The 122,107-nt window shown below is 45.4% G+C and overlaps 32 protein-coding genes across 32 annotated transcripts in view; 15 read left to right on the top strand and 17 right to left on the bottom strand.

Annotated features, from left to right (window-relative positions):
• FOMMEDRAFT_138304 (uncharacterized protein) overlaps positions 1-5,230 on the top strand; it is a 5,752-nt gene extending 522 nt beyond the window's left edge. The window contains exons 3-6 of the mRNA XM_007262432.1: positions 17-156; positions 208-4,216; positions 4,271-4,469; positions 4,529-5,230. Of these exons, the coding sequence (XP_007262494.1) occupies positions 17-156; positions 208-4,216; positions 4,271-4,469; positions 4,529-5,086 (4,906 nt within the window). The 3' untranslated portion in view covers positions 5,087-5,230. The remainder of the gene's footprint in view (positions 1-16; positions 157-207; positions 4,217-4,270; positions 4,470-4,528) is intronic.
• A 220-nt stretch (positions 5,231-5,450) lies between these two features.
• On the top strand, positions 5,451-8,676 carry FOMMEDRAFT_144379 (uncharacterized protein). Its single transcript, XM_007262433.1, has 4 exons — positions 5,451-5,614; positions 5,675-5,808; positions 5,860-6,332; positions 6,386-8,676. Exons 1-4 carry the CDS (start codon positions 5,566-5,568, stop codon positions 8,457-8,459), a joined length of 2,730 nt encoding a protein of 909 aa, XP_007262495.1. The 5' UTR covers positions 5,451-5,565; the 3' UTR covers positions 8,460-8,676.
• Positions 8,677-10,552: 1,876 nt separating this feature from the next.
• Positions 10,553-11,431, top strand: FOMMEDRAFT_25573 (uncharacterized protein; the record flags this gene model as incomplete). Its single annotated transcript, XM_007262434.1, has 1 exon — positions 10,553-11,431. The coding sequence occupies one exon, from the start codon at positions 10,553-10,555 to the stop codon at positions 11,429-11,431; it is 879 nt and encodes a 292-aa protein (XP_007262496.1).
• Positions 11,432-12,810: 1,379 nt separating this feature from the next.
• Positions 12,811-15,107, bottom strand: FOMMEDRAFT_117018 (hydroxymethylglutaryl-CoA synthase). Its single transcript, XM_007262435.1, has 5 exons — positions 14,779-15,107; positions 14,593-14,719; positions 14,161-14,517; positions 13,362-14,098; positions 12,811-13,252 (listed from the first exon to the last, which is right to left on the bottom strand). The coding sequence occupies exons 1-5, from the start codon at positions 14,902-14,904 to the stop codon at positions 13,118-13,120; spliced, it is 1,482 nt and encodes a 493-aa protein (XP_007262497.1). The 5' UTR covers positions 14,905-15,107; the 3' UTR covers positions 12,811-13,117.
• A 2,651-nt stretch (positions 15,108-17,758) lies between these two features.
• On the top strand, positions 17,759-18,817 carry FOMMEDRAFT_165098 (uncharacterized protein; the record flags this gene model as incomplete). Its single annotated transcript, XM_007262436.1, has 2 exons — positions 17,759-18,733; positions 18,791-18,817. 2 exons carry the CDS (start codon positions 17,759-17,761, stop codon positions 18,815-18,817), a joined length of 1,002 nt encoding a protein of 333 aa, XP_007262498.1.
• A 599-nt stretch (positions 18,818-19,416) lies between these two features.
• FOMMEDRAFT_101999 (MFS general substrate transporter) lies at positions 19,417-22,697 on the bottom strand. Its single transcript, XM_007262437.1, has 18 exons — positions 21,865-22,697; positions 21,712-21,801; positions 21,577-21,657; positions 21,486-21,525; positions 21,388-21,432; positions 21,300-21,321; positions 21,026-21,113; positions 20,927-20,970; positions 20,655-20,878; positions 20,528-20,602; positions 20,352-20,469; positions 20,279-20,295; positions 20,153-20,228; positions 20,077-20,096; positions 20,011-20,020; positions 19,893-19,961; positions 19,804-19,837; positions 19,417-19,742 (listed from the first exon to the last, which is right to left on the bottom strand). Exons 1-18 carry the CDS (start codon positions 22,105-22,107, stop codon positions 19,476-19,478), a joined length of 1,563 nt encoding a protein of 520 aa, XP_007262499.1. The 5' UTR covers positions 22,108-22,697; the 3' UTR covers positions 19,417-19,475.
• Positions 22,698-23,006: 309 nt separating this feature from the next.
• On the top strand, positions 23,007-23,892 carry FOMMEDRAFT_117023 (uncharacterized protein). Its single transcript, XM_007262438.1, has 4 exons — positions 23,007-23,041; positions 23,105-23,408; positions 23,542-23,563; positions 23,625-23,892. Exons 1-4 carry the CDS (start codon positions 23,038-23,040, stop codon positions 23,748-23,750), a joined length of 456 nt encoding a protein of 151 aa, XP_007262500.1. The 5' UTR covers positions 23,007-23,037; the 3' UTR covers positions 23,751-23,892.
• Positions 23,893-24,448: 556 nt separating this feature from the next.
• Positions 24,449-25,710, top strand: FOMMEDRAFT_16871 (uncharacterized protein). Its single transcript, XM_007262439.1, has 6 exons — positions 24,449-24,502; positions 24,552-24,674; positions 24,745-24,765; positions 24,821-24,925; positions 24,992-25,495; positions 25,547-25,710. The coding sequence occupies exons 2-6, from the start codon at positions 24,642-24,644 to the stop codon at positions 25,598-25,600; spliced, it is 717 nt and encodes a 238-aa protein (XP_007262501.1). The 5' UTR covers positions 24,449-24,502; positions 24,552-24,641; the 3' UTR covers positions 25,601-25,710.
• Positions 25,711-25,924: 214 nt separating this feature from the next.
• On the bottom strand, positions 25,925-31,417 carry FOMMEDRAFT_138308 (ATP synthase F1, alpha subunit). Its single transcript, XM_007262440.1, has 25 exons — positions 31,287-31,417; positions 31,172-31,220; positions 30,966-31,064; positions 30,853-30,888; positions 30,143-30,787; positions 29,737-30,085; positions 29,533-29,678; positions 29,412-29,482; positions 28,957-29,355; positions 28,230-28,910; positions 28,086-28,175; positions 27,941-28,021; positions 27,847-27,886; positions 27,727-27,793; positions 27,567-27,654; positions 27,463-27,506; positions 27,148-27,386; positions 27,025-27,084; positions 26,849-26,966; positions 26,769-26,785; positions 26,624-26,699; positions 26,539-26,558; positions 26,400-26,478; positions 26,303-26,336; positions 25,925-26,244 (listed from the first exon to the last, which is right to left on the bottom strand). The coding sequence occupies exons 1-9, from the start codon at positions 31,344-31,346 to the stop codon at positions 29,182-29,184; spliced, it is 1,629 nt and encodes a 542-aa protein (XP_007262502.1). The 5' UTR covers positions 31,347-31,417; the 3' UTR covers positions 25,925-26,244; positions 26,303-26,336; positions 26,400-26,478; positions 26,539-26,558; positions 26,624-26,699; positions 26,769-26,785; positions 26,849-26,966; positions 27,025-27,084; positions 27,148-27,386; positions 27,463-27,506; positions 27,567-27,654; positions 27,727-27,793; positions 27,847-27,886; positions 27,941-28,021; positions 28,086-28,175; positions 28,230-28,910; positions 28,957-29,181.
• A 135-nt stretch (positions 31,418-31,552) lies between these two features.
• On the top strand, positions 31,553-32,145 carry FOMMEDRAFT_151419 (uncharacterized protein; the record flags this gene model as incomplete). The annotated part of the gene is made up of 2 exons (XM_007262441.1): positions 31,553-31,568; positions 31,622-32,145. 2 exons carry the CDS (start codon positions 31,553-31,555, stop codon positions 32,143-32,145), a joined length of 540 nt encoding a protein of 179 aa, XP_007262503.1.
• A 453-nt stretch (positions 32,146-32,598) lies between these two features.
• On the bottom strand, positions 32,599-35,525 carry FOMMEDRAFT_165104 (uncharacterized protein; the record flags this gene model as incomplete). The annotated part of the gene is made up of 10 exons (XM_007262442.1): positions 32,599-32,747; positions 32,799-33,320; positions 33,376-33,606; positions 33,661-34,530; positions 34,585-34,978; positions 35,039-35,130; positions 35,182-35,244; positions 35,298-35,317; positions 35,381-35,459; positions 35,511-35,525. 10 exons carry the CDS (start codon positions 35,523-35,525, stop codon positions 32,667-32,669), a joined length of 2,367 nt encoding a protein of 788 aa, XP_007262504.1. The 3' UTR covers positions 32,599-32,666.
• Positions 35,526-35,978: 453 nt separating this feature from the next.
• FOMMEDRAFT_151421 (uncharacterized protein) lies at positions 35,979-36,502 on the bottom strand (the record flags this gene model as incomplete). Its single annotated transcript, XM_007262443.1, has 2 exons — positions 35,979-36,296; positions 36,356-36,502. The coding sequence occupies 2 exons, from the start codon at positions 36,500-36,502 to the stop codon at positions 35,979-35,981; spliced, it is 465 nt and encodes a 154-aa protein (XP_007262505.1).
• Positions 36,503-37,223: 721 nt separating this feature from the next.
• Positions 37,224-38,468, bottom strand: FOMMEDRAFT_72556 (uncharacterized protein; the record flags this gene model as incomplete). Its single annotated transcript, XM_007262444.1, has 4 exons — positions 37,224-37,391; positions 37,449-38,082; positions 38,132-38,268; positions 38,328-38,468. Coding segments are annotated over 4 exons (1,080 nt in total), but the record flags the coding sequence as incomplete, so codon positions are not given.
• A 590-nt stretch (positions 38,469-39,058) lies between these two features.
• FOMMEDRAFT_151423 (uncharacterized protein) lies at positions 39,059-39,520 on the bottom strand (the record flags this gene model as incomplete). Its single annotated transcript, XM_007262445.1, has 3 exons — positions 39,059-39,178; positions 39,230-39,401; positions 39,465-39,520. The coding sequence occupies 3 exons, from the start codon at positions 39,518-39,520 to the stop codon at positions 39,059-39,061; spliced, it is 348 nt and encodes a 115-aa protein (XP_007262507.1).
• A 1,807-nt stretch (positions 39,521-41,327) lies between these two features.
• FOMMEDRAFT_16876 (uncharacterized protein) lies at positions 41,328-42,400 on the bottom strand (the record flags this gene model as incomplete). The annotated part of the gene is made up of 3 exons (XM_007262446.1): positions 41,328-41,415; positions 41,472-41,493; positions 41,552-42,400. A coding segment is annotated over one exon (370 nt), but the record flags the coding sequence as incomplete, so codon positions are not given.
• A 230-nt stretch (positions 42,401-42,630) lies between these two features.
• FOMMEDRAFT_16877 (uncharacterized protein) lies at positions 42,631-45,806 on the top strand. The gene is made up of 4 exons (XM_007262447.1): positions 42,631-43,030; positions 43,083-43,261; positions 43,329-43,541; positions 43,596-45,806. Exons 1-4 carry the CDS (start codon positions 42,844-42,846, stop codon positions 44,814-44,816), a joined length of 1,800 nt encoding a protein of 599 aa, XP_007262509.1. The 5' UTR covers positions 42,631-42,843; the 3' UTR covers positions 44,817-45,806.
• A 117-nt stretch (positions 45,807-45,923) lies between these two features.
• FOMMEDRAFT_16878 (uncharacterized protein) lies at positions 45,924-47,574 on the top strand. Its single transcript, XM_007262448.1, has 4 exons — positions 45,924-46,228; positions 46,328-46,434; positions 46,503-46,746; positions 46,810-47,574. The coding sequence occupies exons 1-4, from the start codon at positions 46,014-46,016 to the stop codon at positions 47,144-47,146; spliced, it is 903 nt and encodes a 300-aa protein (XP_007262510.1). The 5' UTR covers positions 45,924-46,013; the 3' UTR covers positions 47,147-47,574.
• A 131-nt stretch (positions 47,575-47,705) lies between these two features.
• On the top strand, positions 47,706-48,764 carry FOMMEDRAFT_165111 (uncharacterized protein). The gene has a single exon (XM_007262449.1). It carries the CDS (start codon positions 48,029-48,031, stop codon positions 48,758-48,760), a length of 732 nt encoding a protein of 243 aa, XP_007262511.1. The 5' UTR covers positions 47,706-48,028; the 3' UTR covers positions 48,761-48,764.
• A 683-nt stretch (positions 48,765-49,447) lies between these two features.
• On the bottom strand, positions 49,448-50,203 carry FOMMEDRAFT_71961 (uncharacterized protein; the record flags this gene model as incomplete). Its single annotated transcript, XM_007262450.1, has 2 exons — positions 49,448-49,939; positions 50,000-50,203. 2 exons carry the CDS (start codon positions 50,201-50,203, stop codon positions 49,448-49,450), a joined length of 696 nt encoding a protein of 231 aa, XP_007262512.1.
• Positions 50,204-51,528: 1,325 nt separating this feature from the next.
• FOMMEDRAFT_151429 (NAD-binding protein) lies at positions 51,529-52,806 on the top strand (the record flags this gene model as incomplete). Its single annotated transcript, XM_007262451.1, has 6 exons — positions 51,529-51,571; positions 51,624-51,964; positions 52,029-52,090; positions 52,149-52,329; positions 52,385-52,617; positions 52,677-52,806. 6 exons carry the CDS (start codon positions 51,529-51,531, stop codon positions 52,804-52,806), a joined length of 990 nt encoding a protein of 329 aa, XP_007262513.1.
• A 365-nt stretch (positions 52,807-53,171) lies between these two features.
• FOMMEDRAFT_151430 (uncharacterized protein) lies at positions 53,172-54,279 on the top strand (the record flags this gene model as incomplete). The annotated part of the gene is made up of 2 exons (XM_007262452.1): positions 53,172-54,191; positions 54,253-54,279. The coding sequence occupies 2 exons, from the start codon at positions 53,172-53,174 to the stop codon at positions 54,277-54,279; spliced, it is 1,047 nt and encodes a 348-aa protein (XP_007262514.1).
• Positions 54,280-56,465: 2,186 nt separating this feature from the next.
• On the bottom strand, positions 56,466-65,993 carry FOMMEDRAFT_165114 (MFS general substrate transporter; the record flags this gene model as incomplete). Its single annotated transcript, XM_007262453.1, has 29 exons — positions 56,466-57,900; positions 58,030-58,314; positions 58,369-58,439; positions 58,507-58,546; positions 58,627-59,463; positions 59,540-59,618; positions 59,711-59,842; positions 59,928-60,019; positions 60,080-60,250; positions 60,286-60,380; positions 60,575-60,674; positions 63,362-63,425; positions 63,488-63,606; positions 63,654-63,688; positions 63,748-63,890; positions 63,949-64,055; positions 64,109-64,198; positions 64,260-64,479; positions 64,537-64,614; positions 64,670-64,749; positions 64,805-64,855; positions 64,916-64,934; positions 64,991-65,018; positions 65,070-65,254; positions 65,330-65,414; positions 65,467-65,545; positions 65,609-65,638; positions 65,717-65,783; positions 65,842-65,993. The coding sequence occupies 29 exons, from the start codon at positions 65,991-65,993 to the stop codon at positions 57,208-57,210; spliced, it is 4,227 nt and encodes a 1,408-aa protein (XP_007262515.1). The 3' UTR covers positions 56,466-57,207.
• Positions 65,994-67,507: 1,514 nt separating this feature from the next.
• On the bottom strand, positions 67,508-70,521 carry FOMMEDRAFT_117045 (MFS general substrate transporter). The gene is made up of 20 exons (XM_007262454.1): positions 70,339-70,521; positions 70,171-70,252; positions 70,070-70,099; positions 69,917-69,995; positions 69,775-69,847; positions 69,696-69,715; positions 69,503-69,634; positions 69,413-69,440; positions 69,331-69,349; positions 69,217-69,267; positions 69,085-69,164; positions 68,953-69,030; positions 68,673-68,892; positions 68,520-68,609; positions 68,350-68,456; positions 68,140-68,282; positions 68,047-68,081; positions 67,865-67,983; positions 67,744-67,807; positions 67,508-67,674 (listed from the first exon to the last, which is right to left on the bottom strand). Exons 1-20 carry the CDS (start codon positions 70,488-70,490, stop codon positions 67,657-67,659), a joined length of 1,620 nt encoding a protein of 539 aa, XP_007262516.1. The 5' UTR covers positions 70,491-70,521; the 3' UTR covers positions 67,508-67,656.
• A 1,178-nt stretch (positions 70,522-71,699) lies between these two features.
• On the bottom strand, positions 71,700-72,861 carry FOMMEDRAFT_16883 (uncharacterized protein). Its single transcript, XM_007262455.1, has 6 exons — positions 72,655-72,861; positions 72,516-72,588; positions 72,402-72,454; positions 72,253-72,341; positions 71,806-72,173; positions 71,700-71,755 (listed from the first exon to the last, which is right to left on the bottom strand). Exons 1-6 carry the CDS (start codon positions 72,762-72,764, stop codon positions 71,735-71,737), a joined length of 714 nt encoding a protein of 237 aa, XP_007262517.1. The 5' UTR covers positions 72,765-72,861; the 3' UTR covers positions 71,700-71,734.
• Positions 72,862-74,104: 1,243 nt separating this feature from the next.
• On the top strand, positions 74,105-78,818 carry FOMMEDRAFT_16886 (uncharacterized protein). Its single transcript, XM_007262456.1, has 2 exons — positions 74,105-74,699; positions 74,766-78,818. The coding sequence occupies exon 2, from the start codon at positions 76,298-76,300 to the stop codon at positions 78,482-78,484; it is 2,187 nt and encodes a 728-aa protein (XP_007262518.1). The 5' UTR covers positions 74,105-74,699; positions 74,766-76,297; the 3' UTR covers positions 78,485-78,818.
• A 562-nt stretch (positions 78,819-79,380) lies between these two features.
• On the bottom strand, positions 79,381-82,191 carry FOMMEDRAFT_144395 (uncharacterized protein; the record flags this gene model as incomplete). Its single annotated transcript, XM_007262457.1, has 8 exons — positions 79,381-80,421; positions 80,479-80,545; positions 80,593-80,698; positions 80,762-80,839; positions 80,917-81,092; positions 81,153-81,265; positions 81,320-81,392; positions 81,441-82,191. Coding segments are annotated over 8 exons (2,405 nt in total), but the record flags the coding sequence as incomplete, so codon positions are not given.
• Positions 82,192-82,891: 700 nt separating this feature from the next.
• On the top strand, positions 82,892-85,500 carry FOMMEDRAFT_102033 (MFS general substrate transporter; the record flags this gene model as incomplete). The annotated part of the gene is made up of 18 exons (XM_007262458.1): positions 82,892-83,174; positions 83,226-83,315; positions 83,377-83,457; positions 83,515-83,554; positions 83,611-83,677; positions 83,736-83,823; positions 83,888-83,931; positions 83,986-84,209; positions 84,270-84,307; positions 84,363-84,399; positions 84,456-84,573; positions 84,629-84,645; positions 84,714-84,789; positions 84,848-84,867; positions 84,926-84,935; positions 84,995-85,063; positions 85,132-85,165; positions 85,234-85,500. The coding sequence occupies exons 1-18, from the start codon at positions 82,947-82,949 to the stop codon at positions 85,498-85,500; spliced, it is 1,548 nt and encodes a 515-aa protein (XP_007262520.1). The 5' UTR covers positions 82,892-82,946.
• Positions 85,501-85,742: 242 nt separating this feature from the next.
• Positions 85,743-87,143, bottom strand: FOMMEDRAFT_25592 (uncharacterized protein; the record flags this gene model as incomplete). The annotated part of the gene is made up of 1 exon (XM_007262459.1): positions 85,743-87,143. One exon carries the CDS (start codon positions 87,141-87,143, stop codon positions 85,743-85,745), a length of 1,401 nt encoding a protein of 466 aa, XP_007262521.1.
• A 14,469-nt stretch (positions 87,144-101,612) lies between these two features.
• On the bottom strand, positions 101,613-103,209 carry FOMMEDRAFT_25593 (uncharacterized protein; the record flags this gene model as incomplete). Its single annotated transcript, XM_007262460.1, has 5 exons — positions 101,613-101,859; positions 101,940-102,612; positions 102,776-102,851; positions 102,955-102,976; positions 103,118-103,209. The coding sequence occupies 5 exons, from the start codon at positions 103,207-103,209 to the stop codon at positions 101,613-101,615; spliced, it is 1,110 nt and encodes a 369-aa protein (XP_007262522.1).
• A 404-nt stretch (positions 103,210-103,613) lies between these two features.
• Positions 103,614-105,074, top strand: FOMMEDRAFT_165121 (uncharacterized protein). The gene is made up of 6 exons (XM_007262461.1): positions 103,614-103,711; positions 103,780-103,820; positions 103,875-103,914; positions 103,973-104,043; positions 104,105-104,441; positions 104,706-105,074. Exons 1-6 carry the CDS (start codon positions 103,619-103,621, stop codon positions 104,805-104,807), a joined length of 684 nt encoding a protein of 227 aa, XP_007262523.1. The 5' UTR covers positions 103,614-103,618; the 3' UTR covers positions 104,808-105,074.
• Positions 105,075-107,879: 2,805 nt separating this feature from the next.
• Positions 107,880-108,661, bottom strand: FOMMEDRAFT_72947 (winged helix DNA-binding domain-containing protein; the record flags this gene model as incomplete). The annotated part of the gene is made up of 4 exons (XM_007262462.1): positions 107,880-108,218; positions 108,300-108,353; positions 108,423-108,489; positions 108,603-108,661. Coding segments are annotated over 4 exons (519 nt in total), but the record flags the coding sequence as incomplete, so codon positions are not given.
• A 164-nt stretch (positions 108,662-108,825) lies between these two features.
• On the bottom strand, positions 108,826-111,085 carry FOMMEDRAFT_151443 (uncharacterized protein; the record flags this gene model as incomplete). Its single annotated transcript, XM_007262463.1, has 3 exons — positions 108,826-110,388; positions 110,452-110,700; positions 111,020-111,085. 3 exons carry the CDS (start codon positions 111,083-111,085, stop codon positions 108,826-108,828), a joined length of 1,878 nt encoding a protein of 625 aa, XP_007262525.1.
• Positions 111,086-122,107: the final 11,022 nt, after the last annotated feature.

The following is a 122,107-nucleotide window of genomic DNA, read 5'->3' on the forward strand; positions in this document are numbered from 1 at the left end:
TTCTCATTTCTTTCAGTCCGCGGGATGCCGTGTTAATTTCGCGAACTTTCTACGATGCTACAACGCTCGTCGATGTATCCACGTCTCTACCACGTTCTGCTGACGAACCATCGTACTTGAGACCGTCTCCTCCATACGTTCGCTCGCGAGTTGACTGTCAGTGCTTTTCAATTTGTGATCTATGATTTTCTCTCACCATGATGTCAGTATTTGCTTGGTGTATTCAGATCCTGTCTCCGGAAGGTCGGGCCAAGCGTGTACGAATGACTTGCTTTTGGCAACACGACCTTAGAACGGTCTGGAACATAGGGGCTCCTGTCAACGTACCGCAGCAGCTGTCTACCATGACTATCGGCTTGCTGGATGCCATGAAATCCAAGAAGGAGAGGATACCAGTCTTATCTTCATATGGACTCGGCGTGGCTATCGGTCGAATAATATTCGATATCGGCAGGGCAGCATTAACTATCGACTATGAAATCCTTCCAGAAGATCATGACACTGTTCAAGACAAGGCCCTGGTAAATGGATTGGACGATCTATATACTCTTAGACAACAACGGCGGTTGCAGCGCAGTTTGGAGGTTTTATTACCTTCCCGTGATGGCTGGGATATACGTATCGCGACTCGAGCATCCTCCGAAGCTGTTGCACAGCTCCCATGGTCTGCCAATACAATCAAATGGGGTTCCTCCAAAGTCTCATTCCAGATCCAGCATGCGCCCCTGCTTGACGATCACTCAGTACTCAAAGTGAAGCTTATTATGGAATTCTCTGCAGCGCTCAAAGGTGTGCGAATAAACGGTCTGCCCAAAGGACTCGAAGAACGTATAGACCACGAGCTTGAGTCTTTCGCTACAGCTACGGAGCTTTTCCAAGACGCGTCAAGTGCAGCGGCCTTCAGTGTCGGTACAGCAAATAGTTCCGCAGCAACCGCGGCAAGTGAGGCGTCGAGTGACTCGTCCGTGCAGAGACCACCTTTCCTACGTACTGATTCAAATACTGGTGCTATTCCCCGTGGACCGGCATTTGACAAAAGCATACTTGCAAGAGTACGCAGAAATTACATCTATTTTTCTTCGTTGCTACAAGAACCGGAAGCAAAGTGGAAGAGGAATTCTGACATACGCGGCGTTTCAGTGACACAGCTTGATTCAATAGACCCGACACTTGTCGTTTATAAAGCCGAAGCAACTTTCGTTGGAATTGGGCTTTGGGATCTTTATAGCACAATTGTTACCCCGGGCACGCGTGCGCAATGGGATCGTCAATATGATGATGCGACAATGCTTGAAGACGTTAATGAGTTAACAGAACTTTGGCACTACAAGACAAAGCCCGCATGGCCTGTGACCGGACGTGACTGTGTTTTGCTTAAGACAGTGTATAAATCGCCGACGACGGTCCATGTTTTCTCTTTCTCCATTGATGACCAACGGCTGTTCCCAGCAATTCCCCCAGTAGATCCAGGGACGATCAGAACGCAGGTGGACCTCCAAGGGTGGGCCATCGAGTCATTAAGCCCCACTACGACGCAGTTAACCTTACTGGAGCAGAGCGATCCGAAGGGATGGGCGGGCAAAGCAACTGTCCCTCAACAGATGGTTGCGAATGTAGCAGGTGTCGGCGAATTCGCCATCAAATGTGGTGGACCACCGGTTGTGACGCGTTTAAGCGGTGCTCGGTCCATAAATCAGCGATATGACCACGATCGCGCAATCTTTCGTGTAGAGTATGAGCCCGCGGCCGACCGGCGACCAAATTCGACACAAGAAAGCACGTCACGACCCCTTCATACACGACAAAACTCAGTCGATTGCGTGCAAATGCTGGCTACAGGCGCCAGCGTAACTGCTGAACAAGCTGAAGAAGAATCCTCGTCCACATCTATAGAGTGCGAGTTACGATGTGATGTTGATACATGGGCATCTTCCCTTGACATCGTGATTGATCCTCCTCCCCAATCAATATTATGTCTTCGACGACATCGTCTTTCGGCTGGTGGCGGTGGACTCTGGTTATCGGTTGGACATGATATTTCATTCAACAGCGAGGAACGCTTGCAGGTCATTATACGACGTGCACCTTTAACGGCAGCCAAAGAGAGAGGTGTGGTCATGGTGAACGGGAAACGTATAAATGTCGACGTTGAAGAATTACCTGAAGCAGAGGTGAAATCCCTCACGAAGCAGAAGCGTGTTAAACCTGCCAGAGTTCCTCTTGACCAGCCCCCTGTAATGGGTGTCATACGCAGACGTCGAGCAGAACTGGACGATGGCGACTCCAATGGTACCAGTACCGATTCGGGAAGAACTAAGCGGCGCTCGGGAATGAGCGCCATCACATCGACTGTTCCAAAAGTCCCGAGTCCACTTTCGACGTTTTTCACAACTGCGTTGGAGCAGGTAACGAACACCACTCAGCAAGCGGTCGCCGTCTTTGTACCTCCAGCGATTTCATCGACGGATGTGACGTTCCCTGCTACTAAAAGGCCAGTTCACTTTGCTCTCGACGCTCTTGCATTTGCTCAGGCGTATCATCATGGGGCATATCGAGACAATTGGACAACAGTCACTGATAACGGCATCCTCGTGCAGCGAAGGCCGTCACCTAACATCTCGCCTGCTGTACCTGTACATCGAGGTGAGAAAGTCATTGAAGGCGTCACTGCCGATGAAGTCGCTTCCGTTGTCTTTAGCTACGATTGCCGTAGGCAGTGGGATGACCGGTTTGACTCGGTATTCGTTCTCGAAGAGTACGGGGCAGATTGCCATACCTCGTTCTTAGTATCGAAAACGGGGTTTCCGTTTAGAGATCGTGGTATGCTACTTGCATCACTTGTAGCACGCGAGAAGAAACATACTACTCTAGCAATTCCCACATCAAACTCGGAACAAGTGCAAACCCCGGCTGGCATCTCCAATGCGATTTACTGCATTTCTGCATCTTTTAACCCTACGTCCACCGCTTCCTTCTCGCCGACAAAATATAACGTCCATACTCTGCCGGTCGGTCGTATCTACATTGATGCTTGGATCCTAGAGACTCTTGATCCATATACGTCCGAGAATTATGCAATTCCGTCAACAAAATGCATGCGGCTTGTAGCGGCCGATTTTGCTGGTTCGGTCCCCGTTGCATTCAACTCGATGATTAATGCATCGCTTCCTCGTGCGATACTAGCTGTAGATGCATACATGAAGACATTTACTCCATTTCCCGAGATGCGTTTGCCATCAGCATATTTCTGCTTAACAGGGACCGAGATCGATATAGAGGGCAGGACATGGAGATTCAAGCCCGGAAATATGGGACCTATATTGCTGAGTAGCAAGCTTGATGTACCAAACAAGATTTTCAGAGCGAATTTACTGGTGACCTTTGATGGGCAGGCTTCAGAATCGGAGAGGGCCCTCCCTTCTGACGGCAAGGAAGCAGAACCTTCGCAAGTGACACCAAGATCCGATCATGATGGTATTTCATCACGCCCAGGTTCTCCTGATATACTGCGCCGTCGGCGAAGGGAAAGTACAAGCCCGTTAAGTCCGTCTCGTCGCCATAGGAAGAGCATGTCCGCCGATATGGACGTTACTCCCAATTCCGCGAGGGTGCGGTCTCACTCCCGGGAGCCGATGAGAACATCGTCATCGACATTTTCCATTGGACGAGATCAGAAAACGCGAGGACCAATGGATTATGTCGTCGCGGAAATCATCATAGACATGCGAACGCATCCTGAAGGTTATGAAGTACAGTTTACATCCCGAATGGAGCGCAATGGAAACTCTCCGAGTCCTATCCAATTTACTCACATTGATGAAGGGAGTAACGATGCTTCCAGCACGTTGCCTATCGCGCACAACGTGATTGTCATACCACCATCGCCTCTTTACACAGCAAATACAGGTGTAGATACGCCTGTGCGACACCTCTTGCGTCTGACGCTTCCGACATCGCAGTTTGAGTTACCGACAGTCGAAGATCCTTTGACCGGAGAAATGCGCAGTGCTCCACCTAAGCCGCAGTGGTATGTGGATCTCGAGAGCAGAGACAAATATGCTTTAGTACAAGTAGCTGTGCGACCTTTACCGACTGACAAGAGGAAGAAGGGCAAGAAGCTGGTACTTATTGACGGAGCGTTTGTGTCACCCACCAGTGAAAGGGATATTAATAAAGGCGCCATTTTGGAAGAATCGGGTGTCGGTATTCTTTCAAGGTTAGCTTTTTTTCGTAATTGAAACGGCTGATGGCTGACTCGTTCGTGTTACAGTTCGCAGATTCAGGACGGCGAAGATTGCTTGACTCTACCGATGCGACTCTCATCTCCTTTAGTCGTTAACGACTTGCTCCTCGGTGAAAGTCAAGCGGAGACCCGGCCGCATACCATCCCCTCGACGACCGATTCCCAGAGCGACAACCAAAGCGGTGATAGCGAAATGGGGGGAACGGAAGAGCATGGACCGTTCAATGTAAGTGTCTCGACTGTTTCCCGTATTTCTTATTGTTCTTTAACATAATATGTTTGAAGACGTCAAGGCAAGCAACTCCTACTGAAGAACAGAAAGTCACACGACCAGCCGAGGAAAAACGCGGACTGTTTAGCCTTATTAGCTCCTATCAGGCGTCTCTTCCTTTGCTCGGACGTTCAAGGCCCACGGGGACATATTCCAATCAAGATGCGCGGAAGACATCTGCTCCCAATACATCTCAAGTAGAGCCAGAGGATTTACAATCAAGTTCTCGTCCGGAACTGGTACCTCTGCCTGGGTCCAGTTCCAATAGAGCAGCTTCGTCTGCTTTAGCCGTTGTTCAATCAGCAAGAGTGCCACGCTTTTCAATATCGGCTCTTATCGCGTCGATGTTAATTGCCTTTCTTCTGGGTTCGCTATTACGCTCCTTGCTTTCGCCAGCAGACTTCATCTATGTCGTCACCGATCTGGGTGATGTCCCGGGTGGCGTGACGCGCGGCCCGAACGGGGGGCTCGGTACCGTCGAGCCTGGATGGCGGGAAATCAAGAGACTTGTGGAATTGAAGTACATCGTTGGCGGATGGGATTTCCAAATAGCGGTAGTACGGAGGCACTAGGACATAGCGGAATATTTTAACCTCTGTACCTGCTAATCGTGTTCTGAGATTTACAGCATCCTTTTCGGCATACTTTCTTACCCACACACAGGCATTTGTACCAGTGTATTCGTTCCGTCCATCGCATTGTATTGTATGTATATTTCTTAATTGACGTGATAATAGTTGTGACCGTTGTTTCATGTGCACAAGAAATGGAATAATTCATTCGGTTAAATGGGCGTGCGAAATGTTGTCTGAATGTGCTGGTGCGCTTGCAATCGCTTTCTTGCCGCCCAGCCGGCCGCTGCACTTCCTTCATTTACTCTCTTTTCCCTTCATTCCACTCCCTCTCACGTCTGTGTCCCTCGTCGCCGCCTCTCTTCCATATATCTGTTAATGCCCAACGTCCTTGGCCACTTATAGCCATCAGTTCACGTTCCCTTCAAGCACACAATCTATTCTATTTTTGGCAAGACGCGCTCGAGCTTATACATTGAATGGCCCAAGCTTTGTACACCCAGCACCCCTTGGACGAATATCTCAAAGGTACGCGCAGGACTCTCGCAGTAGGCGCTGGTCCTGACTCTTATATCTCCGTATTTTTAGAGTCCGGAGATAGACGCGAGCGCCTTCCCGGTGCATTCCTGGATGCGTCGGACGAGGAGCCTGAGGCCAGTCTGACAGCGGACGAATGTGCTGAGCTCACGCTTCCTGTTTCTTCGCTGACAGACTTGCTTGAGGTACGTAAATGCAGTGGACGTACGGGCTTACTTGACTCAACTTGACCGCAGGTCATACAACAGTGGGCAACCGTTTTTCGACACATCTTCCTTTCCACAAGTGACGACTTTGCTGAACGATTCAAATATGACCTAATCTCTTCCAACTTGCTTTCGTCTTCCGTATCTCCTTCGCCAGTCTCTACGCATTCTCAACCTGCATTTCCTGCTCGTGATCAACGTCTACCCGGCGATCTGAAAACTCCACAGCAGGACACTGTGGAGAAAACAGATCAAGACCTGAAGCCGCTTTCAAGCGCCTTCGTTCTTCTGGGACTAGTTGCACTCTTGAAGCACCATCGACTAACTGCTTTTCTGGCACTATTGACATCCGTCTCCTTCGCTAAGGCTCCGGGTATCGGGTCGTCGAAAAGTAGTTACATCCCACAGATGTTTGAGGCACTAGATAGTTTGAAAACAGCTGGGGCTGCTTGGGACCTCGCAGTCAACGACGCCATTACCATGGTTGAAGCAGAGGAGCGCAGGTGAGATTCTTCTTGTCGGAATCATTTAACACCGTGTCTGATCAGTTGTGCAGTACGTACTACTCTCCATCCCCTTCGGCCTCACCTCCGGCTTCATCGGCACTCCGTGTTGCGCTTCACTCAACCTTGCTTACAACGCAACAGCAATGTGACAACGTTCGGCCGCTTTTGGCGGCTTTGGCGTCGCCCATGGAACTGTCGCAATTGTCTGAGATGTATGGTCCGCCTGATCCTTCAAAACCGTCATATACTCTCCAAGCTCGAAACTCACCGCCTCGACATAAACACAGTTCTTTGTCCGAGAACAACATCTCTCGTCTTTCGCCGCGCTCACCTTCGGCCTCGGAGGAAAAACGTCAAACATGGAACGGATCCAATATTACAATTTTGGGTCGTAATGCTGCAACAACATCCACAATTCGGAGGAAGGACCGAAGATCATCTGATTTGTCAACATTTTCAGCTTTACAAGATTCTCCATTCCCTTCACCATTGACACCGCCTAGGTCTCCATCTCTTGCCCAGGTCCTGGAAGATGATGAAGAGGAAAATCAAGGCAAAGATAACTCGCGTCTCGGAGGTCTATCACGCGAAGACAGCCTTCCGCAAGACCATTTTGGGACTGCAGCTCTTTACCTACGTCGAAGACGTCGGGCAAGTGGTGCGGAGGTTCTGGGTTTGCCGAGTGCGCGCTCTGTACCATCGCTACGTGATTCCGTTCATCGTTCCTCACCATCAGTCTCGTCTCAGCGTTTTACATCATTATCGTCTGTGCGTCATCCGTTTTCGCTCAGCGCGCTGCACCACGTCCTTCAAGGTGCCCTCGCCTCCCGACGATATTCTTGTGCGCATCTTCTTGCTCTTCGTTTCACCGAGGACTCGGAGGACGAATCATATTGGGAGAATGTACGGAGTGTCACTGCTTTGTTAATATCCACACTTGAAGATGCAACCGCAAGACTAAACGTGGCGCTCGCTGAGGCTGATAATTTAAAAAGGCAAGAGGCTCAGCCAACGCCAGAAAGCAGTCCAGACAGTAGTCCTGCTACAGCGCCAAACGAGGAGCTGCATGCTTCGCGACCTCCCAGTATCCATGCCACAGGTCCTCTGACATCTCCATCACACCACTCCAAACCCTCCGCACTTCTGAATCTTCCGAATTCATCGACAAACGATATTGACTGTTTCGCACCTGTACCAAGTGCTGTGGCTCGTTTCGCTTCCCACGTAGATGCCTTATCATCGTCTCTAGGTGACGCGAGGGGTCATCTGATAGAGAGTGTGGAAGAGTTGCGCGATGTACAAAATGTTGGATTGCCTCAATCATCCGAGAGGACGACTCATAAGGCTTCGGAGGAATCTGTCATGCAATCGTATGAGAGACTACGAAGGGAGCTCGGATTTGCACTTCGTGAATGTGAACGAGGGAGGGCTGCACTCCTCGACATATTCGAATCTCCGCGCTTGCGAAGTCTCACACTCGGCGAGGAGGACGAGACAGACGTTGTCGCCGGCGAATCTCCGTTTAGCCGCTCACGACTCCACCCGCTTAGTAGCAGTTCAAAAGACTCGAATGATAAAACTGACACGGATATACTCACTCCGGATGAGGGTAGTCCCGTTATTCCGATACTTTCGTCGCTGGATGACGCGAGCAACGAACGAGATGTTGACGATGCCTCCCAACATCTTTTACTGTCTACGTCAACGACCCATCTTCCTCCTCCTGGCCTCGAACAGATCTTTGAGAGCGAGTCGACCCCTTTCACATCGTTCAACCGAGAACGCTCAAAAATGTCTCGGGAAGAACGAATACGGCTTATGAAAGCTAAACGGGAGAGCATGAACGGCCGTGGACTTGCTGCTCAGTTAGACGATGAGGACGATATCGGGAAACCCGCCAGGCGTGGAAGCTGGGGTCCTGGTACAGAAGTTGTCGAAGAACTGAAGGACGTTATTTGGAAAGTAGGCGAACGTCGACGAAAAATGGCAGAGGAATCACGCGCACCCTCTGCAACAATAGGACCAACATCGACAACAACTATACCCTCCGCACCAGAACTTCATAATAATAATATCTCACCGGATGGATCGAATGATTACGATACAAGCCTATGTACATCATAGGTTGTGAAGACAGATGCTTTTTCTATTTCTATGTTTTTTCTTTCCTTCTTTTGCTGTTCTACTGCTCCTCTTTCGTTTTGGCTTCCTGCTTTTCTGCTTTCTGCTTTGTCTTATGGTTAAGTAATGTTTTTTCGCTCTGCTTAATGGTCACACTCGTTTGCTACTCTCGTAGAGTTATGAATACAGGTATAGCACTTTTATATATAGTTAATTATTTTGTCGTCCGCTTGGTCTTGCGTACGAAGCGTGATGTATTACCTGCATTTGGGAGTAATATAATAACTTTACGAAATGTTTGTTAGTAGTAGGCAAGTTTGTTGCTTAGAGAAACGGATTACTCTTACAATGTAAAAGTACATCTTATCGTAATACCAAGGTAACCCCATTGTTGAACGCCTCACTTGACTGAGGAAACCACAAGAGGCCTTAGTTTCTGGGATTATCGAAACTCAATCTAGACTTTATGCCGAACTAAATGATGCCACATCTTTGCAACTGAGCTACATAAGTGAAGATTTAAACGGTTCTGGATCCTTGCCTGCAAATCGCCATCTAATCATGTAGCTGCTGCTTGTAATAAATGCCTTCAGCGTGCAAATTAAAAATTTAAGTATAAACTACGTGTTTCACGGGTCGATCTCAATCTGAGTCGGGCTCCTTCAGGCGGCTGAGAATCAAATGACAGAGTTTAGACCTAGTTGGTCTCAATTGCATCTAGATCAGTACTTGGACGTGAAATTAGGCAGGACCACATAGTGTCATTTGTGAAGACGCCACGGCCTTCATCCCGTTCTACTATTATTAGCCACAAATTAGATCTCAACAATACATTTGCTTGTGCCTCTAGTGCAAGTTTGCAACTGAGTTGTAGATATCTGCTCGAGAGCTTTATCGACTGCACACCTGGTACATCCGAATGGACTAGACTGACTAAGTTTGCAGGAGCCAATTGACACAGCACAAGGACGGGAAAAGTGTATAAATTCAGGAAACAAGTAAAAGCCACCCAGCATACGACCGACATGAGTGAAGGTAGGCAAACAGTCGCTACTAGCTGTGGCGGGGCTGGAGATAATGGAGATAACGCAGGTAAAGATTATCTTATCCAAAGTCCGGGCGCGGAAAGCTCACTTTGTTGTACTTTCGTGCACTGCTATAGGGGATAATAATGACCGGCACTCCCAGCGTGACAGCCGACCTCATAGAAGGAGCAGACAAAGTGACGACGACCAGTCAACGGAAAATCAAGGCACAGAGAACAGCCATCACAATGTGGATAAGACGGGTAAGAGGGAACCCAAGGCTCGTTAATCCTGAACTCTGTTGTCCTGAACCCTTGTCGGGCGGTGGAAAGAGTCCAAGCACATGTAACTGTATACAGATGATGTATTTCATGATGTATGATCTTCCGCAAGGTCAGAGGAGTCACACGGACTGAAACAGGAATCAATATTGGGGGACGCCAGTGGCACCCCACAGATCAAGAATGCCATTGTATTATTAGACAATATTAATGTGCAAACACCACACTTTCAGTGGGGTGAGATGAAACAGGCTTGACAATGCAAGCAGGTATTCTAGCGTAACGTGGCCAATAGCCTAAGTATTGCTCTCCAAGAGAAAGTACTGCCCCCCACATGCTGGGTGTTAACGAAGCAGGAGAGATAGAAGATTTGCATGCACGTCGGAGAGAAGTTCCTGAGTTTACCAGTATCAGCTCTCCTAGATCGTTTTGAGCAACGTGAAAAGCAAAAGAATGTGCACGAAGTCGAAATCGATGCAACCAGAGGGCTATATGACGAGGCAGTTTGTATTCCGTGAATTGAGAAGTTCTTCGTGAGTCGCAGTAAGTTCTGGACGAAGTTTATGTTGTGAGGCACAGACGCGATATGGCATAAAGGAAGGGACGTTAGGGCCGGTAGTATTGGTCATGACTGCTACTTCGAGTGATGTATTTGAATTATGATTGAACAGGAGTTCGCCAGGATCACTTGACCAAAGCAGCACAGCAAGTTCTAATTCAACGAAGGATAAAACCATGTCTTCTATCCCCTTTAATTGCTTACCGTCACCTTTGCATGCTGTGAGCTTGTATGGCGACTCTGCCTGACTCTGGATCTGGATCATGCACCAGCAGTCCATTCCAAGTAACTTATCCATTCGACAAGAAATCCAATGCCAATGGGACTCACGCAGACTTGGTTCTTCGCTCCGCGGACGGAGTTGATTTCCGTGTGATGAAGGACGTTCTCGCTGTGGCGTCGCCCGTGTTCCAGGATATGACTACTTTGGCGAGACCACTTGCAATAGGCACCAAATGCAGTACTAGTCCTTCTACTACTGACGATCAGTACTCTGAGGAGGGACTCCCGATTGTCGTCATGTACGAGTCCAATGCGGTCGTACTTGACACAATGTTAAGGATTTTGTATCCTGTCGTTCCGCCGAAATTGGATTCGTACGATGTGCTTGATGGTTTATTACGTGCTGCACAGAAGTATGACATGGCGTTGGTCTTACACGTTGTAGAAGAATCGTTTCGTCGACTTGTGGATGAGAACGACGGACAACGGGCCATGGAGGTTTATATCCTCGCTTGGGAGTACCAACTCGAAGAGATTCTCCGCCTTGTACTAGACGCGTTCCTAAGGTATCCCTTCAACCAGTCGTACTTCTCTGGTCTCGAAAAAGCCCCAGCAAGCGCCTTATTCCGACTATTCGACTACCGTCAAAAAGTCTCCAACAAAGTCGACTTACTCTTCTCACCCTTAAAATCGCCAACTGACCTACCTCAACCACTACGCTGTATCCTACGAGAGATTGAATGCTCAACAAAGAACATCAAACCCACCGAAGGGTGCGGGTCCAACGAGAATGGTTATTACATCGACAACAGATACTGCAAACCTATACAAATGAATACAGAACTATACAAGAAACGAGTGCGTCCGTTCGTGATGGATAGGAATTAAATTGAAATCAAATATTACGTAAGGTTGGGAAAACATAAACTCAACCAACCTGTCACATCAGTCACGGCACAGCCACATACTCCTTTTGGAAGGACCCTACGGCAAAAATTTCTAGGTCAGAAAAAATTGACTTTGTTTTATTAGCTCTAGCAAGTTCAAAACTTATTCAGATACAATTATTAATGTCTAAAGTTAGTTTTTAAACAGTTATATAGTGTTTGTTCAACTTTCTAAGTGTTTGGAAAAAATTACTTTAAAAAATGCTGACAAATGTATTATTATTATTAATATTACGTAACTTTCGGTATTATATAAGCGGCAAAAATCTGGGTCGAAAATTTTTAAGTAGTGCTCAAACTCATTAAAATGCAATTTTAGACCATTTTAACAAAAAAAGTTTTCTTAGGAAATAAAAAAATGTGTACTTAATATTTTTGAAAAATAAAAACATACATTTGTAGCTACAGATGTCCTCTACAATTCTATGTTGCCCAAATATTCATTTGAGGTTATTTGAGGAAGTTATTTCGTCCATCATTGTATGGCCCAAAAGAGGCTAGTACTGCCGCCTCACAGTTGGTTGAGTTTATATTTTCCCAACCTTAGAAATTGTCGCGCTCCGAATGGCGTGGATCAAGGTGAAAGAAAATCCGAAAAGGTCACTAGGGATGGTCAAAGGTAACCTACAAATCAAGCAAGTCAGTTCGATAGGCTCAAGCACATATTCATCTATCCACAATTAAGTAAACACCTCATCAGCCAATTTCCGCATTTCCTGCCTAATATTCTTCTCTAGCTCGTTCAACTGCCGAAACACATTCTTCCTACACTCCGAACAACACTTCCACGACGTAGCCGATTCCGCAATAAGCCCAATATTCATCACCCTATCCCCTAACGGCGCCTTTTGCACTTCACTACGAGATACTACTCGCAATTCAGACCACCACCCTGAAAGTATTGTACTTGTAAGATACTAGGACTTGTACTATAGTCACCAGTTATTTTGCACGAGTAGCCAGAAGGAGCGGACTTACACCTTTCTCCGAGCAGATGAGCTACCAGCTCACCAGGAAATCATGAAGTCAGCTGGACATACATCACACAGATCTAGTTTTTCACTCAGGCGACGAAGGTTCACCGAACTAAGAACGCTCCTTCCTTCACTGAATAGGAACGGTAACATCCAAGCACCAAGTCTGTTTCAAAAATATATTGTTATTTGTATTCCCAGCCTCGCTGGACAATTGCAATTAAATGCAGTAATATGCAGAAGACGAAACAAAACGCTGGTATCAAAAATGAACCAACAGCAGCTCTAATCAAACACAAATTGCATATGTGAAATAGATGAAAGGCAAAGGTGAGGTGTGTTAAGTCGAAGGGCGAAAGGTGAAGGTAGAGGTAGAGGTAGAGGTTAGGACTAAATTTAAAGATGCCACGGAAGCCAAATCACGCGGGTCTAAGATACATTTATATTTGCTGGGATAATACCAGATGAACTCGACGTGTGCAAAGGCAAAGGGCAACGCAGGTGACGGGTTTGGGGTAGTGGGGGAGGATTACGTGCCAGGTGATTAAACGTAAAATTGTGTTGCGGTGTTAATATGGTATTCCGTTGTGGAAAGCGATTGAATGCGGAGGACGTAGATGGAATGGGCCAAGAGAAACGAATTGTATCATCCCTTATGCAACAGGTGTACGAGCGTACTTGCGTCGGTACTTCGAGTCGATGCTCTCGAGGTAGTAAGAACCGGGCCAGATGTTTTCTATTGAACCCTCAGGAATGTATGCGCCTGCGTTGTGGTTCTTTTCACGGAGCTGTGTAAGTAGGCGAAAAGAAAATTAGCCGATTTGTTCTCAAATAAATAAAATGCGACAAGCACGAGTTGGGGGAAGAAAAGCCTGGGTCAAATAAGACGAGACTTACCGCCAAGGAGTCAACGTATTCTTGGCACGGAACAACCTTCATGGACGCGAGGCGGTTCAGAAGGTCCATCTTCTCGCGGATCTCCGTAGTGTCGCCCTTAACGCGAATGGTGTAGAATGACGATGCGCAACCAGAGCCGTATGCGAACATGCTGATACGCTTCCCTCGGAGCTCCTCGGGAGGAACAGCAGAGACAAGTGAGGCGAGACCGCCGTATAGTGAAGCGGTGTACATGTTACCACAGCGTTTCGCGCAGTGCATTGACGGCATCACGGCAGTCTTGTGCTGCGCGCCAGCAAGGGCAATGAAAGTTTTCTCGATGCTCTTGTCCGTGAGCGATGCGGCGTAAGAGGCGTTGAGGAGCGCTTCAGGATCAGTGATATTAGCGAATTTAGGCGTCGAGGGTTTTGAGAGGAAGTCGTTGAAAAGGAGGCGAGCATGTCCCTTCTGCACGAGCTTGCCGTAAGGAGAGTGGAAAACGGGGTAGTCGACGCTGTCGAGGGAGAAGATAGATTTCGGGTCCTCTTCCTTCTTTTCGGTGCCGTTTGCTTCGCCGTTCGTAAGCCCGGTCTTGCACTTATAAGCCCTGGCGGTCTTCTCGCGGAAACGCGAGTAAGAGTTGTCCAGCGCGGTAAGGTAGGTCGTGATAGATGCCGGTCCATCGACCTCTGGGTACTCAGAGTCGAGCTTCGGCTTGTAGAAGTCATAGGTGTTGGCCATGTACGTGCCGTGAATGGCTATAAATTGTAGAAATAAGCATAAGCTTCGCAATTCAGAACCAGGATGTAAGAAGACGCACGGTCAAAGACCAACGGGGCGTTCGGTCCGATCAGCATGGCACACGCGCCAGCACCACCAACTGGGCGTGCACCACCTTCCGCGTAAATCGCAATGTCGCCGGCGAAGACGATTGCATTACGCCCGTCCCAAGACGAACTCTCCATCCAGTTGATTGCGTTGAATAACGCAGCAGTGGAGCCGTAGCACGCGTTCTTGGAGTCGATACCCTCAATGTCGGTGTTGCCTGCTACCGCGAACAGGTCCATGAGGACGGTCTTGACGGACTTGGACTTGTCAATGATCGTCTCTGTGCCGACATCAAGTCGGCCGATGGAGCACGGGTCAATGTTGTATTTCTCGAGCAGGTTTGACACGACTGCAGAGGATCACCGGCGTAAGCAGACACATTCCGACAGTCGGCGAGGTACGCAAGCCAAAGGTTTGTACTTACCAGTAAGAGCGAACGAGTTGATGTCTTCACGGTCATCAGTGCAAGCCATGAACTGCTGTCCAAGACCAATAGTGTATTTGCCCTTGGCAACGCCGTCGAAGACCTCCAGGTCTTCCTCCGAGATGCACTACGGATGACACGCCACGGTCAGCATAAGTAACGTTAGGAAAACAAGAGACGACATACGCGACGGGGGAAATACATCTCCATACCCAGGATACCAACATCCTTCGGACGGGGTACCTCGACACCGTCAGCTACCTCGAAAGGCGAAACGGGAGTGACAGGCTCTGAGTTGGGAGCAGCGACCATATTGAACTCGGACAGGGTGACACGGTACGGGCAAAGAATGGGAGAAGAGTAAAGATTGGGGGGAGTAGAGTAGAGGCGAGGGCAATTTATATGAAGGAGAGGAGGAATAAATAGAGATAAAAAGCATCGGCTGAAATGCACTTCACCTTTTTTTGTGGTACGATACCGTAGTTTATTTCCGTCACTTTAATTCATTAGTACCTTTCCTAATCTGGACATGCACACCCTCTCACTTTCCTCATTCAGTGTCGCGTCAGCTATTTGTCCCGAAATTAATCTAATTCTCCGGCTTCTTTCTCCAATTCATATCTATCGCATCACGGAACGATACAGTCAAAAAAAATCGTACGACGACAACCACGCATGTTACACAGATACTTAGACGTTCCCTGCTGTGCTTGCTGTTCCCGCTGCTGGTCCGGCAGTGGAGGAGGAACCTGAAACGGTTTTATCATCATTCTCCGTTTCCGGCGCAACGGCGAATTGCATTCTAGTCTCCGTTCACTGATACCCATCATAATTGGCTCTCGTCCCACCATTGGGGATCTTTTTTACAATAAGATTCTTCCGTTCGATTATTCAATTGTCTCAGCCTCCATTTCAGTTGGATCCGCTGCAGGTATATCTTCTCTTGCCCTCGACCCTCGAGACGAGCAAAGTGCTGTGATCTTCTTGTACCTTGTTCGAAGGTTTAAAATACTTCAGAGTGTGGGTACTTGTACCCATTTATTATTTTAAACAGCGCCGACACTGCCAAGCTGCGAGATAATCATGTATCAATACTCGGAACCATTAGTACAAAGTGGCGCTCAAGATCTGTTGGTTAGTGCACAGGCATATGTAAATGGCCGTAGTGCGACAAGTCAGGAGTCGGGATAAGGCAAGGAGTCAAGACAAGATCAAATGCCACTAAGCCGTGAATGTCATTGATTGGACCCACATGTCAAACATGTGTCCATTTACAACAAAAAAACAGGTGTAATGAACAGTCGAACTGAGCATAGTTATGATATTGATGATTGGGCGGGACTGGCCAAAATTTCGGTGTAAAAAGGGGCAAAAAAATGAGAAATGGAGTTGGCTGATATTTTTACTGTAAATTATTAATAAGAATATTGCGAGACACCTAAAAAGTCCGGTAAGTCCGGCTATCGGAAGGGAGCATGTTCGGTCAATCAAGGACCAGTCCACATCGAAGTCCCTCGTCAATCACGAGTCCACCGCTCCGTGCAGTGCATAATGCCGATGTAGAGAGGCCGACGAAATAAGTGATTTTATCGTATGTAGTATGTAGTATACCTGTTCTGCAGGTCTTCCGTATTACAGAAGAATCCAATGCTGATATTATCCGACAACGCGGAGCAGACTCGGATTCCTCTCGTCGGATCCATCCAAAGGCAAGGACCACCATAAGCGGAATGTCCCATCCTACGCCAACCGTTGAATTACCACTGCGTTATACTTTGGGGAGAAATCGAGGGATGATAACATTCACATCCTTACCGAGCGCCGCGTTACCCCACTGGTGATACCACCCTCAATTCATTTCCACTGCTTTTCTTTATAATATCTTGCACAAGAGCAAGTGATACCATATGCTCGGGGTTAATCAAAGATAAGTAGACTGGTATAACCATTTTTCAGGTCCAAGATTATTGCTCCTCCCCAACAGTCTTTGAGCGTCTGCCGTAAAATACCCGATATTGATGGAGTTTCAGGTCAATGAGACACACCAAGAGATAACCTATGCTCGATACAGGTTCCCCCCAAATATTACTCCTTGTACGCTGTGCTGTTTAATAGCAGCGAGACAAAATTTGGTCTGCAGATAACTTTAGTAATGAGCACGGTTCAGATTTAGAACCAGCCCTTCTTCGCGTGAGAACCAACGCGAGTTTGTACCTGGAAGACAGGGTCGAGGAGCCTCTGCAGAGCCTCTGCCGTAAGCAGCCGTGGACGTGAGATTGCGTGGGGTCTTGGTGTGATAGGCAAATCAAATAGCAGAGCTGGAGTGAGCCTATGGGGCGGATAAGGCGCCCGCCGTCACTTTGATGGGCGTTCCCCAGAGCAACAAAGACATTTAGGAGAGTTTCTTGGTATTTGGGGAAGACAGTCCAAGGTAGTGATTAAAAGAATCGAGAGTGGAAATATTTGATAGATAGCAGCACTGCAGGTGGCGAACGAGCAACCACGACAGAAAAGGCTACGAATCCTCCAATTGAATCATGGCCTGCCGGAGTCTCGTACTGCCACAGTGCCACTCGTGGTTTCCGCCGCGTTAAAACGATCAAGAGCGATAAATTGCTAAATATCACGAATTTTGGAGCGAGGGAGACATTTAAGAGAGTTCCTCTGAAGTTGAGGAAATTAGCATAAAATAGTGGATAATAAGGTCGAGCGTGGCAGCATTTGATAAATAGCGCTGCAGCTGGACATGCAGTCGGGAAATAGAAAAGACTCAACTGCTTCATGTGCTACAAGATTCCCGTACGGTTACGCGTGACTTCTGCCGTAAAAGCGATCAAGGACAACCAATTGCAGAATATCAAGAATTTTACTTGCACTTGATGGTAGACAGGAGTTTGAGATGCGCTAACGAACGAAGCTGATCTATGATTCATAGTATGAAGAAAATCTTATTTTAGCATACTATTCGATCACGTGCCCGACAATAAAGAATGCGTCTCATTCAAGTTGTATGAAATCTTCTATTAGCCATTCTCATCTGCCAAACCACCTTGTCTGCATAATTGTTGGCAGTCAGTATAATTTCCATAATATCTGTGAGGATATTGGGACTGACAAGCGTCGACCTGCTGCTTTTAAATTCAGACAGGTTACCTGTCTCAGCGAAATGGACGAAGACTCAGACGTTGCTCCCTCAACATCTGAAAGCCCGGCATGCAAGTCGAACGATGTCGAACTTGAGCCTGTTATAACCGCCGCGTCCGCACCATTTGACTCGCCATACGGTGATGTCATCCTTCGAACGTCAGACTCGGTGGACTTTCGCGTGCTGAGGTTCGTTCTAGCATTAGCTTCGCCCGTCTTCGGTGCCATGTTCTCCCTTCCACAACCTGCCACAAAACTGGACGAACCTGCATCAATTCCAATTATTCCGATCAGTGAATCAAGCGCCACAATTGATTTGCTCTTGCGATTGTGTTATCCCGTTGAGGTACCCCGACTTAGTAACAGGTTGAATGTACCTCGGATTGGTCTCGTACTTGAAGCAGCGCTGAAGTACGATATCAGTCATGTCGTCAGTCATGCTCGGGACGCTATATTAGAGCTTGCGGAAAAGGACTACGACTCCGCCGTTGCAGCATACGCAGTGGCGTGCCACTTGAAACTTGAGGAGCTAGCGCGTGCAGCCGCACTTGCATGCCTTAAATGGCCTTTTCCAGGACCTACAGTCCCTCAACTTTCTCTCATGTCCGGCTTAGATTATTACAATCTTCTCGAATATCATAAGAAGGCTGGAGAAACTGTGGCTTCGTTATTTCAAAAGAACCGATACAAGTTCATGACGGAGACATGTGTCGCAATCACACCTCGAAGCCATACTTGCCAAGGGAGCACAAAATTATCGTACACTTTAACCGATAACAACGTCGAAGTCAACGAATATCTCTTCTGGTCTGAGGCAAAGAATATCTTGTCCGAGGCTTTCAAGACTTCCCCAAGTGCAATGGAGAAACTTTCCTTGTCATCACTTGCTCCAGCGGTGACGGCTACTAATTGCCATATTTGCAAAAATAAATTCCTTCATGGATGGGATCAGACAAGAGAAGCTATCGCGACTGTAATTAAGAAACGAATAAGTAAGGTATGCTTGCATAATCTATGAGAAATGTCCATCATAATGTTAACGTCGTGAACGTAGGTGCCACTTTCTCTGTCTTGGATGTGACCCGGCCCATCGGCAATGGGCGGGCATGCATACTTCGAGTTTCTGTGTATTGCGTCACATGAACATCTACGCGTGCAACGGATGAATATGGAACCTGAAACTTGCACGAAACGACATAATTCAGCTACAGGTTTTGCATTCCATTCAATTACCATCTACACGACTGGGATCGCTTCGCGGCGTCTGTGGGCACGTTACATAAATCAGATTGGTGTCGAATTCTCTGTCTGCAGACATTCTTTTATGGAGAGAACTTCAATACCTCACTATTGATGGCTTCAACGCAGTCGACCGGCATCAATTGCGGACCCTCGGATGATAGGATTGCAATGGATTATCGGAACAAACTTCTACACGTTCTTTTGTGTGTTTGTCCCCCCTCCCCTTAATTTTTGTAGTTCATCCTACTATCCTCCCTCGTATCAAACCTGCAGCATCGAAATATGATTGATGTGGGTTGAGATGCAGTATCAGTCACTTTACGCCCAAGATGTATGGCATTACTATACCCTGCGCTGCTCTTAATTCATTATTATACTGATGCCGCAATGCATGTTCCAATTTTGTACAGAAATACAATAGTTCTCTTCATAGGTTTCACTGTGCTAGCATACACTTGTTGTATACATATGGATACGTAGTTCGTCTCGGACATTCGTCACAGAGTGTACTTGTAACCACTCCACTTGTCACCTTTGTCCCGTCTCGCTTCATCTACACTTTCGTAACACCCATTCTTCGAATTCATACCCGGTTTGCCGTCATTAACACCAACGATGATCTCGTCCCGTTCTCCACGAGCACGTTTAGCGTTCTCCCTGCGCAGGAAGTAGAACATCGTGTTGGCAGCAATGAATCCACAACTGATGTAGAGGATGACGATGCCGTGTCCTAGGACGTAACGTGGAGCGTCGCGAGCGCGATACTGATGCGATTAAAGGAACTTAGATATGGATCGGAGAAAAGATTCGGTGAGAACAGCTTACGGCATTTGAGGTGGCAGCGCCGTTGATATTACCGCTGGAAGATGAATATTAGAAAATAAACACTATTGAGTGGTGGTGGCATGACATACAAGCCAATGACCCAGCCTAGGGAAACGCTCCGCTTGTAAGTTCCCTCAACATTGTTCGACACCCAAGCGCTATGAAAGACGGTCAGTCTAAAAACGCGAACGCAGGAAAGTAGCACACATAATATTTGCTGTTATAGAATGTAAATCAATGGACTTCAACTGAGGAAAGATTGAGATATCTTACGAATAAGAGGGTAAATACCGCTGCAAAGACATGTCGGTCAGACGTCTTTTTCTATTAATATCAGGCGAGAACCCACCATGCAGCCATATATACGGCAAAGTACGATAGGGCTGCGGACCTGGACAAGATTAGTATGATATACGCCGCGAGACCTGAGAGTCGTTAGTTTGGCAGGCAGACTAGTAATTGGGACTACGCTTACCAAGTGAAAAGCAGCCACTTCAACGGAGCTCCATTAGACAGTGAGTTTGATTCATCCAATAAGGGGTGCTTACATTGTGAAGTATCCACGTCGCCCAAAACGGTCAGCCAAGAATCCGACAGTACATGTCCAGATGCAAGCGACGACGTAAACCGGAACTGTTAGTAAGTTTGCAGGTGTGGCCTGGAATCCTGAGAAACGAGCGTCTCTTTAATACATCCTTCAATACCCATTTGGCATTCAACATACCGAGTTGGTTGATAATGGACGGTAAAAAGAGGGAGAATCCATACAGCGGTCCGTTGGCACCGGCGTATAAGATCACTGGTATGTCATTGAGCTTAACTGCTTATCGATGAAACGGGAGGCTTCTTACTGCCGACCCAAGTCTTCCAATCTATGACGCTGTCCCAGATATACTTCCATCTCGCCTCCTCGCCTCCCGCTGAAAATTGACCGTCATTTTGCAGACGGGAAATGACAAAGGCCCGCTCCCTTTCGTTAAGGAAGCGTGCGGTATCGGGAAAGTCCTGAAGAATGAAGAAAGAGAGAGCGCCGACAATAACAGATAGCAAGCCCTCAAGGATAAAAATCCATGCCCTGAAATAAAATTAGTGCGTGGGTGAATGCACGTAGATCTTTATCTACCATGCAGGTTTCCCACCAATACCGTTCATGTTTGAAATACCAGCCTGAGTATCCTCGGTTGAGGAGGCAGTGCATCTTTTTCAATTGAATCACACTTACCGCCAATAGCCCTCCGAAGGCACCCGACACAGTAGCTGCTGAGAAGAAAAGAGCGGCACGAAGGCCAAATTCTGTGCGTTTGTACCAGCTGAGAAACGAATATACTAGTGAGTAAGCACTCTCATCAACATATGAGAGCAAAAAGGTTTGTTGTGCCTGACATAAGACCGAATAGTTGGCGAAGAACGAGGTGGAGAGTTGGGAATCTGACCAAAGAAGATAGAAGATGGACCGAAATAGCACGAAAGGACATAAAAATTGGTAAATTTCTCACCAGGACAAGTAGTAATTTACTCCTGTGAACACAAGTTCCGCGTAAGTTCGTTGCCCGTTCACCGCAGTAGCTATTACAATAAACATACCCGGGAAGAGGCCGGCTTCGAATGTGCCAAGCATCCATCGCATGGCTATGATTAGGTGGTTTAGTAAGATAGGCCGGATGAAAAACACGAGCACTCACCGAAGAGGCCCCCAAAGTTGTGGACCAATCCTTGAATAGTCTGTGACGGTAAATGCGCTGTAAATCGCAACAAGCGGGGCAGTGTGCCTACCATCATGACTCCCCATAGTAGCATTATCGAAGACAGCCATATTGACGGACGTAGCCGCTTGAGGAAGATGTTCGACGGAACCTAGAGAAAAACGTTAATATTAGCACGTATCTAATCGCAGGAAATCCAACGTACATCTAATAGCGAATACGGTATAAAGAATATAGACAAGCAAATCAAATATTGAGTGTCCGTTATGTGGAGGTCAGTTTCCATGTTATACAGCTAGAAAGAAATCGCAAAATTTATATCATTAGCAATATGTATCATGATTAAAAGGGTACTCACCTTTGCGTTGCCTATACTTGACCGATCGAGGAAAGCGATAAGATACAAGAACGATAGCCACGGTATAAGCACCCAATCGATCTTTCTGACGAGTTTCTTTTCGTCTATGGGCACTACACCATCTTCGCTTGTACTGGAGGGGACACCTTTTGCTTCGGTAAGCACGACAGGCTCCTTTTCCTCTATCTTCGGCGTTAATGATGATGACCCCGTGGAGGGACGGTCGACCTTTTCTAACGACATGTTGGAAGTGGCAAACAAGGGTTCCCGGAGAACTGGAAGAGTACGAAGAACGAGAAGATGAAGCGGTGCTCCCGATGAAGAGAGGCGAAAGTTAGTTTTGCTCCAAACCTCTACTTATATGCAATGCGCATGGAAATCCCACAGAATTTGTAAGTTACAGTAGGCTGGCGTACACAGGCGAACTTCTATATCCACGGTCTGCCGACGAATGCCGCTCCTCTTCGTCCCGCGTGCAAATGTGCTTTCCCGGAAGAAAGAGAACTTGGCGCCTAAGAAGGAATCCAGCCTCACATGCTCAGATAGGAATAGTCGGTGAAAGGAAGATGGAATGACTTTCCGAACAAACCACTGGCTCTTCGACCCTGTTAGCGGAAGTCGGGATACATAATCCATAAAACACTGGATTCGACGTCTTGTTCGAGAGTAGCCTTTGATAGCCTTTGATAGCCTTTCAAAAACCGAGCGGATTCACGGAAGATCTTCTCCGTGTCCGTGACCATTGACCGTGGCGATGTTTTCGCTTGTTCCAGTCATCAGCCCCCAGGTTGGTTCCTTTATACGCTGAGATAGAGCGGACTCCGTGTTCCGTCATTTTCTGCCAACATCGGAACAGACAATAGCAGACTTATCTCTCCAGTGAACATAAGGCGCTGGTTGGTCGAAGATGTCACAATTTCAAAAGGATCTAGTGTGCAGGCAAAAAAGGTAATACGCTCACGTAACCAGTGTACCGTAAGTCAGCACAAATAAATGCAAGCGTATACTTTAATTTCGGGAATTTTTACCTACCACAAAACAACGCGTCAGTGGCGTGAGAATCACCAAATAAAGCCAAAATTAGCGTCATAGCGCATATAACCGCGTCGTCAAATCCACCCTTCTGCATACAACCTTCAGTTAAACGGGCTTAAAAACGACTGTCATATTATAATGGGTACGTATGTAGAGTGTTCCTGACTCATCCCTATTTTCTAATGGCGTTTTCATCTTACTTAAGCAACTCGCGAATCCGTCGAACTCAACGAGGCACACAAGCCATTGCCAAAAGCTATTGAAGCCTTCAAAGCTGTCAAGTCCAAAATCGTCTCCGAGCTCATCAGGGAACGTCACCACTGGGACAAGCATGAGCCCCACATGTTCAAACGCGCGGAAGGAATACCTGATGCCGAGCTCGCCAAGTTCTCTATTGATGAGGATCTGGTGTTAGTACGCGCTGGACAGACAGCGTATGGGACAATCATCTTTGGCAAGATTAGATTACCTGCGATCAAGGAAGGAGGTGAAGGATACATCCATGTCAGGTACGCGATCTTCTCAAATCGCTTGCCGATGGCTTTCTCTGACGGGAGGACGCTATTATACACTCCTGATTTTACTGACATTCGATTATGCCGTTCTTGCTCCTAATCTTAATTGATGACATTGTGTATGCAGAGTCCATGATCCCCCCAACAGTGTATGTAATTACTTGAAGCGTCCTATATCAGTCGCATTCTGACATAAATTGCATCTGATAGGGTGAAACTGATGTAATTCTTCACTCCATCCTCACAGAAGAAGGCGACAGGGACGCTGACGGACATCCGACATCCTGGAATGCGATTCATACGCTCGAGAAATCATTGGACTTTTTCAACGAGTGATCTTCGGATTTTAGTCTGCTGAGAATGCAAGATTCGAGCCTATTGGATTTATAACTGTACGACAGGAATGCTGCTACTTGAATACATGTATGGGGACTTTCAACGATCTCGAATATATATGGATGGAGGATAAATAGTAACGAACCCAATGTATAATGTGATTTAAGCTTTGAATTGAGTTTCTGTATTTTACAACTGACCAGACCAGAGAGCAGGAATATGGAAAGAAGTAAATGGTAATAGGACTCTGACTATGCCACCCATGTTCAACAGACTCATTCATTCTTGACATCACCAAAACGAACACGAAAATGTATTGGAATTTATTGCTAAGACATATATTTTTGCATATTGTGGATCCTTATATTTGCTTATAACGTCTACATGTAATTATATTGCCTTGTCAGACTCTGCACGTCTTGGTGATGTTTTGCCCATAATTAGAAGCCTTGCACCCCTAAATGATTATGCGCGCACATGCGAGCACTAGTATGGGCGCCCGCCAAGTTGGTGCATTATCCGTCGCGAAGGCGCAGAGCTATTCTTCCCTGACCAGATGAAGTGACAATGGGCGCTGCTTCATGATGACAAGTCGCAGTCTGCGATGATTTCTCATTCGTAAGCCATTACCCCTTCGGGCCCTTCCGGCTTGTTGGTGAAGCACAGTGGCCAATCCCTGGGCACAAACCTGTTTCAGATCACTTCCCCCTTTGCCGTGCTAGCACGTAAAGCATCTTCGTCACCCAGTTCGCGTAAGTGCAGTATCACAAATCTACATCAAAATGACTTACGGAGGTAAAGATTCCTAATCAGAACTCCTGTTAGGCATTGTCGACTATAAAGACGAGAAATATTTCATCTGTGCCCCTTGTTGTCTGGCAAGTGAACGAAATGCCCGAACAAATCACTCTTTACACTGGAAAAGTGAGTAACTCTTTTTATCCGTACGCAAAACCTGGATGTGCTCAGACTGACTGGATACGAATGAAAATAGGCTTGTCCTGCCGGGCAGCGTGTAGGCACTTGGCTCTTTATCCGGGTCTGAACTAAACTCACAAGTAATGATGCAGGTTGAGATTGCACTCGTAGAGGCAGGCGCGGAGTTCACAAGATATGAAATTGACCTGCAGGACAAGCCGGATTGGTTCACCCTAAAGATCAACCCTGTAGGAAAGGTACGGACTCCTGCATGTCTAAGAAGCGCAACATGGGTAATGTACAATTCGTGACGCATTGCATAGATCCCAGCCATTTCGTACGGCGGCCCAAAAGTGCCTCCGGATCAGCCATCCCCCGAGTCCGTCAAGCTTGCAGAGTCGCTCGTTCTGCTCGAATTCGTCGCCGACCTCTTCCCAGAATCAAAACTTCTCCCAAAGGATCCTGTCCTGCGTGCGCGTGCACGCTTCTTTATAGATGCCGTGAACACTAAATTCCTAGATGGGTTCGTTGCCTTCATCATCAAGGGTGAAAACGTAGACACATTGTATTCTGGTGCTGAGACGATCCAGGCGTTGCTTCCCGATGACAAGAAGTTTGCGGTATCCGATGATTTCACAAATGCGGATGCTGCCATTGCCCCGCTCTTCATTCGTGTTATTGTGGTATTGAAGAACGATCTTGGAAAGGCGGCACCTGGTGAAGGGAAGAAAGCATTTGAAGTATTCAATAGTCCGCGATTCAGTAAACTCATGGACTACTTCAAACGTATTGAAGCACATGAGAGCGTCAAGTCGACATTCGACGAGGTAAGATGATTTCATATTATTCCCATCATTTGATTGCTTAAGACATTCCAGGAATACAACACAAAATCCTTCGAGAAATACTTCGGCAGGACCAAGGCTCCATGAAAAGCTGCATCAAAGTAAAGCTACATTATGGTAGTCCATGAGCGAGACGGTATCCTGCCTCTGCGCCATAGTCAAATATTACATAACAAATACTATATGTTTTGACGTTTTGAGGGGCAGCGGGATCAAACTTGGTTCTACACGTTGCAAAATCGAGCTAATCGCTCGATTTACGGAACCTGTGTTCGAACCAAGTGACATTGTAAAATACTGAATACCTAGCCCCAACAAATTCCCTGAGTGAGAAATGGGCGGATATTACGTTGTTTTCGGATAAACTTCGAAACTATGCCCAATTACAAGATTCCTAGGTCAATAAGTTCAGGATATTTATACATAACGTTGTTGTTTTCAGTGCCAATTTCCCCGCCTTCATATGTACTTCACGTAATATATCTGTACCCACTCCACTGGTCCCCTTTCTCTCTCCTCGCATCTTCAACAGTCTCGAAGTACCCATTTCGCACATCGCCTCTACTACTCTTCGGGTCACCGATAACTTCATCACGTTCCCCACGATCACGCCGTGCGTTCTCTCTACGAAGTAGTGTATGGAAGGCTGTCGAGCCTATGAGGCCGAAGACGATGAAGCCGATGGTGACGCCGTGGCCTAGTGTGTACCAGGGCGTGTCTCGGGCGCGGTACTGACAGCCCATTAATCATAAGCAAAGAACATTTCAATTTGAGGGAACGGATACTGACAGTATTGGAACTTATGGATCCCGTCAAATTACCACTGAGTTGTTAATCAGTAATCAGCAAGTAAACCAAATGTTGGAGGTGCAAAGAGATTACTAACAAGCCAATCGCTATTGCCATCGAGACACTGCGTTTGTAGGAGCCCTCGAAGTTATTCGCAACCCATGATACAGCGTTAGCTGGAATTAGTTTTGTTCAGCAACATCGCTACATTAATAAGTAAGAATAGGTGAACTCACGTATAGATGGGAAAATCCCACTGATAAGGTGGGATGATAAAGTTATTTTTTCGACACGGAATAAAATAGTGATAGACAATCTCACCATGCAGCTATGAACGTCGCGAAGTATGACAGCCCTGGGTGCCTTGAGAATATCAGAATTAAATATCCCGTCAAGGCTACAGGTAGTACGCGTAATATATAAGCATCCTGAGTGCATTTTGACCGTTTTTTTTAGAGCATCTCACCAGTTAAAGCCAATGCACTGTTAGGACGTAGAAGAACATCAGCAAGCGTATCAGCGGCCCTAAGCCTACGCAATACTCACATAGCGAAGTAACCACGTCTTCCCTTTCTGTCAGCCATGTAGCCGATAACGGCAGTGAAGACACATGCGATGAAATACACAGGAACGGTGAGTAAGTTCGCTGCCGTTGCAGTGAAACCTTGAGACAGCGTCAGGACGAAAACGAAAACTCGGCTGATAAATGTTTGTCGTCTTACCGAGCTCCGCAATTATACTAGGAAGGAACAACGAGAACGCATATAGCGGTCCATCCGTACCTAAAATAGACGATCGTGTCAGACCTATCTGTCAATTATTTTTGTCTCGAAGAAGATGCAGACCTATTATAACCGACGCGCCCACCCACGTCTTCCAATCCGTAAAGCTCTTACGGGCGTTCCGCCAATGCAGTTTCTCCCCCGAGGCAGAGAACTGATCGTCTGTTTGCAGACGGCGAATAACGTATGCGCGTTCTTCCTCGGTTAGGAAACGAGCGGCGTCGGGCCAGTCTTGGACTAGGAAGAAAGATGCGAGGCCGCAGATGACGGTGATAAGGCCTTCGACTATGAAGATCCAGGCCCTGTGATCATTGATGTATTTGGGTTTAGTACGTGAGAATTGTGTGTGAATGGTGAGGATTTGAGGAGTTATCGTACCATGCAGGCTTCCCACCGACACCCTCCATGTTTGATATAGCCGCCTGAGTAGGTTGCAGTGTCAAGCACTTATGAAGAGTGGTTTGGTATTTATGGAGACGTACGGCTAGAAGACCACCGAAAGCACCCGCGAACGTAACTGCAGAGTTGAATATCGCAAGTCGAAAGCCGACTTCATTTCGTTTGTACCAGCTGTCGATAGGTATATAAAGAAGCAGACTTAGTACCGACTCGATCTTGGCCAAACTCGAAGCTGCAACGCACCAGGACATGATGTACGCCGATCCAGGATAGAATCCAGCTTCGGCTACCCCAAGTAAAGTTCGGATTGCTAGGAAATATTGTTTGCTTGAGGTCATTACTAAAGCGAACGAAGGAACCGACCAAAGAGGCCTCCAAAGTTATGCACCAGGCCTTGGACAGTCTACCCATTTCAATGAGATTAAATCCACTATTCATGGGTACGGGAGAGACAAACCATCACAATACCCCAAGCCACCATCGTTGATGAAAGCCACGTCGAAGGCTTCAAGCGTTTCAAACACATGTTTGCAGGCGCCTAGATGTATTGCTTTCGTTATCTACTCGTATACGACGAGGTCAAGAGGAAGAGGATTGCTTGCCTCGAAGAACCAGTACGTCACAAAGAAAATAGACAAGCAGAGGAGATATTGGGTATCTGTAATATGCAAGTCGGCTTCCATCCCGTATAGCTATACCGCTCGAGTCAGAAATTCAATTACTTGAGAAGTAGAGAAACGACGTACTCGTGCATTCCCGATGCCCGCTCTATCGAGAAAACAGAGCAAATACAAAACACCGAGCCAAGGGATCAGAGCAAAGTCAATCTTCCGTACAAGTCGTTTCTCGTCTATGGCAGCAACAGTAGCGTCCTCTATGGACGCTGACTTATCGCTTTTGCAAGGCGATATTTCTACTTCTTCCAGCTGCACCTCGATTTGAGGCTTGTCGGTATCATCTTCAGACTTCATCGTCTTGAAAATAGGCTTGATATCGATATCGTCTTGCATCTTGAGATATGCGGTAAGGGCGCACTATCAGTCAGTCATGAGGAGAGCTTCAGTCTCTCTATATCTGTGAACTTGAAGGCAAACACCACGCGCCGAAGACGGCTTTAGGACTGAATTAGAACCGTGGAGTATCAAGAACATTGTGGCACAAATAACTCCTCGCCCTCGCACGAGGACAGGCTCTGGAAAAGTTAGGTTCAGGATGCCGGTCTTCGTCGGCTTCGAAATGTCAAGGCTTGCATTAATCGCGTCCTGGGAGCCCACGCCAGTGCATCGACAATTTAGCTGCCTATCAGCTGACGGTTCACCTGCCGCTAAGTTTTACTGAGCATGTTTGGAGAACCTTGATTGTGATATATATCGAGCACTTGATAGCGATTGGAAGAGCAGGTTAACGTCCAGATCATTGCAAATTTTCTTCTTCAAATCAGTGGACTTGCTATAAGCGGATATCTACGCTCACCACAAATGTCCCGGTGAATATCGAAGACGACGATGATCAAGCACACGTGCGGTTCTCAGATGTCTGACTGAGCGAATTTGAAAGTGAAAAAGGTTGCCCTCTTCTATTTTGCTTGTTCCTATTTATACGTGGACACAAAGGAACAAATATTTACGCCACGCAATTCAACGTTTTATTGCACGTCCGAATCCGCACGGGACGCTCAGGGAGAAGAGAGGACGCGAATTAAGAAGTGAATGAGGAGACGTGGTCTTCGACAACCTTCTTGATCTTCTCCTCAAGCTCTGCGCTGACCGTACCCTTTGCGATGTCCTCGAGCAATGCAGTCTGGCTGCTTGTCAAGTATGACCGGAATTCAGATTCCCAGCGAGTGATCTGGTCTACGGGAATGGGGTCGAGCTACGCGAGTATTTTTTAGATGAATTGGAGTTTGTAGAAATGAAGGTAACACTTACAAGACCGTTGACACCGGCGTAGATAATGGGAACCTGAACCTCAGTTGGGAGAGGCTGGTATTGGCCCTGCTCTATATGGATGTTAGAAATTGTCCAGTAAAAGTCGCCGTAAGGAACGTACTGAGGAGTTCAGTGAGACGGGCACCACGGTTGAGCAAGTAACGAGTCGAGGCATCGAGATCGGAACCGAATTGAGCGAAAGCTGCGACTTCACGGTATTGGGCAAGATATAACTTAAGAGAACCAGCGAACTTCTTCATGATCTTGCTGTAAATATAAATTTAATCATCAGAAAGTTGACAAATCACTAATTTTGTTTACTCACGTCTGTGCAGCGGAACCGACACGCGATACAGAAAGACCGACGTTGATAGCAGGGCGGACACCACGGAAGAAGAGCTCAGCCTCCAAGAAGATCTGACCATCAGTGATGGAAATGACGTTGGTTGGGATGTACGCCGACACATCACCACCCTGGGTCTCAATGATAGGCAAAGCGGTCAATGATCCACCACCGAACTTGTCGTTCATCTTCGCGGCACGCTCAAGGAGACGTGAGTGAAGGTAGAAGACATCACCAGGGTAAGCCTCACGACCAGGAGGACGACGGAGGAGCAAGGACATTTGACGGTAAGCGACGGCCTGTTTCGACAAATCGTCATAGATAATCAGAGCTATAAAGATTAGTTAGGAATTATCTCTACCACCAAAACTGAAACGGATATGCATACCATGCTTGCCGTTATCACGGAACCATTCACCCATGGCACAGCCAGAGAAGGGGGCGAGGTACTGAAGCGGAGCAGCCTCAGAGGCGGTGGCAGCGACGATGATAGAGTACTTCATGGCGTCATTCTCTTCAAGCGTCTTGACGAGCTGCGCAACAGTCGAACGCTTTTGGCCGACAGCGACGTAGACACAGTAGAGCTTCTGGGTCTCGTCGTTACCGTCGTTCCAACGCTTCTGGTTGAGGATAGTGTCGATAGCGACGGCAGTCTTACCCGTCTGACGGTCACCAATGATCAGTTCACGCTGACCACGACCAATGGGCACCATGGCATCGATGGGCTTAAGACCAGTCATCATCGGCTGGTTGACGGAACGACGAGGCAAAATGCCCGGTGCCTTGACTGACGCACGGCGACGTTCAGCAGCCTCAATGGGGCCCTTTCCGTCGATGGGGTTACCGAGAGCATCGACGACACGACCGAGCAATTTGGGTCCGACGGGGACATCGACAATCTGCCCAGTACGCTTGACGGTGTCGCCTTCCTTGATGAGACGGTCACTACCGAAGATGGACACACCAACGTTGTCGGCCTCCAAGTTCAAGCACATCCCGCGAACACCTGACGAGAATTCCACCATTTCCTCGGCTATTTTTCACACAGATTAAATTAAGAGACGTCATAAGAAATAAGTAGTAAGGATGAGGTACTACCTTGGACATTCTTAAGACCGTAGACACGTGCGATACCTATTTGTACGTAATAGGCATTTCGTTCGCATTGTCACTGACTGCCGCAACAGTAAAGTTGTAGTAGAAGTGCGCACCGTCACCAATGGTAAGAACACGTCCAGTCTCTTGCACGTCACCACCAAGAGAAGTACCAGCTATCCGTGATTCGAGGATTGAGGAGACCTCGGACGCAGCTATAGCGTGAAGTTGTACGTATCCCGAATGTCCGAAATTGGTATTTCAACGAAAACACAATACTTGAAGTCAGCAAAAATTGCAAAACGCACAAAATTTTACATACCGGGCTTAGCAGTTGCATACGAGCGTGCGGCAGCTAAAGAAGCGGCGCTCTACAGCGAATGAACGTCAGTTGAGGATGGATTGGGGCCGCCAGCGCAGAGGACGCGATGACCAACCTTTGGTGCCGCAGACCTGGCGGCCAGCACAGAAACATTTCTGAGCGCAATTCTATGCATTGCTGGCCGATAAAATATGGACAGCTCAGCAGTGGCAACGGCGACGATGGCACGAAGAGGATGAAGGGAGTTGAGAGAGAGCTCAAGGACTGCCAGTTGCGAATGAGAAAAACGCGTCGGGTGATCCCGGATGACAAATAATCCCTTTTCGTCTCTATTTCTCTGGTTCACCCCTTACGCTCGACTTTTCGTCTGGCCAGCATACTATGAACGTCCTACGAGGTATGTGTAATTTCTATTTCGTTGTGTTCGTTGCTAATCGCGACATTGAACAGCAAGCTGCTTCCGCCAGTCGGCCTTACGATACCTCAGAACCGCTTCGGTCTCGACAACAGCAACTCCAGTTGCATCTTCCTCAACCAGCGTACATCCCCCGTCGAACACACAGGATGCCCTGAACCACCTCCGTGCTCAACCCTCACACTACGTGATTGCATCTCTCATGGGCCGGCGATACTTGCTTGCACCGCGTGATCTGCTGACTGTCCCGAGATTGAAGTCTGCACGGGTCGGCGACCGACTGTCTCTATCACAAATTCATGAGGTCGGCTCACGTGATTACACTCTTCGTGGAGACGACAATGGCACGGAGGCACTCCCACAAGGAGTCGTAAATGTCGAAGCTACAGTCGTCGAGCATACTAAAGGCGCGATGGAACGCATAGTCAAGTTCAAGCGCAGGAAACATTACCAAAAGACCATCGAGCATAAACAGCCGTATACACGCCTACGTATTGGCCCCATTAGATTTGGAAGCCCAGTGGAGGTGGAGCAAAGAAAGGAAGTTGAAAGTTTATAGGATATCCCATTTAAGGCGACCATTCAATTTCCAGTTGGTTTGTACTGCAAGAGATCTTATAATGACCTCTTCTCTCTAGTCTTCCTATACTACATCCTTTACTGCTCATTCAGTACTCAAGCATTCTGCTTGTTGCTGTCCATTCAAAGCTTGTTATGCAATTAGATATATTAATTCATGTTCACTTTACATGGGTATCAATGACACTTAAGACCAGCGGTCGTAAGACAATTGCAAGCCTCCCAGGGACTTCACAACTTGCAAAACTGTAAGATCATGAAAGCTAATTAGAAGATTACAATTTGACTTAGGGAAACAAAATGTTATGTTGAACCAAGAGAAGCATCCATCTGTATAGTTGTCACTTCCACTTTGTTGCTAACCTTGCACGATACTTTGTGATGTGAAGCACATATCAAAATCGAATTTATCGAATTTGAAGCATTATAACCGCCATTCCTATCTCGTAACGGTACGTTTTGACAAGATAACAAACTAAAGAGCACCGAAGCAGGACATAGCTAAATCTCTCCCTCTTCCGGAGTCTCCTCACGTGGCGGCGGAGCTCCACGCGGAGGTTCAAGGCTATCATATCTTGCTCTCTGAAATGCATAAGATCAACATTTGTTCAATAAGATGAGCAATATACACACCTTTTCTGAGCGGTCCGAGTACTCGCTCCGTCCTCGTTCCCTTTTCTCGCCAGTCCCTTCCGCATGGTGTGGGTCATCCGGCGGTAGTCTCGGCATGGATGATCTGCGACGCTCACGATCATCCCGTTCCTCGCGATCTTTGTCACGTTCGGACCTGTCCCGTCCACGCTCATATCTCGTCCTATACCCATCCCGGTCTTTCTCCCTCTCTCTGTCGCGGTCCCTCTCCCTGTATTCACGGTCTCTGTCACGGTCGAGTCTGTCTCGATCACGATATTCACGTTCTCGACGGCCTTCATAGTCTGCCTCGTGGCCGCGGCGATGATGTTTTGAACTTCTGCCGTCCTCGCGTTCACGCTCGTAATCGCGATGGTCTCGGTCCCTTTCTCGCTCACGGTCTCTGTCACGTTGTCGTTCGCGGTCACGATCCTCCCGGCCGCTGTCCCGTAAAGAGGGCTCTTTTCGCTTGCGGCTGGTTGCCGAACCTCCGTCTTCAGACATCTCACGTTCACGCAAACGTTCCTGTATAACAAAATGAAATCAGCTGAACGGTCATGTATCGTATCAAATAGCTGACTTTTTGTCGTTTTATAAACTTGGCGAATGCCGCACGACGGCCATCTTCCTCTAGCGCTTTGTATTCTGGTAACTCTTGCATAAGAGGAACAGCGTCTTCGAAACTCAAGTTCACGTCAATCGCGTCCGGTAACTTCTTCAGAGCGTAGCGAAGATCGTCCTGCATGTGCCTCTGCTTGCGCTCTGCTCTACGACGCTCAGCTTCTTGACGCTTGACAGCCTCACCGTGAAGCTAAAACGCATCCGTTAAAAAACAAACAATCAGACGAAATGGAAGAAAACACACGAATTCGTAAATTTCTTTCAAGTGATCATCATTGAGGTCCTGTAGCTTTTCGTTGTCCTTTCGGGCAGTCGTGATAATGGAAAGGAAATCATCCTCTGTCGTTTCCGGCTTGACTTCGAAGACTTCCTCGTCCTCCTTCGATACTTTTCGGATTGCACTCTCGACGAAAGCGATTTTTGCATCCAGCTCTTGATCGAGTCGGTCTACGACGTCCCAGAAGAGTTCAAGTGGATTCGACCCAGGTTTCCCAAGTAAGTTCAAGTAACGCTCGTCTTCTTGGAACTCGGGATATACGTCCTTCCACTTGCTCCGTGCCTTGATGCACCCAGTATCAACTAATTCACGCAAAACAGTCTTGAAGGCCTCGCGTGCTTTACGTTCTCGACGCGTTTTCTCGACATTCTCACGTCGCATCCTGTCCTCGAACTCACGTTCCTGAACTCGCGCATAGTCTTCGAACGCCAACAGGATGTCCAGTGTCGGGAGGCGTTGTAGTTCTGCATCGTTTGCCCAAGCTTCCGACTCCAGGAGTGCATTGTACGCACTCCGCCAACGTGTCAGGACATCGACTTCTAGTTCTTTGAACAAAGCGACGACTTTGCTAACGCTTCGAGCACGCACCGCTCGTGCTTCCTGGAGCTCCCTCTCCCCCAGTTCATCTATGTACTCTTCGAAGATCATTCTACGTTCTGACTCGACCTTTGCTTGCTGCCAAATCGGATGCTGAGCAAATAGGCGATCCGCACTAGCGAAAGTGGAATAGTGGAAGACATTCGGATTACCTTTCAGCATATTACGAATAGCTGGCCTACTTTTCGCAAGTCGGGCTTCACGTTCTTCACGTTCTTTTTCTTTCAGGCCATCCACGTACTTAATGAAATAATCAGTCGCCTGGACGTTTATTTACGATAATAGACGACTCACCTTTTGCCAACAAGCCTTCTTCTCCGCCAGAGAATTGAGTGCCTTGTAAAGTGGATCTGTGATAATTGCGCGCATCGTTTGGTCCCAAGTCCACTCAGCATTAACACCTGCCTTTCTCAACAAATGCGTGAATGCCTTTTCACCCTCCTCAACAGTCGCAAACCCGTTGTGCGGAATAACAGGGTCATCTGGCAGGCTTGGGCGCCCGGGAAGGATGCCTGCAGCAGCTGGTGTGAACGGTAGTGCACCTGTGTGCTGTCCGACAGCGGTGGTGATAGGGACACCATTAGGCGGTTGCTGGTTCTGTTGTAAGGAAGGGTCTGCACCACCCAGAGGGACTAAAGCACCTTGTGTTCCCGGGGTAAAGCTAGGAGGTGCCAAGCGTGGGTTAGCACTGCAACAAATATCGGAATAGTTTAGTTCCTGCTGCAGAATAATAAGATAAAGAACGTACGCTGGTTGGGTGACTATATTCTCCTTCTCGACCTTCTCGAGCAACAGCAGGAGCTCGTCTGGCATATCCCATTTTGATTCTTTGCTTTCAGTCTTTCGTGATCCTTGTCAGAGAAGTAAACGGACTAGACAGGGAGATCATACATTGTAATAGTATTTGCGTCCGCCAGAGAAATACTCCTTCCACTGCGTTTGACTCAACGCTTTCTGCAAGAGTGTCAGCTAAATGCCTCGAAGTGAAAGGCAAAGGAATATCAGACCTCAAATGGCGTTTTCAAAGCTGTAAATGTACGGAAGCTGTAAGAACCTGGAAAGCAGCTACAGAGTACACTGAGAAACGTACCATCAGGCTTCTCCCAGACGCTCTCTTTGGAGCTCGTATTGAACCAATACGTACGCCCCTCAGCATTTCTGTGCTCCGTCTAAAACTTGGGATAAGTTTCCAACGCCAAAAGCAAGGAATTAAGCCTCACCCAAATGCCGGACATCGCCAGCCAGTTTGAAGAGAGTGTGTGTTCTGAGTGGCCAGAAACAGTGTGACAAGACAGACTTGTGACGACGCCCATCACGGGCGTGATTACCATACTTATTGTGAAAATCGAGATTACTAGTTTTGTCTTTCCAAAGAACCAAACCAAAAGTAACATAAATAAGCTAAGGCGAGTATAAATGGAGTAATTGTACTGTATTAACAGAAACTGCACAGATTAAAACATGCTAAACATTCCCAATGATCACAAAAGAGGTCGAGATATCCGTATAATTTGTAGTCCGCAGTGCGCACTAACCAACGCAAATCATATGTACTCACAATAGAACCAAAGGAAGGCAAAGTTCACCTGGAGCAAGCATGAATAGTGTGAATTTATATACAGAGGATAACGAAGCCATAGACTCTACAAGAGCACCCGTACGGTCTACCCCAAACGCCATGTGCGCCGCTAGTATTCCTCTACCTTAGTGGTCGAGGTGGCGATAACGAAACTATTTAGCGAAGATGAATCGGATGTGGATGTGTCGAGCTCCGTTTCGAATTTAATGAAATTGGTGGCGGCAACCGGAGATGGAGCAGGCGGCAGGATGGAGATGTCGATAATTTCGTAGGTTGCCAATGAACGGCGGACTCTTGGCCAAGCCATTGGCGCGATTCGAACGGGTCTCAGTATGCCGTTTACACGAACGTTCACAGCGAATGCGATTCGTGAACGCGGAACGGCGAAGAGTTGAGGAAAGACTGATTGTGCATAATTCAATGCTTCCTGGTAGTTTAGCCTTTTGAGCGAATGTTGAGAAGAGGCAGTTCGCTTTTGGGACATACCTCGAAGTCATTTGCAGGCTGGACATAAACCATTTCCTGGTCGAGACGGTACGTGATCAGCTCCGCAGGTGTCTTCCTTGACTGTGTCTGCTGTGCAGGTTGCTTGGCGGAGGAGCGGAACGTAAGGATTGGAGAACGCCTCAACATCTTAGAACGGTGAAAATTTTTTAAACTGCTCTTTGATGCACTTTTTGCTCGAGTAGAGGGGAGGCTGTTGGTAAAAATGATGCGTCGCCGAAGGCTAGTCTTTTATATCGCGGGAGGTTGGCCCATTGGCGCCTTTGAAGTGACCTCGCCACATAGCCCTAGCAAAAATTGAAGCACCCCGGAAGGCAGAGCTGTAGCCTAAATACATCCGAGTAAATAGGTATCGCGCTTTACTCGCCAGCACAAGTTCGGCCCCTTCCACATAACAATGGCGCAAGCTGAGATCTTCGGTATAGTCATATAATCCTGAATATTTCAATGTTGGTGCACAGGAATTTGCACTGCGTTTAAGCGCGGCCATCTGGAAGTTTCTTAAGTCCATAATGCATTTATGAATGCATCGGGAATGCAGTCGCCCCAATTGTTCTTCCAGGCGGCCTTGCAATTTATTAATACCATTATCTATAGTACAATCTAGCATGCACATTGTCAGCGATGGCAAACAATTGACATGTCAAGTGGGATCTCAGTTGTTATCGGTGTCAAGCATCAATCTAGAATGCACAAGTCGAGCGACAACCGCGCCATTGACTGGGATGTCATTCCCTTGAAATCCCTCTGGATAGTTCGGGAATTGCGGTACATTTGGCCGGGTGAAAGTTCTGCGGGAATCCGATAATCAACACCAATCTCTACGCGCTTTGGAAAGAAAGTAGACAACTTACACGTTATCCCAGACTCCATAGTGAACCATTCCTAGAGCACGAGTCGTATATTCATAATCAAATGCAAGACCTTGGGGGTAGAAGAACTCTATAACCGTCGATCGTGCAGTCGGGCGCATCCAAAGGAGAGACGTTAAACCGTTCCCGTGGACACCCATCATGATCTAAAAGAGAGATTAGCTGGAATCAAATACTCGAAAAGATTTATTAGGGACGCATACAGTTGTGCGACCAGCGAGCTGGAATTGCTCCGCCCTTGAAAGTTTGTCCATGCTGACGACATTCACTTCGTAACCATATCTGTCTCGAAGCTTGTACAACTCTTCAACAAGCTTCTCGTGGTCTGCTTGACGAAGCATTCGACGTCCCCATCCCTGTCTCGAGATATACGTGATCACGAACTTCTGGTTATCCGCAAGCGCGCTAGGATCAGCTCCAGTGATCCATTGTTCAGGAAGCCCACTAAACTCGAGGACACTTTTCCGAATAGGTGCCCACCAATGAGCACTACCACGAAGGTCGAATGCGTTACTAGCGGTCCGCCAAGTAGCTTTGAATGGGTCTCCTTCGCCCGCAGATGCGCGATCTGCAAGAACAACGCGGTCGAAAACAAACGGCATGCCCATTTCCGCACGTGTTGCCCATTCCTCCATGAATTCCATGCTGAGGGATGGGAAGGCACCACGCGTCACCCATTGGTTCATAGACGCGTAATCACGCCATTGACCAGAATTGATATGTCGGAAGAACATACGTTTCGGCGGAGGCAGAGTCGTATGACCGTCGGTGGAAATGAACGGATCGAGAGACGAGTATGTACGCCACATACCAAAGAGCATTTCTGCTGCCCAGTGACTGCGGATGGTTAGAACTGCTCATAAACTATGCATACTCGAGAACTTACTAGTAGTGCGTTATGAACTGTTTTGGGTCCGTGTTCATGAAATTGACGCCATCAAATCGTGATACTGAATTAGTACGGAAAAGCCGCTGAGCTTCATCTGGGGAGATTATGCGGATATCACTATCAGAGGGTATTCTCTGCAAAATCCCAATGTGGTCAGAGTTCGGCCGCCAAGAATTGATCAATATCGTTATACCTTAGCTCTCTCAATGGGACCGTTGAAAATAGGATAACCCGAGGATGTTAACAGCCTCAAATCCGGAACTTCCTGCGGAGTTGATGTAACAACAAGAAGGGTCCCATTCATCAAAAACAAGTTATCGAGGATTGTCCAACCTGAAGACCATGAATGTCAGAAGTGCAAAAGACCCGCTAACTGGCAGGACAAATCGCAGACAACCACTATCGAAGCTGTCTTTTGTGCGACATCTAGAATACCCGGGTGTCCATGAAAGTGGATACATACCAGGGACGTGAGCAATGATCTTCGTTTCTGGGACAGCTTTTGTCCATGAAAGCCTCGGTTCTGGATAGCGAGTGACACCGGGCGCTGTAGAATTGGTCTTCAAAGAGCTCACATCCGTGCTCGTGGGGTCCAGTGAAGCAAAATATGAGCTTTGCCTGTTGTGAGTCAAGTAGAGCAACGAGAATAACAATGCAGTGAGGAGAACAAGCTCTCGAGATGTGGGGACGAACTCGAAGGTGCGCATCGTCGCATATGACACGGGGTCGTGTCGAGGGGAGGTTCAGGAAGCCAGATGTTGGCATCTAAAATAGTCGAGCCATCGGTTCAGACGCTCGGACATTCTCTCTACTTAAAGGGTAAATAGAGCGCAACCGGGTCCGGGTGATCTAATGATGAGAAACCGAAGCGATTGAGTTGGGCGGAAGTAGTCGAAGTCGCTCCAGTGAAGCACCCTGAAAATCCTACTCCACCCCGATTATCTTATCCGCTAAAACAGGGCATTTAGACGACGATGTGGAGTGTGCGATGTCGACCTTGAAGGATACAGCAGCAAAGTCTAGGGAATCGGCCTGCGGCACTTGCTACCAAAGACGGCGTGAATACCTGTTTCGTTAATTGATGCAATCACGAACTCCCGCATGAGACGGCGATTCTGCACCGTTGAACTTCCCAACAAGGTACAATTCATGCCTCAACTGAACTTCTAGTATCCGACAATGGCATAATATCATCACAGTAACATGTGCTTTGCCGTGCTGATCCGAACGAGTGACCCTCTTCGAAGTTCGAAGTTTACTCCGAAGGCTTCTTGACAAATGAAAGACGAAAATGAGTAGATTGCTTCCTCAAAGGTGAATTGAATCGGACACATGCCTTCGGATATCCTCAGAGGGGAATGGCGCATGTGGTCGCAGATTGAGCATACGGGGAGAAGATGAAAGTGACGGGCGCATAACTTTTCGCTATTTATAGCACTTTATTTTTGACTTAGTGAAATGCGAGTGTAACTACATGTGGCCAGTTGGAGCTAACCAAAAATGGGCCGTGGGACTCAGGGCCTGGATGCGAAAAGTACGCGACTGTTTATACTCTTTCTCTACCTTACCAAAGTTGGAGATGACAAACTCTGACAAGCTCTTTGCGGAACCGGCAGTAAACTTAAAGTTGGTAAACGTGATAGGCGACTTTTCCTTAGAAAATACATGTTCCCCTCCCCCAATCCCAACTAACACCCAACTTAACACCAAACATAACAGCCCAAACTTACCCTAAACCTAATTCGGGGGGGCTCTGCCCCCCCCAAGCCCCCCCTCCTAACTTCTCACTCTGTTTATGACAAGGGCCACCATCTGCAAGAATTATGTAAGTGGTTGGTCAGGGTCGTCCCTAATTGGGCCGTGGGATTCAGGGCCTGGATGCGAAAAGTTAAAGAGTGAGTATAAACCCGACATAGTGTGACGTGGCAGTCTAACCCAATTGGGATGTAAACAATGATAGCAAAATACAACACTCAGTATCCCAAAAATACAGATTTGAGCTGCATAGATAGATTAAGCTTATCTGACCTACAAAAGTATGTTTTTAATTTTAAAAAATATTGAGATTTGAGTGACTTATTTCCAAAAAAATAAAAACTTTTTTTTTAATTGCCAAATGCACAGAAATGCAATTTAGTGAAATTTTCAAAAAATTTTCTCAGTTCTTTGCCGCTTCGGCAAAACTAATATTATATAATACTACTATATATAGCGTCTTACTAATTATGACCAATATAATATTGGTCAGCATTTCGGCTATTTATTATAAGAGTCAGAGGCCTAAAATAAATACTTACTCTAATGATAAATATTCAAGATACAACCAAGTATTATCAATATATTGTTAATTTGTAGTACTAATAAAAGCTATACAAAAGATTTCTAAGACCTTTTCTGTATGATTAAAAAAAAGGTCAATGTCCACAGCTCAATTTTTGTCAAAGGGTCCTTCCTAAAGGGGTAAGTGACTGTGCTGTGACTGATGTGACACCAGTCGCGTCTTTTCCGCACCCGGACCCTGAGTTCCACGGCCCTAATTTGGTTAGCTTGAATTGGCCACTTACAAAATGACTTGAATTTCACTAAGTCAAAATAAAGTCTTTTTCTAATGAAAATACATGTTCCCCTCCCCTAATCCTAACCAAATCCCAACCTAACACCTAAACCTAACAACCCAACTTAGCCCAAACCTAATTGGGGTGGCAGAGCCCCCCCAAACCCCCCTCCTAACTTCTTAGTCTGAGAACTGCCACATAGGTATTATGTAAGTGGCCATTCAGAGTTATCCCTAAATAGGCTGTAGGACTCAGGGTTTGGGTGCAGAAAATTAAAGGTCTGTGACACTCTATGTCAGGTTTATACTTTCTCTACCTTAGATGATTAACACTACTTTCTGAAGAGGAAGGACCTGAAAATCTTGAAGCAGGATTTTACCAGTACATAATATAGGAAGAGATGTATGAACAATTAATACAGGTCTAAGATAGTAATTTCCTCAAGCACGTGCTAACCAAGAGTTTAAAGCAATGACACATTAACTAACTATAGTACAAACATGTGTAGGTACAGATATTTTCGAATGGGTAGATCTGTATGAATGCCTAACTAGAGCAGATTTCTCTCACAGAGAGGCATCTAAGTATAACAACATTTGCTGGTGGTGTTGATTCAACCCAGTGTCAAATTGAATGTAGCTTAGACAATGTTAAGCATAGAACACATTATACAGCCAGGTGCTGAGGCTGGCTTTCCTCTTCAATCCAAGGTATTTCAAATTTGACCTTAACGTGACATAAGCCAAAATGAAAACGAAAGCAGTATGAAGGCTTACACTGACCTCTGAAACGACCCGTTTTATTCTGTTCACCATAGAGTTATACAGCTTTTCCATGCCAAAACGCAAGATATGAGGCATACATTTCGAGCAAGCATTCGAGGCTGCATCCCTTAGTATCTCTTGAGAGAAAACTTCTTTCGACATAGGGCCTTTAGTATGTACATCCTGTTCTGCAGCTTTGATCATGTCCCAGCACCACTTTGACCAGCGAAATGAGCGTCCGTCAGGACCTAAGAAATTGTTCCCTGATGCACACTGGGGACAACTAATAGTACTTATAATGTCCGCAAAATACACCATTCCGGAGAATAGCCTTGCAAGCTTCTGCCGAACTTCAGCATGGTATCTAAACAGGCAAATGACAGCTTTCCCAGAAACGTCATGCAGGGCATTGAGGAATACCGCGTTGCGAGATATCGCATCCATTAGGTCAATTCGTAGGGATGCTACCGCACTTGCTTGTATCTCTTCTGACAAGCGATGTGTGTAGGCAAGAGCGAATGACCTCGAAATAGACTCGTCATCGCTCGAACAGAGATCGGAGATAACGTTTGTCGGATTAAAAAGAGGGAGATTCATCTCGTATTTTTTCGTCGCAAGCAGAACGCCAAATGCCAAATGCCACATCCACGGATACGATATTGGGTACATTGGCTGGACAGATATAACGAAGAAGTGCGTCGACCACGGGACCTGGCTCAGAGACATCGACGACTGGTAGGACATGCTCAATGTCAGACTCCTCAGCGGCACGTGGTTGAGGCAAAGAAAACATGACCTTGAAGATTGTGGAAACCATTGCGAGATTGCCTTTTAGGACATGGAAATCATGACCGTCGCTTGACCGAATGATGAGGTCGGCGTAAACATTAGCAATGAATGGCTCATCGACGCGGAAAGGAGCTTCGACAGTATTTGAATCAGTCATCAGTGGAAGGTAGGGACGAACAAAGGTAGTGAGTTGATGTATCGAATACTCTACGTTAAGACACAGGGACCGAGGTCGATGGGCCACTGGGGTCTGGACCTGTTTCAGTGTTCGGCTGGAAGAAAAAAGCCTCAAAAAAGGTAATCGGATGATGCCGAGGATGATGTAATCTACGCGCTTCTATTCCGCCTCGAGCTGGTTTTTCAAGCGACAGAAGTGCCGTCTCATACCCCCTCGCTCTCACCGCCTTCCCCGCTTCCACCCCCGTCCCGCCCGACGTCGGTCTCGCTATCTGTTCGGTGCTGAGGCCGTTGTCGCTCTCTGACGAAATCTACGCTCTTTACTCTGTCATTCTTTTGGATTACCCTCATTTTCTATTGACTCTCCACTCTGGTCGGCCGACGTCTACCGCAAGGTTTATTTATCACGCTATAAGGCTAAGGCATGGCTTCGGAAAATGGTCAACTCGTGAAGAAGGCGCGTATGCTGCGGCATTCGCAGCGTAATGTGCCGAATATTCTTAAAGCGAGGTTTTCGCCGATCCGTCCGACGACGACTGATCCGCTTGCGCCTACAACGACTCCGGCGGCTGCTTCAAACCCTCCTGCGCAGACCGTTACTAGTGCTACTCGTGAGCAGATAGTATTATCTTTCGGTCTGTGTACTTGCTAACGTTCAGTCAGCGAATCCAGTTCCGCCAGTAGCGACCACTCAACCAGTGGTCCCGCCGTCAGCAACATTGGTGACGCCGCCGGTCTTGACTACTTCGCCATCAGCTATCGCTATTACACCGTCAACCACCCTAACGATCGTTAGTACGACCAGTACGATTCCAACAACCACGTCTCTGCTGACTCCCACGGTAAATTGACTGAATTCTTTCTCATTTATCAAAATTTAATCGTTCCTTATTACGCACTTATTTATAGACGACTCCGTTAATCACAACTCCAAGCTCGCAGACGACCGCTATTGTTACAAGGACGCTTAGTACTAGTGCGCATGACATAGCTTCAAGTGCGGCTTCGGCAACGGCAACTTCGACTTCGTCCTCTGGAATTAGCACGGCTGGCATTATCGGCATAGCCGGAGCTGGTATTGTTGGCGCTGCTGTGTTGGCAGGCCTTGCTATGTTCTTTATGGTATATTATCGTTTATTATCTGGGAACTACTTCCAAAGCTGATTGCATTGACAGCGCCGCATGAACCGCAAGGAGGATGAATTTAACCCTCACGAGTTCAGGCGTCAGTCGGTAGTTCTAAAGGATGACAACGCATCTCTGCATCGCGGAAGCAGCAATGGTCATGGGCCACGCCCTCCGACGATGTTTGAACGTCATCATCAGAATATTACCGCCTTTGGTGTGCCTCCGCCCAATGGCTATCAGCCGCCAATGCGGTCGTATAGCGCACCCAATGCATATAATGATCTCTCAGCAGTACAACCGCCGCCTTCTTTCGTGCCTGGTATGTATATGCCGTCTTCCACTGCATCGCAAGCTCCGCCGGCACAATACGCAAATGTGTCGCCATTCTATAACCCGTCAACTCAGTCGCCAGTAGGCTCTCCAGCGACAGTCACTTCCTACGGTGGAGCTGCTTTTGATGCCCAGGGTGACGGTGTTGTTCGTGCACCATCCAATGCAGCGGCATCAATGTTGTCGCGCAATAATTCGCTGCAACAGTCTCAATACCGTGCTGAGTCCGATTATGCAGATCTCACTCGCGCAAGCGTGACGCCCTTCCAGGCGGCTCAATACGAAGCAATTTCAAGGCAACTGAATATTCTGCCACCCAAACCGCTTCATCAGGTCACTGAGGCTGAAGAAGAAGAAGAAGCCCGCCGTGCAGTTAGAGATAGCCTGCCTCTTCCATTCCCTGATGAACCTACTGCAAGGCCCTCGACGGAAGCGTCACCCTTCGCGGATCCGCATGTGGGCTCTTCTGTTCAAGACACGAATCACGCTGCCGCGGATGAAGATGACGGACAGGTCAACTCAACGATTCCTTCCATGCTTGTACCCGGTGCGACGCCCTCGCCTCGCATAACTTCTCAACCTCCGTCTCTCCCTGAGATACGTATGATGAGCGGCTCATTCTCGCCTGTGGCATATAGCTTCCCCGTAACATCGTCACCACGCAAGGGCTCATTCGACATTCACAGCGGCCGTGCTTCTCCAAAGGTCGACTTACCTCCTCTCAGCCCGGTCACGACGTCCCCTCGACGCGCACAGTTTGTGGAGGGACTTGAAGCTCGCACACATGATGGCCATGAGACTCCGGTCGAAATCGACTTTGTTGCGGATGATAAGTCCTCTGCTAAGACGGAGGCTAAGCCCGAATCTGCCAAGATGAACGCTTCTCCCAAGCGTCCTGAGACTGTTTATGACGATGAAGACGCTTATGGAGGCATTTAAACAACAAATCAGCTCAATGTTCTATGTGCATGCATGTTGCGCGTTGAACATTGAGCGTGTGCTCCAATTCTTGTGTACAAGTACCGTGTTACCGACAATGATCGCTGGGTGGGCCGGCTCCTGACCGATTTAAACGAACTGAAAAACTTGTTCTTGGGCGTTGACCGCTGTGCGCTGGCTGGCTGCCGTATTTGTTTGTTATTTTGTGCCTTTGCGTTTGATTGCTGTTTCTGTTCATCGGGCTTTTCTTGTGCTGTTGATGAGTTATACCTTACCTGTCCGTCCCCTTTACGTTCCACCCACCCCGTGTTACTTCGCATGCATTCTTTTCGCCCAGACAGGTTGCGGGCCACCTCCCGCATATACCTCTTATCCGTCATGATACACGCTGTCCCAACTCTTGAATCTTGACCCTGTTTCAAGTGTCGGTGTCGTGATTTGCTATTGAGTTACTTATCTCTGGAAGCTTTCGTGTGCTTCTTTTCCCTCCTCTTCTTTTTGAAGTTTTTGTTGTGTATGTGTCGTTGGTATGCTTTTTTTGCTTTGTGACAACTTGGGCGCCATTGTGTTTTCTTATGTTCATTTTCTGTTTCCAAGGAAATATAGGATTTCTCTTTTCTGCGTTTGTATTGGATGCTTGGTTGAGGGGGGGACGAATTGCGGAATTGAATGTGATGTGCAAGGCTTCGAGCATGGGAGTTTGTACTGAATTAACCCGGTATCACGGTTCGATGATTGTGGCACACCACAGAGACCACACAATCACCAGCATGATCACATTCGCGTCTTCAAATAGGAGCTACATCACTCGATACCCTCCTCAAACTTAGTGTAAACTCTCATGTGTGCTGAGCCATCTTCCAACAAATGAATGGTTCCTACCTTCCTTTCGGACGGAGTGATCCGACGAATAGACGTCGAGCGGAGTCCCGTGTCATCGTGTGTAATGCTAACTGTATTAATGTGTAATGTAATGTGTTTCTGTTTCAACCATCATCTATCCTCATGACTACCAGAATTCATCCTGGCTGTCGAGTGTTATTACTTAAAGAAATGTGCGCTACGGTCCTGCGTCTGTTGTGTCCATCCGCTCGCCCACTACTAGCACTTCCAGTTGACTGGTTGTTTGCGGGTCCTCTCCTCTCCCGTTTCATATATAACATATGAGCTCGAGAGAGCGGGAAGGCGAGGAGGGCGATGCGCGGACCGAATTCCGGTTATGCGACGACTTCACTACGACCATTACCACTATCGGATGTTCTGGGTATTCTGTTATTCGTTCTTCTTGCTTGTACGATTTTCCTGATAGCGACGGCGCAAGTGGTGCAGAATGTAACGTTGCAGAATACGGATGATGACCTTATCTATGTTCCTGAGCTTTGTGTGGGTGGGGAGGCGTGTCTGGGTGGATGGTACGTGCCATCACTACCATTTCTACCACTTTGGGATATTGGAATATTGACGCTAAAATTATGCCTGACTATCTTTGCTGTTTTTATTTCGGTCTGTAGGATGGTCGTTGATCTTGCGGGATCGTCAAACGGCAGTGTTACGACCACGAATGGACCTGATGTCTCGTTTGGGAACATCCTTCCCCAAGTGTATCTTACATTCCGAGGTGCGTTCCGTTTCTCAAGCTCATTTTGAAGATAGAGCGTCATTCATTAACGTTTTGACGCTCTCCAGGGTCAGCTCTCTATGTCAAGACCTCCGACGTCTCAAATGCAACCGCCAACTTGACAGTATCGTCTCTACCATCTGGTACGCTCGAGAGCAGGGTATTCGAGCCTTCACGCGATTTTTGGGCGTTCGAGGATCTTGACGAGTCCCAGTTGACGACGGTCGCGGTTACTTATCTCCCCGACCAAGATGGAGAAGGACCTTCGCGGCTGGATATTGACTTTGTGAAAATATCCGTGTCGGATGCTAGGTAAGGATAAGAGGATATCATTGAGGTCTTATTTTGACATTTTGCTGATACTTTACGATGTAGTGTTACGTCGTCCTTCCTGCCTTCACCAACCCTCCCCACTTCGGCCTTCACACCCAGATTCGCACCACCCTCAACTCTCTCCGCTCCACCACCCACCATAACGAGCTCCTCCTTGCGTCGTCAGCCGACAGGAGCTATTGTCGGAGAGACCATCGCAGGCTTCGTAGTCGCACTTCTGGTCATCACTCTTATAGTGGTCTTCGTCTGGCGTCGCGATCGCCGCAAACGGGCTGAACAAGAGCGTAAGGAGACGAACGCGTTAAATGCGGCTCAACAGATCCTACCTGTGGCGTCTAGGAGTAGGAGAATGCAGCAGCTAACGCCGCTGAGGGTATAGAAGGTATAGAGGGTATGAGATTTGAGGAGCTAATCGGGAGTAACTCATGCGGCAGCGGCAGCTTGGAGATACACAATTATATCCTGCCAACGTCAATGCTTTACGGACGAGTGGGACGAACGGACGGAGCTGTGTCATTGATACTAGCCGGATATTTGGTGATGGCCCTTCTGAACCATTTGCATTTGCTTGGCTTGTACTCTCTCCGGAGTCGGCTTGCACATCCGGAGATATGTGTTCATATGCGCTCCGTGGCAACTGCGGCGACCACGCAACTCGGGCTACCCGTAGGCGTAGTGGAAGTGGATAAGTGTACCGCTAGGACAATAATCTTGAAGTTGCGGCCTACACTAGTGATACTATAGTCATACACATGAAATGTTCTAACGCCAGCATGTCTAACGATAATCCTAGCTATGTCAACGATCGAATCAAATTGTGCAATTTATAAAATAATAAGAGACTGGCACACGACCCTCGAAAAGCGAAAGGGGAATAACCCGAAACTACAACGCCACACAGCGACCATAACTGCCATACCTAGCCTGCTTGCACCAACACCAGTACACACGGACAATCACAACGCGCTAAAATCCCATTTCCAGACTACGGATAGACCCTTTGGGGACAGATTCCGGATGTGACTTTTGTAAATTGTATGTGTCCAGGTTTCCATTCATCCTTATAGGCTTCCGACGACCCGCTTATGAGTTGCTCTGGACCAACGACCCTCCAGCATCCCTTCCTTATTCACCCTTCGCCAACGTAAATAGAAATCCAACATATTGCTGTGCCGGACATACAAAGGCACGAGACAAGGGATTTACCAACCAACCTGCACGCCACACAGGGCTTTCTCATCCACCGCCGTAACGTGCTCGCATGTCGAATTCCACAACCTCGGCGCCGTCATCTACTTCATCTACACTTTCTACACTTTCTCACATTTCGCTGACGCCTTCCGTTACACAATCTTCTTCCTCCGACCAACCTACGGTGTCGACCGTAGAGCCGACCGTGGGCTTGAGACCTCATCCGCATACAGACGCTGCGGCGATTGTAGGAGGCGTTGTAGGCACGTTATGTGGACTCGCCACGTTATTCCTCCTCGGCCTGCTTTTCTGGAGACGGCGTAAGCGACGTGTGCTTAGGGAGAAGCAGATGGCAATCCGCCGTATGACCATTGTCGGGCCGCCATCGTCCGATTCGTCGTCCGCACCACCCACATTACCCTACCCCTTCACTGGGCAAGGACATCGTCCGGAATCCTTCGACGGCACGAGCTTTGTCGATATCGAAATGGCGGCAAAAAGCATTGGGTCCTTGAAAGATGAGGAAGCTGGACTTCCATGGTCGCTACCTCCTCCTGTACCTACGCCTACCCACAAACTTCAGCGCCAACGGGCTCACAGAGTTCCAAGTCGAGGGCGGAAGCCAGTTCCTCATGCTGGATCAGACTCGGCAAGTCTCTATAGCTCGAAACAAAGCGAGGTTGGGGAAGGCGATCGAATGATCCTGGTTAATGGCGTGTATGTTCTTGCACTGGAACATGAGAACGAGAACGAGGCCAAGATCATAGAAGAAAACCCCTTGCCGCCGCGCCCGCAGGACTGAGCATGACACACTAATGTAGGGGCGATCCGATTCACGCGATACCTCAAAATAAACTACCCGCAGGACGGGGGCGTTAGCTTTCGTATTTGAGCGAAGGCATGCACTATTACATCCCACGCTAGTTCGTGTAATTCCTCGCACCGACGGACGTCACGGTGACTTATTGTAATTAGTAGTAGTACCTCACCTTGCTTCGACTTCGCGCTCTTGCGCTTTTCTTGGTCCCATCAATAGACACCGAGTCGTATATTTATTGTGTTATTTATCGTCCACACTTTGTTGCTTATTGCTGTGACCTATTAGCATACCTTCCCCTTCTTGATGATTCCAGCGAGCTTGAGTATTTGCTAGCTAATAGTTGTGATTCCTATAATTCACTATTGATGAAGACCAATTAGTATTCATGCCTCTTTGATAGCAATATGAAAAAAAAGTCAGATCTACAGCCGAAGCTGCTAACCCGAGTTCTCGTCAATGCCCCAGCGCACATCCCATGAGGCGGGCCTGGGGCTCTTAGAACAAGGATGAACAAGGCATTTCATCGCTCATACTGAGGGAAAGAAACGGCAATGGCTCACCTTAGTTCTCCTGACGTGAATGTACTAGTCGCACAAATTCATTGTCTCTCACACACTAAATGAAATGAGACTGCACAATTTTCTGTCTATTAGTGCATGTTAAGTGGTACTAGGACAGCCGTGAAATTAAATAGCCTTCGCTTTGACGAGTTCTGAAAAGCATCGTAATCAGAAGCTTTCTACGATACATGTCAAAACATGACTTACGGTCGACCTCTGCAAGTGCATTATTGAGAATTTCGCGCTGGGTCCTTTCGTCACCAAGTTTTCCAAGTACAGAGTCCACGATAGTTTTCGTAAGCTGCGCCTGCTCATTCTCCTTCTCCTGCTGCTCGTAGCGAACCCAACTGTCAAGAACAGCCTTAAGTTCTGATGCAAGGGCAACACGCTGGCGTTGGACAAAAGCCTCGGACTCGAGTTTTGCGGTCTCTTTAGAGAGTGCGAAGAGACCCTCAGTAATAGTAGCGACGTCTTTCATTTGAGCAACAGAATCGATTCGTGCTTTGACAGCTTCAGTATGCTCAGTACGTGCTCCATTGAGGATGTCGCGAATCCTGTTGATGTGCCCCTCCGCCCAGTTCTTGTACGGTTCGCGCATGACCTAGGTAAAGTTTAAAATTAAAAAAAGTAGCGCACAATATATACATGAACGCCGACTTACCTTGGCAATGTACGTGAAAAGAATGGCCGTTCCGACGAGAATGACGGTCTCTTCGTTTACGACGTATAATTCCTGGGAGATGGCTGCAGCGGTGAGGCCCGTTCCAAGAATGACGGTACCGGTCTTCGTGGCAAGGCTCGTTGAAGGAACGGAGTTAATGATAGCAGACGCACGCTCAGCGGGCGGTTGACGATCCGACGACATGCCACGCCTATTGAAATCGGATGTATATTTAAGTTTACAGGATCCAGCTTTGGTCAAATAGTAACGTACGAAACGATGGCCTTTGGTAGAGCAGACGCTGCCAACGCAGGTCGCACTCTGCTCGCTGTTATGACACGTCAGACTTATCCAATGAAATGGACCTTTCTGTAGACACATACCAGCAGCACGGAGAGACGAGACAGCTACTCTGCTTGCCATGACTGACAGCACAGTGAGCCCGACAATGTTACGATTGTAAGTATGGTTGAGTGCGGAAACGAGACGAAATTCACGCATAGGACAAAGTCGGAAAGAAAACTCCCACAGCACAGTTACGTCAGCTATCAAATCCATCGCTGCTGTTTTTTAACCTTTTTTATAACTTTTCAGTATTTTACTTCTCGCTCTCACCTTCGTTTCCTCTGAATGTTGAGGAAATAAATCCATATATAACGTTGTTTTATCTAACTAGCTTTGTCCTGTTCTAGATTGTCCTTGATCGTATTTACGACATTAGCTCTTAGTCGCCTGTCTTTTTGCGGCCTTCGGTAGACCTGAATTTCGCTCGCATCATATTGCCGTTGAACCGTGGACGCCACAATTATTCTTTTCTCAATCTTATCGGCTCTCAACATCTATGCAAGTTTCAGCTTTCAGTGTACTGATCGCAGGTAGATCTTGCGGGACGTAAAAGGGTTACAACTTACAAGCATGTGGTTAGTGAATCAGCGCTAGTTCTCTCCGAGATACCCTGATTAATACTCGTCTCCGTCTTGATTTATCGTGTTGCAGATGAACCAATCATTCATAGTATGACTGTTCATGAACATCTTGATCTACGGTTGAAAATTCTGCAGGGCCGGCCTTCGTACAACTGTATGTCAAGACGACTAGTACTGAATGAACACAGGGGCTGCTCTTGTTTGACTAAGATGGCTGATTGCTCGGTATTTGGCGCAGTCCAATCCCCTACTTCTAACAATTGAGCTAAAGAATGGATAACGGGACTATCCAGATATCATCATGCAATCCACTCTGTTCTCCGAACTCTGCTAGTATAGACGCTCAAGGCACAAATTGACATACATGTTATCCTCAAGAAGATACACTTACCTTACTACGGCTTCATGCGCTTCCTCTTGGGCTTTCCATTGATAACAAAGCCACAGTAGCAAGCCTTTTCAATCGATGTGCGGCAGTGTGAAAGAACAATGGCTGCATTCCTTTTCTTTCTATCTTTACCGATTTCAACTAGGATCTAGTTCTACACACGCGGTATAAGAGTCCGTATCTCCCTTACGATTAGCGTTTATACCTCTAAAGTCATGAAGCAGGTATTCTTCCTCGGGGCAACAGGCTACATAGGAGGTGATTGTGTCTGCGTACACTATTATGTGCGTGATAGCTGAACGACACCTAGGTTCTTTACTTGTAGCATTGATCAAAGAACATCCCGAATTTCATTATGTGACACTTGTACGCTCCGCAACCTCGGAAGAAGCGGTGAGAGCAATTAGCGCAACGGTTATATCTGGCTCCTTCACGGACTTCGAACGAATCACGGAATTGTCTGAACAATCAGACATAATCATCAATGCTGCAGATAGCGACAATATCGAGCTCACGGTTGCAATTCTGAAAGGAATGAAGTCGAGGTATACGAAAGGGAACGGCGTAGGGATTCTTCTTCACACGAGTGGTACATGCAACTTCCTGGGGGAGAAGCCGCTATCTGGTGACCCAAGGACTACGGCCTGGACTGTGAGTATCCGACCTCCTTTTTTGCGTAGCTTGTTGAATTGAGTTTTCGTTGCTTTGGCATCAGGATTCGGAAATGGATGTCAAACTAATCAATCCTTCCATGCTTCACGGTCAAGTTGACACCCTGTATGTGGCCCGTCTGTGTGATTCCTTCTCTTTTTCGTGTTGCTTATCGAGCGCATAGGATACTGGAAGCTGGTCAAGAAGGGTACATGAATTCATACATAATTTGTCCCTCTATGGTTCATGGGCAATGCTCCGGGCCGGTACCTCGGACTCCGGCTCTCGTTAAAATGCTTGTGTCATGGATGCTAGAGCGTAATTATGCGTTTTGTAGCGGATCTCCGACCACTTGCTCTGGATTAGTAAGCTAGACTCGTTTCCGTATGTTGCCCGATACTGAAGTTACCTACTATGCAGATCAACATGGAGGACCTCATTCCCGTCTATTTGATTGTCTTTCAGTGTGCTCTCCAAACTGGTTCATCCTTGTCGAAGATGAGCCCATATGCGCGATATTACATCGCGACTGGGGAAGAAATGACTTGCATGGACACATTTGTCTTGGTGGCAGAAGCACTGCACGATAAAGGAAAGCTAGAATCGTCAGAACTGAATAGGGTATCCCCAGAAGAACTAAGCTTAGTTGGGAGGTATGCTTCTGCCATTTAATCATGTGTCTGTTTTCGGAACTGATCGCGACATTGTGAAGCATTTCTACGCTCGGGATGCATGTATGCTGCGAACACCTTTTGGAGATGGGTTGGAATCCAGGTGCTCCAAGCTTCAGACAGACAGTAGCGAATGACGTTGATAGCGTCTTGACAGAGCTGCATCTCTAAGAGACATCAGCTCAAAGAGTGTTATGTGAAAAGTTCTATGCAATATCATTATTAAGGATACAAGTCCCAGCCAATTGTGTTCAGTCAGTTGAGAATATACTTCCAATGCATGCCTTTCTTGGAAAACCCCGGTTCCGACTTCCCAAAACGAAAGACAAATCACGGATATCGTATGTTCTTTCATCTTTCTGGCAGTCCGATAGCGATCCCGTTATGATTCTTCTGTATTAGGGTTCGATTATATGAATGCAGAAGTCTACTCCTGGGAAGATATCGCTATGCATACACAAGGTGGCCACTGAACATCAGTCTCTAAAACGCCCACGCCAGTGTCAAATACCTGCCTGCGTAACTACCGACACGCAATGCCACCATATGAAGCTACGCGATACAGGAACAGGCCCAGAGAAAGCGGACGAAATCTGCGCCATTTCACTGTCCAGCCGCCCTTCGACGGGGATCCCGACGCCGATGTTATTCTACAATCATCGGATGGCGTGAAGTTTCTTGTCATCAAGTCCATCCTTGCGCACGGGTCTACGTTCTTCAAGACTATGTTGACTCTGCCTCAACCACCAAATCGTGCACCTTTACCTAAGGATCCAATGTTTAGTACCGGCTCCCCGACAGAATCCGGACTTCCAGTTATTCCCATGACAGAGTCGGACGCGAAAACAATTGATGTATTTTTGCGGATACTATATCCCATCACGTCACCAGACATCAAAGACCTCAATCTTGTGGACAGTCTCCTCAAGGTCGGAGTCAAATATGATTTTGACCTTGTAGTGGATCGGGCGAAGGACGAATTATGTAATTCAATTGTGAGAGATGAAGATAATGCCATAAAGGTGTTTGGGATAGCTTGTCGATATAGGCTAGATGACACCGCCCGTCTTGCTTCATACATGACGCTCAAAAAGCCTTTCTGTTCAAGGCTTACTCCGGACTTCGAGGAGCTTAAAATGAGGGACTTCTATTGCTTGTTCGATTACTATCGGAAGGTGGTAACAGCGGTGCGATCGTTGTTTTTAGATGAGCAGAGCGGCGTGTCATATTGCAGGAATATCACGCACTCCATTTTAGACAGGTCAGGGCGATGCCCGCGTAGCCATCGTGGCGAAGTGATTACCCGAAGTCACGACGAGTCTGGCGTAGTGGACGTTGTGGAACAAGTATATTTCCTCGGCTGGTGGATTGCATTCAGAAATTCGCTTTATATTAAGATTGCCCAAGGACCTGCGTCGGAAAAATTGGTCACCTTCGAGGCAATCTGGAGGGAGGTAAAAGCCTGCTGTCCTCATTGCCAAGCAACAGTCGAGATGGATCTTCGTTATGGTTTGGCGGACGTTGTCAATGCAGAGATCAAGAGGCTCATCAATAGTGTAAGTAGCTTTCCATGAGAGTATATTATCACAATTGATGTGTTCCTTCCTTCGCCACAAGGTGAGCCTTGAGATACCATGGGATTGAAATTGTCATGCGTGTCAAATTTTATACAATCAAAGTGATAGTAAGTCGACCATCCCCTTTTCCCCCCTGTGAAAGCTCTTACTCAGCATTGATGTACAGTGTCGAAACGTGACAAAGAAGAGTTTGCTGTGCTGTTTGCTCGACAATAGGTAGCTTGACGGCGACTTTCGTTAAAACTTTCCAAATTTGTACGTTTGTGGTCCATTGTTTGGTTCGCGCGCACGTGTCAGCCAAATGCATGCAAACATTGATACACTCAGTCTCAATTCATCAAATAATCGTTATCTACTCTCCGTAATATGACATGAGTCGTTCTTCCATCGCCAACCTCGATATCGACATTTCATGCCCTCTGGCTGGTCAAGATGCCTCAGTGTGAAGGACTTCTGGACACTCAGCGAATATCTGGTGGGGTTTTGATCTATTTAATCTCACAATATAAGAGTTTAGCTGGGTGTATCAATGCACTTCTATGTCGTAGCATTCGGCCTGTTACAGTTGACAGAGAAACTACTGAAGAGCTTCCAAATTCCGGAACCGAAGCACAACATTGAAGGTGTTATATTTTGATTTCCGAACAGTTCAGGTTCTCATGCAGTGGATGCATAACTATGTCGTCGTTACATACCAAAACCAGTTTAGGCTTTGAGTATATCTGTTTCTGCTTTGTCGGTGCTGTAATGAGGGGTGATATCATTATTGAAATTGGTCTTCTGGGTGCTACAGACACACTAGCTAAAGACTTTGATTTTGGAACGAATGGCTTGGCTTTCGAAACTTCCTGGTGGAAGGACATGTTCAATAGAGTCTTCAGCTTACTGCCATTCGTCATGTTACTATTTTATATGAACAAACTCCAAAAGAAATGAAATTGCTGTATATATTCCTTTATTATTGAGGATTCCCGTATGGCAACTAAAATAACTATTCTCACAGAGAAAATACCAGAATCTATTGTATTAAAGGGAAATACTTTAGATTTTACATCACATTTATAGTGCTTCTTCTGTATTTGAGAGACTTGGTACCGTGGCGTCTGGACAGTTGTTGTTATAGCCAGAAAACACTGGTCTTATCTTGGAAATTTAATACAATTATTACTGCATATACTCGTATTTGCTCCAACGGGATGACTCTCATTAATAGGCAGAGAAAATGACCGTGGAACTGTGAACTGGCTTGTGTGTCCATATGTTCATCCAACCATGTCTTCACTTCCCAGGGCTATGAGATAATCGTCCTAGCGTCAAATTCAAAAGTGAATCCAACGAGTAGGCGCGTATATTTGTTCATATATACCTTATGCGTACATATGGAAAGTCGTACATGTGTATTTAAACGCGCCCATAAATCCGATTTGATTTGATTGCGTCGTTGTTAGGATTGGCTGTTTGGTGAGATGGTTGATTGGTGGTATCGATGAGATGTGGACTCAGTTGCCTAAATGACGATAACCCGCATGCAGAACTGATTCGGACTGAAAGGAACGAATGAAATATTTGCCTCACCTTACAGTGCTAGTAGACTAAGTGTTCTATGTGGGAGCGTTAATCTACTATGTGTGTAAAGGATCTTTAATGCAGATGTCCCTCTATTCTCTTGGCTACTAATCTTGTTAGCGACTTATATTCCTTATAAAATTGAAAAGGTCCTTCTGACAAACTCAGTGAATATGAAGCTTTCATAAAAAGGAAGCTTCCTACCGTCCCTTCGTAGCATGTCGACATAGTATCATTATTGTCATACACTTACCTGGTCAAATGGTGGTAAGATAGCGGCCAGGCACATCCCTCATGTGCAAAGTATACACCTTGAGACACGAGCTCACTTAATCTTATCACTTCTTTCCTTAAAATTAAAGAAGATAGACACGCTGGGCTGTATACGCCGCCTCGGTGAACACCAGTGCTAGTACTGTAGTATGACAACTCTAGGGTCTCCTGAGTTTGTATGCAAGAGAAGCGGCCCGAGGAAAACTGCTCCCACCCTTGAAACAAGGACTTACCAAAATATCAATGTCTTAACTCGACCTAGCACAGTAGTTGTATAGCACAGCACACAAGAAACCAAAGATGTAGAATCCGCGTATACGCAAGAAAACGTCGTATTCGCTCTATCAAACAAAAAAAGCAGCTAGTTAGGCAGAGAGACAAAGAAACGAAGAAAGCGAGAAAAAAGAAACGGGAAAAGAGAGAAAGAAAGAGACGAGAAACAGAGAGATAAAGAGAAAGGAGTTAAAAGATTCAAGTATCAACACTATCCACAACCGAATGTATAAGGCAAGCAACAAAAACAAAGCAAAACAAAACACAGACGCAAAAAGGAACAGAAAATCAGACGAAGAGAAACGAGAACCAAAGAAAATGCAGACACGAGGTAGGTAACTCTTGCGGAAACACAAAGGAAAAATAATAGGATACAAAGACAAGAAGTGGCGGGAGTATGATATCCTGAGGTAGGTCGGAGCAAGATGATAAGGGTTATTCCGAGAGATGTGTGTATTTGTGGTAGTTGCAGTTTGCAAGGCGGGATATGGATAACATCGAGGGGAGAGCATATAATAAATAAAAAAGGAAATAGGAACGGAGAGCGGGGACGCACAAGCAAATATGGGGAAAGAAAAGAGGAACAGGAATAAAGAAAGCTATGAGAAAGATCCGGCAGGGCCTTTGTGGCTAAAGCTGTTATTGCGCCAAGTTGTGATAAAACAAAGCGGATCCAAGGGAGGATAGGAACTAACTAAGGTGAGATGGAGCACAATTGTACAGGATTCGAATAAAGGAGGAGGATGACCACCGACACGATGAGCAGGATCCAAATCTGGATGCGACAACGGACGATAGGACAGACGGGAGTGAAGGGAGGGAGAAAGGGGCGCATTGAAGCGGACCAGCTCCGGGTAGGTGTGAACGTGAAATAGTGCAAAAGCTATGATGTCCCCAATCCGCTCATGTCTCCACTGAACCAGCTCCCGAAGTCGCGATCAAAGTCAGTAAGATTGTCGTCCCTGCCGAACATAGATGTAAAGTCATCAAATCCAGTTGTCATGAAGTCGAAGTCGGGCACACTCGTGGGCGGTGCACTCGCTGGTGGATTAGGTGCTGACAGTGGAGGTGCTGATCCAGGTGCTGAAGCGCCTCCAGACGGTGGGTTCGACGCGGCGGTCGTTGGCCGTGATTGATTGGTAAGTGACGGCGATGGCGCACTCGTGCCTACCTGCCCTGGACCCGGGGCAGGGGTCGAAGAATTGGGACCCGACGGTCCTGATGCTGACGGCGGCGGTGCATTTCGTGGAGAGTTCTCCACTTTCCCTGCATTTTCTGGCTTAGCTTGTACATTCTGCGGAGGCTTCCCCTGCCCATTTATGTTTGTGGTTGTAGCAGGTGAGCTGGGTGGTAACATTTTTCCCTGGTTCATACTTGGTCTTTGACCCGCTGGGAACGGCTGAGGACCTGCACGCGCCTGACTCAGATCACTACCAAGTGGTTGCATCTGCTGTTGTTGCGGATCCGACGGCATATTGGAAATATTTTCGCCAGAACCTGATCCGGGCATCGGTTGTTGCATGGTCATACCCGCCATTTTCATCATATTAGCGTACGCAGCAGGATTGGTTTTGAACTGTACAGATATTCGTCAGTTAGAGTCTACATTATAATGAGACACAAACGAGCTTTTAAGAAGCAATGGAACAAAGGAGATCCACTGTTGCCTCGAAAAAGAAACATGAAAATTTGGACGAAAACTTACTTGCTGGTTTGCCATGCCAGGATGCGGTGCTCCTGGCGGCCCCATCACCATACCGGGCGGTATCATGGGTCCCATTTGGGGCGTGAATTGCGCGCCAGCTGGCCGCATATTGGGGACCATCCCGCCTTGGTACATCATTGGATTAGGGTTCGCATTCGATGGCCCACCTTGCGGCGGCGCGGACCCCGCGGAGCCTGCGGTGGGTGGCGCAGGCTGTTCGGGTGAGCGCCGTACCCGTTTTTGTGCTGGCGGAGACGCTTCGCCTTTCGAAGGAATCTCGGCGTGCTGTTCGTGAAGCTTAGAACACCGTTCGGCAGCAGGAAAATGACGGCTCCTTACCTCATCCCCTGGCGAGACGCTATTTCGCTTCGAACCCCGCCCTTGCTGGGCTCGTGCTGGATTACTCGGGCCTGTGCAATTAGATAACGAAATCAGGACGAAATGCCACTCAAGCTTAAACGATAACTCATGACCCACCTGCGGTGCTTCGGTGCTTAAAGGCGTTTAGTAATCGATTCTGAAATTCCGTGTCCAAGTCGGAGAATGGTTTAGTTCACGTGAAGATTCCCGAAGCACGCCGGAAAGTATCGCACTCACCTTCTCGTCCAGAGTCATGGCAGCAGGGTCCTTATTTCCAAGATTGAGCTCTTGCCGGAGTTCGTTCAACGTTGCCGGGTCAATTTTGCTAAGCTCCATATTTATCTGCTCGAACGGCGGACCTCGCCCAGGTGGGACAGACATCCCACCAAAGTTGGGTGGCGTGGCCGGAACCGAGCGATGCTGCATACTAGGGCTAGGTTGCGTGATTCCACTGCCGGCCGGTTGCGCTGGAGTCGGTGCTCGGCTTCCCGAGCCTGCAGCGCCTTGTGGGAAATTAGGCGATCCTGCGGCGCCCGGAACACCGTTTGGCGCACCAGGAGGCGGCATACCACGCATATGTTGCGGGTACATGTTTGGAGGCACTCCGCTTGCGTGTCCTGGGTAGGGAGGCGGAGGACCACCGGTCTGCTGGTGCGCCATTGTTGGGCTGAAATACGGCATCCCCGTGCGTCCAGGCTGACCTGCACCAGGAGCGGTCATTGGCGCACGACCGAGTGCAGGTACTCCATTCGCCTGCGGTTGGTGTTGTTGCACGTGAGAAGGGAAGCCGAGCGGCGCTTGTGAGGGTTGCTGTGTTGTCGGCGCCTGTTGAGGGTGGGGACCCTGGCCTTGTGGCTGCCCTCCTTGCTGCTGCCCAGTGGGTGTGGGGCCGACGCCATTTGGCATGGGATGTGCATTAGAGGGCTGACTTGGATGACCGGGATGTGGTGGTGGTGCGCCAGCTCCGAGAGAATTCGGTACGGCCTGCATTGCGCCGGGTGCGCCAGGCATGACACGCACGTTGTTTGGATAGCGCGTCAACTGGTGCATTCGTGCTTGTGCCGCCATGTGGTTCTGTTGCAGATAAAGCGTTAATGCGGCTCAGGAGGCGAAAAGAAGGACGGGAGCAAATTTGCGGCGGCCTACGCACCTGCATGTACAACATCGCATCCTCAGACCCGGAATTGTTGCTTTTTGCAGAAAATAACACCCAAAAGACACTCCACCACCTACACAGAGAGACGGACAGAGCGGTAGCAAAGCAAAAACGAAATACTCTGAGTCAAAATGGAACAAAAAGGCAGTGAGATTTTGGACTGACTCGTAGAGCAGACCCTGCTTTGCATCTATGGGCGGCCGAGGGTTTGGGTTGAGCTTCGCTTCCTCTGCGAGCTCCCGTGCAGTGTTACTGTATCCTCGTTTTACACAATAGTCCCAGATATAGATATTAAACCTATCAAGTCAAGAAGCGAAGAAGCGCCAGAAAGGACTGTATGAGAATGCGGCTGAGGAATGAATGAAGTGATATGAGCACGCACATTTTGTCGCCCTCCCATAAGAGGTCGTCTGCTGACGGCGAGGGGTCCGTTGAGGTGGAGGCAGACGGGGTGTGGGCCGAATTGGCCTGTGTCTGCTGAGTTGTGGCCATGCTTCCGCGGAGTGCGGGGCGTCAGAGGGCAGCAGGGCAGACAGCAGCAGGGGAGGCGAGGACGAAGTTGCCTGGCAGAGAGTGGATGGAAGAAGAGAAGAAGAAGAAGGCAATGTGCGGAGGAGGGGAGAAAGTGGGTGATGGGAGGACGATGAGGTGGACGAGAGCGGAATGGTGAGGCAGGATCGAAGGTGAGTGCTCACAGCCAGTCAGCTGAGCCACACAGATATGTCAGCGCGGTTGCAGACGTGGTGGCAAAGCGCACACGCGGCCTGCGGGCTGTCGTGGGTGTCGTCGACAAGACGGATTGTAAGACAGAATGTATCGTCGGGGGACGAGAGCCCTTGCTTGCCAGTTCAGTCAGTGAGAGCAGACAGGGAGTGACAGACAACAAGAGAAGGATCACACGGTGACGCCCCGTCACTAATAACTAGCGTGGCCGCCTCCTGTTCATCAAGTATATATCATCAGTAAATTAAATATTATTCCCCGTTCTGTTCTCCCCTGCCCTTCCGTATCCTATCGGTCTCTGCCAACGCTCTTGGTCCTCGACAACCGCCCCGACGACGATGTCCCCGACGTTGACTGCAGTCGGCGTGACAACCGAATCCGCTCGCTTGCTTCCGTACCCTTCCCTCTATCAGTCATACATGTCAAATATTTCCTTCATAGGCACAAATAATCCTTATACACTCTCCTCTCTTCTTAATCTATACTCTCTACTCAATCTACGTCTCCACATACGCCATAGCACCCTGCCCTTGCCCTCTCTTGTGCATCCGCCTCTACTTCTCCGACTGAAATCACCAGAGACAGAGTATGAGTGAACTGCATTCAACGAACCCTCCAAGAGAACTGGGGCGCCCAATTTCTCCGCGTCTCGGCCTCCTCCTCCTGCCTTGATCACTCATCTCTTCGTCTTCCTCCCTATGTCATTCGTCAGAGAGCCGCAGCTGTGCACATGAGATGTGCAAATAAATAGGGGCCGCTCCTTCGCGAAGTCCTTCATGGGATGCCAATACATATCACAGTATTCTTATCATATTAATTTTATTTACGAGCACCTTCGAGCAGTATTTCGTTTCAAACCAGCTGCGATTCTCTTGTGTGTAATGTTTCAGCTACGTGTTTGCCCCAGAAATTGATGTGGAAACCAAACATCGCTTCGTCTCAGCTTTAACAGTCTTGAGTAGCCGTAAATAGAACCAAATACGAATAAATGATGATGAAAAATTGGTTCCGTCGCCGCCTGCTGAAGGAGGAAAGAAACACGAGGTGCGCACGTGTTGACTTCTCCGAGATATACAAAGGGACAGATATGTTTTCCGACCTCCGATCGCTTAGAAAGTCCCCGCACGTTATTCAAAAAAATCTTGCTCTGCTGACTCTTTATGTCGGTCACATTCGTCATTTCGTCCTTCTAGCTCGCCAAGTTTATCTGTATGCGAACGACAAATGACCCGCGAACTATGCGAATACGGGCGGGTCACCGCCGTTCTTCGGACTTTAGCCGATGTGGAGAAGGATGCAAAACGATTCGAATTTCGATCGTCGCTCGCTCACTTTCTCTACTACTTTTCTACACCGTCAGACATCTTTCCCTCACACCCTTTGTGTTCTTGATGACTTCTGACTTCTTGTCATATTGGCGAAGCACAACTACTTTACTACATTCGCCGCGTTTCTCTAGCTCCGCATCACTGTATCACCGTGTCACTATCAGCACACCTTCCCAATCACTGAATCATATCTACCTTGTGTCTCCGTGAACGGACGTTTCATCTCGTCAATGCGCCTCAACTCGTTTAACAGAATGATAAAGAATGATGCTTGCTTTGTTTCGCGGCCTCCGAGAAAAGGATCTTCTCAAGTTTCTTCCTTTTGTTGCAATCTCTTTTTTTATTACTCGATGTTTCACAATAATTTCCAGTCGACACGTCTACAGATGCATGCATACATCCCGCATCCTAATTCCGACGTCCCCAATCTCTCATTCGTAAAATTGACATGCATCTCCGTCCGTCATTTCTCTTTTTTTTTCTCCTTGCACAGTAACCACAAAATAAAGAAAAACAGCATCCGCTCCGCAGAATTTCTGCACTTGCATGTTCGTCCTCCGTTCCGTTCCGTCCCTCGTTTCTTCTTTCAGTGCTAAACGGATTACCCCTATCTGATAATCCATCTTTCTATTAATATTTATTTCTTCAAGCTGAGCAGATCGGTAAGGTACCCACGAGCTATAATACCGCATCAGTTCTGCAAGTCGTTCATTTCAGCCCTTCTGAGTCTGCCTCTCCATAAAGCTATTAATTCTTTATACTGTATAAGTATTCTCCTTGCCCTATTTTGTCTGCAAGTTCAAGGAACTTAAAAGTATCGTCACCGTCATCGTCCGCGCTTCCAAGAGTCTTGTTCCCACATCCAAACGTGATCCTCGTATCTTTCAGGAAAGTTCAAACGTAAGGAGTCTCTCTTCCACGGACTTAATGCACGTCAGGTCCACCTAGTCGCATTAATCCTTGAGCAAGGCAAGACGAACTCTAAACACATCTCCGAGGTAGTTAAAATAAGATTTCCTTCGTCGTATTTTAGTACCCAGACCTCCCTGCCTCCTTAATTTCTCCCTCTTATATCTTATTCAGGTCCTCTCTCTTTCCCTTTTCAAGAGACAGGAATTTTAATTTACTCACTTTCGAACAAGGTTTGCCCCTTAAATCTAACTTAGTGATCAGTTAAACTTATGTGAAGATATTCAACTATGCTGAGCACGTAATAAAACTCTACGTTGTGCTTTATTAGTTCTTTGCTTCAGCTGTACTATAATTTATCAGATAATGCGATATTGTTCTGTCAAGACAACATATATATGCACAATAAGCTTCCTTTTCTTGTTACTTGATTTTTGATGCATGATGATTTTGATTTACCCATGATCTTATTGGCTATAGAGTAACTAAGAGAATATTTGCTCCGAGTAGGATAGTCAACGTCAGATGAGACAAAATTGAACGTCATGACAATTGGTAGTCTGAACTGGTAAATCATTTTGAACTAACGCCAGGTTAGCAGAAGACACATGATTTAGGACTGAACCAAAATACAAGTTCGTTCAATATTACACAAGATATACAAAGCGGATGAAACTCGTTTCCCGTGAAACACCAGGCAGTGCATGCATTTATTATTGACCTGCTTGACAAATTATGCACGAAACAGAGTAATTCCGTTTCCCTCTTTACCTTAGTATCCGTACTTGCGCTGAAACGATACAACGTAGGGATTGTAAGATGTTGACTACTCAATAGGGAAGCCAGAATGACGTACCCTCAGACTCTTCCCCTTGATCTGAATGTAGGGCACGATAAGAATGAACAGTCCTATAACGATGCTACCGTACGACACAATCAGTTATACATATTTAGTGATAAAAAGCTATGCAGGATCACATACGCTGCCTCAACACCGAACGTCTGCAAAGCTCCGCTCTTTGTGGCCCATGGGATCTGGAAGTATGGGATGCTGAATCCGCCAAGTGTACGCGCAAGGTTGACAAGTCCGGATATCTCTCCCTGTGAAAGGTTAGTTGCTGACTGAGCTAAGAAATGGCATTCTTGACCTTATATCGAGGGAAGCAGTCGTTGAAATAGGCGTCTGGTGAGGGGACAATGTTAGAACTACGGACAATAATATTCTGCCTTGGCACGGCTTACAAACGGCGACGGTGTTGATCATGATCGCGACTTGAGCAATGCCCCAACCCATTACCATGGCCCCTACGGACAACTTATTCTGGAATGATGCCCCGAGGACGAGGAAACCACAGAGATACAGAGGCATGGCAATATAACATGCCCTAAATATAGCACGAAATCAAATGTAGAATTGTCCCGTTTAGAAGAGTGGTTACTGACCATAGACGCGTTTCAGCTTCAAACACGCCGTTGTTTCTCTTGATCCCCATGTTCATGAACCAGTCATTCGCATAACGACCGATTAATTCACCAACGAATACAGCAACCTAGATTCAGAAATTGGATAAGAGGGCAGTGAGATTGCGGCTTCCAAACATACAATGGGCGTGCCGTAGCTGCCCGAAATGGCGTCTTCACTAAAACCATAACCTAGCGGAGCTGGATCGCCTAGGAATACCACATTCGTTACCTGTACAATAATTAAGCGAGAGTAATACGAGTGTGACTTGTCGGACGGGCACAAAACGTACGTTTATTCCAATCCCGAACCCGAACACCATTGCTTCAAAGAGCAGTATAAGAAATAGGTGCGGTCTCCAAGCGATAGAAGCCGGTGCGATAATCGCGCTGCTCCATGTCTGTCTGTATTTCGCCATGCGAGCTCCGGTTATGCCTATGAGCGTCTCGACACGGTAGCGCAATCCAGTGGACCGCCTCGGTGGAGGGCTCTTTAACTGACGGTCGTACAATCTGGAGGAGTTGTAACACTACTCAGAAGCTGCGTTAGGAGATACTGTGTTTACGTACGTCTCTTCCATCAAGAAGGCAATGAGGAGGACAACTACAACACCATAGAGTGTTGCACAACCGTACGCCCATCGCCACCTCAAAATATACTTCAGTTCGTAGCCAGTCTGAAAATTGTTCAACCTGGACGCACCCTTGTCGAGCAACGAGAAAACCCAGAGCAAAGGGCGACAGGAAAGGAGATACTATGAATCCCATAGTCCAGGTATTGAGCTAAAGGAGAAATTAATCAGTGTCTTGTTCAAACTAATCCCCTCAATATACAGACCATCCGGGCCTGCAAATGGAATGGATACATGTCTGCAATAACAAAGAGACCCTAAGAGGTAAATCCATAGTCAATATTCTGAATTTGATAGACGACAGCACGGCAACTTACAGTGACTTGCGGGCATGTTCTATTTTGACGAAAGAAGTTAAGGAAGAACTTGTTACTTCTTTTAGCTCTACGCACCCGAAGAACGCCGTTAGGCACCGGAAGGCTACGGGCCCGGTTAAGGACTAGAGTATGGACACGGTAAGTCATCACCCACCAGCAAAGCCTGCTAGAGTTGGTGCAAATGTACACCCAACCATGAAGACAAGTGCCAATACTTGCGACCAGAAAAGAACGGGAAGCCGCCCAACTTTACGCATAATCATAGCTGCAAAAATGCCACCCCATCCTGCATAAGGAAGTGAGAACAGGGATGGGCAATCTCCAGGGGAGCGGATTAACCTAGCAGGAAAATACTCCAACTAGATAATACAAGTTGTTAGCATGAGTGTTCTTGACACAACACGGCCGCCTTACTTTGAAGTAAGGTTATTTATTTCTCCAGTGGTTGTATTAAACTGCTGCGCAAGCGCAAAAAGAGTTGGGATTCCTGTAGTGCGAGCTATAAATACGTAGTTCGTGCATCGCTTAGTTGTATGCCGGAAAGCACATACCTACCGCCGAATCGAAGTCTGGAACGATGGCCGCCAGTGTGAGAACGATAAGGTGTATCGTCTTTCGACGGTCCGACCACTGAAATGGGATAGATTTGTGTTACACAATGAAATCAATGTATAATAAGCGAGGCTAACATACATTTTGCGGGTCTTCTGGATCATCAGAAGGCTATAAGTTAGAATTAGCTTTTGTCAATAACGCAGGCTATGTTTTGTTGAGCTCTCTGGTCATCTGGGGCCAGAGCACTTTTGTGCCATCCCGGGAGAGCTTGAGTCGCTTTGCTGCCGCCTCGCCGAATTCAGCTTTAGCCTCTCTATGTATGAATGGTTAGTCTGTGGAAGATGCAACGTAATCGATGGAAGCATATGTACTCTGGGTCAATCACTAAACTGCCCGCGTTTTCTTCGTGGTAGTTCGCAAGGTCGACATCCGACACGTCCTGATTACTCTCGTCGACAGATGTCTGTTCAGGATGGCCCTTCTCAGTGTCAGAGAAAGCTACTTTCTCGCTCGTCAGAACCATGAAATAGGATTGGCGGAAACGATGGCTAGTGAAGATAGAGACAAGCAGCAAGGTTGTAATGGAGATACAAACAGAAAAGGCTGAAAGTGACGAGTTTTATATTGAGATACAAGAGATTATTTTGCCACGCAGAAGCTCTTGAAACGCCGCTCATGGTGACGTATAAATATACAATAGGCTGCCGTTGAGGGAATGCAAGACCGGCTCCGCCTTGGAAAAGCCCAAATCAAAGTGATTGAGGTTTTCAAACACATCCCATGACAACCCTATAATAGTTGTACGCCAGAAAACCACGGCAAAAGATTTAAGAGGAAGTTAGTTCCAAGAATATCTTGTTGGATATGCCGTAGGATTGAGAGCAACAGGCTAGATCATAGGAGTGGAGCCTAAGAATTTCGTCCATATACTTTCGGCCGCCTGAGCGTGAGGTCCTTGTTCATTTGATCCCAGCAATACGCAGATGACCGAAAAGCTTGTCTCCTCAAACTTCGTTGACGAGTATCCCAATTAAGTGAAAATGCATCAGCATGGAATGTCCGGGACTCGTTCCTAAGCCAGTAGGGATGCGAAAGGTTTAGACCAAATATCCCATACGAAATTGTATTCAAAAGCTATTCTTGACGCAAAGACACTGCAGTCCCGCAGATTACGAAAAGAAGGCTTACATGAGCCAGGGAAAAGATGTCGGGTGTATGGTTAGGAAGGAATCGCGGGCAGTTGCTATAAAACATCTCTGTCGGCAAGGCAAGAAGATGGGAAGGTAAATATGTCGACCTCAATTTCAATTAATTGTACTAATTTGTAGTACTTCCTCGTTTCTCACGGTCACGGTGTACCCGACATTTCCTCCTCAATGAGTCCTCATAAGGTGTGTATATAAGTAAAAACTGACACGAAAAGTCATATGCACGATTAATGTAACAAACATGTACGAGAAACATTACATTGATGGTAAGTATTCGAAATTGAGAGGCAGATTGTTTTTGAAAATTAATAGGAGATGTCAAAAGCTAAGTCATTAACTTGAGTTATTGATATTTATCTAACCACACAACTTATCAACTCCTAACGCTGATACTCATATCTGACTATAATATTTTCAATCATGAATATAGACAGAGACTATAATATGTTGTCTTTGTTCGATGGGCTGGAGTAATACATTATACTTTGCAAAGTTTGTGCAAATCATTAATCATATACTGACTCTGTTTACTTACAAAACACAACACTGTCAGAATCAATACTTATTGTATTTTTCTAAGATGCAATTATTCCTTGCCTTGCCTCAATTCTAAAAGAATTCGGACCCAGGTATAGATAAATAATCAATCTACGGTTCTTATCATTTGTCACGTACTTCGAAAACGTGGTGGCAACATGCTGAATAACGGCCTTCTTATAGTCATGAACTGCTTTCAATGAACCCTAATCCTTTACCTATCAACAACAATGCGACTTCGGAACAAAAATAGAGACAGAGACAACATATCAAAAATAATATACAAACTATGTACACAAGAAGGCGAAGCACAAGTCATCCAATCAAAGCGACATAAACTGTTCCATATGAAATGAACGGTCATTAACATCCCATTAAAATCCTACAAAAGCGATTCTGTATCTTCGTTGGACGTTGTCGGAAGTAGCTTGTCCCTTGACTTCAGTATCCGTACTTGTGCTAGATGAAGGAGACGTTTTATCGTGTATGTGAGTCAAGTGGATAGTAAAGGGATGAAGGACGACATACCCTGAGACTCCTCCCCTTGATTTGGATGAACGGCACGATAAGTATGAAAAGTGCCATGACAATGCTACATATATTCATTTATAAATTAAGTTTTTTTAGAGCACTTGATATAGTTACGCACGCAGCTTCGACACCAAAAGTCTGTAAAGCCCCGTTCTTCGTTGCCCAGGGTACTTGGAAGTATGCTACACTGAAACCGCCGAGTGTACGCGCTAGATTGATCAGCCCGGAGATCTCACCCTGTGAAGAGTGTTAACAGAGAGATCCGAAAAAAGAAACTCATGAAGAAGTAGGGCAGCTGACCTTGTGTCGGGGAAAACAATCGTTGCAGTATGCATCTGAATGAGGTAAGAGGAGTCATAAGACGGAGTATAAGCGAATTACTTGTGAACTTACAGACAGCCACCGTGTTTATCATGACAGCGACCTCAGCAATACCCCATCCCATAATCACTCCTCCTATGGACAACTTATTTTGGATCGAACCTCCGAGCGTGAGGAAACCGCAGAGATACAAAGGCATAGCTATGTAACAGGCCCTAGAAAATACGTACGCTCGATTAGCATATACTCTCAGACTGAAAGGGAGGAGGGAAGGTTACTGACCAAAGACGAGTTTCAGCCTCGAAGACACCTTTGTTCCTCTTAATACCCATGTTCATGAACCATTCGTTTGCATAACGACCGACCACTTCACCGATGAGTACGGCAACCTACGTGGAGATGAAGAAAAATCAAAAAGGTGCGCTGAATGATTTTTGGATGTGCAAGCGCACGATAGGTGTACCGTAACTGCCTGAAATTGCGTCTTCGCTAAGGCCAAAACCGACGGGAGGGGGTGTGCCGAGGAATACAGCGTTTGTTACCTACATGTATCCAACGAATGTTGACTATCAAATACGCTCGTCTTTTATGTGATCTTGACTCACGTTAATTCCAATACTGAAACCGAACACCATAGCCTCAAACAGAAGAATGAGAAGAAGGTGCGGCCTCCAGACGATCGTGAGAGGCGCGAGGATCGAACTGGTCCACGACTGACGGAATTTAATCAAACGGGCTCCTGTTATGCCAATGAGCGTCTCGACGCGGTAACGAAGACCCTTTGATCGTCTTGGTGGGAGGCCCTTAATGTGTCGATCGTATAATCTGGAAGATATGTATCACAATTATTGCTGAGAGCTTGCAGTAGATGTTGTGTTTACGTACGTCTCTTCCATGAAGAAGGCGATGAGGAAGACGACTACGGCGCCGTAGAGCGTAGCGCAACCGTACGCCCAACGCCAACTTCAGACTATGTATTAGCATATAGCCAGAATAAGATGCTAAGCTGAAAAATACCTTTGTCGAGCGACGAGGAACCCGAAAGCGAACGGTGAGAGGAACGGCGACAAAATGAAACCCATAGTCCAGATATTGAGCTAAACGGGATAATTAGTGGAGTAGAACGACGAGCGATTACGGTATACGAACCATCCTAGCTTGCAAATGGAACGGGTACATGTCTGAGACGACGAAGAGACCCTACACGAATTCATACTCTATATTTAGTTCGGAAATGATAGAGAACGGGAGAACATCACATACAGTAACTTGTGGACACGTTCTATTCGCAGGACGAAGTTCAGAAAACCAAACGCAATCAAAACGCGCTGATAACTTCACTCACCCGAAGAACGCGGTCAAGCATCGGAAGGCTGATGGACAATCAGTAAGTCAATTCGTCGAAGAATGATTTTATTGAAGAAGCTGAACGTACCCGTGAATGTCTTCAGAGTCGGCGCAAAAGTACACCCAACCATGAACGCCAGTGCTAGTACTTGCGACCAGAAAAGAATCGGGAGTCGCCCTACTTTGCGCATGATCATCACAGCGAAGATACCACCCCATCCTATTAGAACAAATAAGCAATCATTGCCGAAATCGAAGTTACACAGGCCAAAATCCCGAACCTAGCAGGAAAATACTCCAACTATACGACGCGTAAATATAAGCACAGATTTTTTCAAGTTGAATAAATTGTATGCTCACTTTGAAGTTAAGTTGTTAATCTCTCCAGTAGTCGTATTGAACTGCGCCGCAAGTGCAAAAATCCCCGCAATACCTAGCAAATAAGCGCGTAAGTGCATAAGTCCACGCAGCCCATTCACTCCGAAAACTTCGCATTACGGACCTACGCCGGAATCGAAATCTGGAACAATTGCTGCCAGCGTGATGATGATGAGATGTAATATCTTTCGGTGATCCGACCACTAAGTGAATGAATGGAAGGGATTAGGTTACCGCGCCCGCGCGCTTATGGCCATTTTGCTTGAAACCGACGTACGTTTTGTGGGTCTTCGGGGTCATCCGACGGCTACATAACGGATATGCGGTCAATGAAGAGGATTCTTAGGCTTTGAGTTAAGGTGATCATTGAGTCCTCACCTGAGGCCAGAGTACTTTCGTGCCATCCCGAGAGAGCTTGAGCCCGGAAGCTGCCTTTTCGCCGAACTCGATCTTCGCCTCCCTGTGCACAACAGCACACGTGTATCAATCGAACTGACGACTATAGCGGCCGCGCCAGCGCTCTGATAAGGCGGAAAGAAAACGCACTCTGGATCGATGACCAAACTACCTGCGTTCTCCTCGTAATAGTTTGCTAAGTCGACGTCAGAAATCCCATGGTTGCTCTCGTCGATGGACTGTTCGTGATTGCCCTTCTCAGACTCAGTCGATCCTGCTATCTTTTCGTCAGTCGAAGCCATGGTGCTGCACTCTCTGAACGATGACTAGCGGCGGACAGCGGCGGCGCAGTGGTGAACACACACACGACGAAGGAAAGAGAGAAAAGACGAGAGCTCGCGAGAACGACCATGCTTATATATATACTTAATGTTGAGATGCGGCAGATTGGTATTTGCTTTGGCGGGATGGCTAATTTGAGCTGTGTAAATTCACAAGCACGCGGAAGTTTTTGAATGGGGTGAGGCGACAAAGGTAGGCACCATAGAGACCCGCAGATCTAAGATAGACTAGCCCTCGGAATAGAGCGTTCCAGTTTCTCATTGGTGAACCCCCCATGCGGCCGTTCGGCCAAAGTGGAGAGTTTGGACTCGGATTTTATTTGAGATAAGCCGTCTGAAGTTATGCACGTTCGTTGCAAGATAAAGATCTGCAGGAAATTTGTTTATTTGAAGGGTAGTAAAAGAGAACTTGGACTAGGAATGGGTTGTGAGGACTAGAAGATGGGAGAGGAACACAGGAATGGCGTTCATTCAAACACGACCGCGTGAGCGTGAGTGGATTGTTCGGTTGATCCTATCAACCGTCAAAACGATCGAAAGTTTATTTGCCTAACGCGGGACTCCGCCTTGGTTTCTTGGCCAGCCAACTCCATCTCGTTTGTGCATGTTGCAGCATAAGGTAGTGGGCCCAACACACTTGATTCGCTGACCTGAGTTCTTTGCTTACGGATGAACGGTTTATGCTTGGCATGGTCACACTCGACGACGATGGTTCTGGCGATCTTCCTTTCACACCCTCTCAAGGTCCCTCTTCGAGGCTCTTGGGGCCCTGGTGCCTGAGAAATACTTACATTCAACGTACCTAAGTATACGTGGACTTCAACTCGTATTCGTATTGTAGTCGCAGACTTCTATCTAATAATTGACAATGAACGGTGTTGTGCCTCGCGGATGCCATAATGTTAATACCACGAACATTAGAAGTTTGTCGAAATCGTATGATACAAGTACACAGTCAGACTAGTATGCGTGTGCTTCATCTTTGTATTGCAGTCGTAGACTTTCTATCTAATAATTGTCGACGAACGGCGATGTACCTCGCGGCTGCTATAAAATATTAATACTACGTTACTTACTTAAGTACATTAGAAACTTATCGAAAGCGTATGGTACAAGTACACGATCAGTCAGTCAGTCTGGCTGGAATAAAGTGAAAGCGCGGGGTTAAAAAAAAGCTTCTATCATAGGTAGGTTCTCATATCCCATTATTCCATTATTGCGTTGTTCTGATATTACGTTAGTCCTCTCCCTCAGCTAAAAGGTCATACTCACTCGCCTCGGTCTTCACGATAGGCATGCGCATGTTCATATGTTGATCCGGTCGAACGATGTGTACGTCTTTCTCTGACAGGAGGACGTGTTGGTCTGCCCAATTGATGTGGTGCGGACCGTCAGTTAGCGGAAGGTTCTCGTGCACTTCGACTTTTCCGTGCGCCACATTTTCATCCCGGGACTTCTTGTTAGGGAACCTGTCGTATATGAAATCGTATAACTGAGATAGCCAGGCGTTGAAACCAGCGCCCCAAGTCGGACGGGCGCGGACGTTTTCGACGAGTTTGGTGAATTGATATACACCCAGAGCGGAGAAAGTCAGAAGGATGGAGAGCAAGGCGATTGAAAAGAGTTTGAAGAAGAGAACTAAAGCTGAAAAAATAAAGACAAAGGAGTATTCAGCAACGCGAGGTATTTAAATGAAATGGTTGTCATAGACAATGGGACATACCGAAGAGTCCGATTACGAGAGCACTGAAAGCAAGGGCGACAACTATTGCGAAGGATACGGAAGCAGATAAGGTGAAAATAGAAGCACCCCTGTACGATGGTAATGAGTACTTGACTTCCTACGCAGTGATTGATAACAAAGGAACTTACAGGAAGGTTGTAACAGGGAAGAAGCCGAGTGCAGCATTAATTGCTATGTACAACTAAGAACATTCAATCGTTCAAGTCTGATTAGATTAGATGGATGAAGATGTGATAACCCACAGATAATACAGGGTAGACCTGGCTGAACACTTTGGCACGTTCGTAGGCAGGGACAAGGTACGCCTCTTGGATCCTTCACGTGTTAATGTGCCTCAGCGGAAGAGCTCAGGGATAAAAAGCGAGTCATGACATAACACACCTAGAGGAATGGTATTGCACGTTGGATACACTCCTATCGAAGAGCTGGCGGATATTCGTCTCAAGTTCGGACTCGGCCTCTTCGGTGTTTGCGTTTTTGGTGGTGGCCATGGAGAGATGATCCGAGCTTGGAGAATGCAGACGGAAGGAGCTTTGTTGCTTGATGCACTATTGACGGTGGAGTGAGCTAAGATGCGTTATTTCTTCCGTGGAGCGCCTTCGGCTTTATGTTGGGCAGTCGCTGCGCTCTAGAGAAGCACGACACGCTAGGGGACGTGTCGCCACGTTTGCCACGTGATTTTAGACTTTAGTTTGCCAGACTTTAGAGCAAAGATTCAGTTCGGACTGTACTCTGCTGAACCGTTAAATCTATGGACACGAACAGTCCAAATTACACAAATGCAGTGACGTGCGAAGAGAGCGAGAATCGTTCAGATGATGCGGTTTCAAAGGAAAATACATTGTGCGACATGAACTTGCAAAATTGGTAACTTCAGGCTGAGTTATATTCTAAATTGGAGTAGTTGTTGGATGCTAGAGGCTTCTGACTGAAGACATGCTCCATCAATTCACAATACAGCTGAGCCTTATACCCTGGCATAATTCTTGAACCATGCTCATTCACGCTTCTATGCCACTATGTGGTTCATTCTCACTCAAGATCCGATGGCGCTATGCAGTACCATTTCAATTTTCATCACGTCCGTGTATTATAATTGTATTGATATTGGCTGAAACGCTGGGAGCATGTGCGAGAGTGATCGAGGGTAAAGAAAATGTGATTGCAAAGGTGAACCAGGGTGACGGCGAGAAAATCGGGCGAGAAGAGGAAAACACGAGCGTTGAGCGGGCTGATAAAGTGGAGAATGGGTCAAGTGATGTTGTTCCGTAACCCCACATTGAATTCAGTCAAGGGAAGGTGTGAGGGTTGCGCTTGTGTGGCGTTCGGGAGAAGTAGGCGCAGGCGCACGTTGACTATGGTTCGCGGGCCGGACCGGGTTCGTTTTTGTGCACCTGTGCCGGCACATGGTTCCTGATGTGGCCACAGCCGCCAGACAACCGGTGCTGAGGGGATCAAACGGCGGGAAGAAGTGAGAAAAGAGCGTTATTTTTGGAAACAAGATCCATCCGGGGTCGACGAGCTGGGCCTCCTGTGCTTCGCCGAGCTGCTGACCTGGCCCGCTGCATCTACGCAATTTAAAAGGGTGGCTCACGAGCACGGAGGTGGGCGAGACGGAAGACTTCTTGTTGCGGATAACTTAGCGCAGAAGTAATTTCTGAATTTCTGTGAATTTTGTGATTGGCCCGAGTGAATTTCAGGTGGAAATAGAGGAGAAAAGGGAGGACGGATCGGTCTAGATTCGAAGGAATACCGGCCTGCAGCATCGTCTCTTGCACTCTCTCCACCACAATGTTCCGGCGCTTGCCCGCCATCACCTACCCTGCATAGCACTCTCCTCTCTTTCTCTGACTGCGACGGCCAGTCGTCCTTTCCCACAAGCGACGACACCCAAATCCCTTAGATCCGGCCAGCGAGCATAGTACAGCGTATATCTATTGCGCGTATCGGGAAACTCTCTTCCTACTTTCGGGCCCTCCATCTGTCGTGTTGTGTTCTTGTTATCCACCAGCCGAACTCGGTCCTTCACCTACCCTTACTCGACGGCCAGCGCACCTCCGTAGCATCCAGCAGGCGTCTTGGCTCTTTCGTGTTCTGTCAGACGGTTAATCCGTCGCCAACAAACCACAAGTTCCGTCTACACAACAACGCGCTTCTGTGCGGAATATGGCGAACTATCTACCCGTTCTTCTCGTCTCTGTCACCGCAGGTATGCCCGATGATGCCGCCCTCCAGCCTCTTCCGCGCGGACAGGTCGATTATCTATCACATAATTGGACGGAAGAGGATGTTTGGCGGTCATGGAGGAACATGACAAAGCAGAAGAATGAAATTGCAAACGGCGTCCGCCTAGAGAACGCCTCCTGGCGAACGTGGATGAAACAACGAAACAAACTGAAGACTGTATCGCCGGAGACACTTAACTGGTGCGTACTGAGATCTTATCTCTCTCCGGGAGGTACATCTAAACGAACTTTATCATTTGCATCTAGGCTTAAGGACTCGGACGTGACATGGCTCTATGGTCCTCTTCACACCGCCGTTGACTGGACGCCACCTCCCAAACCTGCTATCTCGCCGCCAGCAGCTCCCCAAGCTAAAGATGACGCCTCTGCTCCATCACCAAAGTCACCTGGTGCAAACAGTCTTTCTTCACCATCAAGTAGCGTGGCACTCGATCGTTTGAACCAACCAACCGGACGATATGCTCTTCCCCCGCACGAAGGTGGCACGATGAAACCCATTCTCAAGCATCGTAGTATCGCGGAAATGTTGACCAGTGCTTTGCCACCTGCTCCTTCTTGGGCTGAGGAGTCAAGTGAATTCACTCGGGAGGTTGATGGTAAAGATTACGAAACGAGGGATAATAGATTGCACGTACATCCTCAACAAGACCGACAAGAAGCCTCAATGTCGGGTCGAGGAGGTCGTCCCCCTCTTTGCCATACCAGAAGTGATACGAGTGTTCTCTCGCGTTACGGACATAGTGGCGCGATTAAGAAAGCCCATGTCTCGCCCCCACGTGTTGCGGAAGGTGCAGCAGACCATTGCCCTAGTTCAGGTGACTCGTCTCCTCAAGCGTACAGTGGTTCTCTTTCTCCCAACCAGCGGACTGGCGCTTCCAATAACTTGGCCGATTTGGCATTTAGCGTGGGAGCTAACAGAGGTGCACAATCAGGTGGACAAAGCACTTCGTCACCTTATCGGAGCACAATACCGCTTGAGGTCGTTGAAAGCAGTGGAACGAGCATTTTCACGAATGACACAGCGAGTAATGGGCGCTCTGAAAGCGAAGGAAGCATGATTTCACCCGTGGCTTCTTTGGCGCCTCAGAAGAAGCACATCAGCTTTAATGCTATTGTCGAACAATGCATCTCCATTGACGGTAGTTCGGAGCCTATTTCCCCGTCAGTGCGGGGCCATGCATGGTCGACGTATGCTGATGATGGGTGAGCGTGCAGATCCTTTTACCTTCCTTCTATTTGTGAACCTATGCTGACGATGTTTGTTTTTCTGCGTCTCCGGGTCGTGTCCCGACTCGGACACGGACGTGGGCTTTGACAGGTATACCCAGGATGTCGAAGATGGTTTGTATGAAGATATCGGTACAACTTTAGCAGGCAACTCGGATTCGGAGAATGAAGTAGCAGTTGATGAGGAAGAGGAAGATGAGAGGCTGGAGATTAAACCTCCATCAAGGCGGTCATCCTCCGGCAGTTTACAAGACTATCGCACTGCTTTTGCCACTCAACAAACGCCCACATCCCGTGCTGCTCCGTCTGATGCTTCAGAGCGACCACAGTTCCGACGCTCATCAACAGGAAGCAGCAGGTTCAGCCGATCACGAAAGAGTGCTTCTGCAGGCTCCGGTTCTGGCTCTGGGAGTAATAGTGGACGAACGAGCGAGGCTGGACGTAGCCGATCAAGTGTAGCACTAGATAGAGAGCACGTAACTATTGCTCCAATTGCACCGACTATCCTCAAGACTGGTGGCGCTGAAGATAACGAGGACGGGGTGCTCTATATGGCTGGCTCGCCTTTTCCAACCTATGGTGCGATGCTTCCTTCCTCGATAGTCGTCGAATATATGCTGAAGTATGGTTTTGAAGGTATTGAAGCAAGCTCCTCTGGCAGCAGTAGTGGTTATGGATACGGGTACGGTGGGTACGGGTTTGGAGAACATGTGAGTGCAGGGCGTAGCGACGCCTTCGAACACTTTGAGCGGGGAACCGATGCGGGTGAGCTGGTCTATCAGAGCCCGAATGGTAATGTCTATCCTTGGGGTGAAGGTGACGCTATACGCTTCCGCATGCAGACCGAGTATGGAGTGCCAAGTCCTCCAAGATCTCCTCCCGTTGCCTACGGACTGAATCCGCAACATCAGTCGTTTGCATATCGGATGGGCTCTACAGGTCCGTCTTCATCCCACGTGGTGGATGACACCGGTCGAATCGTGCCTGGACCTCTCGTACGCAGTCCTGGGGAAGTCTCCGACGAAGCAATATTCGAGCAATTTGATCCTGTGGAAGGACCGCTTGAAGCGCCTCGCGATGGACGTGAGCGTGGCGTTGATGGCCAGCAAAGAGGAGATGATACTGTATCACGAGCACGAGCTAGTGAACCGCAAGCGGGAATCCGCCGTGAGGACGATGCTGTACGAATAATTGAGCCCCAACCTAGTGGCAGTGCTGACAGCGTCGATTTATCCGGTTCGCCTCGCGAGCGGGAGCCTTCACCTGATTTTCAACCCAAGATCAACCCACGTATAGCGAGTTTGAAGTCTGAAAGCGGCTGGTGTTCCCCTCCGTCTTCCCCACCACAGACGAATACCGAGATCAACACCTCTCTTGCACCTTCGTCCACCACTTTAGCGATCCCGACGCCAGGGATTAGTCCCGCGCATGAACAAGAGTATGCACGGATGCGGACCCCTCCCGATTCTCCTGTTTTGCGTTCTGGGCTGCTGTCTCCACCGGACATGTCCCCACGTGGGCGGTCTATTTGCACCTCACCAGTCTCTGGATCTGCGACGTCGTCTTCCCAGGCTCGATCTGAATCTCGCTCGGTGTCAGAAAGCAGAAGTGATAGTCGTGGTCGCTCTCGAACTCGTAATTCATCTCTTGCTTCATCCCCGGAGCAAGGTGAGCAAGAGCGCGGGCGATCAAGGTCTCGATCAACAGCCAGTGGTGCGAACTCGCCTCTCGGCGATAACGGTTCCCCGAGTATGCGGGGTTCATCTCTTGCTATTGGTGGTATTGGCGTTGGTCTGGGTATTGGTGGGGGATGCAGTGCGCAGCATAGTGGACGCGAGATCCGAGACGGTCGTGGTATTCGCTTGTATCGCAAGACAAGTGAAGACTTCATTCGTGGGAATAGTGCCGATGGTAAAGGCGGTCAGTCGGATGTTTACCCGTCACATGGAACTCGTGGACGTAATCGAGAAGGGAAGCGCGTGAGTGAGTCGCTTTCCCCTCCGGTTGTTGGATCGCCCCCGGTGGACAGAAGGAGTGCTGTGTCGCCTCCACATGCGAGTGGTGTATATCGACCGATTCCGTCGTCGGGATTGAGGTCGTATCCTGCAAATTTGCCTGGACGTTCGAATTCGGGAGATTCTATACGGTCTCTTGGGTCTGATAGGAGTAATGTGCAATCGCCTGACGGATCATCCTTGCTGAGTTCTCGGCGTTCGAATTCTAGTAGGAGTGGAAGCCGCGAGCATACAGACTCTACGTCGGCCGATGAGACGCTGTCGACGTCAGCCTCTACGGTTATTGGGAACGGAAGTACGCTACCACCATGTATTCCTGAGGAGGATGAAGTGAAAGTACGGACGGGACACCCTTCAGAGGTACAGAATGGTGTTGAGAGCAAGGATTATAATCAGCCTCGATCGCAAGACAGGTCATCTTTTTCACCTTCATCTACCATACAGAAGCGGGAGGAAGGCGGTAGTAATAGACATTCCCCCACTATCGCTTCCTCCTTATCGTCACCGAAAGCCGAGGGGACAATGAATCCGGATCCTGGAAAGACTAGAGTATCGTCAAGTTCCAATTTGTCTTCGCCTGCGGGAGCGGGACGTAATAAAGCAAACGGTGCGTCTGAAGGTACAGGAGATGGTACGGGAAAGACATTTGCTGATCGCACTGCAGACCTTATGTCTTCCGCTCGTACGCTCCTGGGAACCTTCTGGAACAGCAGCAACTCGTAATGTCATGATCCGTCGGTCGGTCGGCTTCTACTTCTTTTTCCTTTTTCCTCGACCTATACATATCTGTTACAGTGTATTTTTTATTCTTGCCTGTATCGATGTGAATTGTCCTTCTTCTGTCTTACCTTTTATATATTACTCGTTTTCTACTCCATCCGTGTTGAGCTACACTCTTCTCCTCTCTGTGTCACGCCTATTGTCTGTTGTGTTGACATAACACATTTTCCTATCAGTTTTTTTTCCTCCATCGCGATCTTGTCTCATTTACACTGCTTACACTCACCACCTCAACCACAATCACATACAGCACGTCTCTTCTATACAGTGCACCGTCACAGCAGTATATCCAACTACCATGTTCCATTCCTACTTCGTTCTCACTCCTTCAGCGGTTTTTCGTTTCTTGGTATTTTTTCTTTCATCTTTTTCCCTCGAGGGACTTTATGTGTGTCGATTTCATTTATCCATTTAGCTGAGGGTTTCCTTCCATGTTCTGTGGTCAACGGTCAATTTGGTGCAGGTGCAATTTTATTGTGTAGTACGCTATTTTCTTTCATATTTTTTGTGTCTAGGTTAGGTGGCTTTTTTCTTTCTTTCCTTTCCTTGTCTTGTGAGTACATACATTTCTTACATGTAATTGCAATGTCGCATTGTGTCTGCGTAGAAATGTTGCTGTGAGTTCGTCAACACTCGAGTCTGTCAGGTGCTGTTGTGGTTTTGCATGAAGCGGCGTAGTCTTACAAGGTAATAAACATTCTGTTTCTATTTACCAAAGCTCGGAACTAAATATAGTGCGGCTAAACTACACTAATAAAGGAAAAACAGAGAGAAGAAGGATAAACCATGCGTGCGGGAAAAAAGCGTATATACACGTTTTATATATACATGCCAACTAACTAACCGCCACCAATCTCAAGCAACTTCTCGATACTCCTCCCGAGGTCACCACCCTCAGCTTCCAGTACCCACTGGGCGACTTCACGATCTACAGCGGGGAAGATTTGGAGGAGTGTGCCGAGGGAGGCGTCGGCGGCGCGTGCGTGGGCGAGGTCGATCTCTGCTTGGACGCCTGCGAGGTCTAGCGCGGGTGTTGGCGTCCGTGAGAGACCTTGACCTTCTGGACCCGTTGTACCGGCGCCTGGAGAGAAGTCAGAGGAGAGGCGGGATGGGAGGGGGGAGATGAACTCGCCGCCTCCTGGGCGGGTGGGATAGGTACCTGGGCCGATACGGGAGGGAGTGGGAATGGCGCCGAAGCGGGAGTCGGGGGTGCTCCAGCCTGAGTTTGATGAGCGAGCCGGAGTGTTTTGTGGACCGGTTTGGGTGTTGGGAGTGGAGGGCCGGATGCGTGGTTTGTAAGGCGTTTGGATGGGAGGCGTGGATGGAGAGAGGGTGTCACCTCCTACATTCAATTCAGATGGGCCCGCCATTGCAGTACCTCCGGGAAGACTTCCTCTCCGTCCGCTGCTGACACCCGGGGGTAAGGTATCCAGTCCGTCGAGTGCTTCACCGAGGAAACGACCGAGAGCGTTGAATGGTTTACCGATTGCGTCACCTGTCTTTTGGAGGAAGCGGCGTGTGTCGTCTGCGAAGTTCCCACCTGCTGTACCGAGACCACCGAGAGAAAGAGAAAGAGGCTGGGCGGACTCTTCGCCTGCATGTGGGGAGGCACCTGTCGACGGACCCAGATCCGGACCAAGACGAGGTCGTTGAGGCGTTGAAGGTCCGGATGTAGAAGATAAAGCTGAGAGTGAGGATGAACGTGAAGGCGTGGTGGGTCGTGATGACGGTTGGGAAGCAAAAGGACTCGGTTTTTCATTGGGTTCTGGAGAACCGGGGAGATCGTGGATGGCGAATTCGACGTTACGCTCGAATTCCTCGGCGGTGATGTGCGAGAGGCTGGTGTGGTCTAGAGTTTCGATAAATTGTACGGCACCCATCTAGAACGAACAGCTTGTGAGTAAATTTCCACCAATCGTGGAGTGGAGAGGACAAACTAGGCTAGATAAGTAGTATCCTGCTTCGCTTTGCAGTTTTTGCGGATTCCGGAAGCGTTGGATGTATCTATCAAAATATGAGAATAGGACTACGAGAAGGATAGAAAAGCATACTCGATATTTGAGATGAGGTTTGGTGGATTCGCTTTTAACACGACAAAGATTAGGATTGGTACGAAGGAGTCTGCATTCTCTTCTTTGTGAAGGTGCCTGATTAAACCTATGATAACGCGTCGAAGAAATTAGCATTTCATAGTTTTGTGAAATAAAGGGACGAGCTGACCGAATATGACCTTGCAACAGTTGAGTACGCAGATAAGTTTGTCACGCGGCGCTTTGTAGTGGTTTATCTTCAGTAACTCTAAGCAATTACAAAGAAAAACAAATTAGGGAGACGGAAAGCATATGCTGAGAATAGAGACTGCATAGACTGCACACCTTGCTGAGCGAACATGAGGAATCCACCGCCATCCGCTGAGTCCGGCACTTCGAGGTGTTTCTCCTCGATCCAACTGAAGAGCGCGATTCGTTGTGCGAGTATTCCATCTCGCTCCAAGTCGTCCGTTGTTATTGGACGAGGAGGTTGAGCCTCGGCCAATTGAGGAACAAACGTGCTGTAGGTAGAAAGGTCACTATTTCAACGCAGATAGACTACAGGGCAATAAAGGACGTACAATTCATATAATCTGTTCATGACCAGTTTCTCCATTGCCTCCATCGCGTTATCAAATTCATCTTCCGTAGCGTTTCGCCAGATGTCGGCATCTCGCATGCGTATGGAGATAAACTGTACTTTACATGCATCAACTTAGATTTTGAAAGCAACAAGCAAAATGCGTACATTCAGAAACTCGTTGATAACCTTAATTTGTTCGTTTATTGCAAGCGGCTTCTTCGCGAAGTTGCTCAGAAATCTAATAAAATGTTAGACTAGAGTCGCACGGAACGGGAGAAGGACAGACGAGCGTAGGTATTTTGCTACAGGTTCTGCACTCTTCGACTTCATCTGGTCCAAGAAGAGTTGGAAATCAAACGGAGGAGGTTCTCTGCGCGGATTGGGTGTATGCGACGTCGAGTCAGTCACCGGATCGGCGTTTGACCCGTTATCAGTGCTTGTATTTTGCTGCGAAGCGGGAGGAGCGCTTTGAGGTGTATCTGGTCGTGATCGCTGCTGCGCGGCGAACGTGGATATGGTATTGGGCGTGACGATGTTGGGAGGCGGTGCAATATCCACAGAACGTGTTCGGACCTTGGGAAGCGTGAACGATTTCGCAAGGTTGGCCAGTGAAGCAAGGCCTGAACCGATTCCAGGAGGAGACGCGTTTGCGACGGCGGTATCTCTAGGAACTGTCGTACTCGAAGGTACATCTACCGGTGAAGGTAAAGAGAGAGGCTTTGGGGGCATTGGATGACCGGTAGAGCTCGCCCATGCTTGTCTCGCGTCCGCTTCCTTCGTATCGGCGAGAGGATCGAATTCGCTAAGTACTTCTGCACTTGTGCGTGGTCTTGTGTCTGGTTCTGGTTCTGGTTCTGCTCCTGTACTCTGTTCGCCGAGAGATTGTTCTATGAGAACAGGATCCGGAGTCTTGAGCGGGGGTCTAACGGGACCTTGGACTTGGATACTCCAAGGATTTGAGTCAGCAGACTGCTCGTTTTCTGAGATAGATAGACCATTGAGGTCCGCTGTCAACGGCTCGGCATTTGCAGACATTATAAACAGGTGTCTAGAGGGGCATAAAATGAAGGCAGACAAGCGAGGTGACACAGACAACCCGCAGAAATGCGCAGTGTCCAAAAGTAGGGGTAGATCCTCTGCACGTGACTTCCCGATCTTAATTATCCTCGTCTGTTCAATTTGATGCAATCAAATACGCTATTACAATGATACACATGGACTCAGTTCTACTGCACAAGATCTCTTCACTTGCTGGAGAATGAATAGGCCAAGCAAAGCACAGCTTAATCACCATATCGCATTCTTAACCCATGTGCTCCGCAAACCTTCGTCATGTCGGGTCCAACGACAGCTTCCGCAAGTCAATTTTCAATCACATCTGTTGATTCTGTTCCTCCCCCGTCAGGGCTAGGCAACTTATGTCATACCTTCAATTTCAACGGTGGGTAAATCATGTATATTCCTGGCCTCCGTGTGACCCGTCAGTTTAACTTGTTCCTGCTTGTAGTGATGGAACCCTTGGAATGTGCGCTGAGGCAATTTGAAAAGGCATTCAAGGAGGATGCATCATCGCTTATTACTTTATGATTTTGTGCCGAATGCTTCTCGTGACCCTCCGCTTGATTCTTAATTCCGCAAACAACGCCGATAGCCCTTCAATTTTATAAATATAGTATAACCATCAAACCATGTCCCCGACCTGAATCGGGCCCTTCTGCCGTCCTTCCCCCAGCTTCTGCGCTGCTATCTCCAGCCTTCAACCACCGTACTGGCTCCTATACGGCCCGTCAACATGTCGTACGAAGGCAACGAGAAGAGTCCGTCAGGAAGCGCGTCAGACGAGAAGCAACGCTTTGAGGCTATCGAAAAACTTGCTGTTCCTCAGTATCAGGCCGATGTTGACACGGACCACATCGACGAGAAGAAACTCCTCCGCAAGCTGGATTGGGCTTTGATCCCCTGGCTATCGTTCTTGTATTTACTCAGTTTCCTGGACAGGACGAGCATTGGCAATGCAAAGGTACGTTGCTTATATACATGAAACCGTGATACCCACTAAGAGAGTCAACAGCTTTATCATATGGAAGAAGACCTCGGACTGACGGACACGCAGTACTTGATTTGTCTTTCGATCTTCTTTATCTCTTATGCTATATTTGAGGTCAGTATCTGCCTAACCGTCCGCTGACAGTAATCGCATTCTGAGCATATTCTGCTACAAGGTTCCGTCAAACGTCTTTCTCAAGCGTTTGCGTCCTTCGATATGGCTTTCGTTGTTGATGTTCTTTTGGGGCGTTATGATGGTCCGCTATTTTTTCCGTAGCAAATACAATTCTATTAGTTAACCGTAATGTCTTCAGACTGTTCAAGGGCTTGTTCATGACTATGGCGGCTTATTAGGTATGCGTCACTCGTTTTTGCGCATCAACACAAGTGCCTAACTATGCGCTTCTCAGCCATGCGTTGGATGTTGGGAGTGTTCGAGGCTGGCTTGTTTCCTGGCGTAAATTACTACCTGTCCTGGTAGGTACACACTCAACGTGCTGGATTTTACATTGAATAACACAATTGGGATATGTAGTTGGTACAGACGTACTGAGTTCGGAATCCGTGCCGCTGTTTTCTTCTCGGCTGCTACGGTTTCGGGCGCATTTGGTGGACTGTTAGCAGTATGTATCTTCCTTTTTCTCGAGACTAAGACACTCCACTCCATTGATGGATTTGCTCTCCCAGGCTGCGATTTCCAACATGGAAGGAATTGGCGGCAAACCGGCCTGGTAAGTCAAATTTCATTCATGCTAAGTGTACCAATTCACTTAGACATATTCCAGGGCATGGATATTCATTCTGGAAGGTCTCGCAACCGTAATCGCAGGAGCAGCATCGTTCTTCATCATCCAAGACTTTCCTGACACCGCTCGCTTCCTTACTGAGCCCGAACGTGTCTTTGTCATTCGACGGTTACAGGCAGATGACCAGTTCTCGGCCGCTGGCGAAAAGCTCAAGTGGAAGTATATCTTCCAGAGTTTCTTGGATTGGAAGACTTGGATTGGCAGTAAGTGACTAATGCAACGTATCCGAGGTTCGCGACCGATTGAGCTGATTATTTGCGCAGTGCTTGTGTATATGGGTGCAGATGGCCCACTCTATGGAGTAAGAGCACAACGATTGTTCAGAGATATGATCTAACTGACGATGTTCAATTCAGTTTTCTCTGTTCCTGCCGAGCATTATAAACCAACTCGGTGCGTCTAAGCACTGACTCTCGTAACCGGTATTTTTCTGACCACAGTGCTTCTAGGTTTTACTGCGACTCCTGCTAATTTACTTACCGTCCCGGTCTACGTACTCGCGTGTATCGTCACCTGTTGTGTCGGGTTTTTGGCTGATAGGTTCGGAAGAAGGGGATATTTCACGCTGTATGCTGCATTTTTTTCTTGGTCGGTATCTCAGGTACTCATTGCTTGTTTCTAGATGCTTCTTCGTAGTTGGTAAGTAGTCCTATGGACTTCATTTGAAGGTCTAGATCAAGGTTACTGAAACTTGCATGATCTCGTAGCTGCTGCAGGATATATTATTCTGATATTTTCGAGATCTGCTGCTTTGTCGTATTTCGCGGTCTATCTTGCTGCATGGTACGTTTTTCGTCTATATATGCGCTTTCTCTGCTGACGCTATGTTCAAACTTTGTAGTGGAATCTACCCGTTAATACGTGAGTGCCTGATTGCGATCCCGTAAAGCTTGCTGATGCTAATTGAAATCGATTCCAGCTAATATAATGTAAGTTGGTCGGGTATAGTCAGTTATCCGTTTCCATCCATAATGAATATATTTCCCAGCGCGTGGGTATCCAATAACGTTGAGGGCTCGTACAAACGGAGTGTTACGCTAGGGATGGTTATCAGTTTGTGAGTACTTATCTGTTTATTTTTGAACTCATGATTTGGAGTAAGTTTCTCACGTAACTCATGTTTAGTGGAAATATTAATGGAGCGGCTACTTCAAACGTGGTATGACTATCTAGCAATTGTTTCGTAGTCCAGATCGAGATAAATAATTCAATTTCTTTGACCTGCAGTACCGAGCACGCGACAAGCCATGGTACACACTCGGTCACGGCATAGTCCTATTATACATCGGGATCGGCTTCTGCGCAGCTACGGTTATGTTCATCCTGCTTCGTAGAGAGAACTTGAAGCGGCTACGTGGAGAACGGGATGAGGTTATCGTTGGAGTGAATGAAGGGAGGCCTGGCGTAAGTGAAAAGAATGGAAGATATGAGAATGTGGAGGATGCGAAGAGGGATAAGGGAGATGGGTGGAGTGGGTATCTGTACACGCTGTAGAGGGAGGGTTTTTTGGTTGAAAGCAGTGTGTATTGCTGCACAATAGACGTTGGGTATGTACAATGTTACGGAGCTTTCAGCTATGTTATGCCTTGTAATGAATATGAATTTGTTCACAACGATGCCCCAGGTTGGGGGATGTTTTATTGCAGCAAAGCAAATACGACATTGAGCTCCTTCATATATCATACTCTCGACATGTCGCCTAGCCTCTCGGAGTACACAAGCGAAGTCTCAATCAGCTAAATGTGAGCCCGCCCTGAATTAGAAGCACCGACGCTACGTTTCCCGCTTAGAACTAATTTACCCATCTCTGGTCGGAGACGTTGAACGGCGGGCAGCTTCGATTGACACGCTTTATTTGGAAGAGGACTTTTCGGTGACACAGTAACAATTTTGCTGCGAGGCGAAGATGAAGGGGGAGTTGTAGCTGATGCTTTACGAGGCTGTGGGCTTCTGTGAATAGGTGTCGGCAGGGAGCTTGTGAACGCAGATTTGTTTGAGGTGATGGATTCGTATGCAAGGTGCCTTGAACGGACTGACGCGCCTGGAGTTTCACAACGAAGTGGTTGCTCCGTCTTGTATTTGCTTTGTGTCATTGCCAGAGAGTTGGAGGGGATGCGATGAACTGGAGTTGATGGAAGGGAAGAGCGATCGCTGGCATTGGCGGGCTTACCTGGAGATGGTATGAAGGTTTCCGTTTTTGTGTGGAGTCCTAACGCCGTTTCTATTGACTCCACGAGTGTTCGGTCTTGTTCACTCCCTTTTTCGAGCATAGAAGTAGGAGTGGCCAGCGACGTAGCCGATATGTTGTGTATATCAAAGGAAGACCTAGGACTGTCCGATTCAGCTGAGGAATCATCTGAGTCAACGGCCTGGAGTAGACGAGCATGAGCGACAGTATCCCAGTCCCCCAGTACCGCATCAGAGGCAAGTGGAGCTGACAAAAGCTCTTCAACAGCACACCTACGCCTCTCAATAAGTTCTTGCACCCGATCCTTACGTACAGAAGAAAATAAATCAGAAATCCCAGTGTCAGAGATATCCGAGGGACTAGGAGTCAAAGGGCCGACATCATCTCCGTCATCCTCAGAAGAACTGGTAGCCTGAAGAGCAAGACGTTTCCAGTACTTAGCTATCTTCTTTACGCGCTTTGCCTCCTTCCGAGCAGAAAGTGCTATGTCGACCATACAGAGGTATTGTTCAGGCGTGCGAGGACCAGTGATTGGTGGTGGCTTAGGGAATACGTTTGACCAGGGGCCGGAGATATCGCGTGCGGCTTCTTGAATGACGGAGATGAGCTCGTCTTCGAGGCCTACCACGAGGCCTGATTCAACGAACGTCTTGGTGGTATTGATAACGACTTGCATGAGAGGAAGGGAGAACAGGATGCCGACGAGTCTGGTCTTGACAAGGTCTTCAGAGCAAAACTCAGTTGCGTCTCCCGGGGATCCACAAGGATATTCACCGCGATTCGATACTGGATGTGAGGAGGAAATCTGATCAAGTTCGGCCTCGAGATCAGCGATATGGGACAAGAGAGCGGAGACATCATCTGTTGCGATGTTGATAGTTGTAGTGTAAACAGACGGTGCTGACGAAAGAAGGTGAGAGTCTGAACTGGAGCGACTGAGAGAATGCATAATCAAAGAACGAAAGAGACGAGTAAATCGAAGGAGTGCAGGGGCAGGTGGTGGTGGTGGTGAGAGAGAGATGAGGGGAGTCAGGTTCGGTCATGGGTGACGGCTGGTCGAATGATCTCGAGGAGGCTGACTATTGGCAACTCAAATGATATGAACAGTTGACGACTCATATTATAGTTGCTTATGTAATCAACTGCTGAAGATCGGGAGCATATAATGATGCATTTCTCTTCGTCACTCCTTTACCTCCTACCTTTACTATCTTCCTAACCCTCTACCCCTAACACTATGTTGTTACTTCTGTTCTCTAAGTCTAGTCAAGTCCTCTACTTGCAAGCATCCTACTAGTAGGCACTCTACCTACTACAATATAGGTAATAAACATTACTATACTTGTCTCTCTAATCTACTATTGTAATGCCTACACTAAGTCTCAGATCCTACACTAATACTACTGAGCTAACTATACTGTCCTTTAACATAAAGTATAAGTAGCCAGTCCCTTTATAATAGTTTGTACAATAGTTACTCATCCCTCTCCTCCCAACTTTTTGTCTCCCTTCTATCCCTTCTACTCCTTACTCTGCCTCTTACTCTGCCTCTCCTTTATTGTCCTCCTTTTTTTCACATTCCTCTTCCTTTTTACATTTGTATTTGTACTTCCACATTGTTGACCAATACTAAACAACTTCTTTAATAATTCTATGTATTCATGTTCTTCTTCCTACTCTACAGTACAAGCAACAATCAATGAGTACATGTGAGTATGCTTGTAACAATGTCCATGTTGGATCACTCCTAAGGTACAATCCTCTCTCTAACCCTGTACATACTCTCCTTCCTCACTCTACTATTCTATACTTAACATTCTTAATAGACTCACACTGTGTACCTTTACATTCTCTAGTACTGTCTATAACACCATTTTGAATAACAGAAGCAGTGACCACTACTCACCCCTTCTGAGCTGAGTCTGTCCACACCTTACACATTGCCTTCTCCCTTCAAGCCAGAATGTCCTGGAGATACACCTTACAATTAATGACTCAGTTTACTACACCTCCTATAAGATACTGTAGATAGACAATAGAGTACATACACACAAACACAATTTAGTCTACAGTCCAAACCTGCTTGTTTAACACTCTGGATCTCAATCTGTATACACTACTCACACTCACTACACACTGTTATAGTGTGTTCATCTTTTCTTACTTGTTGCCACTTACTAATCTAACATCAGGAAAAAGTCTAAATTCTTGTATTACCTTATAATAGTATAAAATAAGTGAAAAAAGTAAAAAAAGTAAAAACACTTAGAACAGATCTCAGTTTCTGAGAAAGTGATACAAGACATTATAAAGTCTGGAAGGTTTGTGTATTTTGTAAACATAAATAAGAGTTATTCTCCTTGACAATATATAAAATGTATTACAATGGATCTCTGAAATTACAAGGTTAAATCACCCTTGTTGAGTATGGCAAATATTATAATTGTTTATAAAGCTCTTAAATTGTTTTAATATCTTTCCAATAGTCATTTTTCCTTACATCTGTTTGTTATTGAAATAACAGTTTATAATTATATTGAAACATTATATAAATACATTATATCTACAACAATTAGGGGTGAGACAGTTTGTGAGATTGATTGGCTAAGAGTGTGGGTGTGAGCATTGTCAGTGTGAGTGGGTAACTGGATTGAGGAGATGGATGAACTGTAATGGCGTGTAGCAAGTGTGAGTGGTGCACTGGGGTTGAGATCCGGAGCGTTGAATGAGCTAATTTGAGCCGCATCTGTACGTGCACACTGCATACTCTGACTACGTCTCGCAATCGGAGGTGCAGTGAACTGAACCGTTGACTGAGGGGTGTATTCCTGGGGCGTTCTGGCCTAAAGGGAGAGCTGCACCTGTGAGACAGGTTTAGGGTGATTAGCAAGTGGCAACAAGCAAGAAAAGATGGACGCACTGTGGCGGCATGCAGCGAGTGTGAGTGGTGCATGCAGATCAAGATGCAGAGTGTTGGACAAGCTGATTCAGACTGCAGACGAAATCCTGTCTGTGCGCGTACGCTCTATTGTCTATCTACGGTGTCCAATGGGGGGTGCAGTAAACTGAGTCATTGATTGCAAGGTGTATCTCTGGGACGTTCTGGCTTGAAGGGAGAAGGCAATGTACAAAGTGTGGATGGACTCGGCTCAGGAGGGGTGAGCAGTGGCCACTGCTTCCGTTATTCGAAATGGTGTCATGGACGGCACTGGGGAATGTAAAGGCACGTGGTGTGAGTCCATCGAGGATGTCAAGTATAGAATGGTGGGTGGGGAAGGAGAGTATGCACGGGGTCGGAGAGAGGATTGTGCCTTGGGAGTGATCCGACATGGACATTGTCGTGAGCGTGCTTGCATGTGCTCGTCGATTGTTGCTTGCGCTGCAGAGCAGGAAGAAGAACGTGAATACATGGAATTATTGAAGAAGTCGTTCGGCATTGGTCAACAATGTGGAAGTGCGAATGCAAATGCATAAAGGAAGGCGAGCATAAAACAAGAAGGACAACGAAGGAGAGGCAATGCAAGCAGCAGAGCAAGGAGTGGGAGGGATGGGAGGGATGAAAGACAAAAAGTTGGGAGGAGATGGATGAGCAACTATTGTGCAGGTTATTGTGAAGTGGACTGGCTGCTTATACTTTATGTTGAAGGACAGTGTAGTCAGCTCAGTGGCATCATCGTGCAATCTGAGGCTCAGTGTGAGCATTGCAACAGCAGATTGGAGAGACAAGTACAGTGTTGTTTATTACCTATGTTGTAGCAGGCAGAGTGCCTGCTGGTAGGACACTTGCAAGCAGAGGACTTGACTAGAGAGAACAGAAGTGACAACATAGTGTTGGGGGCAGAGGGTTAGGGAGATGGTGAAGGTAGGAGTAAAGGAGTGACAAAGAGAAATGCATCATTATATGCTCTCGATCTTCAGCAGTCGATTACATAAGCAACTATAATATTAGTTGTCAACTGATAAGAACATTTCAATTCAATTATTGTATTTAGGTATAAAATAAAATTATTGATCTACTTTGTAATATAGTAAAAAGTAATATAACATGTATATAGCTTTCTAAACACACTAATGTGATTATTACAAGTAGATGAAATATTTTTTACAAATATTGTAAACTATTTGTATAAATAGTCTAAGTATAATATACATATTATATACTTATAGTATTCTTTTATTAAGATAATAATAATATAACAAGTGCTCTTACACTATTATATACATTAATATACCTTTTACATAAATTATAAGGCAACAATAGTTATTGTTACATTATTATATTATAAATATAATTCTTTCTTTGAAATTATAATAAAAATGTAATGCAAGCATAATACTTTAGACTATCATACAAAGTTAGTATAATACTTGTAATAGATTGTATTTATCTATAACACTTACTTAGCCTTTATATACATTAACATGTTTTATACAAACTTTACAATTGATTTGCAAGTCTTCTAATTACTTTACAATATACATACAATACTTATGTTACTTTACAAAGTCTACAATATATTATAAGAAATATGACTTTTTCCTAATGTATGTCCAGGAGTCCTGCTAATACTTTCCAACATGTTATTACAGATTCTTAGACTGATAAAATTACAGAATAGCTATAATCTGATTTGACTCTGTAATAATGACAGTTGAGATGGAAGTTTCCATGATTGTATCCATTTCTTCTTCTGGTTCTCATGTAAAGGAGATGACAACACTGGAACCAACTTCAATATTTTAAATAGTATTGTTTCAGGGTAATTATACTGTGTACATACTACTTAATAAGGAATAGGATTGATATTGTTATACAAACAACAATACTGTCAACACTTCAACCTACATTAATTCAATTGTGTAAATGTAGGACCTCTGACAGTGTACACATTGCATGTCTGGAAATTTGTTTCCTTGATTAATGTGGGAGCATATGAATCTACTGAATACACACTAATATCCACATTGTACTTACTCACTTCTTAGTTGAGATAACCCAGATACAACTTGCTACACATTTGTAAAATGTTCCTTTCCATAATATTCTAAAATGGAGAAAGTACACTAAAGTTGAATGAGCTACCAAAAAGTTTGTGTATCTAAACTAATACTATGATAGCTAATACATAGACCTGTAATTGTACACAGGTAAACATAGTTGTTATTGTCTATAGTATTGACCCATTAGTAAAAAGTAGTTCTGAGCCTTGAATGTATTAGTGTTGTCAAGAAATGTTGATTCAGATGGCCATAACACTGTTGAGTTAAAAATTGCTAAGGTAAGGAAAGTATAAACTCAACATAGTGTAATACAACAGACTAACCCAATTTGGATGCAAACAATGATGGTAAAATACAACACTCAGTATCCCAAAAATGCAAATTTGAGCTGTATAAATATATTCAGCTTAATCTAACCTACAAAAGTATGTTTTTGATTTTTTAAAATATTGAGATTCAAGTGAGTTATTTCCAAAAAAAAAACTCTTTTTTTTGGTACCAAATGTACAGAAATGCAATTTGGTGAAATTTTGAATTTTTTCCTGAAGATTTTTGCCACTTCAGTTAAATATCTATTATATAATTATTTCCTTATATAGAACACGTGCCTGATGAGTAATGTACATTTGATTAGTAAATAGAATGAGGAATTAATGTTAATGGAAAATGTACACAATGCAAAGGTTTCAAGTGTGCTGACAAATCAGCACAATCAGTATGCTACTGTCAACAAATTCTGTTTAACTAGCCAGATTTTCAAGCTCAAAAGTTTGCAATTGAAGAATTGGTAGAAGGCTATGAACACAAGGCAGTTTTTTATCCTAAATTCTATTGTGAATTGAACTTCATTGAACAGTGCTAGGGTTATACTAAATTCAACTACCAGATGATGCCTGCCCCTACTATTAAAGCTCAAATGGAAAAGCATGTTCAAACATGCTTTGATTCTATTCCTCTTGATTTCTTTCAAAAGTAAGTACTTTAAATCTTTCTTTCTTACAAAATTGATTTATTATATGTTTTGTAGGTATTGTAAATTTGTAACCAGTCTGCTCAGTTCATGGATATATATAGAAAGGGGTTGACAGGAGTACAGGCTTAATGGGCAAATAAGAAATACTATAGCCATAGAATCCTTCCAGCTAGTATTCTGGCTAAGCTGTAAAACCATAATCTATATTTTTTTTTGTATTTACAAGTGCTAAAAAAATGTTAATGTCTACTGCTCGATTTTTGCCATCAGGGTCCTTCCTAATGGGAAAGTGGCTGTGCTGTGACTGATGTGACATACTATGTTGAGTTTATACTTTCCTTACCTTACATTACATATACTCAGCCATAAACACTGTACAGTGTCTGTTCCCCCCAGATTGTACAATTTTGTATCTGCTATTGTTACATATGTAGAGGCAATGTCCTGTATAGACACATCTGTAAGTTAAGTTCTGCCCTGTGTTAGAATACCAGTTTTATATGAATAGGACATACTGTATTGAGTGGAGTAAACAAACTTCTGTTTACTGTATTCAAACCTTGGATACACAGTGGCAGCTCATGACAGTTTGACAGTTGCCTACAAGCAACTGCTCCGATTTTTACCAAGATTAATGTAAGCTTCTTCCAGATTAACTTACTGTAAAAAGTGAACTAGCAATATTAATCTCTGAAGCAGATGGCTAGAACAGAAGGACTATGAGCAAGAAAGATAATATTTCCAACACCCTTCAGAAAGCCATTAACATGTAAAAGGGTCAGGACAAAGAAAAGAGATTAATGTAACAGTGAGTACTAATGTCTGAAATGTAGGAGAGTTGTAGGGTAGTAATGAGTAGTCTTGATCTGATGTCAGCAACAGTATAGAGGGGACCTGAAGGCTCAGTAAGGGGACCCAGGCTACAACTATTCTACACAACAGAAATACAGAATGCAAGTACTAGAACATAGTTAGAACTTGCAGAACAGGTAGAGAGAGAGAGTAAGACAAGAGTAGAGTATATAGAGTAAGCCTAAGAGTACAGGACTACCTAGAGTAAACAAGATCAAGACTACAGGACCAGTCTGATCTTGTACACCTATATATACTAAACTACACAAGAGCACTCAGGGAGCATGAGCCACAAAGAATGATAAGCCACAAAGAATGAAAGAAAGGAAGGTTAAAGATAAAGGTGCAAAGAATGAAGGGATGGACAAAGGGTAAGAGACTATAGAATGAACAAAGAATGAAGGGGTGGTCAAAGGAATGGAATGATAAAGTAAGGAAGAGTAGTAGTAAGAGTCAGCATACATATAGTCTATAGACAGTATCCCTGAGGGACAGAAATCCTGAGTTCTGGTACAGAAGGGTGTAGAACCCTTGGAACTGAAGGTACAAGAGTAGAGAATCATAACAGAATTAGGATAAGTACTAGATACTAAAACTGCTTAAACAGCTTGACTTAGCTTAGCCTCCTCTATATCAGAGAGGGCTTTACTACTAGTAATAGAAGAGGATTTAGAAAGCTTTCTAGCTATAAGAAGTAAAGAAGAATAAAGGATTTTGAAGGGAAGAGAAGATAATAATGAATGTAAAGAAGAAGAAAAAAACTTCTCTTCTTTTTTTTCTGTACTATGCCAGTTGCTATGGTGATCACTTAATACTGAAACATATAACCTCTAACATACATATGTTTTACAATTTTTTTAACTATAAAAATTGTACTAATAAGTAATATAGTAGATTATAGTACTTTTTATATATATAGTTTTGATTTAATTATGATAATTTTAATTCTTAGTATTTTCTCTTAAAATTATAGAATATTATAGAAAATATGTAAAGAATACTAGTACCAAATTTTTATATATAGTTATAATAGTAATTATTGTAATAAAAAATTCGTAAGTTATAACTATAAATTCTGTATTATAGAAAATAGTAAAATCGGACTTAAAATCGTATTCTTAATAAGTAGCTTAATACTTAACTATTAATTATATTATAAAATACATAGTGACTACATATAATATAGTACTTATTCTAAAAATTTCAGCTACAAATAGTGTCTCCTTAAATTAATATTAAATGTGTTGTGTGTGGGAAAACTTTCTGTTCACTAAATCAGTACTGATCATCAAAATTCTAACATTCCAACACTAATATCTCAGCTTCAACTCATTGTTTTTTGCTCAAATTTCGTATTTAAGTTATATCTACTGTAGGCTACCTGTATGTAAAATTTCAAGAAATTTTACTAAGAATTGAGGGGGGTATTGTACAACTGAGCATTAACTGGTAACTGAGCACAAACTGGTGAAACACAGTATAACTCCAACTGTGTTCATGCTTCTGTAGATACATATAGAAGTGGAGCACAATGTGGCTCTAATCTCCACTACAACTCTATTCTTGGGCAATTCTTTCATGCATCTTTAAACTTTAAACTTTCTAAACCCTTTTAAACTTTTACCACCCTTCTTCTATTCATTACCCCTTTTAGTTTAGTATTGATTCCTTTGTAGTGTAAACATGGACTCTCCTACACTGACTGCCACCCCTACTGTCCTGCCAGATCAGCAGTTACAAGTAAAACTAGCTCAATACATGTAGACCTCTATCTAAGAGGCCTTTACTAACTACATGCCCCCAGCCCCTTTAGAACACATTCTAGTTGTTCCAGAAGTTACAACCTGTTCTAGAAAGAAAGTGTATGTAGCCTGCCTTTCAGACTTTAATAGGTAGCACTTTAAGGACTTCTAGTACCAAGTCAAACTATACATGACTACTACTTTAACTAATCTATCCTCAGATCTTGATTGTATCCTATTTGTCCTCTCCTTCATAAAGGAAGGTAATACAGCCACCTGAGCTTAGAACTAGATTGAAGGCTATTAGATCAGAAGCCTGATCTGACTTTAGAACAATGAGTTGTATTCAGAATTTATAAGGCAGCTCTGTACTTCTTTTATCAATCCAAATGAGAAGTATAATGTGTAGAACAAGCTTGTGTCTCTGTGACAGGGCAAACATTCTACTAATACCTTCTTTCAGGAGTTTAATATCCTAGCCTGGAAGGCAGGATTTGTACTCAGGTTTGATAATATCCTTATCAGAATGCTTGAAAAAGCTCTTCACCTAGAACTAGTTAATAAGATTCTTAGAATAATGCTAGAACTGGTCACTTATACTGAGTGGAAGATGTGTGCCATTTCCTTCAACCAAACTGTGGCTTGGATGTGTTAAGTCTATACAGAACACTTACACATGTGTCTAGCTCTGACAGTTCTAAGCCCTTAGATTAATCTGTCTGTAATTTATAATTAATCTGTTCTAATGAATATTAGAGAAGCCTAAAAGTGAGGAGTATACTTTGCTTACAGAAAGTCAGAGTACTAGATTAAGGACTGTCTGTAGAAGTAATAGTATATCTGTCAGGTCATTAGAGTAATAATGAGTGACAAGCAGAATTTGTAGTAAGAAGCCTTTTCTACAAATCTAGAAGTCACCTTAGAACTCCTAGACCCTAACTATGTACTCTAGGATTTTGTAGAGGCCTAACAGTGAATACAATACTAAAGGGCTATGACTCAGATTTTTTAATGGCCACTTTTGATTTAATGGACACTGTAGGATTAGAAGTAAATAAAGTAAGAAAAGTATAAAAAGTAGAAAAAGTAGAAAAAATAAATCAACAAAATTATTTATTAGAAAGAAAAAAGTTGAAAACAAAAGTAGATAGTTCTCCTATTTCTTCTGATTCTTTTGATTCTTCTCTTTGTACTTTATCTGAGTCTAAATCCACACAATCTGACCTACTACTTCTGTGTTCCAAAATCTTAGAATGTCTAGAACACTACTTAGCCCTGTTTACTACTTAGTAGTTTGTCTATAGTATTAAGTAGGGATAGTCTCAGCTAAGTTCACAGCTAAGGACATGAGTCTGTCCTTGTTGAAAGAGAGAGGTTAATAAGGAAATGTTAGTGTATATACTTACCCTCTTAGACAACAAGACTGTGTAAGCTGTATGTTCCCTTCAGAACAAGTAGTAGTTCATCTGAGAATGTTCCAGACACTAGCTCCAGGTTCCTGTCCTCTTAGCTCCCTTCTCAGAATCCCCCCAGATCTGAATAATAGCTCTAGTAGACAGTAAATACACTAGTTCATACATTAATAAGGCTTTTGTGTAGGAACACTACCTCCCTACTCAATACATTCTACTTCTAATCCTAGTATACAATGTAGACAGAACCCTGAACTGGAATGGTTGGATTACTAAGTTTGTCCAACTACAGATGACTATTTAGGATTATAAGGAAAGTATTGAGTTTAGAGTCACTAACCTTAGAAAGACAGATGTCTTTATTGGATTTGAATGGCTCAAGGCTTACAACCCTACTATTGACTAGTTAGAGTAGACACTTGTGTTTAATTAGTGTCCTGAGTCTTACAGCTACCTTATACTACTGTTCTGAGTGAATACAGATGCTTCCAATGTTACTAACAGTTCTAATAAAGGTAACTAGTTGTTCTTCTTTGACTAGGATAGATATGTGGATACATATTCTAGTCAAGGTAGAACAGAGTTGATCTAAAGAATGTTCAAGACAGAACCAGTCTGAAACCCTCTCAGAACAACTCTACTCTAGAATGTATGTAGACCCAGCCTGCCAGATTTTGTCTAAGAGTTCCCTAAAGTCTTTAGTAAAGAGGAATTTGACTAGCTTTCTAAACACTGTCCCTAGGACCATACAATTGAATTGAACAAGGGTTTCCAACCTAAGGATTGTAAGGTCTACCTACTCAACAGAGACAAGTAGGAGGCACTTAACAAGTTCCTTCAGGAAAATCTTTAGAACAGCCAGATCTAACCCTTAAAGTCCTTTATAGCCTCCCCTTTCTTCTTTGTCAAAAAGAAAGATAGGAAGCTCTACCTAGTCTAGGATTATTATTGTCTTAATAAGAGTACTGTCAAAAACAAGTACCTACTCTCTCTGATTCAGGAGCTCATTAATAAGACACATACATCCAGGGTTTTTACTAAGTTGGATGTTTGATAAGGATATAATAATATTCAGATCTGAGACAGAGATGAGTGGAAGGCTGTATTCTAAACTAATTACAGATTGTACAAACCAACTGTAATGTTTTTCAGACTAACCAACTCACCTGTAACATTCTAGTCATTCATGAATCACATCCTTGTGGACCTGATTGACTCAGAGCATGTTAGTGTATATCTAGACAATATTCTGATCTTCACTTAGACAGTTAAGCACTATTACTGACTAATCTGAGTAGTTCTACAACAGCTCTAAGATAATAAACTGTTTCTCTAAGAAGTAAAGTACTCTTTTGTGTAGGAGTCAGTAGATTATCTAGGCTTTGTAATTGGTGGAGGAGAGGTCTGTATAGATCTAGCAAAAGTAACTACAGTTTAGAACTAGCTACAACCTTGAAACCTGAAACAGGTCTAAGTGTTCCTTAGGTTTGTAAACTACTACTAATACTTCATTTAAGGCTTTAGTACTATTGCCTAGCCCCTTCACAATCTTACTAGTAAGGATGTTCCTTAGTAATAGGATGATTAGTAGTAGTCTGTGTTTGAGTCCCTTAAGCAGACTATTACTAGTAAGTCTGTATTAGTAGTTCCAACAGTTACAGACAAGTTCTGAGTTAAAGCCAACTCTTCTGACTTTGCAAATGGAGCAGTACTGTTCTAGTTCATTGACAGAAGGTAGTGTCTAATAGTATTCTGATTAGAATCCCTCTCTACAACAGAACAGAACTACCCTATCTATAATAAGGAACTCCTTACAATTGTCTGTTCTCTAGAAGAGTAGTGTTAATATCTCCTTAGTACTGTACAAAAGTTTGAGATTTAGAGTGATCACCTTAATCTCTAATACTTCCAGGCACCTTAGAAGCTCAACTACTACTAAGTCTACTGAATGTTAGAACTGTAGAACTATGACTTTGTACTAACTCACAAACCCAGAACACAAATGACAAAAGCTGATTTACTCTTAAGACAAGTAGGTTATGAAAGAGGGGAGAATGATAACAAAAATCTTGTTCTCCTAGACAATTCCTGTTTTGTGTCCAAGACAATCTGAGAGATCCAACTTGAATCTAAGGATGTTAACTTTGTCACCTGTATACAGTAAGCTCTGAAACACACATAGGACTAGGTTGTAGTAAAGCAGTTAGAGAAGTAGGCTAGGGATTAGGAGGAGGATAAGGATAGACAGGTTTACTAGGAAGGCTGACTGTACATTCTAAAGGATCAGAAGCTGTAGGAGGACATTGTCTGAGCTTATTACAACAATCTGACTGTAGAACATTTAGGCCAACACAAAACACAGGAACTCATTACTCAGAACTACTAGTAGTTAGGAATGTAGAGGGAAATCCTAAAGTATGTGACTAGTTGTAATACATACTAACAAACTAAGGCCTACTAGACAAGGGTTCAGACTCTCTTACATTTACATTGGATCCTAAATTACTCTTAGGAAGAAGTCTCAGTAGATCTGATTAGTAAGCTACCTGAGTCTTAGGGTTACAATACTATCTGTGTGATTGTCAACTGATTCTCTAAGCAAGCCTACATAGTTCTGACCTGAACAGAACTCACTTTTGAAAGTATAGTGTGTATCTATTAGGATCATGTCTTCTAGTTATACAGACTCTCTTAGAAGCTCATTCATGATTACAGACTACAATTTGAGTTAAAATTCATGTAGGACTTGTATGTACTTCTCAGAATTTAAGGGAACCCTTCTACTATATATTACCTACAGACTGATAGTCAAACTGAGTGAGTCAATCAGGAGATTAAGCTCTACCTCTAAATGTTCATTAATCATCAGTAATCAGATTGGTCTGAATGGTTAGCTCTAACAGAATTTGTACACAATAACTAGTAACACTCTGTAACAGGACAGTCCCTGTTCTTTCTTAATTATGAGAGACATCCATACTAGGGGACAGTTCTGAACCAGAACAGTAGTTCTGAATCTGTAACAGACTTTGTAGAACAGATACACAGAACCAGGGAGGACACACAAGCTCTTTTAGAGAAGGTAGTACAGGTTATAAAGTAGAACTATAATTGGAAGAGGTCTACAGTCAAGGATTACCAGCCTAGTAACAAGGTTATGCTAGAAGCTACTAATCTAACCTCAGATCATCTAATGAAGAAGTTGGACAACAAGTGCTTCAGACCCTTCATCATTGAAAAGAAGGTTAGTGTCTCTACCTACAAACTCCAACTTCTAGTAACATAGAAGCACATACACTCAGTGTTTAATAAGGTTTTGTTGTCTTAGTACTATAATCCTAGTTTTCCTTTACAATAAAGACCCTCTCTACCTCTACCAGAACTTATTAGCTCTGAACCAGAATATAAAGTAGAGTACATAGTAAATACTAAGCTGCTACACAGAAAACTCAAATTCCTTGTTCACTAGAAAGGGTACCTAGTTAAGGAGCACACTTGGGAACCTACTAAGAACCTTACTTATACTCTTAAAACAATCTGAGATTTCTATCAGCTTCATCCTAGTACTCTGTACAAACTCAGCCTTACAGATTTCCAAGCCCTACCATTCCAACCTATGCCTGAACTGCTGACTGAGTCCAATGTTCACTAATCAGGACAATTGGTTTTAGAGGGAGAGTAATGTTACAATTCTTTACTCTTATATCTTTAGTTCTAAGGGTTCTACACCCTTCTGTACTAGAACTCAGGATTTCCATCCCTCAGAGGCACCATCTATGAACTATATGTGTGCTGACTCTTGCCACTACTCTTCCTTACTTCATCATTCCATTCCTTTGACCACCCCTTCATTCTTTGTTCATTCTATAGTCTCTTACTCTTTGTCTATCCCTTCATTCTTTGTACCTTTATCTTTGACCTTCCTTTCTTTCATTCTTTGTGACTTATCATTCTTAGTGGCTCATACTCCCTGAGTGCTCTTGTGTAGTTTAGTATATATAGGTGTATGAGATCAGACTGGTCCTGTAGTCTTGATCTTGTCTACTCTAGATAGTCCTGTACTCTTAGACTTACTCTATATACTCTACTCTTGTCTCACTCTCTCTCTCTGCCTGTTCTACAAGTTCTGACTACATTCTAGTGCTCATGTTCTGTATTTCTGTTGTGTAGGATAGTTGTAGCCTGGGTCCCCTTGCTGAGCCTTTGGGTCCCCTCTATACTGTTGCTAACAAATTCTGCTAGATTTATTCTTTCTAAATCAGTTACTATAAAGCAATTTGGTGTTTCAAGATTTTCCATCAATAGAAGACTTAAAGGCATTTCTAATTGTTTTAATTCTCATTTGTCTCTTCAACTTTTATCTTCATCCTAAGAAACTATTTTAAAAGATTGGACCAAATCTCTTTCTTCTAGAGCTATTCCTTTAACTCAAAAACTTTTTAAAGAAAAAGTTGGAATGATTATTAAAAAGTAAGTTACTTTATTATTCTTTAATAATTATAATAAGTGTAATGAATTCTGGAAGCAGAGGAGGAGGAAAACAAGAGGTAGAGGAGAGTAAGAAGCAGACATTAGAACATAGGCAAGAGACTCTAAGTCATCACAACAAGCCTGTTCCTGTATAAAGGACCATATATTCTATTAATTAATAGAGTGTATATGACTAATAGACTGTACTTACCTTTATTTCTGCCCAGACCAAAGTAAATTGGTCTGGATAGGATTGAAGTCGAGTCTGTGTACTGAGTGAATGCACGCGCGAATTTCTCTAAGTTTAGTTTCCCACGAGTGTGTGTTTCCTGGTGAATCACGTTGAACGCTCAGTTTTGAGTCCTTCATGCGTAAATTCAATAAAATATTTATTTTTTAATTTTACAAATAATTAAAACATATGTTTTGTAGCTAATATGAAGACCTTTCTAATAGTATTTTTTTTGTGAAATAATAATGAGTTTTAGTAATTATAGACTGCAAATACCCTTAAAGTGAGTGTTTCTGGGTGAAATACAGTAGTCGTACTCGTGCGGATGAATTTTTTCTACTCCCGCAACAGTGATCAGGTAGCAGGCTCCACGATCGATTAGCGTTCTTTGTAAAGCACATCCGTATCTTCTATGCCTCTTCTGTTCGGAGGCTCATGTAATTCCAGTTCACCTGAGCTCAAAAACTCTTAGGATACAGAGATTGAGAGGTGTTGCTTTGAACGGGCTTCCGATTGCTTTTGGAGCCGGCAATTATGCAGTAATAAACTGGCTTGCTGTCATTGACAATGGGCACTGACAAGGATTAGACAAAGGCAAGACCAACAACGCAATCAATGAACAGAGAAATGAGGATGTAGCCATCACGATCAAGGGCGACAAACAGCAAGAGTAATCTCGACGTAAAGACAATGCAGCCATTGAAGACAAAAGGGTCAGTGCAGTCGCATACTGTCTTTACATCGTCTTCCTCCTATCATCTTTGTCAACCGCAAACTTTCTTCCGCTATATTCGCGTCCGTTGGCGAAGAACGTGACATCGTCGTAATCATCGCTTGGAAGATCTGCGTTTAATCTCTTCAAAACGTTTAGCGCGTCCGATACTCGGATGGTTGGTATGGCGTTGGGCTCGTTGGTGTCCGATATCTTCGCATAGGTGGAGTCCTGGATGAGGGTTAACCAAATATTCTGCACTGCAGATGCCCTAGAATTTCGACGAATCCATTGAGTTAATGAAGCTGATCGAAAGACCAGTCCAGAGGCTTTGAAAAACACGAGGCGTACTCTTGATCAGGGACAGTTTCGGGGCCGAAGGGTAGACCAGAAGATAATTGCGATGACGATCCGTCGGGGCTCGAACTCAAACTCTCCACGTCGCGCCCCATAGTGCAATTTCGGCCTTGACCATTGCAGTCTAGTTTTTCGCACACCTCTGGACGATCATGATCCATTTTACAAGCAGTCGAGATTATCGATCCTGGAGTACCAAATTCATGGTTATCAGATTGTTTGCCAGCGAAATTGAGCGTCTTGCAACTGTTGAGCGCCTTAGAGAATGGAGGAGAAGCTGCCGAGGAAATATTAGTACGATTCTCTCGTGGGCTGAGTGGTGCAGAAGTTCGCGCAGGCGTTATAGTTCCAGGAAAGCGGAAGCGGGCTCGAGTGGTAGGTCTATTTGCAGGAACAGATTGGACCTTGGCCTTCTTGACCAATCGGTTTTGCAGCTCTTCGCACGCCTCAGGTGACAATTCATGTGGGCGCTTTTTGCAACAATTTCCATCCGTGGTGATTGCGAGCCGCATGGACAGGGAGGAGTCGATTACAACAGGGTCCTTGATTCTTGCAGGGCAGCCGATCTCAGCGTTTATCTCCGAACCATCACGGGACTTGCCGTAACAGTGCGACCCCAGGGACTCTCGGAACGGATCACTCTGTTCGGCCGATAATTTGAATTTCTCTGTGAAGCAAAATGGTCGTGATAAATATTAGTGAAGGAAAATTATGACAAAAAAAGAAGGTAGGGTCTCCAGCTGAGACACGATACTCATACTGCGCAGCTGCGTCGCTGCTGAGAGCTTAGCAGCACAAATTCCAGCACTAAGGACAGAACATTCACTGACCGTCAAGTACATATTTCGCCAGCGGTAGCGCAAACCCGGCTGTGGCTGTGGCAAGAATCCAATCTGTGTGGAAGACCTGAAAATCAAGGAAAGGTTTCAACTTGACACACAAAGCATAATTAGACGAGACAAAGGCACGCATTGGGGAGCATTTCCGAGTGCCCGCTCATAAGACCTACCACGATAGGCCGTTCTGCAAATCTACATATGAAAAGTGAAGACAAAAAAAGTGTCAGTGACATATACGTTCCGAATATGTATGTTTCGCATTTGTGCCTGAGCGCGAAACATAACGCATACAGGCATGCATGCAAGTATCACAGCTTCCGTTCCATCGCTTACGCACTTTCCGAGGTATGAGTCGAAAATGCCGCTGCAGAAGGTCCACTGTGAGAGTTGCCCTTCTCTCCGTGTTTCAGCAACGATGCCACCATGTGCAGCTGGGAGATAAATTACCAGAAACAAAACATGTTGCGGGATTTAGTAAAGATTTGGGCATAACGAAATGTTGAGAATTTGGCTCACCCCACAAGTCCTTTATTGTGGACGGCACCGAAGGGCTGAACGACGCTAGAACACGAGGTTTCGTAGAGCATTAGGTGTAGCACTGATACGAACACGTCATTTATCATACCTATTCCATTGAAAAGCGCCATGATAAACGCTGCAATCCAGTGAGAGCAAGGCGAGAGTGACGCGTCGAGGCCGCGCTGGCTCTTCTAAGTTCTCTTTCGGGTCGGGAACACGGGACCGTGAATCGCGTGACGAAGATCGGCGGTGTGCCACTGCCACTGAGCCCGTCACTGGCAATCGCGCACTTGCGGCGCACACTCAACAACGACGATGGCCGACTCAGTAACGGCACCACCAGCATCAGCTCAGTCTACTCCATCTCGCTCCTCTCGCCATGATATGGAGGGCCTCGGAAAATTCAAAGTTCGTTGGCCAAACTCTCCTCATACGACTCCTGTGGCAGCGCCATGTACTGACCACCATCACCGCAGCTCTCAAACGCAGCACCGAGAGGCAACTCGTATAAATCAAAGTGAGTTAACAGATCATCTCCGTTCTACTTAGTAGAAATTCAGTGTGGCACTAGGTTCTTTGTTCTGAAAGAAACCTATGATACCGTCACAGCGGTATGCCGCCCATTAATCGCACAAGATAATCTTAATGAAATAGTCATTATATTATCAGAAGCGCGAAGAACTGCGCAGAGAGCTCGAAGTTGCAAACACACGTCTGAAAGCGGTTCAAGCAGAAAACGAGTTCGTACAGATCATCTATCTCAATCTAATCACCATAATGAGCTAACTCATGCACTCCCAGCCTTCTGTTAGACGCAATGCAAATCGTCGCACCCTCACAACCTACTCTCGTCAACATCCTCCACCAAATGGAGGACGTACCGGTATCCATACCGGCTCCTCATCCTTCGAGCAGTGGTGGCACCGAACAAATGTACCCAGATCACTACGGTCCCTCCGGCTACGTGCCACCACCTGATCACCCAGGCCAGCACGAAGGTCAAATTATAGATGCTGCACCACTAAACGGAACCGCAGTTAGTGACGGATACTCACATGCAGCCACAGTAAATGGTCGAACGCGTACACGCGAGTTCCGTGAACGGGACGACCATCCCGCCGATGAAGAAATGCTGGACGTAAGTTCTCATTACACCCTTTTTATTGCTCTTAAACACTCACATTGAAATGTTTCGCCGCTATTTTCGATCCTCCGAATATTAAACTACCGAACGCCGGGGCGCTTTTCGGTCTTACTTTATGTTTCTCATCCATATGCGTTCTTCATTGCGCGCCAAACACCAATCACTGTTGCCCGATATTGTTAATCTTCTCCGTCGCCTTAAATCTCCCGGGAACGGGCGCCCAAAACTCATTGCATAACCAATAACTCAATCTCAAAGGACGATATACCAATCGCCGAGCGGGACCACGACCATTCACTGTCACACGAACGTGAACGGGATTACGCAGCGGGAGCAGCCGCGGGGACAAACGGACGATGAGCAAAAACAACTCAAGGACATGTCAGGCGGGCACCGGAACCCAGGAGCTAGGTCTCAGTAATTGATCTGTTATATGTATTCCGTTCTTACGCTGTACTATACTCCGTCCTCAACCTGTCCGTTTTTCCAATTCACCTGAAACTCGATTTCGTAACGCCTGACCCATCTGACTCAGTACTACATCAGCAAAAATTTCTAACTTCTGTGTTCGTGTAATATTTCTTTCCGAGGATCATAGACGAATGTAGTGTTTCGTTTTATGTACCCTATTTGTCTCTTGTTTGTCTGTGTTTCTCCGATGGTGTAACTGTAGGCCTTCCAAACACAAGCCAAAGTAGTTGATTGACATTGATTGACACTAAATTTGCCAAGTACCAAGTTGCAAAGCAATGTACACACCAGAGAACAGAGAAAATGAAATGGGAAGAAATAATGAACAGAGTGAAACAGAGAACGTATCGACATCAACAAATGTATAAGCATCCGTACAGAAGAAAGAGAAGACTGACTAACTCGAAAGAAAGAAATGATGTAAGCAATTGAGGTAGGTAGGCGAATGAAACATTGAAGTGAAGTGAGAAATGATGAAGAGGATGATGATGGTAATGATGATGATGAGAAAAGTGTTGTTACTGGGTAAGGTTATGGTTTTATCACCCCGAGTGTACATTGAAAAAAGACCTGGGACGTAGTAGTCTACATTCTGAGCTGGTTCCTCCGTTCTCAAACTCGACACTTTGGTTCCTGATCTTCTGAGAGAAGCCAAGTGTCAGGTACGACGACACGGCGATCGAAATTAGTCCGAGACTACGCAGAATGGGATCCGAGATGTTCGGTCTGCCACGATCGTCACCACCGTTGTACCTTCGGGCCAATGGAACGGTGAGGAGGGTCACATTGTGAGGTGGCCGACCGAACGAGGGCATCGTCACCCAGTTAGTCGAAATACGCCCATTGGAAGACGCACAGGAGATACAGGACAAAGATGAGAAGCGGTGAAGTAACGGAAGAGAAGGGCAAAGGGTGATGAATGTGGAGTAGAGGTGGGGGTGGTGTTACAGATCTAACAAATTCAGGATGATAGTGAATGCCCGGATAAATAGACAGGTAGGTTGGAGAGATGGAGATGAATAGAATTGAACCTGGAGAGGCGATCGGTCGGTCGTTCGTACTAAACACGTAAGACGAACTTTGCGCCACGAACCATCCTCAGCCAATCGGGTTTTTGATGAATAAGGGGATGTGGAGATGAAGCGTTGTTCGCGCAGCAGTAAGGTAGAGAAGAAGCCAATGACACCGAGGCCGTTAGGACGCCGTTTGCATGCACAAAGCCTGATCGCGAAGATTGCTCCGTACCGCGACGACGATACAGCATTTGTCGTACTGTAGATCACGGCTCCCGAGCATCTTGCTTCTTGACCGATCTTCAATGATTGATGGTCGACACTTTAAACACCGTTGATAGTAATCTCCGGGCATCCATCATCTGGACTAGATATTGCCTGAGTCTCTACGAAAGAAGACGACCACCCAATCCATCACGACACAGTTGTCTCCATCAGCTGATCTCGAAGAAGGGCAGCGGCACTGGGTACGGCAGAGGCAGTGAGAAGGCGGCGCACAAGAGGGGGAGGATTCTTGATACATATTTCAATAAAAAATGTATGTCCAAATCACAAATAAGCATGATCAGTGAAAAGTCTATTCAAGTAGTCCGTCGTCTCAGCCTCTACGACGGGAGAGGCTCCACAACAAGCGTTGTGGCATTTGCGACAGTTTTGGGATGATTTTTTGGTGTTGTTGTATGTCTGAAAAATCAAGACGGACGGGAAAGAAGTGACGACGGTGAATGCGTGGGTTAATGGAGAAATTTCTGTCAACCAAGGTGTCAGTAGATCAAGAAGCAAATCAAAATCAACTAGTCACACAAAAGGATCGAATAAGTGAAATCAAATCGAGACGAGGAGTCAGTCAGCAAAAGAGTGAAGATGACAGCACACCAAAGAAAGACAAATGATAAGGAAAGTGAGTGTCCAAGGAGTGAATAAGTGAATGTCTAAGGAGTGGAATAACGTCCGGTTTGGAAGTTAGTTGGAATGATAGCACAAAGGGTAAGCCGTCCCGCTTAAGGAATCCCGCACGGAGTGGAGGGACAAGAGAAGAGAGGAATGTAGTGTCCAATAGAAGTGAGAAGAAATACAGCCTCGGTTAGTATAGGGGGTGGACTGTAGTCAAGCATGGACGAGTGCATCGTCACCCGCCTGACTTCGGAACAAGCGGGCTGGTCGCACTTTGACTTTGCCCTTGCTGTCCCTGCCCCGCGCCTTTGCCGTTCCCCACGCCGCTGATGTTCACCATCAAGTCATCTCTCCTTCCAGTGGATATCCCACTCGACGTCTGAGTCATTCGAGTATTTATTTGTGAAAGACCGCTGCCACTCCTCGGACGTCCGGCAGCGCTACTACCAGGAAGGGTCGAGTTAGCCGCCCACGGGCTGTATCCAAGCGGCGCACTGTCACTTCGTGCGCGACTCAGCCGCTTCCCTTCTATTGAGCTAACAAGCACTGGCCCTGTGCGTTGCCGCTTCCTTTCCCCTGCGCCCATTGTCCCTGAAGTGGCCTGGGTCGCGTCAAGTTCCATTGTGTCATCATAACGCGGTCCGCCATTAACAGGCGACGGCGCAGTGAACGATGTATCGTACTGCATATTCTGCATACTGTGCGCCCTGTTAAGATGGGGATGCGTATGATGCGTGTGGTGCATTGCATGCCCGTAGTGGCCATGTTGCTGCTGTCCCTGGTGCGTAAATTCGCTTCCAGTAGGACTCGATCCGGGGCTGAATGGCGATAAGCCCTGGAACGCGCTGGGAAGCGACATTCCGTTGGTGCTTGCGCCATTTACGCTGCCATACCCTCTTGCAGAGCCGGGACCCGGACTAGCAGCAGTGGGCGACGTAATGAATATGGGCGGGTTGTTCTCAGGAGTCTCCCACAACTCCGGAGGAAACGGCACAACTAAATAAATCGATCGTCAACGAAACGTCCTGCAAAGTACCAGCCGTCGTTACGGGGGTCACTTACCACTACCAGGAAACGCTCTTCCAATAACTTCATTCAAGTCCCTCACTACGCCGACGAGTCTATTCACCTTAGCTCTCTCCCATTCGAGCGCGCGCACCACTCGGCGGTTGTTGTCCCGCATCTGGTTGAGCTGCGCGGCCAACTCGCCCGGAAGTTCGACACGTTGCTTCACCGCCGGGTCGGGGTCGAGCGCCTTACGCTTAATCTCATCAAGCAGGTCCGGGCGCCCTCGCAGGAACTTGTGGTGTGAGAACTCCCAGACTTGCTGCTCCGCGGATCCTGGGCCATTACCCTGCCCAGAGCCAGATGTAGCACGGGTTCCGCGCGGGGTCTGACGGCCCTGTGCACATCAGCGATCACATTACAAAAACCCTTATTCTAAAAATAAGGTGCAGGGGAATGGAATGCTCACCCGGTTTATCTTGTGGAAGCCGTACATATTCAACTGCCGAACGAAGCTTGAGAACTGTCAAACACAAAAGGTCAAACATCAAAACGCTAAAATTTCTTTCTCTTCCAATGGAATCGTACTTACGTTATTGTGCTTGAAATGAGTTCCCAATATTGTCCGACTGAACTCGCCGACATTTGACACAACGAAGCTGAAAAAATTCGAGAGATTACAAATAAGTTCTCAGGTCTCTTAAAACAAGGGCACAGAAAGCGGAACGTCGAGTGAAAAGAAAAAAAAAAGCATCTTGACAAGTATACACACCTGGTTCCGAGCTCGGTCCACTGGATGAACATTGCAGACTTCGGATCGTTGATCATCCTATATGCGTCGCAATATGGCAATCGTGTCACAGCCACCGGTGCACGACAGATTCAAGTGTCCACATGGACATCCGTGTTCAGCGGCCATTCACGCGAACGCGAAAAATTTCAGCCCGCAGTAGGTCATGTTTCACACAACGGTTTTCATGTGCGTTTGACCGGTATTAGACGGCGCGGGATGGACAAAATTCAGCGACATAGTCCGATGAGTCGCAAGGCACAGAACGGACGCGGAGAGGAACGCGGTTCACGGACCCATATTGGGAGGGTTGATGGTGGGAAACAGCGATCGCGAAGTGCAGGACGTCATGGCATGTCACAAATACCGACCAGCACACAAGGCCAAGGAGAGGTAGATTAGAGTGAAAGAAGCACGGAGAAGAAGGAGCCGTCAATAAACAGACTAATGACTTCTTAAATTGGATCGAAGATACGCACTGATAAAGCTTCGTGACGAAGTTATTCGTCCCTGTTGTCTTCGCCGACGCGGGGCCGTAACCGCCTCCGTGCGACGGGATCGACAGGGCAGAAAGCCCCGAGTTGGCGTGGCCGCCGGATCCGACGCCGAGCGAAAGCGACTTGAACGGGTCCTCATCGCCGTCACCGCTGGAGCTGTCCGCAGGATCACCTGGACTGCCTCCACTTCGTCCCTCAAGACCTTCCATTCCTGCGGAGCCAGAATATAAATCAACATCGACGTCCTCGAAGTTTGCAGGCGTAAGCTCATGCGTGCTCTGGCCAAGTGCAGGATTATAGCCAGGTACCGTCCCGGGCTCACCGACTTCCAGTGTCGTGACAGGTAGCGAAGATGCGTTTGCAAACGAGCGCTTCCGCGGGATGGACGATTTGGTCGAGAGGGCAGCCGTAGATGCCGCGGAAGAGGAACGCGAACTTGGAGCGCGAGCATATGCAGGAAGGGGCACGGCTGCACTGGTAGAATATGCGCCCACTGTATTATATGTTCCCTCATTAGGAGGAGCATACGCAAACATGTTGCCTTGATGGTCCTGTCTATTACTATGAGACGTATGCGTCTGATAGTGCTGTGCGTGCGGGGTAGTGGAAGGACTGAGTGGGGTAACAGGGCTCAGCGTCTGCACAGTACTCGCTGTACTCGGGTGAGGACTGGGCGTCAGCGGTGAAAGGTTCGCAGGACTCTGGACACTCAAACTCGAGATGTTCAAGGAAAGAGATGCAGAGCGTTCCATGCCCTGCTGGGCGTGAGTCTGGCCGTGTCCGTGGTGCCCTCCGTCCGCACCAGGAACCTGGGGCGGCTGCGGCTGAGATTGAGACTGCGGCTGCTGCGAGTAAAAGGGATACCCGTCCGTAGGATGGGCGGAGGCGGGAGAATAGGAGGTAGGGGAGGCGGAGACGGCGGATATGGCGCCCGCGACTGGGACTGAAATCGGGAGCAGATGCGGGTGCGGATGCTGGTTGTGCGCGGCGGACCACTGGTTTTGACCCTGGGCGGCCTGACCCTGACCCCCTGGTCCCAACTGAGATAGTGATTGGGACGGTGAATCTGGTGACGGTTGTTGCGTTTGCTGCTGAGATGGTGACGACTGGCCTTGTCCGCTGTGTTGCTGCTGTTGAGACTGCTGGTGCAGCTGAGGCGAGAAGTGCTGGTCTGGGGACGGAAAAGGCGAATGGGAGTGCTGTGCCTGGTCGACGTCCATCGAGAACAGATGCTCGCTGAGCGACGCTGATAATATCAAGAGAGATAGAAGCTATAGCACACAACGCAAATCGCGATGTTGGAGGTGGCCGTACGCGTCGCGCTGGGGACCGACCGGCAATACACGGAACGCGTTTTGGCACTGTGAGAACAGGGCAGCAGGGCCGTCTTGGTGGTGCTTGGTGACCGAACTGGAGCTAGCAGGAGAAGTGTATTGCACGGAAAGCGAGAATGACAGAGCGCAATAGAATGGCGATGCTGGAGTGTTCTCCGCGAATAAGTCCGAGTGTACTTCGGAGGGGAGATGACCTTTGTCGGCGGAGAGAGGAGAGAGCAAGAGAGCAAGATATGAGGAATGGGCGTCCTTTGTACGTCAGGGCTGGACGATGAGGAGAGAAGGAATGACGGGGCCAAACCGAGATGGCTTAGCGAAGAGAGAACGAGAACTGAAAAGAGGGACGGGCTCAGTCACAGCACAGAGAAAACAGAGTCCTCCTCTCCCGGCTATCCAACTCAAGAAGTATACCACGCAATAATACAATTCATTACATAACGTGCATCCCCCAGTCACCCCCTCCAATCGCAGCAGCACATCACCGCCCGCTCGCTTACAAATTCTCTCCCATCCCCGTTTGGCTTTCTGCCAAATAAAAAAATACTCGTAAAATACACAAAAAACCGACCCCGATATCACCAAGGTCACCACCTGACGCACCCGACTGATAACGCAAATATGCATCTCGATCCATTTCCCCCCCACCCCTTCGCATCCCTCATGGCAAACACAAATACAAATTCATTTTTCACCGCGAAGCTTATGATCCACAACGCGTCCAAACTCTCCATACACGCGTCGAACTAGCAGCGCGTCGAACGCCCCTCCTCTCCAACGCATCACTTTTCGTGCCTAGAAAATGTCTATTTAAATGAAATTCTCTTCTCCTGGGCCAAGCTAGTGGCAAACGACGCCAGCACCGCCATCGCACCCCAGAATCTAATCATTTTTCGCGTCTATAATTCGCCATCTCTCGCTCACGACCAGCATATACAATCCCTGTTCTCAATCCCCGAACGGTCCTAGCCCGACAATCTTATGCAACTTGCCGGAACAGCGGACTCCCTCAGCAAATATTACGCGCACACTGAATTGACCATGCGCATCCCAGTGGGATCCTGACCTTCTTCAATAATTCTACTGCACCCGGAGTCAGCAAGTACGATTAGCGTATCAGCATTTCAAAGTTTCTCCATCCCGTTGGCGCATTCCTCACAGGGTGATGCACAAGTCTGCTACCAAGTCAATCCAAGAACACCTTCAGCGCTATATCACGGCATAGTATCCCATCATCCCAACCTAAATATGACCGAGATACATCGCACCTCATATGTAAATAATGCGTCATCAAAACTTGAACGGTATCTCGATTAACGAAGCCATCGCACTCTTTTTTCCAGTTTTAGGAGGCCTGTCTCGATCACCACATATGAATGATGTGCTTCCCTGCTTGTTCGACACCACATAAGTCATACAAATAAAACGAGTTTTTTTCGAGCTTAATTCTGGACTTTGATCCGGCACCTCGAAAAACCGCCGAGTACCTGGGACATATATTGCGCCGGGATAGTCTTTCCATTAGCCCCCTGATTGTCCAGTTAAGGATAGTTCAGAAGCAACCAACCCCCGGACCCGTCAATCGTCTATGAGTATCAATGAGTGTGACATCGACAATTGCTTCTCCTCTTTGTTCAATTTCGCCTATGGGACCCTGGTGGAAGGAAGGCTCGACCACGAGTTAATTTCCTTTGTCTGTCTCATTGGCTGAAGGCTATTGGTACAATGCTGCAATCCTTGTGGTTCGACAACTCCTAACGCGTCTCCTAAGTCAGGCTCAACAACTCGGAGTATTTAAGTATTTAAACGCTTCCCTGACACAGACTAGCGCCCTCTCATGCACATTTGTTTGTCTAAGTTATCTTCACATTTCAGAGACATGGCAATGTGCAAGTTGATAAGTACGGACACATTCACATATTCAATCAATATAATTATTGATTAATATCAGTCTGCTTAGAACATTGTATTAACTGAATAGAAATTGGCAACGAGAAATAAACCATAGAGGTTATCCTATGGTTTCTTAACATTTGCACTAAAACACAGGGATACTTGTATACACAGGCCCTACTTCTATGCCTTCCACAATTTTCTATTACATTATTATATCTAAATAGTATTATTAAGAAATGTAAAGCTCTTTGAATTGACTTTTATACAAGGAGTCTGAGAAGAATAATGTATCAGCTTAATTAATATAACTGTTTGTAGAGCAAATAGGTGACAGTAATAGAAGTTATTATACAAATGACTTGTGAAACCTTGTAAGTACCTTAATAATATGTTTTACTTTATTACCAAAACAAACACAAAAATGGATTGGAATTTATTACTAAGACACATATTTTTACATATTGTAAGTTGTTATATTTGATTATAAAGCCTACATGTACATATATTGTCTTGTCAGACTCTGTACAAAGGTGTAATGTAATAATAATAATCTGAGTCCAATTTGATATGTATTACATAATATACTTACAATAATCAATTGTTTACATTGTAGCTGTAATAGAAACTGTTACTAAAAACTATAATCTACAACTACAGATAGGTTATCTGTCAGCAACAGTATAGAGGGGACCTAAAGGCTTAGTAAGGAGACTCAGGCTACAGCTATTCTACACAACAGAAATACAGAATGTAAGTACTAGAATGTAGTCAGAACTTGTAAAACTGACAGAGAGAGAGAGTAAGACAAGAGTAGAGTATATAGAGTAAGTCTAAGAGTATAGGACTATCTAGAGTAGACAAGATTAAGACTACAGGACTAGTCTAATCTTGTATACTTATATATACTAAACTATACAAGAGTACTCAGAGAATAGTGAGCTACTAAGAATGATGAGCCATAAAGAATGAAAGAAAGGAAGGTCAAAGATAAAGGTACAAAGAATGAAGGGATAGACAAAGGGTAATGTTACAGTTCTCTACTCTTGTACTTTCAGTTCTAAGGGTTCTACACTCTTCTGTACCAGAACTCAGGACTTCTGTCCCTTAGGAGTACTGTCTATAGACTATATGTGTACTGACTCTTACTACTACCCCTCCTTACTTTATCATTCTATTCCTTTGACCACCCCTTCATTCTTTGTTCATTCTATAGTCTCTTACCCTTTGTCTATCCCTTCATTCTTTGTACCTTTATCTTTGACCTTCCTTTTTTTCATTCTTTGTAGCTTATCATTCTTAGTGGCTCATACTCTCTGAGTACTCTTGTGTAGTTTAGTATATATAGGTGTATGAGATCAGACTGGTCCTGTAGTCTTGATCTTGTCTACTCTAGATAGTCCTGTACTCTTAGGCTCACTCTATATACTCTACTCTTGTCTCACTCTCTCTCTCTGTCTGTTCTACAAGTTCTGACTATGTTCTAGTGTTTGTGTTCCATATTTCTGTTGTATAGGATAGTTGTAGCCTGGGTCTCCTTACTAAGCCTTTAGGTCCCCTCTATACTGTTACTGACATCAGATTAAGACTACTCATTACTACTCTATAACTTTTCTACATTTTAGGCATTAGTACTCACTATTGTGTTAATCTCTTTTCTTTGTCCTGACCCTTTTACATTTTTAAATTTTAAACTTTCTAAACCCTTTTAAACTTTTGCCACCCTTCTTCTATTCATTACCCCTTTTAGTTTAGTGCCAATTCCTTTGTAGTGTAAACATAGACCCTCTTACACTGACTGTCACCCCTACTGTCCTACTAGATTAGTAGTTGTGAGCAGACCTAGTGTAAGGATTTGATTTACTAGTTTGTATTTTATTACTACTACATTACTGATTGTGTCAGATCATTGTACAGTAGGACCCACAAGTACATATATTCTTATTGTAGTTAGTTACACTTCCTCCTCATGTATCTACACATGTACTACCCTATAAAAGACAGTATTGATTACTAGGTAAAGAAAATTCTTTTCCCCTGACCCCTTACTCAAGTACTAGGTTATCCTAGTTAGTAGTTGAGTAAACTAAGGGTGATTAGAATTCTCTTGTGAGGAACAGTAAGTTTCCTTACATATTTTTGACTGTACCCACCTAGCACTGAAACCCCTTGCTAGACACTGAGGAACCAAAGGGTCTGATCAACCCTAGGTCTCCCTTGTCATCTAGTACCTATCAGGAATTTTTAGTGAGTAAAGTTACAATTTTTGAGTAGAAACAGAGACTACTTACTAGATTGGCCCCTAGTAGGTTCACAATGCTTTGGAATACTGTGGAATGCTTCTAGAACACATTAGTACATATTAATATAGACTAGCACTAGATATACTAGAGGTTTGTATTAATCAGATAGGTTGAGGACTAGGCATTCATAAAGGCAAAAAGGAATGAACAAGTGTGTATTGAGTTTACAGATAATGGACAACAAGATTATCCATTAGTTATTGATTACAATGTGGCTGCCAAGCCCTGACTAACAATTCCCAGAGGGTACCCAAGTCCAGATATTAATACTAACATGCTAGAATGTAAGTCCTTGTCTCTTGTAGACTGAAGGCAACCTAATGAACCTATACTAGGTAATAAGTCCTTGTCTACACAAGGCTGAAGGCACCCTAATGAACTACTACATACTAATAATGTAGAACTAAGGTATGTAATTGTACCAGCACATATAGTTAGTCAAATGTGTACTATAGAGTAGATACTAGCAAGTATTAATACTACTAGGCTTAAAGAAATAGCAAACAAAGGTACAGAGAGTAGAAATGCTCAGGCAATTGTTCTTAAGGATTCAGACAGTCAAGTTTAGAATGAACAGGCAATTGGATTCAAGGATTTGTCTAATCAAGTACAAAAGGTTGAGTTTGAGGATTCAACTCACCAAGTACAGACAATTAAGCTTGAGGATTTGCTTGATCAATTTCAGACTACCAAGTTTGAGGATTCACTTGATAGAGGACAGGTGATTTGGTTTGAGGATTCACTAAGTTGATATAGAGAGCTAACAGTGAGCATTGAGGAATTTGCAAGCTAGTACAAGAGTTACATAGTGTATATAGTCAGTATCAGTGAGAGCATGAATAAGTATCCAGTAAGCACACTTACTTTAGAACAGAAACACATTGACAACAGTAATGTAGAGGGTAGTAAGACACCTAAGACCCTTTTCAGTAGTGAAGAAAGCAGCCAGGACTTGAAGAACAAGAGTAACAGACAAGGCTAGGAGAGCCAAGCATTAGAATTACAGAGATCTAATAAGGAACAAGATTTCCAGAAGGCAAGTAAGACCTTCAGACACATTGTAAGAGCCAGAGCAATTGAGATAAACATAGAACATGTTAGCCTATTCCACAGTTTGATAGACATCAACAATTTGAATAAGAGAATGTACAAGTTTGATAGAATGTATTAGGAAGAGGAGAAAGCAACTCCTTCATCAAACAAGAGTAGACTCAATAGTATAGTAACAGAAAAGTGTGAAACACTTTAGGCAGGCTACAGAACAAAAGCCAGACATACTACAGTACCTACAGACAATAGAGATCAGAACTATCAATCTAAGAGTGTAGAAGAAACACTCAAGAGTCCAGACAAACTATTGTATTTGTAGAAAGTGAAAGGAAAGTGTAAAGTGAAAGGAAAACACAAAGTACAAGGAATGGAATGAAAACCAGAACTGTTAGACATTCAATACAATTGTGAAATCAATTCAGACTATCCAAGCAAAACGGACATTGCATTTACAGAACAGTACTTTGAGGATAGCAAAAGTGAATACAAATTGGAACTACAAGGATCAGTACTTGATCCAGAGGGTGAAAATTAAGTATACACTCACAAAATCAAGTGTTTAACCTCATACATGGTAGATATTAACTACACATTGTACAGGAGCAATGTACAGGAGTACTACAATGGATACAACACCCTAGCCAGATCCAGGAATAAGAGAGAAAGTAAAATACCTGGATATATACAGTCTCAAATGGAAATACTAAGTTTTTCAGGTCATCAGAGCATACATTACATTAAATCAGTAAACAAACAATCCCATAACAATACTTTGCAATTGAAAGCAGTCCCAGGCAAGGCATATAATAGTAGTATTGGTGAGAACAGTATTGATTCAGAGTACAGTAAACTATACAGTTCAAAGCCACATATTGAGTATAGTAAGTATAAGAATAGCTTGAGTAGTAGTTCAGGAACAAACAATGGACACAAGCATAGCAAAGCACTGAATATTGTTCAGAAAGGTAGATTTGTATCAGTAAGACCTTTAGAGAGCCTAGCAAAGAATAGCTATGTATACAGAGTAATACAGAGCTCTAGGATACAGAGAAAGGGAAATTTTGACTCAGGATTAGACCTAGACAGTAATAATTCAGATTCCTCTTCATCCAATAACAATAATCGAAGCAATACTTTATTTGAACTATCAGACATTGATTTGAGTAATACTGAAGCTACTAAGAAGCACAAGAAATACTTGAGGAAGAAACAGAACAGAGAACTCCTCAAATTGAAGATACAGATGTACAGTACAGAACTAATAGCTTCTACAGTATACTCAGGTGAACCAGACTTGTAGAAGTATACAAAGTTTGTTATTGAAGTCAATCAGTACATGAAACAATCAGGACTTCATCATTTCCCTAAGAGCCAAGTAGGGATAATACTAGGTTTTATTAAGGGAAAAGTAATGAATTTCTATTTGTAAAAGATTACAAACTATGAGCATTAATAGACACTTGCTCAGTTCTTTAGAGGACTTATGGACTTTTGTTTCCCTTCCAACTTTGCTGAAATACTGTAGAAAGAGTTCAATACTTTAAAACAAGGTAATAGGAACATTCAGGATTATTTGTATGATCTAGAGATGAAAGCAACAAATCTAGGAAACATTTCTCAGCAAGATTTGACTAGACAGACATAGTATGGATTGAATTCCAAGTACTAGAGGCAATTACAATTAGATTGCTTGAATCCAGACACTGTAGATTACTCAATCTTCAAGGATAGGCTTGAAAGCATTGAGAAAGCAAATGAATCCATAGGAATCAAATGGTACATAGATTCCAGACATCAATTCCATCTGTAAGGACACAATAATGATTCTCAGAGTGATTATTTGTATACAGACAGTTCTGATAATTCAGGAAACAATCAAGGCACTCTACAGGATAGTGAAAGTAATGATTCAGATCACAGTGACTCTAGTCAGGATACTACACATACAAGTAGTGTAAACACTAAAGGAAAGGCCAGGCAATTGTATTATCTATTGAGGAACAATGACTAGCATGAAAGTAAGACAGAAAACAATCACAGGACATATGCTACAGGTTTCAAACATCATTCCCAATCGAAATTGGATGAAATGAGAGTAAAAGGACTATGTTTTATTTGTGAACAAGATGACCACTTAGCCAGGAATTGTCCTACTTACAATACAATCAGATTGAACAATGTGTAGAATGATAGTTCATCATCTAGTAATGTCAGTATCAGTTACACTACTTTAGATAAGTTAGCAGACAACTTGGACAGTAAGAACTACATAGAATTAGAGTTGATTATGGACTATGACACAGATTCTTACATATCTAGCAGTGATATACATGTTTTATCAATTTGGATACTTTGTGAAGGCACTACTAAGAATTCAGTAACAGAACAAGAGAGTTCTGCAACAGAACACAAGTTCAGGCAGGCAAACTACACATTTGAAAGGGTGAATTCATTATATTCAAGACCTTATAGTACTACAGGACTAAGGAATAGTACAGCAAACAAGCAGAACTGTATAAAACAGTACTAGATAGCTACATTGAGACACAGACAACTGTATAGTGTATACAATAACATTTTACACTCAAAAGCACAGGCATACAGTGTAGAAAGGATTCTACAAGACTACAGATATGTATGGCACATGGAAAGGACTAGGAAACATGCATACAACCATTGTTTCAAGGATTCTAAGATGCTACAAGTGTAAGGCAACACATATATGGACATTTCAGAGACACTACTACTAATTCTTAGAGCCACAAATCGAAACAATGCTCTTAAGAAATACAGGATGTTTACAGACAACAGGAATACATACTAGGACATTAGGAAAGGACCTGAGAATGTTAGAAGATCAGAATATAACCAGCCAGATAGTATTATGGTTTACAAAGTAATGCAAATAGTAAACTGTACAAGTAGGACAATCTATCAAGCATTACTAGACTATAAACTACAACTACTCTTGGATACTAAGAAATATTTCAATCCAAACAATTCAGACAGGTATTCTATTAAGTTAGAAGGCTACATTATACATTAGAAGACAGACATTAGTACATTGAGTAAGGAAAAGTGTATATACATTGAGAATAAGATGATACCACTCTAGAATAAGTATCAGGCATGGAGATACATTGACAGCAATAGAAAGACACAGACATACACATACACAGTTGATTCTATTCAGTATAGGAAAGTATTCAAAAGTAAAGAACTGCTTCAGACATTTTCAGGACTAGTAGAATGTTCAGACATTCAGGTATATCAATTCTACAACATTAGAACAGACATTTCCATCTTCAGGATTGAAGAAACAGTCAGTAATGAGTACAATCGAAGGAATTCACATAGAACAACATTCTATAAGGTACAATTGGATGTTACACTACAAAACTATTCAGTTCATGATAAAGAATTGTTCAGAAACATTGAGACCAGCTCAAAGTACAAGGATCTATAGTATACATTGTATCTACAGTTTCAGGAGAACATAAGGTATTACATTACAAAATACACCTTCAGACAGTCAGGATTCATTAGAATAGACTCAGGATACTTTATTAAATGTAGTATAGACATTACAGACACTCAAACAGATGTGCTAGTGTGTATATACTTAGGTTACATAGTAGGAATCACAATATTCAAGCTACAGGATGACAATTACAATCTACAGGATGTAAAACCATTACAATCTATATAACATAATGATAGTAAGACACTACTAAGATTAGGAAACAATATGCTTTGTATGGAACAAAGTACAGAAGTTTAGAGGGCAACTTCAAGCCAGAGAACAGGTTTGGAACCTGGATAATCTGTACAATCTGTACAATCTGCTCAAACAGATTATCACACTGCTTCAAGGGAAAGCAAAGGTAATATGTATACAGCCAGCAAATATCAGAGCAATAATGAATTAGTAATGATTGATCAGACTATTCAAGTATTCAGGTATGATACTTTGACACTACAGAAGGAAATAGAGTATTAGGAAGCTCTAGAACATCTATTAAACAATGATACAGTTCAATCTACTCTAGGAATGAGTAGTTACAATCAGTTTGAAGTACAAAATCATGCAGAAGACCTCTCCAGACACTACAGATATGTTCTAGGACAGTACTAAACGTTTTACACTGAAAATGAAGTCATATTTTAATGAGAGGGTGAGAGGCACATACATTGTATTACATACACACTCTTTGAGTATACAATCTACATGTTTGAACATACAATTTTCTTACTTGGATTGCTACAAAACAATTTTGTGAAGGACTTTACAGTACCAGACAGTATTAGTACTATAGGAAACAGGACACATGATAGGTACACAAGGAAAGAATACATTAGTACAAGGACAAGTACACAGAAAGACAGGAAGTCAATGCTAGAACATATTGATCCACACATAGATTTGCCAAATGAACAAGGAATTGGCAGCATATACTCAGGACTTCAGACAGTACTACTGTACATACAGACAGGACATTTTATAGAGATACTCATAGAACAACACAGTATACAGACAGTTACAGTACTCAGGAAAGTAGAGAATGCTACTTAGACATTTTGTAATAGAACATTGCACTATGAGACAGTGAAAGTATACTCAGATGATTCAGGAATTGAATCAGTCAACTTACAAAGACACAAACAAGTTGAGACACAAGGAGACAGTATGAGAGTACAGTAGGACATTCATTACACACTGAGATACTGTACATATACACACATATCTAGTAATATTAGACTCATACATTATGATCTTATTGAATTTGAGACAATATTCTCATTCAAGGACAGATATTACACTCTATGTTACACTCTACAATTAGTATTTGAACATTGAGCTCAACAGGATATCCAGTTTTGCATCACAGTTTGTTATTACAAGCAAAAGAGTACACATTTGGACATATTCTACCAATACAAGCACAAGGCATTACATTTGCAGGAACTAGTCTATTGGAAAAATCAAGGACATAGTAGAGGAATTTTAGAATACATCTCTACTATGTGTTATTGTATTACTATTCTACAGGAACAAGAATTTGTACAAGGACAGCTAGAAGCTGTAACACTAATACATTCTATTAAGGAAGAAGACTATAGCTTTGTCAATCAGGGATTTACCTCTACACTTCCTGAAGATGTGGGAGAAGAGAATATTTGCAATTACTATGCTGCCAGAATTTCCACTTCTGTACATATTAATCTACACTGTGTGTCTCAGAATACTCAAGAGCTGAAACACTATATCTCCCCAGGAACTCTACTGATTCCCTTCAAAAAGTGTTGTATTGATAGTAACAATCAAGAGGCAACTTTCCTACTAATTGACTATACAGTAATAATGACTATGTTTAATTTTATTAACATTTTATCTAGCTTTACATGGTTTGGAACCATACTACCTACTGTCCAGAACACTACCACTATCTCAATACACACTGGATCAACTTTGGATCAGTTCAGAGAGGCAGTAATACATTATAAGAATGTTTCTCATATGTATGAGCAAGGTATTTTATTATTTACTTGTTACTAACTGTTACTTTTAAGTAAGTTTTCTGCCTTTTCTACTGATTTTTAGTATTTAGGACTAAATGCTAGAGGGCAAGTGTAAGGATTTGATTTACTAGTTTGTATTTTATTACTACTACATTGCTGATTGTGTCAGATCATTGTGTAGTAGGACCCACAAGCACATATATTCTCATTATAGTTAGTTACACTTCCTCCTCATGTATCTACACATGTACTACCCTATAAAAGACAGTATTAATTGCTGGGTAAAGAAAATTCTTTTCCCCTGACCCCTTACTCAAGTACTAGGTTATCCTAGTCAGTAGTTGAGTAAAGTAAGAGTGATTAGAATTCTCTTATGAGGAACAGTAAGTTTCCTTACACCTAGCTTAATATGTACAGACCTCTATCTAAGAGGCCTTTACTAACTACATGCCCCTAGCCCTCTTAGAACCTGTTCTGATTGTTCTGGAAGTTACAACCTGTTCTAGAAAGAAAGTGTATATAGCCTACCCTTCAGACTTTAATAGGTAGCACTTTAAGGACTTCTAGTATTAAGTTGAACTATATATGGCTACTACTTTGACTAATCTATCCTTAGATCTTGATTGTATCCTATTTGTCCTCTCCTTCATGAAGGAAGGTAACACAACCACCTAGGCCTAGAACTGGATTGAAGGCTATTAGATTAGAAGTCTGATCCAACTTTAGAACAACAAGTTGTATTTAGAATTTATAGGGCAGCTCTGTGCTTCCTTTATTAATCTGAATAAGAAGTATAATGTGTAGAACAAGCTTACATCTTTGTGACAGAGCAAATGTTCTGCCAATACCTTCTTTCAGGAGTTTAATATTCTAGCCCAGAAAGTAGGATTCAC

The sequence above is a fragment of the Fomitiporia mediterranea genome (assembly GCF_000271605.1).
Source record: "Fomitiporia mediterranea MF3/22 unplaced genomic scaffold FOMMEscaffold_1, whole genome shotgun sequence".
In the NCBI taxonomy this organism is placed as follows: domain Eukaryota; kingdom Fungi; phylum Basidiomycota; class Agaricomycetes; order Hymenochaetales; family Hymenochaetaceae; genus Fomitiporia; species Fomitiporia mediterranea.

Bases quoted from the DNA above. Each gene is read 5' to 3' on its own strand.
- FOMMEDRAFT_16871 (XM_007262439.1), top strand. From the start codon at position 24,642: ATGCCCGAACAAATCACTCTTTACACTGGAAAA. The intron at 24,766-24,820 runs GTAGGCACTTGG...GTAATGATGCAG, and splicing joins CTTGTCCTGCCGGGCAGCGT to GTTGAGATTGCACTCGTAGA. The intron at 25,496-25,546 runs GTAAGATGATTT...AAGACATTCCAG, and splicing joins TCAAGTCGACATTCGACGAG to GAATACAACACAAAATCCTT.
- FOMMEDRAFT_16886 (XM_007262456.1), top strand. From the start codon at position 76,298: ATGGCTGGCTCGCCTTTTCCAACCTATGGTGCGATGCTTCCTTCCTCG.
- FOMMEDRAFT_144379 (XM_007262433.1), top strand. From the start codon at position 5,566: ATGGCCCAAGCTTTGTACACCCAGCACCCCTTGGACGAATATCTCAAA. The intron at 5,615-5,674 runs GTACGCGCAGGA...CCGTATTTTTAG, and splicing joins CTTGGACGAATATCTCAAAG to AGTCCGGAGATAGACGCGAG. The intron at 6,333-6,385 runs GTGAGATTCTTC...TCAGTTGTGCAG, and splicing joins GTTGAAGCAGAGGAGCGCAG to TACGTACTACTCTCCATCCC.
- FOMMEDRAFT_117023 (XM_007262438.1), top strand. The intron at 23,409-23,541 runs GTACGCGATCTT...TTGTGTATGCAG, and splicing joins GAAGGATACATCCATGTCAG to AGTCCATGATCCCCCCAACA. The intron at 23,564-23,624 runs GTATGTAATTAC...TGCATCTGATAG, and splicing joins TCCATGATCCCCCCAACAGT to GGTGAAACTGATGTAATTCT.
- FOMMEDRAFT_165111 (XM_007262449.1), top strand. From the start codon at position 48,029: ATGTCGAATTCCACAACCTCGGCGCCGTCATCTACTTCATCTACACTT.
- FOMMEDRAFT_117018 (XM_007262435.1), bottom strand. From the start codon at position 14,904: ATGGTCGCTGCTCCCAACTCAGAGCCTGTCACTCCCGTTTCGCCTTTC. The intron at 14,099-14,160 runs GTGCGTCTTCTT...TACAATTTATAG, and splicing joins CGCCCCGTTGGTCTTTGACC to CCATTCACGGCACGTACATG. The intron at 13,253-13,361 runs GTAAGTCTCGTC...CTACTTACACAG, and splicing joins AATACGTTGACTCCTTGGCG to CTCCGTGAAAAGAACCACAA.
- FOMMEDRAFT_16883 (XM_007262455.1), bottom strand. From the start codon at position 72,764: ATGGCCACCACCAAAAACGCAAACACCGAAGAGGCCGAGTCCGAACTT. The intron at 72,455-72,515 runs GTGGGTTATCAC...GAATGTTCTTAG, and splicing joins AGGTCTACCCTGTATTATCT to TTGTACATAGCAATTAATGC. The intron at 72,342-72,401 runs GTAAGTTCCTTT...ACCATCGTACAG, and splicing joins TTCCCTGTTACAACCTTCCT to GGGTGCTTCTATTTTCACCT.
- FOMMEDRAFT_16877 (XM_007262447.1), top strand. From the start codon at position 42,844: ATGGCTTCGGAAAATGGTCAACTCGTGAAGAAGGCGCGTATGCTGCGG. The intron at 43,031-43,082 runs GTGAGCAGATAG...ACGTTCAGTCAG, and splicing joins GACCGTTACTAGTGCTACTC to CGAATCCAGTTCCGCCAGTA. The intron at 43,542-43,595 runs GTATATTATCGT...TTGCATTGACAG, and splicing joins GCCTTGCTATGTTCTTTATG to CGCCGCATGAACCGCAAGGA.
- FOMMEDRAFT_138308 (XM_007262440.1), bottom strand. From the start codon at position 31,346: ATGCATAGAATTGCGCTCAGAAATGTTTCTGTGCTGGCCGCCAGGTCT. The intron at 30,788-30,852 runs GTAGTACCTCAT...TGTGAAAAATAG, and splicing joins CGGTCTTAAGAATGTCCAAG to CCGAGGAAATGGTGGAATTC. The intron at 30,086-30,142 runs GTATGCATATCC...TAATCTTTATAG, and splicing joins CCGTGATAACGGCAAGCATG to CTCTGATTATCTATGACGAT.
- FOMMEDRAFT_165121 (XM_007262461.1), top strand. From the start codon at position 103,619: ATGGCCGACTCAGTAACGGCACCACCAGCATCAGCTCAGTCTACTCCA. The intron at 103,915-103,972 runs GTATGCCGCCCA...TTATATTATCAG, and splicing joins CCTATGATACCGTCACAGCG to AAGCGCGAAGAACTGCGCAG. The intron at 104,044-104,104 runs GTTCGTACAGAT...ATGCACTCCCAG, and splicing joins GCGGTTCAAGCAGAAAACGA to CCTTCTGTTAGACGCAATGC.
- FOMMEDRAFT_101999 (XM_007262437.1), bottom strand. From the start codon at position 22,107: ATGTCGTTAGAAAAGGTCGACCGTCCCTCCACGGGGTCATCATCATTA. The intron at 21,658-21,711 runs GTACGTTGGATT...GTTTTTCTCTAG, and splicing joins TACCGTATTCGCTATTAGAT to GTTCCGTCGAACATCTTCCT. The intron at 20,603-20,654 runs GTAAGAAGCCTC...ATGACATACCAG, and splicing joins TTGGAAGACTTGGGTCGGCA to TGATCTTATACGCCGGTGCC.
- FOMMEDRAFT_117045 (XM_007262454.1), bottom strand. From the start codon at position 70,490: ATGGCTTCGACTGACGAAAAGATAGCAGGATCGACTGAGTCTGAGAAG. The intron at 69,441-69,502 runs GTACGTTCAGCT...ATTGTCCATCAG, and splicing joins GACTCTGAAGACATTCACGG to CCTTCCGATGCTTGACCGCG. The intron at 68,457-68,519 runs GTGCGCTTGCAC...ATCTCCACGTAG, and splicing joins GCAGTTACGGTACACCTATC to GTTGCCGTACTCATCGGTGA.
- FOMMEDRAFT_16878 (XM_007262448.1), top strand. From the start codon at position 46,014: ATGCGCGGACCGAATTCCGGTTATGCGACGACTTCACTACGACCATTA. The intron at 46,229-46,327 runs GTACGTGCCATC...TTCGGTCTGTAG, and splicing joins GAGGCGTGTCTGGGTGGATG to GATGGTCGTTGATCTTGCGG. The intron at 46,747-46,809 runs GTAAGGATAAGA...TTTACGATGTAG, and splicing joins ATATCCGTGTCGGATGCTAG to TGTTACGTCGTCCTTCCTGC.